Source organism: Manacus vitellinus, unplaced genomic scaffold, assembly GCF_001715985.3.
Source record: "Manacus vitellinus isolate BGI_N305 unplaced genomic scaffold, ASM171598v3 scaffold_1_pilon, whole genome shotgun sequence".
Lineage (NCBI taxonomy): Eukaryota > Metazoa > Chordata > Aves > Passeriformes > Pipridae > Manacus > Manacus vitellinus.
The window spans coordinates 51366021-51510199 of NW_021939396.1; the positions used below are offsets into that span (position 1 = coordinate 51366021).

The 144179-nt window shown below is 40.8% G+C and overlaps 3 protein-coding genes across 3 annotated transcripts in view; 2 read left to right on the forward strand and 1 right to left on the reverse strand.

Moving 5' to 3' along the window:
- The first annotated feature begins 2957 nt into the window (after nt 1–2957).
- RAB31 (RAB31, member RAS oncogene family) lies at nt 2958–65207 on the forward strand. Its single transcript, XM_025895947.2, has 7 exons — nt 2958–3098; nt 25747–25826; nt 28409–28490; nt 39345–39416; nt 41310–41416; nt 49415–49524; nt 60988–65207. The coding sequence occupies exons 1-7, from the start codon at nt 2958–2960 to the stop codon at nt 61083–61085; spliced, it is 690 nt and encodes a 229-aa protein (XP_025751732.2). The 3' UTR covers nt 61086–65207.
- A 34617-nt stretch (nt 65208–99824) lies between these two features.
- On the forward strand, nt 99825–112379 carry VAPA (VAMP associated protein A). The gene is made up of 5 exons (XM_025895949.2): nt 99825–99974; nt 102803–102906; nt 104898–104978; nt 108571–108747; nt 109712–112379. Exons 2-5 carry the CDS (start codon nt 102805–102807, stop codon nt 109868–109870), a joined length of 519 nt encoding a protein of 172 aa, XP_025751734.1. The 5' UTR covers nt 99825–99974; nt 102803–102804; the 3' UTR covers nt 109871–112379.
- A 13935-nt stretch (nt 112380–126314) lies between these two features.
- The window catches only part of APCDD1 (APC down-regulated 1), a 26273-nt gene continuing 8408 nt past the window's right edge, over nt 126315–144179 (reverse strand). The window contains exons 3-5 of the mRNA XM_029959390.1: nt 142760–143291; nt 129405–129726; nt 126315–127404 (exon numbers count right to left, since the gene is read on the reverse strand). Coding sequence (XP_029815250.1) covers nt 126956–127404; nt 129405–129726; nt 142760–143291 — 1303 coding nt within the window. The 3' untranslated portion in view covers nt 126315–126955. The remainder of the gene's footprint in view (nt 127405–129404; nt 129727–142759; nt 143292–144179) is intronic.

Below are 144179 nucleotides of genomic sequence, written 5' to 3' on the forward strand. Positions count from 1 at the left end.
CTGCTGTTTTGTAACATTTAAATATACTGAGGGTTTTGTAGGGCAACTGTTTACTTTTTTACGACAGGAAAAGAAACCTATAATGCAGCTCTGTGTTACTAGGAGTATGCAATTACTGTGTAGATTCATTAAAATGATAGGGTGGCAGTGGTAACACTTAGGAACATATGCCTGTAGTTATAGTAACTTAATAGTTAGTGAGATGTTCCTTCCTGAGTTTTAAAAGGGCATAGTCCTAGAAAACCATCTACTTTAATCACAGACATCTCATTTACCATGAGAATTGGCACCATTTTCCCAAAAGAGAGGAGTCCTTCAGATGATGAATCCTTTTGAGAAGTTCAGACAGATTTTCAGAGCAGGGAAGCTCCATACCTGTCTGTGTGAACAAATGCATGCATTAATCTTATGATCTACTTGAAAGCTAGATGGCAACTCAAAAATGCATTTTCAGGTCTACCAAAAGAAATCTTGACAGTTGTTTTTTTCAGTAGGTCCTGGGCCTGGTAGGTTAATCTGCACTGTATCTAGTAGATCCTCTAATAATCAGTCAAGTCTGGCATGTCCAAGTCCCAAGACTTGGATTTCTTATCCTTATTAGAAATAGGAATTAAATCAGTTTGTAAACCTGTATCCCTCACTGCTTCTGAACAAAGCCCTAGGCTACAGCTCTAGATCAGACAGGAGGATCACTGATGGTCTCTGGCCACAAGGTGTGCAAAGTGCCTGGGCTTGGGCTGTTTATGCCTGTTTAGAATTTCCTAAAGGGGAAAAATTGAAGCTGGCGCAACATTTGCAAAGCTTCTCCAGAGCCCTATAAGCTACTACAGTGCTCCAGGGCCAATGCGTGGCCCACAGCCGTTGCAGTAGAGATAGGGACTAAGTTATCGGCTCCTGAATGTTAACTCTGTATTGCCAGGGGGAACCTGGCCTGTAATTTTTAGCATAATGTAGCAAAATGGGCATTTGGGTATCTGCATATCACTTCCTCCTCCTTCAGAGTATCTTGGGGTTTTTAAAGCTCTGTGGGTGTCATGGGAGTGATTTAGAGCAGCCTGGAGTAGTGCACAAGACATGGGACTTGTAGATCTTGAAGGAGACCCCAGCAAAAAAGGACTGAGAGGAAATCTGGGGCAGTGCAAGGCTAGTTGTGAGTCAGTCTGGAAGGCAGGCTTTGATGGTCGCGGGGCTCTTTGAGATGAGATCGTTCCAGCTTGCTAGTGGGCTGGCAGGAGCAGTTTGCTTCCCTGATTGTTTAGTGCTGCACAGCCTTAGGTGCAGGAGCTACGGAGGTGTAGTTTAATAGCTCTCTTTAGTATGTTGCCAGGCAAGTGTCCTCACGCCTGCTGCTAAAACTACTTCCTCCAGTAAATTATTGCTGCTGGGCAATGAGGTATCTGCATGTGGAAAGTGTTCATCTTCGTAAGTGCAAACACTCGAGCTGTGCTCCAAGTCCTGTCTTGTCACGCCAGACTCTTCCTGGTCTCTCAGTCCGGTGGTGGTGTTTGGTCCCAGCAGTTGTCCCTGCTTCTGGGACTGAACAAGTTTTAGCTGAAGTTCAGACTATGCAGTGGAATGAAGTGCAACTCCCACCTGACTTGCATGGTGTTTCTGTATGGGCACCTTGTTGAGGGGATGAAGGAGAGAGGCGCATAGCGGGGCTGGTGTGTTCCTGAGCCATGTTTCAGTGCTGAAATGTGGCCTGGTGTGCAGCTGCCAGGTTTCCTAATCTGTCTGTGGCTGCTAAGTGCCCTGTGTCTCAGCTCCCAACATTTTCTTTATGTGGACTGGAGGAGTGATTTACAACTCTCTGCCAAATCTGACATAATTGTGTGTGGCAACTGCAGAAGAGATTGCCAGGTTTAGGACTAAGGCAAAGTTTCTTGTCTTTGTCACTTCCTGAGGAAACTTTGACAGCTTTTCAGAGAGACTTTGGGAAGTGGCTTGCTAACTACCATCTGAAGTGACCTCCATTACTCCTTTCCTCTTGTTTTTGTTTGTTACATTTTTGTGTTGTGACTGTTCATCATGGGACCAAAGGAGTTAGGTTGGAAGAGGCTCAGAGGTCACCCCTTGTCCCTAAAGCCCCTTTCATAGCTTTCCTAACATATGTTTGACTCCTCCGTCCTTAAAAACTCATGATCTTCTCCCCAGGGTTATGTCCCAGGGCTTAATTGCTCTTACTGTAGAAAGTTTTTCCCAAACATAGTGCTTTACATCTTCCTTGCCTGAGACTTCATTCCTTCACCCTCTGTTTGTGTTTCCATTTTCTTGCTCATAAGAAGTCACTTGCTGGCACGCATTCTGCTAGCGTGAAAATACTGTCTGAAGCTGGTAAGCATACATTTGTAAAAGGAGAGACATATTTCCTCTGTGGAGGAGAAGGAGGTTTTCTCTGGAGTTTCTCTGCAACTGAATCCCATTTGCTAGGTGTGGAGAACAGTTTATTGCCTTTGAGGATGTCCTGTACCTCGGTGTGCAGCGTCTGCATGCGGAGGCTGTGGAATTGAGCTCAGAATTGTTTGATATTCAAAGTAATTTGGAATGTGATAATAGTTTTCTTATGGAGAAGATCTCTGGTTTTCTTATCTTCATGTCATGGTAATGTAAAATTCTGGATTCTGCTGGATGGAGAACAAATTCTTGTAGCAGAGCATATGCATGCATCAGACCTTTCAGTGCAAAGCTTAAGTACCCACTCTTCTTCTCTAAGTAGCCATGCTACTGAACATATATGACTGGGAATCTTTTAGTTTATGTTGGTGTCTGTGAAAGACATAAATTATATTTTTGTTTTGACTCTAAAATATTTGTTATTAGTAATGCTTTTAAGGCCTAAATGTCCCAACACAGATAGGAGCACTGCTGTTAAAAATGAAACTGCACCCCTGGATGGGTTGTACCAGTTAAGGACCTTTCTTCCTACTAGATATGTGCAGGGTGGCCTCCATGTTAAGATGAGCATCCTGCTGAAGACAGTAACACTACACAGTGCAGAAGCCACAGGTGCATCAACAGCTGAAGGCTGTAGCCTAAAACAGAACAAGAGGGACCAAAGTAGAGCAGATGACAAAGGTGATCGTGAAAAGAAGAAAATGGTACTGATGAAGTGAATGTATATAATCTAAAATGTCAATTTGAGAGGAGAAAAGATTGACAAGTGATTCCCCCCCCCTTGTGTTAATGGTTCATCATCATCTACTAATTCAGTTGTATTTTATTATGTAAACAGGTAGCTCTATCATGAGAGAAATTTTTGAATCATGACTGCATGGCTGTGTGTCTTGTGGAGTCACTGGTTTGAAGTGTTCATCACTGCAGCCTTTCTATTAAAGGTGCCCTCTCATCTGGTTCTCTTTCCTAGCCACTTATGTTTATGCATTGTAGTGAAATACCAAATCCCCGGGTAAAACAGAACAATGATTTTAAGTTCATGGGGAACTGAAAGACGGAGAGACACACAGCTGCCTGCATAATCACCATTTTCTTGGGAAATGGTTTTCTTAGTATTCTTCCCTGGTGAAGAATAGTCTGAAATTTCCACTTAATGTGTGCCCATAATTCTTCCATATTTCTTTGCCCTGCTTTGCCAGTTTTAAGAACTGTGTACCATGATACTGAAGTAGACTTGGACTGGCAATTTTTTTTTTAATATTGCATCAAAATCCAGTTATGCACCAAGTGAGAAATACCTTTTCTCTTGTATCAATAAACAAGTGTCTTCAGAAGCCTAAATAACCTTTTTCATATTAATTTATGAAATATTTTAATGGCTACAATCAGATTTTTTGCAATATATACATTGAATATGTAGGTAAACAATTTCTGAGAATTTAACCAAATTCAGGATTTTATATTGACCTTGACCCTATTGCTTTCCCGCCATAGCTTCAAAACTATTTTATTTACTAATCTCTTCCAAAAGTTTTGTGTGGGATTGCTTAGAATAGCGGGTGGATTTTAACTGTAACATCCTTCTAGGAAAAGATGAGTATGGAGGCCACACTCTGCTTTTGTTTTCAGCAGCACAACCAAGCTGGATTTCTGAAGCAGCAGAAGGCGGAATTTGAAGCATGTTTTACTTTCAGAAGTAAAGCCTCAGAAGGGGAAGTTTGTTATTGCTAATCAGCTGGGCAGCAGAATACCCCATGGCTGGTGCCTGTTGCTGCACCTGATCAGCTCCCATCCCTTGCTTGTAACTTGCCTGTTGAATGAGTCCATGCAGTGACCATCGCTCAGAAATCATATGCAGGCTGTAGTTTTATTGTCTCTCAAATTCCCCAGCCCCTTGCTTCAATCCCTCTTTTTGATTTCTGGATGAAAAATTGTGAAACTTCTTGTTTTATGGTAGTTCTGTGGAAAAATAAAACCTAAATTTTCTTTCTACCAAAATAAGGAAGTTGAATTGGTGATAAATTGCATTCTTTTTCACACGGTTTAATGCAGTTTTAGCCCTACACATTGAAGTAGCTCTGAGGCAGGCTGTGTGAAGCAACCAGAAACTCTGCATTCAAGCGAAGTGTGGGGAAAAGAAAAATCTGTCATTTTCATCAGATGGTTCCTTTTAACTGGCTTAAGTCATATTAAAGGTCATTTTCAATTTACATTTAAAGTATGTTTTCTGAGACTCTGGTTGATGGTATGACTCGTTTCTAAGGTGATAATTTGACTTATTGATGGGACGTGTTGCAATTACAGTGCAGTTGAGTTGCCTGTGGGCAACGGCCTCTGAGTCTGCAGGGCCTTTGCTTGTGCTAGTGTTTATAAATTACGGTGCTGGTAGGTTTTGCTTGTGTTGGGTTGTGTCTGAGCTGGTTATGATGTGGGTGCTGCAGTCTGCAAGGGTACAGGCTGGATAGACATTGACATACTCTTCCTAAAATTTCTCAAGCTAATTCCTTGTTGAGAGAAGCATTTACAGGGAGGTTGGAGCCACAACCCTGCTCCAACTGTGCTTGAACACCCACCTTTTCTGCTCCCTCCCTGCTGATCCTTCTTTCAAATGCCATTTGCCAAGTCTTCAGCTCTGTTGGACCCTCCAGGGACTGCTGTTGATCTTGGATTTCCTGGCCACATCTCCATTCAGATAAGATCAGTACAGGCACTGTTTTTTCATTTCCTGCACTGTGGTTTTGAGGGGAAGGCAGAGGGACATGTTGAAGTGAACACAACTCGCTTTAGCAAGTTTGCACTGTTAGAGAATCATACAGTGGTTTGGGTTGGAAGGGACCTTAAAGGTCATCTAGTTCCAACCCTACTGTCATGGGCAGGGTTACCTTCCACTAGAGCAGGTTGCTGTTGACCCCACCTTCCCCACTGTTCGGGTGCTGCCTCAGAAAACTGAGTGCAGGGTAAGTTGTTTCTCCTCAGCTTCGGTGGCTTGCCAGGCCCCACCGATGGGGAAGGCTATGTTTGGGATTGTGGTTTGACTGCCTTGCCGTCATCTCCACCTTTATCTGAAGGTCTGGGTCTTTCTCAGCTCATGTTTTTCTCAAGCTGCTTCTGAGGCCAGCAGAATGCCCAACACATGGATAGATACCTAGAGTTACCTTCCAAAAGGGTTGAGAAAGGAGGTGGGAAACTCTGTAGAGTTCGTCTACTCACGAGCTACATACAAGTCCTACTTTCGTCCGGTGCTAATCACACTGATGGGTTAGAGCATGCCAATGAGTTGGATCATCCCACACTTTTTGGAGAGGGCAGAGCAAGCCTTCTGTGCTTTGCTCCTCGTTGGGGCTTGTCATGTCCCCCACTACCCACTGATTGTAGGCTGGGGGCAGCTCATGTGAATATAATTCTGCAGCCATGGGACATGTTCTTCCAAAATAAATGAAAGTAAAATATGTTTTTATTCTTATAGAGATGTTTTTCTTCTCATTACATACCTTATAGAGGCTGGGTAGTGGTGTAAGGCTCAAGGTGAAAGGAAATTTTTTAAATTCCATCTCAACTTCTAAGATGCCAGGAAAGGGGCACATTTCAGTTTTCTTCTGAAACATCTTGTACACCCTTTCCGTGAACGCTTGCTGTTTTGAACACCGCTGCCAACAGACAAATCCAAGCTTTAGAAAGCCGCCAGCGGAGGTGGATGGGAGGCTGACTCGGAGCACAGCCTTGTGTAAGCAAATGCCAGTGGTTTGATTTACAGTCTCTGGCCTTGCAGGACTGCCCGCGAAAGCTGAGCAACAGGCAGTGGAACAAATGCTTTTTATTTTTGCCTAGTTATTTTTAAACATAAATGCTAGTTAGTGCCTGGCTTTTATGTTTCTTGGAGGAGAGGGTAGAGAAGTTATGGTTTTTCACTTTTTGTTTTGGCCAGAGCATGTTCTTATTTGGGCAACATGTGGAAGCACATGTGCATGAAATCCAGCTACTAAATACTTCGTGTCCCTGAGTTATTGTTTCCTCCTTTGTCAGCAGAGTGACAGGATGCTGCAGAGACGTCATCGGGTGTCCTGGTTGGACCCGTCCGCTTCTGCTGGGCACAACTGCAGGGGAGCATAAAAACTTGTGAATGACAAATATCAGGCATTTACAGGAATTGACCTACAGTTAGGGTCTCTCTGAAGCAGCTTCTCTTTTCCTTTGAAGCCTGTCTACAGAGCCAAAATGAATTAGAAGAGATTCCTAAATTGGGTTTAATTCTGAAAAAAATAAATTTTTTGGCCCATTTAATTCTGCAACAAACAAAACCTAACTGTTTATAGGACCTAATGGTTCATCAGCAAAGCTGTGCTTCTGGACGACAGGATGTGTCTGAAGTCACTTGCATGCTCACTGGTGACTTGTGAGATACAGTAGGCATTGGAGTAGCTTTAACCTTCTCTACCTAATACTTGTAGTTAGTAGCTGTTACCTTGTCTCCAGTATTGCCATTACGTGAGTTTTCCAGATGTGCCCATTTCTTAATTGTGAAGCTGATGCTGGAAATTCAGCAACAGAAGAAAAATCCTTAGGAATTTGGTCAGCATCTGGTGTGTGCCAACACCGGGAAGCTGTAGTAGGGATCACCAGACTTACCAAAGGCTGATATGAAAAGCATCCTTGAGAGGATTTCCTTGAATGTAGTGTGGTGTCACACTAAAGCTCAGCTTGGTTCTCGTGAATTTAATTAATTTTTAACTACTCAATTTAAGGGAAAGTATATTACCACTATGGTTGGTAGTTCAGGATTTAGAAGCATATTACAACTGAAAAATTTAAACTGTTTGTCACTGTGTAGTCTTTGTTAGTTAGCCTCCCCCCCAACCTCTCACTGACTGATACATACCAGTACCAGCCTGTAAGGGCACACTTCCACTTTGTGGCTGGATAAATCTGGCAGTTGGTTAATTCCTGGAGGGATTTAGGAAATGAGAAAGAACGGATTCCCTTTCTTGAATAGGAAGTCCATTATCTTTTTTTTTTCCTTTCCTTTGTATGCTAAATATAAGTATGCCTATTTTAAGAATCATAAAATCAACACTTGCAATTAATTTTGTTAAAGCTGATAGGAACAGGAAGCAACCATCCTTTGGCCAAAAGTTGTTCATGGTGCATAATCCTTGCTGACTTCAACCTTCTCAATACTATACAGACAAATTGACTTTTAGGATGATAATTTCTTGACTGTGCTACAACCTTTTTTTTTTTTCCCCTTACATTATCTGTTTAAGTCAGGAGTTTTATTTTTTGGACAATATTGCTCTTGTGGAAAATTCAAGTAAAGTTGAACTTGGTTTTTGTCTCACTTTGCTTGAATGTCAATAAAGGATCATTGTCTTAACTGTTACTCCAGCAGTGGAGTGTAGGTTGTCCGAATAGTCCTCAGAGTCAATTGTTCTGTCCCTTGATATTTTTTTTCCTGCCTTGGATATTTTCCGATGTTTTTTTCTGCAAGGTGTGCTTGAAAAGAATTATTGCATGCCAGGGCATTAGACAGACAGTCAGAACATGTTTTATGTGACAGAAATGGCAGTTGCATAAAACCAGGTAACATAAATTTGATTTAAGATTATATTACTGAAACCCTAATCTGAGTAGCATCCTTAAGCATATGTTTGATTCTAAGCATTAGGGTAATCCCCCTTCAGCAGTGTGTCAGGGTACGTCATTCAGCCTTTGCTGAACGGGCTAAATTGAATCCCAAGCTTAAAGCTCAACATGTGCTTTAATGCATAGCTGGGTACAGTGCTGTGTGGAGGACAAGATAAATAGTTTAAGTAAATTATGTATTTGAGATAAGACAGCTCGTGAGTGATTCCTGTCATTTAACATTAAAAGCAGATAAAGTAGCTCAGTTCTACCTCTCCTTGGTTTTCAACATTTGGTAGGCTCTTTGGAAATGGTGCCTTATTTGAGCAGGTATTAAGCTGACCCAGGTGGCCAGGTTTACCTTCTCCCTTAGGCTGATGAGGAGAAAGGCAGGAGCTCTGGTAGGATCTCATTGGCCAATAGAGATGTTTTCCTCAATCCCTATACCTGTTGTTCTGCCGTGTCTGGGATCTGTGGGAACTGTGGAGTCACTTCCACATGGTCCCAAACACTCAGGAAGTGTGTTTAGTATCCAGATAGTCTGTGCTGGGAGTGACTTCTCAATACCTTCTGTGTGGCTCAGTCTTTTCCTACTTTAGAGGAAAAGATCAAATACACTCTTTTTCTACTCCCTTGTCCTTTGAGGAGATGTCCTTAAATGTACTAAACTTCATGGTTTAGCATTCCAGTCAAAATGCTCCCAGCATGTTTTCAGTTGAGATTTACAAAGTCCACACACTTCTGACCGTTTCTGGTTTCCAGTTTTTCAATGAAGATGAGAAAAATTGACTGGGTGAATAAAAACTTCCTTCTTACAGTTGTAAGTTAGATACTGATTTCCTACTTATTTTTGGGTGGAGAGAAGTATAATAGCAACAAAAGCTGGTTTTGCCCATTTTAAGGGCTTTTTCCTAAAATATTGAATTTCATGGCACTAGAGCTACCATCTTTTAGGAGTTGCTGGGTTTCATATCCAGGGAAATCAACGGGAGGTGAATACATTCAAGATGTCAACTGCTTAAGGGATGCGGCCTTGTGCTGATAATGTCTTCCACTTATGAGCCTGTTTAGTGCAGACAGCTTTACTTTTAATAAGTTCACAGGAGCACACAGTAAATCCACAGCTAAAAAAATTTAGCCCTAGGTCTTATTATACTGTGCTTGCTGTTATCTCTTCTGTTTACTTGCATGGGTGACAGAGGGGAAAGCACCAGGTGGGTCTTTATATGATGCTGTTTAAAATAAGTGGTGATGCTTACTGAGTTAGGGAAAACTTTAAATCCAGACAGTAGGTGAAATGAACATGAAATCACTATTGATCAAAGTTAATTAAACCTAACAGTTGGGTAAAAAATGTCTTAACACAGATTTGGGTTTATGCAAACCTCTGATTGTCCATTCTCAGCCCTGCACATCAATTGAGGAAATGAAAGCCTCCAGCTTCAAGGATTTTAGACCTCCCCTTCATGCCACTTAATGTTCACATGGATATATATTATCTATGTGTCATTTGCAGTTAATGGTAAAGAATGGCAAATTTTAGAAAATCTCAATTTGTCCCCTTCCTCTGATATCCCCTGGAGAAGGCACATGTTTTAGTGTGCCTGGAAGGCTGATGGAGGCAGATTTCCAAAGGCTGCAAGTGGGCTAGCAAATTTATAAGAGCAGCCTGCAAAGAGGGTGCCTTCAGTAGCTGGCCAGCCTTTAGGCTGCTGGTAAAGGAGACTAGCTCACACCTTAGATAGTCATTGGAGGCTACTGATTTTACAAGTTGTTGTGTAAAACAAACTGATAAGCTGAGGCAGAGTTTCTGGCAATAAATCCAGATATGAAATCAGTCCCTCTCCCACCCTTGTAGAGTTTCCTGAAGTTGCTGGTGTCTGGCTGCCTTTGGCCAGTAGTTTGCATCTGGTTGGTAGATGACATACCCTGTACCAGGGCTCTGCTAATTTGGAGCCAAGAGTCAAGGCCATGAGACTGGTTCCTGTTTGTTAGCCAAAATGTTAGTTTTTATAGTTGCCCCCCCTGAAACTGCCTTCTTGCTCTCTGTTGCCTGTTGCTGCAAGAGAAGGGATCAGGCTTTCTTGTCTCCAGGACTGAAGTTTTCAGCTGGTGTTTCGGTTGACACTCATCATTTATGTGGCTTTTTTCTTCCTCTTTGGTATGAAATGCAGTAATAAGTTTCAGGTGGGCTAGTTACAAATTGGGAGGAGTATGTCTGAACATTGAATTGGAGAGGGCTTATTGAGCTTGGATGGACAAATTTGAAGGTAATTAAGCCCTTTTACAATTTTTTGCGGCAACCATTTTTATATTAGTGAAACAGTAAGCCAAACACAAGAGCCATTTTGTCAAATGCTGTACCTAGTTGATGTGCATATATTTGCTTGCATAAGAGCCACTACCTTCATTTAATAAAAGAAAATGACTGTTGGCACTTACAGGCAATCTGCAATATGAATTATAATGTTTGGATTGGAAAATGAATTCCAGACTGGCTGGAAGGATTTGAGTATCTTCTATATTGGGACAGGAAAATAAATTATTTTGGTTTTGTATTTACTAAGTGTCACTAGGAAGACTGTATTTTGAAATTATGGCCCCTAATGATAGGATTTGACTACAAAAGTGGCAGGGTGTTGGAGTATGGACAGAAACTTGTGTCAAACAACAACTCAAGTCAAAGATTATCACCTCATCATACCATTATTTTGAAAGTTTCAGCTGCTACAAATATATGTGGGGAAGGTTCACTTAGGAAAAGAATTTGGTTTGGAAAGAACAACACAGAATTGTTTATCCTGTTTTTTGCTGCCAAACTGTACTTGAAAACAACATTTGTCAGGATGCTGTTGCCTAATGTGTTTACTGAACCATGAAAACTTCAGGTTATTTATGTATTTAGTCTGAAAATTAAATTTAGTTTCGCTGATCACTGCACTGTGTAATGGGGATGAATGATATTTAAACAAATTGTTATGCTAGTGTGTGTGCATATGGCCAATAGAGATAACAGCCCCTGCAATCAATACTCATTATCTCTGACAATGTGAGGTACAGTGAGTTGTGTGTTACTTCCCTTACCTAATTTTTCGAGTTCAGGGCCAATTACCAGGATTTCTAAGTAGATACTATTCACTTAATTTTTTATTGTATTTTTAAATAAAAATTTATCTGTGGGAAGAGTATTACATCAAGTGGATTTTTGTGATTGCATGTATATTTTGAGATAGAGTGGGTAGGAAAAGGATAGCTGTGTGCAGATGTTAAAACATCTCCCAGATTTGTCCAGAAAATAAACTCTGACCATTGGAATTGCAAAAATCCAAGTATTGCTTTCAGTAAAATTGCAATGGAATTAAAGCAGGACTTGCAGTTTTTATTTATTTTTACTTTGGCTTTTTTTAGCTCCTCCTAGTTGAGGTTTGACTTGTTGGAGAAATCCGTGAAGTTTGCTTTTGGTTCCTCCTTCATTGGTAGGGGGAGGATCATGAGACGTGACTGTGACCCATCTGTGACACCAGCAGTAGGAATGTTCCCATGGTAAACCAGGGAACATCTCACCTGAAAAATGAAGTGGTGAACATTGAAGAGATCATACTTAAGTGTTTGTAGTGGAGCTCAGACTGGAAACCAGCAAACTGGTAACAGGGAGGTATTGTTGAGGTGAACTGGAGTGGTAGGATAACATACCATGGATTGTGGGTGTGAGGGTGCTCAGAGAAGCTGTGGATGCCCCATCCCTGCAGATGTTCAGTGCTAGGTTGGATGGGGCTTTGAGCAACCTGATCTAGTGGAAGATGTCCCTGCCCATGGTGGGAGGGTTGGAACTAGATGATCTTTAAAGTCCCTTTTAACCCAAACCATTCTGTGATTCTGTGATTCTACAACACACTTTCTTGTCACGAGGCATCCGTCAGGGTAGGTTTGCCTGCTGGACTGTGTTGTTCCTTGGTCAGGAGGATCCTATGATCCAGTGATCAGTAAAAGGCAGAGGTATGATTTTTCTTTGGAGATATGATTTTTCTTTGGATTATAGTGACTCCATAAAGTCCCACAGCTATAGGTCTCCTAAAAATTAACCGAAATCATTCCCTCTGTGGCGTACAACATTGTTGATACTGTGCAGGTTTAGGTGTGTGTGGGATTGTGGGTTTTGTGGGTTTTTTTTCGTTTTTTTGTTCATTAATACAATGATTTATGTGTGGTGTATGGGCATCCCTTTGCAGCTGCCTTTGCCACATTCACACTACTCATTGCTGCAAAGGGCTCCCCAAGGTGGTAACAGCAGTGGGAGGAGCCTGTGATTCCTGAGGAAGGTGCTCAGGCACTCTTCTTTCCACCTCAGTCTGTCTCACCTGTCTAGTTCTTGTAACTCCCTCCTGCTATCCTTTTTCCCTCCTTACCCAGGCTTTTGTTTCCCAACTTGCTCTAGCAATTTAGGCAGTGGTCCTTCCTCCTTTCCTCCTGTCCCAGCATGACCAAGTTGACTGGTTCCCTTCTCCCTTAGTCCCAGGAGTCACCAGGTGGTGCTATTGCCCAATTAAATGCCCTCCCTTGCATTGCAGCACAGTCCAGGCCTTGTAGAATGGTTTGATGGTGTTTGGTTTTGCGATGGAGCGTTCTCTGGTGGGCAGCTGTGTCAGGTAGTGCGAGGGGTCTTGCTTCTTGCCATCTGTTCAGTCTTGAGTCAGTTTTGTTGATGCAAAGTTGTTTCCTGTGACTTAATCAGCCAGTGCCTTGTTCGATGATGAGGTCCCCAAAAGACTGGACTGTTTCTACACAGCTTGTGTCTGCACTGTTGTACTCAAAAGCTGCTTTACTGTAATGTAAAGCATGAGCAAGGCTCACTAAGGATATCCACAGGCTTTGCGCTGTTGGGTCTGCCCCTGCAATCCAATGGGAGGGTTTTTGATCATTTGTTGGCATGTGGTGCTAGTTCAGAGCAGATTTGTGTGTGTGTATGTGTGTGAGTGACGTTTCCATGAAAGGTGCTTCTCCTGTTTCTTCTTTCCTCCTCTCATCTTATTAGCCATCTAGATTGATACCACCTTATTTGCAGCTGCTTTTTATAGAGATCATGCTCTTACTTGAAACTATAGAGGCAGTTCAAAACACGGAGTTGAGCATCTTATGTGCATAGCTGATGCCCCCAAAAGCCACTATTTGAGATGGAGTGCAAATAAACACCAAGATCCTGTCTTCCTTTTCATCAGGCTAAGCAATTCTTTCTCCGCAGCCGCCAAGACCACATGCTGTCAAGGGCATAAGAAATTGATTGAGATTCTGCTCTTTGATTTCAATTTACAATCCTCCATTTCTCTTGGCAATTCAGCTGCTGCTCTGAATTTGATAACTTGTGTGCAAAGGGGAAGGAAATGTGTAAGAAAAGACACAGAATTAGCTGGAAATTTGAAGCAGTTTCTAAATAACATTAGCAAGAACTGCAGGCTGTTATCTTTGCTGTCCACACTCGGGGTAGCATGGTGGTGTGGTTAGCTTGCACTTGGTACGATAAGATGCAATGATAAAGCATATATAGTTGAATTACAGTACAGATTTGGGTTTTGGTTTGGTTTTGATTTTTTTTTTGTTTTTATTTAACCAAGGTAGATGAACTTTAAAAATTGCTAAGTTGAATTTTCCAAAGGTAGGTTGGCTGCAGTGTTAATTTGTTGTTATTATTTTTTAATATATTCTGCAGTACAGATCCAAGTACAGTTGCTGTTCTTGGATCGCCATACAGAGAAAGGAACTGAGGTAACCAGAGTACTGACCCACAGGCTGTGTTTTCTTCATCATTGCATTTCTATTTTGCCTTATGTTTTTAATTTATTTATTTTTATTCTATTGGAATTATTTTAAAGAATAGCTTTGAGGTTATTATAAAGAATAGTTCTGTTCTCCTTTTCTCTCAGTAGGCCCCTGTCTCATAAATAAAGATCACTTTATACTCCTGTGCCAGCTTCATAGCAGAAGAGTTGGCAAGTTGTGAAAGAGCAGCATGGTTTGTAAGTGCTGGCTGAGTCAATGTACAGAAGACACATGGGCCGTTTTGAGTTTTCTTGGGTAGTAGATAGTTTACCTGACCACTAATCCTGCCTCCTACTGCTAGTGTGATGTAAAACAAGGATTTGTTCCTTACTGCTGATGTAGTGCCGTGTCAGTCAGTCAATGGGCTGTGTACAAAGGAAGGATAGCTCCCCTTCTGACTAGGTCTTTCCAGCACTGTCTCTTACCTTCTTTCAAGATAATGTTAATTCTCTCAAGTCCCCACGTTTGGAGAAACCTTTCCACACCTGGAGTCAAATCTTCAGCTTAAATTAAAGGCATACCTACTAGCAGCCAGATTAGAGGGAGCTCTTTAGATGAATCCTCTTGAAAACTGTGTGTTTGGGGAAGAAAGAAGGTGTGTTACGGCTGGTCCGCTCATCTTGAACTTCTTCACATCTGAAGGACAGGATGCCATCCAGAGGGACCTGCACAAGCTCAAGAAGGGGGCCCATGGGAATCTCATGAGCTTTAATAAGACCAAGTGCAAGGTGCTGCACGTGGACTGGGGCAATCCACGCTATCAACACAGGCTGGGGGATGAACTGATTGAGAGCAGCCCTGCCAAGAAGGTCTTGGTCATGCTGATGGATGAGAGGCTGGACATGAGCTGACAATGTGCACTTGCAACCCAGTTATGAAATTATGTCCTGGGCTGCATCCAAAGCAGCGTGGCCAGCAGGGCAAGAGAGGTGATTCTGTCCCTCTACTCCTCTCGGGTGAGACCCCATCTGGAGTGCTGCATCCAGCTCTGGCATCCCCAAAACAGGAAGGACACTGACCTGTTGGAGTGAGTCCAGAGGAGGACCACCAAGTTGGTCAGAGGGATGGAGCATCTCTCCTATGAAGAAAGGCTGGGAGAATTGGGATTATTGAGCCTGGAAAAGAGAAGGCTCCGAGGACACCTAATGATGGCCTTCCAGTACCTGAAGGGAGCTACAAGAAAGATGGAGACTTTTTACGAGAGCATATAGTGACAGGACAAGGGGAAATGGATTCAAACTGAAAGAGAGTAGGTTTAGGTTAGATATGAGGAGGAAGTTCTTTGCTGTGAGGGTGGTGAGGCACTGGAACAGGTTCCCCAGAGAAGCTGCGAATGCCCCATCCCTGGAAATGTTCAAGGCCAGGCTGGATGGAGCTCTGAGCAAGCTGGTCTGGTGAATGGTGTCCCTGCCCGTGGCAGGGAATTTTGAACTAGATGATCTTTAAGGTCCCTTCCAACCCAAACCTTTCTGTGATTCTATGATTCTTCAGGCTGCAGCTATGATTCTCTGTGCTATCAACCCAGCATGAAGAGCTTGAGATTGGAACTCTAGTGAAGACAGCAGGATAATGCCAAATATTTTGGAAACACTCTAGGAAAGACTTTGGTTTCATATATTACATACACAAATATATCAACACCTTTAAGAAAGTGAATTTTCTGCTAACATTAGCTATAATACAGACATTAGCTGCTCTTCGGTATCTCTCATCTCTGGCCAGGCACATCGCTTTGGAAGGATAATAAAGCGCTTTTGGCCATCAGTGCTTGCTTTTGTACTTTATTGTTCGGCAAAGTCATGGTGTTGCTTGAGGGTTTTGGGTATGTCTTTGACAGAAGTAGATAATTGGAGAGATTGTAACTAATATTGCAGTCTGGGGGTGAGGGAGGGCTGGAAATATTCTTTTTTGTCTATAAGAGAGAAAAGGGATGCAGCAATATGTTAAAGTATATTTGAATCTTTGGCATTAGGGTGGGTTTTTTGTCTCTAAAAGATTACTGGGCTAGGATCTGGTGGAGAGCAATGGACCTGTGACAGTGAAGATGAAGAAACTTGCTAAATCCAAAGAAACCTACAGAACACCAGGACAAATAGGACTGTGTTCCTTGGCTTCAAGTATGGCAGATATTGGAGCAGCTGTGCCGACCTGAGTTTAATTCCACAGGAGGATGTATGCAGGATGTGTCTGAAAGGAAACCACATGCTGAATAATCACACTGGTGAGAGAGCCAAAACTGGTAAGGGAGCCAAAACTGGTAAGGCAACAGACATCTGGCTTTGGTGACTGGCTGGGAACAGGAGAAGTGGACAGGCCGTAGACTCGCTTCAGCTCTGAGGCAAAGCAGGTGGACAGACACTGTACGTGTTTTGCTAACGGATATGGACTGAAGGAAAACAAACCAAGAGAAGGGATCAGATGATATGTCTTACATTCAGAAGTGTATTGGGTTTCTGTGGCAAGGTTTTGGTCAGGGGGTGGCTACAGGGGTGACTTCCCTGAGCAGCTGCCAGAAGCTTCACCAAGTCCTGTAGAGCCAATGGCAGCCAACTCCGGGACAGACCCACTACTGGCCAAGCTGAGCCCATCAGCGGCGGTGGCAGTGCCTCTGGGATAACATGGTTTAGAGATGGAAAAAGCTACTGCACAAGAGCAGATTGGAATAAGAATGTGTGAGGGCAACAACTCTGCAGATACCAGGATCAGTGAAGAAGGAGGGGGAGGAGGTGCTCCAGACTCTGGAGCAGAGATTCCCCTGCAGCCCGTGGTGCAGACCATTGTGAGGCAGCTGTGCCCCTGCAGGCTGTGGGGATCTGCAGTGGAGCAGGGATTCACCTGCAGCCTGTGGAGGACCACACGCTGGAGCAGGAGCAGGTGGATACCTGGAGGAGGCTGTAATCCTGTGGAAAAGCCATGCTGGAGCAGGCTCCTGGCAGGACCTGTGGACCCATCAGAAGAGGAGCCCACATTGGAACAGCTTTGCTGGCAGGACTTGTGACCATGCTGGGGACACACACTGGAGCCGTCTGTTCCTGAACGACTGCGGCCCATGGAAGGGACCCACGCTGGAGCAGTTCGTGAAGAACTGCACCCCATAGGAGGGACTGATATTGGAGCAGAGGAAGAGTGTGAGGAGTCCTCCCCCTGAGGAGGAGTGAGAGGCAGAGACAATGCTCTGGTAGGGAGCAGGTAGAGGAATTGGGAGTAAAGTTAGGCTCAGGAAGAAGAGAGGGGTGGGAGGAAGGCATTTAAAGATTTAATTTTTATTTTTCATCATCTGACTCTGATTTGATTGCTAATAAATTAAATTAATTTCCCCAAGTCGAGTCTGTTTTACACATGATGGTATTCGATGAGTGATCTCTCCCTATCCTTATTTCAACCCACAAGCTTTTTGTTATATTTTTTCTCTCCTGTCCAGCTGAGGAGGGGAGTGATAGAGTGGCTCTGGTGGGCACCTGCTTTCCAGCCAGCATCAGCCCACCACAGGAGGCCAGGTAGCATTAAGCCCTGACCAGTAGATATTTTTCCATTTTAAAACAGTAGGAAGGTACAGGTGGTATTGAAGACACCTATAAATACCAAACTCAGCACTTGACTGTCTCTTAAAGCACTTAAATAGCTCTTTGTTATTGTGCTGTCTGAGTACTTCACAACTGTCACTCTTTTACATCCCTGTAATGCTGTTACAAGGTAAAATCAAATAATTATTTTCATATAACAGCTAGTGAGCTGAGAACGACAGAGCCAAGAATTCCTGTGCCAAATGCAGTCCTTGAAGCACTAGAAGGATTGTGTTCTGATATAACAGGACTGACCTGGTTGTGGGTAGAACAAGCGGCGCGCTTCTATGTGTAGAGGGAATTAGGGTTTATCTAATTCTAATGCACATCAGAGGAAATAGTCTGATTCTGTAGCTAATTTGTGCTCCACAACACCAGTGTTGGCCTGCAGTTAAACTAGCAATTAGAAATGACATGTAGGTTGTTTTACTGTGGGATAATTGACACAGACCATCCTAACTTTATGAGAGCAATAAACTAACATAAAATATACCTATATTATATTACCATATATTATGAGTTTAAAGAAGGGCATGCAACAAAGGGAAATGCAGATAGAGATGTTCTTGTAAGTTTCACATGTAACCAGATGACTGAAAGAGCTGTGATGGTTCCTAGTGAAGTGAGATATTGCAGACTCCAGCCAGGGTCAGCCCGCCACAGGACGCCAGCGGTGGTCATCCTCCCTCTCGAAACAGAGTTGCAGTGAGATCCGTGGGTTTGTGCTGGCATCTTGGGCAATGTGGTCCCAGTATTCAGTGTGATGGTTGCTGTTCATTTGGCAAGTGCCCTTCACACAGGAAAGTGCATGATAGCACAATGACACTCCTGGAGGCCAACTCTGGTTCCAGTTCTTCCCTTTCAAAAATTTGCTTTGCAGCTGAGCACCCCTCAGATTGTTGCAGAAATTCCTTGAAGATCACTGGTGGTATAAGGCCACAAATTTTGTAAATTGGAATTTACAAAAATCATTAGTGTCCTAAATGAGATGTGTATTTTTTTGGCTGCAGAAGTGAGGCTTCTTAGCACCTCTACCTGCATCTCTTTGGTTCAGGCTGAAACCTAAGCAGTTCTGTGTTGGTGAAGTGGCTGAGAGCCAGTGTATGAGTCTAAGAGCTGCTCTCGTATTTTCATCTGTGCATTTATGCAGTGGTAGCTTCGCTTACTTGATACGTGTTGCAGATGGAAAAATTGAATAAAGGTGAGAAGCTATTTGCACTTCTTCCTAGACACCACTCCACAGCACATGGCTGTGTTTTCTCTGGGACAAGCCTGACACTTGGCAGATTCAGTTCAGTCCCATGGGAGTCTCTGAACCTAGGTCTCCTGAAAGGTATCTCTCCTTACAGCAGTGTTTGCAGACAAGTGAGTGATACCCACATAAAGGGAAAGCTGAAGGGTGTGTTTAAGGTTAGTGAAAAGTTTATTGGATAGAGTAATTCTTGGATTAAAATACTGCGCTTGGACACTGCGATCAGGAATCTGTTGTGCATAACTCTTCCTTGTATGTTCATACAGTTGATAAAAATCCAAAGGCAGTTCCAGATGCTCTTCAAGCTGCCTGCCACAGCCTTCCAGAGCAGCTGTAGCTGGATTAACAAGACATGGAAAGTATTGCAATGCTACCTGCATTTGATCGTGTGAGTAATGATTAAAACGTTAAAGGCAGTCATACAGGACTAAAGCAGGCTGCATATTGCAAAGCTTTAGTTCATTTTTCAGGTTGTTGCTTTTTTACCTCCACTGGAATTTAAAAGGCAGCCATAATCCTGTACTCAGCCTTACCTCATCACATGTCTTCGAGTTAAGAACCGGCATCTCTGAAAGCATTGAAGATGCTGGTTGGATATCTCAGTGCTACATGCCAGGCCTTGCCCAAGGAGTGACATTCCTCCTAGACACCAGGCTTGGCCAGAGTTGAGCATACATTTCCGCTAAAGCCCAGCTATAGTTTACAGTGCAGGCCTGGCAGTTTGTTTGATGATAGCTAATAAAATGCAAACCATTTAGCAGCTCTGCGATGTGATTACACTGCTGTGAATTTTCAGATTCCATCAAAGTCCTGCTGAGGCTAATGGGAGTGGACCAGGGTGATTCAACTGTAAATCAAAAACTAAAGCATGGCCAATTCTGACAGTGGAAAGAACAGCTATTTTAACGTGCAGATGCTGAACTGCCAAGTCAAAACCAGCTGTGCTTTACAGAGCTACTGGAATGAAAGGTCTCTCTGCATTTGCATTTTTTGTAAGACTCACTGATTATTTTTCTTCCCCAAAAGTTTAAACCTTGTGTTTCTACCTCAGGTTTGGCTGACAGAGGTTTTCGGTGCCTTTTTTTGGTATTATTTAAAATATCAAATGCACTGATGAGGAAAGTTTTCTCCTTTTTGGTAATTTTATACCAATTCAAGTGTTTTCATCTGCATATCTTAATTACTCCAATAATGAAAGCACTGCACTGAGCAAGGCAAGGACCTCTCCTGTCTCTCTGCTGTAGCACTGGCAGGAGTCAAATCAGTGAAACAGAGAGGAGAATTAAACTTGGGAAATCTTAAGCATAAACTGGCTCCTCTGTTATTTTTCAGTTAGTAATGAACCAGCCAAGAGGTTTGTCCAGTAGTGTGAATATGTAACAGGGAGCCAGGAATTGTTGCTTCTCTTAGAAAAGAGGAACAGCCAGCTTCCTCTCTGAGCAGATCCTCTTCCAGGAGAATGGGACAGACTTTTGACTGCACCCTTGTTCTCTATGTTGGATCAATCCTTTTTTATTTTCTTTCTTTCTTTTTTCCTTTTTCTTTTTTTTTAATTCCTTTCTCTGTATCTGAAAAATAACACAAAGTATTGCTTTCTGGCTGATCCCCTGAGTTTCATCTGTGAGCAGCTTTGTAATTCCAGCTCTATGCCTGCTGAAGAAGCTATGCCATGAGAGGCTGCCTGGGAGTTGTACTAAATCAACCCTGGCTGCCTTGGTCACACTCTTTTTCTCTTGATTGGGCATCCTCAGAGGAAGGGTTGAACTGCCAAATTCTTGTGGGGCCTTTGCAGTTAGGGTAGTTAGCAGGTAGCTTTTGGGGAGCCCCAGCATAAATGGACTCGAAGGGGCAGTTGCATTCCTGCTGTGAGGTGCAGGAAAGTCCTGCTCATGGAAGCAACATGAGCTATAAAATTAGTTTCTTGCTTATGGGAAAGGATAAAGACTTGTTACTTCCAAATGTTTCTCATACTATTCTTCAAATAACATCTACTTTACCTGAGGGTATTTTTGAGAATGTAGTATTAATACCCTCCATGCTAGGGCTCATTCATCTCCTGATCTCTAAGACTAATGTGTGTTAAACCTCCGCCTGTAGATTGTCTCAGTGACTCTTAGTTATTATGAGAAATGTTTTGAAGAGACACACCTTTTTAATTTGTAAAAATTTATGGAAATCGAAATACTATTGATTGAATCCTGGCTTTGTCTAAGCTGGTGGGAAAACTTCCATCCTTCTGGAGGAGCTGTGTGTTGGATCCCTATTTTACAGAGATCAGTTCTCCATTACCTCTTAATGCAAATTTTTGTGATGCTACAAATACTCTTTTCCAGGGTATCTCAATCTTCCTTTAAAGCTGAAATGAGAAGTTAGTCATGAGATCTCTGGTGGTTACAAGCCAGATGTTCTTTTTTTTTTTTCTTCCCCTTTACTTTGCAAGTGGAAGGACTGAAGGTACTTTCTTCAGTATGTTCATTCTTAGTGTGCCATTTCCTCATGAGAAGTGCTGTCTAGGGTTTTTGGTTTATTTGTATTTTCAAAATCCTAGAATCATAAAAGGATTTTTGCATGGTTTATATAATTTTACACATATTTAAAAAGCCCTGTGTATTAACATAGCACAGAAAGACTGCATAGTTAACACTAAAAAAGCTCTTGCAGCAGTGTGCATAATTATAGGGCTGCTGTTTAGTCATCAGTCACAACATGTGTTGATTTTTTTTGTGAATTCAACCTTTATTCCATTTCAGATGTAAAAAAAAAAAAATTACACGAAGACATCAGTTTACACAGCACAATAGGGCTTGACCCTGAATCTATTAAAAGCTATTATGATATCAAGGCTAAAGAGCCCAATCAAGCTATAAGAGCCCAATCAGGGATGTGTTTGCAGGGTAATCTACCTCTCTTCAGTTTGGAAAAGTGTTTGGAGGACCAGGCCCTATGTGCAAAGATATCAATGAGACATCCAGATTTAAATTAGAGCTAAATTGTTCTGCATTAGGTTTTTCTTCCAGTATAAATGCATTTGGAATGATGGGCAGAGGAATATACCAAATGCCTACTTGTAATGGGAAAATGGTTTTCTTTTTTAATATATTGCTCATATCAAACTTCTGCCTGTTTTTTTTTTTAATCTTCTTCTAAGATGCTGCAAATCCATCAGAAGAAATCAGAAACTTGGTTGCTGTTTGCCTCTTGTTTGCAAATGAGTTGCCAGCAGTCTGTATTGCTGCTGGCTTGAAATATAGCCTCGTCTCCTTTACAGTAATGTAAGCTGAGAAGAGCCAAGTGGGGTGGTTCTCCGTGAGCAGGAGTGTGGGTGGAAGCACTGTTTTCTGTGGCGTGCTGCTCTCCATTCTGGTGCTCTTAAAATCCTCACGCCTAAATCTGCGGGTAAGGGTTTTTAAAGGAATAGAGAATGTGTTTTCTAGGCTTAAAGAACAAAAATCTGAAATTAGTCATGCTTGCCTTGGTTCCTTCTATTTATCAGAAACATCTGATACAGTTTCAGATTTTCAAATCCATTTTGCTGACCAGTGGGAGATTCCGAAGTTGTAGCTACTTATTCTGGTGAGCTAATAGTGGTTCATTTACTGTGATTACATTTCTGTTCCTTTCCTTCCTCTCCACCCCACCCATTTTGCTTATCTCACTACAATGTGGTTTATAACTGATATTTGGTAAGTGTGCTACCAGACTTACCAAGAAGAAAGGAAAAAACCAAAACATGGAGTTGGTCCCATGAGCGACTGGTAAACACACCTTGATTCAGAATAATTATTTTATATTTATTTCTTTCTTGCCACTTCTTTCATGGATTGATATGCTCTTGATCGTGATGAGTCAGTTAATATGGTGCTGAAGCCCTGGATTTTCTCTAGATGAGGATTTTTATGTAGAATTGCAAGATCTGTTCCTTGAAGTGCAGTGTAATTCCTGAAGGCATGTTCTCAGTTTCTGAAACTTGTCCAATCCAGTCATCTCAATACCGCTGTGACCTTTTACATCAGCCAGAATGCTATTCCTTGGTGTATGTTTGATGTTATAGCTGTACCAACATGGAGTAAAACAAAACAGAAAAACAGATTAGAGGAGATAAAAAGCTGGCAAATAGCAGAACTTTTGAGAACTGGGAAAATAGCTCATGTATGCCTGAATGTTACCCAGGCATGTGCCTTGATAAGCCTGTTATAATCTTTTGAAGAAAAAGAGAGAAAACAAGGAAGATCATCTCCATCAAATGTTAGAAAAATGGATTTATGTAGAGAAAGACCATATAGTAAAGTATAAAGTAGCTGGTTGCAGGAAAGATTTATTCAGCCTTAGCAAGGAGGTTAAATTTTGATGCACTGCTGAGAAGTGAATGCCCTGTCTACTTCTTTGAAGCAACAATCCTGCTTTCCTTGTCTTCTGTGAGATTGACTTGAAAGGTAGTTCCCTATTGTTAGTAAAAGGTAAGGTCTCATTTGTATTTTTGAAGCTGTTGTATAATGTTCATACAGCATGATTTGCTTTGCTTTCAGGCGGGTGTCTTGTTTGATGGGTGTTAGTATGGAAACGTGGACTGAAAAATGTCTGAGTAGTTTTAAATCCCACGATGGAATGATAATCACTGCCTTAAGTAGGAAGCTTTTTCTATTTTACTTCCTTCCCCTCTGTGCTCTAATTATACTCTGGTAGCAGCTCCTTTGTATCCTCCAGGCAACAAAGCAGAAGGTGGCAGTGCTTGTTTCGACTGAACCCCCTTGGTGCAATAAATTGCCTGGCTCCTGGAAAGCACCAGCCACTGGCTGCAGCAGTGATCATCCTAGAGATGGGTTCACTTGTGGTCCAAGTCCATTGGTTTCACTTGAGTTACACCAGGGGTAAATTTAGCCCTCTTGATAGTCCAAGCAACCCCAGGAGCAGAGTGTAAGAATGCCTTTAAGCTTCTGGAGGGCTGTTGGTGTGCCTGCCACGTGCTTAAGCTTAGCCATGCTCACTGTGAGCGATGCGAGAGCAGTAGAAACTTTGAGAGTTCCTTTAACATTAGCATGAATCATTAGTGAGAGCCACGAACTGAAAGATGAAGAGGTAAGATGTTCCAGGGAAATGAGCTAAGCTTTAATCCATGCTTGTGGATGTCACGTCCCTGCTGGAGACCAGGCTCCTCTTATAATTGCAGTTGCCATTCTGAGTGACCTGTCAAGGGAGCTGAAGGAATCAGATGAAACTAAAGCATCATGAGGTCACAGGAGTCAATGCCTGGTTTCAAATGCAGTGGCAGAAACTGTCCCCACAAGAGGGTAATGTAATTCCTTGCAACCAGTGGGTGATAATTCTGGTTTCTCCACACCATTTAAAATCTGGAATAATAATTAGATCCTCAGTTTCAGTGTAGAGGATTTTTAAAATTTTTTTTTTAATGTGTTCTGCCATCCTGGTGTAGTAATTATATAGAGATGTCAGCTGGAATTGATAATGAAGGCAAAACTTGATAATAGTAGCAGGATGTGTTACTGCTATTGATCAAAGACTACAGGGCTGTTTTTAAACACTGCTTCTCTCTTTGATCTTTTTTTCCTATTGATTGAACAGAGTAGATAAACAACCGTCTGTGTAGCATGAGTATTTATTATGGCTTTTAAGCTGACTAAGGACAGCTTTGAATTAAATATGAGAGTTTAAAGGATGGTTTTCTAATAAGGACTTTGCTTGGCGTGACAATACAGTTGCATTTAAGCATGGTGAAAGAAATCTAAATACGGGCATTCTTTTTCTTTTGTACTCGAAAAGAACGTAATGCAAAATTGATTACAGGAAAGGCAAAGGTACTTTTTTAATATGTAGTTGTGTGTGGGCGAAAGCTGCTTTTCTTTTTTTTTAATATACAGTTATGTGTGAAGCGCTCTCAAGAAACTGTATTATCTTGTCTTGGCACTTTTTGAGAAGTTTGTGTGAATTAGTCATGTCTTAAAATGTGGATGCAAATGAAACTACCAGGTGCAATCTGGTAGTTCTGCCATCACTTCGGTGAAATTAATAGAAAACTTTCCCTTGACTGTTTAATGAGTTAGATTGGACCCTGGGCTGTCATTGTTAATGTCTTGGAAAGGTCAAGATCGATTTCCTGGCATCTTTTTTGTTTCTAAGGAGGCTCTTTGCAATTCTGTGGAAGATGTAGTGATGTTGCTATTCCTCTTTCTTGATACTTACCTGTATAATTTAAGTTCTTCTACCTACCTCCAAGGCTTTGGGGAATAGCAGCGACAGACCAAAAAATGCTGCATTTTAGGGAAGTTGTTCATATTTTAAATGCCTAATATAGTATTGCTGCGTAATTTAAAATTTTTCCCTGCCCCCTCAGGTTATTCTGAATTATATTCCAGTATTGTACTGCTGTTATTTTTCCTTACTGATTGGGTGTATGTTAAAGACTTTCTGCAAATGAAAGCAGCCTTCCATGTTGCAGTAGAGAGAGCAAGTTGTGTTGCATTTGAAGTAATGCTGTTTCACTGCGGTCCTGTAGCGCGGCATGCACAGGAATAGCTGCACATCTCTGGGGACCCAAATCTTTGGATTCCTACCTTTTCAAAACCACCTGAAGCCTCTGCAAAGTTTCCACCAAATGGGCTTGTTTGTCTTGCCATGAAAAGGTTATTTCCACTAGGTTAGTGCTGTCAGTGTGCTAAAAGGTTGGTGTTACTAATCTGTTTTTGGAAGCATAGTTGGGCTGCCCTTGCAACAGGGCTGAATGAAATTGTTTCTCTTGCTTTGCTGAGTAATATGCTATGTGTTGAAAAGCAAAGGGTTTTCTTGTACAAGTAAGTGACTATGCTTAAAGGATTGCAGTCCTTGCAACAGGAATATAAAATCCACGCAATAAAATATAAGGTTTGGAGAGAAGGGAGTGTTGGGAAGAGGACTAGGGAGCTTCATTCACAATGCTGAAATTTGGAAAGGATAAGCTATGTCCTTGCTTTTCTTCTGAAGTGTTTTATGTGCCCTTCTTGCTACTAGAGAAGATTTAATCTCAAAAATTAATATTTGACTATTTCTTCAAGTGAAGTATTGATATCTAGGATCTCCTGAACTCACTGTCATGGTTTTCTTGATTTTCAGGATACTGGGGTTGGGAAATCGAGCATTGTTTGTCGATTTGTCCAGGACCACTTTGATCATAATATTAGTCCTACTATTGGGTAAGTACCACACATAATATCTTCTTTAATTCTATGTTTTTTTAACTCACTGCCCTCTGCTGCAGTCCTTTCTTTTCCTTACTTTCGAGGCTCTGAATATTGTACATCTTTTTTTTTTCTCCATCATCTCACTCAGCTCTTTACTCTCCTTTACTGGCTTTCAACTCATGTTACCTGCTTAAGAGAGTCAGCAGCTGCTCCAGACCAGGTCAGCTCTCCTCTCTCTGTTCTGGGAATACAGAGGGGCCCTAAACTTACTGTATTGTAGCATGCTGTATTATGGAGAAGCTGAAAGAGCTCTGCCATTCTCCTGAGTCCTTTCTGGGGCCATCCAGAACCACGCTGCATTAACCTGTGTTCTTCACTACCATGACTTTCAGATGTTCTGTTTTGTTTTTCTTTACCCGTCTTACACCAAGAGATTCTTAGATGTCTTATTCAACTGGTGTCTTTATCTTTTTGTCTTGTCAAGAGCTTCCCACTTTAGATTGTGCTTTGGCCATAGGACCCTAGGACTTAAATCACTTTAGTTCCCGCTGGTCAATGAGGTATCAAATTTGATCCTTGAAGCTAAAAAAAACCAAAACCCCACAACCCAAGAGGCTGTGATCTGCATAATGACCAGACCATCCCATAGCTGAGTAATGGCAGGAAAACCATGGGAAACCCTTAAAGTACCTTCACTGTGTGTCCTGGTAGGCTGGGCTGGAACATGGACAGCATCTATTCCCATGTATGGACGTGCTTTTGTCTAAGTTTAGGATGTGTCACATTATCCCGCCTTTCTCAAAATAGAGACAACACAATTTAAACTAAGTGTAATTAATTAATACCTCTTCTTTAAAAACTGCTAAGCTTCCTTGTATCAGATCATCAGAATCCTCTTAGTCCTGTAGTTGATTTTAATTCCAGAGGTTTTTTTTTTCTTTTAATATCATAGGGACAAATCTGCCAAATCCAGTGTTACCTGGAAAATTTTTAAAATTGTGGATCTCTTATGGGAAAGGAAGCTAATATGTGATTTTCACAAAGGAGTAATTTGGGGGGAAAGGGCTGATCTGCCTTGTGTGTCAGAGCTGTTTTAAATCGTCTGTGAAGGATTAGTATTGATTGCTGTGTGTCGCTCAGACGGTTAGACGATACTTTCTAAAGCTCTGCCTTTCAGTGTGTGAAGGTTTCTCAGCTGGAAGTTGCACATTGAATTTCCTGGACAAGTTTGGACTCCTGAATGTCATGAATAGAGAAAAATGGACAGAGAAGGGAAGCATTTAATGAATAAAATTACTGAAGGACGCTTGTTTGCAGTGAAGAAATTGATGGCAACTTGAGTGGTTTTTTTACTCCTAAATTATCAGCAGCCTTTTCCCCCAGGTAGTTGTTGTTGCTAAGTAAATGCCTTCTGCTCAAATTGGAAAATATTTTTCCTCTGTTATCATAATTATGAAGATTAAAGGGATTTTTTTTTCCATTTGAAGATTAAAATGTGAAGGCTTATTTCACACAGGTGATATTATTTGTCTGTATGGTTAAGGCTTTTATTTTCTTCCAAATTATTCAAATGTTTTAAATATATAATCCTTGCAATCAACAGTAGGTACTGTGACTCTATAAAGTTCCCATTTTTGAAGCTGTAAAATGTTGCTTAATGCTTTTTAGAAGGAGAGTGACAAGTGAAAGCATATACCCTGAAAACAACCAAAGAAATACTGCTCTTTTTTTACCTTACTTAGTATTTTCATAAGCATTGCAGCATTGTTAAATTCAAGGAATTTGCAGATGGCTGTGGAGTAGAACTCTGGTGTATCATTCTCAGGAAATGTTTTGATCAGTCATATGTCATTTGGTGCCTTTGTAATGACAGTGCATTGTATCAAATGCATCTTTATGAATGAGGAAAAATGTACCACAACAGAAATTGTTCAGCAGTATCCAGATAGGATGGGGAAAATAGAAATCTACCAGAGTTTCGCAGTCTCTCCAACCAACTTTCAACTGAACTGCTGTAATATAGAAAAAGCCTATAAATTTGCAACCCTCTTTCGTAAAAGAAAAAAACTGTGAAAACATAGATGAATCTCATTTCCTATGGAAAATAAAAGAAAACGCAAAGACTTCTGCATCCGAGTCAAAAGGGGAAAGAACTTCTTTCCATTTGTTCACTGTGTTCATTCCAGCAGGTAATTTTCTGTTCCCCAGTGATCCAGTCTCATATGTTAAGTGAAAAGTGGCACTGTTGCCTTTTTCTCAGGTCCGTATCTCTGAGAAGATGGAGCTAGCAAGCAGCAGAAGCTACTTGTGAGTGGCAGGAGCATTTGTGTTCCTGGACCCATGCACAAATGCCCTCTGAACCTCAGAGGCTTTTCCCTTCTTTTAAAAAATACATACATACATATATATATATATAGGTAGGTAGCATATGCCTTATCTGATAAAAGGGAGACTTTCACTTCTGTGGGCATTTTCTCAAGGTTTTGGAGTTCTCCCCATATGCAGTCTAACCCAGCAGAGCTGGCTAAGGTCTAGAGGTTGCAAATTCAGAGTGTTAGTCATGTTACAAATTTCTCCTCCTTCCTTCTTTTCAGAGCATCCTTCATGACTAAAACTGTGCCATGTGGGAATGAGCTTCATAAATTTCTGATCTGGGACACAGCTGGTCAGGAACGGGTGAGTATTAGTTTGTAGTATGCTTTCATTATCCTGGTCTCTCTTGATGTGTTGGTGTACTTTTTCTACACTTTTCATCTTCAGAAGACTTTCTAAGCATAAACCTACTGAATCTTTGTAACGCTCTGCAACCCAGGTGGTCAGCAGCCACCAAGTATATAGGTTACCTTTTCACAGGTGGGGAAAATGCAGAGACAGGCTGACCATACCACTTAGCAAAAAAAAAACCAAACTTGCTATGAATTGTCAGCCACTTCTCCTCATGACATCTTGAGCAGTGCCCCAGCAATCTCCAGCTCCCCTCTGGTTTTATCAGGTTTGTGTGTGGTGGCTTTCATTGGCATTGGAAAGACCTGGACTTCCAGCCCATGGGCTGGTGGGTAGCCTGAACTTACCTGATGACACTGGGGTTGTCCTGAGTTGTGACGTTGAATATGGGCATGAGTTGTGTCTGCTGTTATTATTTTGGAAGTCAGCACCGTCAACCTGAACCACTTAGGGGGTTTGTGTTGATTTTTTCAAGTGTGTGAAGTGCTTTACTCAAAGCAAGCAGCTTTTCCTTTAACTTTTCAAAAAAAAACAACAATGGAGTTTTGGGCATTAGTTCATATTGACTGTATGTAAGCCTGGTTGGTCATTTGTTTCTTTTAATAGCCTCAATGGCAGTGGTATGCAGTACTGGAGTGTAGAACTGTAGGTTTCTCTTAATATGTGTCTACATTTATCTTGAGAAGTTGGAAAGAAATGGAAAAAACTATGCATACTTTTAAAACATCTTCAGACTTCCTTGTGAAATGGCACAGTGCCTGTTCATAGAAGAATGTAGCTATTCTCACATTAGGTTGGGATAAAATGAGACACTTATACAGGCTGGAATGTCAGTCCTGATACATCCCATTGTGTTCTTCATACCTTTTATGTGAATTGCAGGCAGAGAAGAGTTTTGCTGTTAAGTGCAGGAAATGCTTGTGCTTTTATTCACAATGTCCAGCATGATGTAAGTGACTGTGATGAAATCTGTTGGCTCATAGCAATTCAGTATGTTATTTATGATGGGAAAATGGACCTTGAAAAACATATTTGAAATATAACATAATTCTTTCCCTTGGATTTTGTTTGTTGCATTTCTGCATGGTCTGGATCTGATAACTGGCTGATTATTGCAAGAGGTAGCAAAGGTTCAGTTTTCTTTCCCATGGTTTCAGCTTTTTTGCTTATTCCCTCTCTCTCTTCCCTTCCTGCTCTCCTTGCTTTTGCTTTTTCTTTTAGCTCTTTAGCACACAAAACTCAGTTTTTTGAAATTTAGATAAAAGTATTACTCAGTTTTCCTGCATAGTCTTAAGACTCACAAAGCTTTTTCTGAAGAAGGTGAATAGTAATAAAGTCTTGTTTACTGAAATAAGTGATGCCTCATTTGAGACAGGAAATCTGTGACTGAGCTCTTACTCTTGGACACAAAGTCCATCCTTCCCATCTAGTCCCTTATGTTTCCTCTCAGTTTTTTCTCTTAGCTCATCGTTTTTCAAAGATATGCTTTGCTTTTTTTGTGTGGCAATCAATGGTGAGCACTGAGCACCGTAAACGTTATATTGCTTAGAATCTATTACAGATAAGTCATGTTATGGGTTTTCATGAATTAGGCCAGGGACTTTTTCTTGTGTGTTTGCACGCTGTATTCCCAGTCCTTCACTAGGACTAGGAAACTGAGGTGATAGGGTAAACAGAGTGCTAGCTGCAGGGGCTGACAGGTTTCCCAAGGTGAGGTCCATACTGGTCCATGTTGTTCCATGTCCTAGAACATTCCCATTTTACAGCTAAACACGTGATGCTTCTCAATACCTTACTCACTTTAATCAGGGATTTTGGTTACTTTGTTTTTTGTTGCTCCTTCTGATCTGCTTGCTATTCAAGAACAAATGTATCCCCCTGTTAATTTCTTTCTCCTTATGCTCTGAACAACAGTGGTGACCCAAAGCTTCCAGTCTATCCCAACCTCTGGACCTATTGCTGTTTCTCACAGTGTACTAATAGGTGTCTTCTGAGTGCTGTTTCTGCTTCGAGAGTTGCCTTCCCTTGTTCTTTGCAATTTCTGTTGAGGCTTTCTGTTCCGCTGCTGAAGTCTGGAAGTTTTGTCAGTGCCCCATTGTCTGTACTGCTGATAGCAATGTTTAGGACTTCCTGCTTTTTCAACATTGCCTTTGTTTGGCTTCATTCTTCTAAATACAAGGCCAAGCATAGGGCTTGTGCTTATTCTGGAGTTGGGGCGCTCTGTGCAGCATCTACGTGCTGATGTGGAGCCTTCACAGCAGAAGAGCCCTGGGTGAGATTTAACTGAAGCCTTACTGTGACCATGAAAGTTAAGCTCAAACCTCAACCATGTGGTCCGGTGGAACCAATAGTAGTGGCACTTCTGTGATCCTCGTTCATGAGTTTGTCCTTTTTAATGAGTTTTCTTTTCCTTGTTCATGAGTTTCTCTGGGAAACTGCCATCTTGGAGAGTGTAGAGAAACCACTCCTAAATATTGTATTCGCAAGCCCTTATTTGAGCAACACTCTGTGGGAACCAATGTGCCTCCTGGACACATTCCTTCAATCAGATGGGAGAAAGTGGAAATTCATGTGCCTGCTTCTGAAAAGGAGTAGTGTCCTGGGTGCCAGGACAGGAGCCAGCTGAAAGCACTCAGCACCCCCTTGAGGCTTTAAATTAGTTTTTGGATAGCCACTTGTAATGTTGTGAGCCTTTGCAAATGCTGGTCACTGTTGGGTTTAAAAGCTTGTGGGAACACCTGAGTGAGCCTTAGTACACCGGCCAGCCAATTGGAGGTTGGTTGGTCATGGAGAACAGGTAACTTCTGATTCATATCTACGATAATAGATAGAATATTTTGGTTTTTTTGAGTCAAGAAACTCAGAATTGTAGGCAGAGTAGAGAAGGAACCAGAATTGCCATTTTTTAGGGAATAACAAATAAATGTCAATGCTGCAGAATGACAGTAATGCAGCAGAAAATGGAGATTAAAAGTGTTTCTATCATAGCCTTAGTGGGGGCGAATGCTCAGTGTGCTGCTTTAGGAGAGGACCCTGGAGATGTGGCTAACAGTGAAAAATTCACATTGTACTTGATTACAAAAAGAGAGAGCTTCTTAATCCTTTTATCTTGTTTTTTTCTTTCCCTTTTTTTTTGACTAGGAAGAAACAAACTGGCAGCACACTTAACAAAATCCCCCTGTCTTTTGTGCCTAAGTACTGGTCTCCGTGGACCCGGTTGTTTTGTGTTGGTATGCAATCCAGCAAACTCTATTTTCTTCTTCAGAGTCTCTTTCCCTCCACCCCACTGTTTTCCAAATGTCAGTTCCCCCCCTCATGTTTTCCCCATTAGCTTTGAATTGTTGCCACAGACTTCACGACTTAAATGCCTGACAATTATGTTATTGTTAGCAAAGATTCCCTCCCCTAAAAAGAGTCTCCTCACAAGTTAGTTAATGATGTTTTTATTAGCATATATTTTGGTTCATGGTGCCCCTAAGTAGCTTCTAATTACAATGCTTTGTCTGAATACCTTGGGTGGCTGCCAGCTTTTCATTTTACCAGCTGAGGAATATGGTAGCAAATAGTTAGGGAGCCTAAGGGCCATATTTCTAGGGCAGGAAAAATTTATCTCTGTTCTTTTTAAATTTACTGTGTTGAACTCTGGGATTTTTAATTTTGTTTAATAAAAGAAGCCTCAATTACTTGAGCCCAATTTAAGCCTCAATAGGAAATAACCTGTGTTGTGATGTTGTTGTTTTGTGGGTTGTTTTTTTTTTTTAATCTGCTCCACTTCCAGGAAAAGGCTGATTGATGACATGTCTACAGCTCCTTCTTTTTTGAGTGACAATAGTTGTCCTTGTGATTCAGTGACAGTGTCACAACACCATCTATCAATGACATGAATTATTTCTGCAGTCAAGACGCTGCCTGAATTTTGCTCTTTAGTGTTATAAAGACGACTCTGACGGTAGCCCACATTTCAGTCAGAGTGGAGGTGGTTCATTTTATGTGATGTGAGGACCTCCCTGCGTTGAGCTACTGCTTGGGTGCTGCAAATGTCAACAGGTGATTAGGTGGTATGTAAGAGCACAAGTGGCATTAGAAGTAGTAAGTGAATATGTTATTTTTATTAGTTTTAGAGTGAGTGTAAAGCATGGTAAATCTTTGAAGGGATGCATGTAAAGGTGTTTTTTTTTAAGCTTCAGCAAACTTGTAACTTGACAGCGAGTTGTGATTTTGATGTAGTGTCCTTTTCATCCTTTGTTTAATGACCGTAAACTTCAGAAGGGCTAAGCACTGGTCAGTTTTATGATGTTGCAGAAGTCTGTTTTCTGCTTATTTAAAATATCTTTAAAAGATTACCCTAAAATGTTGAAATTATTCCTTCTTCACTTGAAGAATTCTTAGATATTGGAGTAAAATGGCTCATTTATATATATATGTGTATGTATACATCTCCAAATTAACTAGCAAAAAATACCTGCAGGTCAGAGACAGACAGATCTTTCCTGATTTATTCAGCTTGCAAATCCCAAGAACTGACATCTCAGCCTTCAATCGTGTAGGGAAAAATATTCAGGGTTTTAAAATGCTAAATGCTATCTGATAGTGGTTTTCGTGCATAACATTTTTCCCATTTGCTCTCTGCCAGCTGAGAATGTCAGGAATTTTGTATCCCTCCCTGTTCTAGAAGCTTATGTGTCAGAATAATCTGTTTAATGCTTTTGGGTTTTGCCTTTGCTTTTCTCCACACTGCAGTTTTCTGTCCGTTGGCAGCTGCTGCCTTGAAGGTGGCAGGAATGGGGGGGATGTAAATACCCAGACTTGGGCAAGTGAAGGCTCCTAAGCTGTGGAATGGGTTCTGTTCTTGGTGCACTGACTGCTTCAATGAGCTCATGGAATGCAGATGCAGAGGTGGCAACCTCAGTGTCTTCGCCATGGGCGCTTACCTGGTTGGTCCACGGAAGCAGTTAAGGCAGCTCTCCTAAACAGGCTGGTAGAAGCTTGTTTCTGGCACTGATCTACTGTTCTTTTCACCATGATAACTTCAAAGGTTCACTTTGTAGGAATGGGAGGCAACAGCATGAGGAGGAATGTACTTCAGATGGTTTTGGGACAGGAATGAAGAGGTTTGTGGGGTTGACGTTGGCTGGCAGGAAGGGCCAAGAACGGGAGAAACAGGACACCTATAATCACCTGCAGAGGGGTAGGAATGGACTATTGAGTGAGGGGACTGAGGTACATGAATATCCTAGTCTAGAAAGCTTGAATATGTGTAATAGGAAGGGGAAGAAATTTGTAGGGCTGCCTCACTGCCTGCACGTGTTAGTGACTAGCAGAGCCAGAAGCTGTAGCTGTCCTTACCATTGGTGGCACCCAGATAAAGAAAGGGTAAACATCTCTGACCTTGAGAGGAGCCAAGTGGTTTGGTCTTGGCCACTCAGATGCAACATATGTCCTCAGAGAGCGGCTCTGTAGGAATGGGGGTGAAATCTAGTCAAATGATCACAGATGTCAGGAAGCAAATCTTGTGCTGCTGTGCACCTGCAGGGGCTTGAGAAGGCACTGTGTAGGAAAGTCTCGGCTGAGCTCAAAGGTGTGTAACACTCACTGAGCACTAGTGTGATTTTTCTCAGTTCGTGTGTCCTTATCCTTTCCAGCTGTGCTGGTAGGTAGAATTCTAATTGATTTGTATAAAGAGCAGGTGATGTACAGTCTAGAATAGTAAAAGCAACCCAATAGAGGAGTTAGGTGGTGGTGGTGGTGGTGGTGGTGGTTGTTGGTTTGGGGTTTGCTTTTTTCCCCTCTTGGCTGTGGAGTTGGGAAGAGGCAACTGGGATGTAGCACCACAGGATGGTGCAAAGAGCTGCTGACATGAATTAATGTTCCTTGGTGTGCCTGTCAGATTGAATGAGTCCTGACTGTCTTCAGCAGGATTTGTCAGCCTGTATATAAACAGTAGTTTTTATTTCTGTATTTATTTGGCCTCTGTTTCGCTTTCTAAACCAGCATTCCGTAAGACAGGGCTAAGAGGCTTTCACTGCCACAGCTCAGGTGTGATTTACATTGTGTTCCCCTGAATTTGGTTTTCTATTCCAAGCATGATATGACTGCTCTGTGGGTTTTTCTTCCTCCCCATTCTTTCCTGTTAGTACAGAGGAAACATGAAAAGCATTGCCTGTGACCAAATATACCCCTCCATGATGAGATGCACAGGAAACAGAAAGCAAAATACTACAGAGCTTTTAAATAGGTGGTAAATTCCTTAATGGCTGCTTGGTTCCATCTTTCTGTCCTTTGCAAGGGCAAAGCTTCTGTTGACTTTGAATGAAGGGTTGCAGAATCCCAAAATACTCCTGAAATCAATGAGAGAAACTCCGGTTATGCTGAACCTGAGTTTGCACCATGTAAGACTGAATATGCCCTCTGTGTTGCAGGGCTGTACAGCTGTAGAGATTGGGCAGCTTCTAGTTGGATCCTGAGAGAAAAAGGGGATCTCCTTTCAGTGGAAATTTCATAATGCACATGTGGCCTCGATTCTTCTTTAGTGGCAAAGGGTGATGAACCACAAGTGCAAAGTGGATGTGTTGATAGAGGAGCACAACTATGTTCAGCTGTGTTCAGGTGCTCTGAACACAGTCAGCGTTGTGCCAGTACTTATGAGACTGTAGGTATATGGCACACTGTGTGCCGTGCTCCAAGGAAGAGGGTCTTGGAAGTCTGCCTGAAGCTACACAAGTAATTGCTTTTGGGGTTTGGCTCGTCTTTGGTAAAATAAATTTCTTATTTATACTTTCAGGGGCGGCCTGGCTGTAACTGGTGAGTTGTAAAATGTACCTCTACAACTTAGATATTGCGTTGTGTGGTTTAGTGACTTCAACCTCACCAGTTGTTATCCGCCCCTCCAAAAGCAAAGTGAGACTAATGAGTGATGAAGTGTGTCAGTATTTGAAAATAGGCAAACTTCTTTGTGGATACTGAATGAGGGACACAGGACTTCTAAATTCCCACGAGAGGTGAGCTGCTAGTGATAGTTTACTCATTATACAGAATGGGAGATATTCCCAATGCCCAGAAGGACATGGTGGAAAATGGTGGGGATGAAGTTCAGTAGTACAAGTAGAAAGTCCCTGTAGCTTTTGGCTCCCAACGAAAATGTGTGCTGTAAGGTTGTAGGTAATTTTTTTTTTTAAATAGAGGAGGAAAGACACCTGTGAATGCATTTACTGATTAAAGAATGATCACGTGACTATGATGCATCCATGAGAAATGTGTTACATGTTAGGAGAAGTGCATTTAAGGCTGTTCTGTGTCGAGAATGCCACATACAAACCTGGTCACCAGCAGCCAGAAAAGATGAACTGAAGCTGGACCAGGCACAGGGAAAGGTGATTAGATGCAGATTTCTCCTTGTTACCTTATCTTCAGACTGGAAGAGCCTGGTATAGGAAACTGGCAAAGTTAAATCTGAAAAACTGCTGCTCTGTATTAATATTTCAGCTAAAGGCAAGCAGTGATCACTAAATTTTTCTAAGTCAAGGTACAAGCAAGTTACAAGTAATTTATTAATTAGGAATTCAGAATGTTATTAATTGTCAAAATAATATGATCCTTGTAGCAATATAATGGAAAAAAAGAACACTGATTATTTTAGTCTGGACATTGATCATCTTTTGAAATGGGTTAGGAATGTGATTATTTGTGATGGTGGGAGCCGATGGAGGTCTCTTTCTGGTTTGTGTTTTTCTGTTAGCCCAAGGTGATGTGAGCTGCTGATGGCTGTAGGTAGGGATGACATCTGTCAGGCTATGGAGGAGCTGACTCCCTGGCAAGTTGGGGTTGTGACCTGGGTGTCCGTGTGGCAGAGCTGGGAGTGGCCACCTGAGCATTTTAGGTGGCTTTTCTCGAGAAGCAGAGTTGTTCTTATGCCAAATCTCAAACTGCTCCTGTTTCTTCTAATTTTCTTGGGAATTACTGATACAGAAATACTGAGCTATAAAATCAAGGTAAGAGAAATTGTAATTTATAATACAGAAGGTAGTCCCATGAGATTTAATTTTGTGAGCTGTTTTTTTGTGTGTCACTTGTTTGGGCATCTGTCCCACATTTGGTCCTTGGCAGGTGAAAAATGTGCAGATTAGTATTTTGTATCCCTTTAATTTTGAGTGACTCTCTTTTTCCAGTTAATTAGGCCAGAAAAAGGTTCAAGAGGACTTTCTTTTTGGGCACTGATTTAAAAGAAAAAAAAGGAAAAAAGAAAAGAGCATCAAATAAACGTAATTATTTGCATGATATTGGGAAGTCTGTGTTCATAAAACACATTTGTTGAGAGTCTGTCATTAGATCATGAAACTCATGCAGTTAAAATTTTTCAGCTCCTCTTGATTCATTCAGTGATGCTAAGAGGCTTTTCCTTTTTTCTTGTAGAAAACAGTGATTTCTTGTGACTGGGACATTGTATCGTCACATGCACTTACTAGCCTGTATAAAAGAATGATAAAGGGCTTTTTTGTTTGGTTGGTTTGTTTGTTTCTAAATTATTATTTTTATTTTTACTTTCTGGCCCTAACACTGGAAATATTCTTCAGTGAAACACCTATTACAGGAAGTGTTCTTGTCAGCTGGTCAGAAGAAAAGGGAGAGGAATTCCCAAGATGATGTACAGGTCCTCAATGTGCTCTCAGGGCCAGTATTAAAGGAATTTGAAGCATGTGAATTTAACTGCATGGCTCCTGTGAAGTGTGATTACCATTATCTGAGAGCTCTTTGTAAATTCATGAATACTGTGTAATCTAGATTAAAATGTAATCTAGATTAAGACCAAATCAGCATGTGTGTGGGGTATATATGTTTTTTTGCAGGAGTTTACGGCCTGGGGGGTGAGTGCTTACACCGAGAAAGGTCACATGTACCCTCCACAGTTAAGGTCCCTGATTTTCAGGCTGCTTTAACACAACTCACATGTTGAGGAGCAGGTCTTGGAAGTTCTTGAATTTTGCAGGAGATAACTTCTAGTCATGAGTACACAGTGAGCCAATTCGGAAAGATGCCCTCCTAGACTTGTTATTTGTGATTAGAGAAGGACCTGAGGGGCATATGATGGTAGGTGGGATGCCTTGGCCACAGTGGTCATGAAACAGGTAATGGGTCCAATGGCTTTTTTTTATACCTCTTCTACTATTAACATACTTGAAAAAGCCCTTCTTGTTATCTGAACTAATGCTTCAAGCTTGTGAGTGTTTAAGAAGCATTTGGACAATGCCCTCAACAGGATGCTTTTATTTTTGGCCAGCACTGAATTGATCAGGGTGTTGGTCTACATGATTGTTGTAGATCCATTCCAACTGAAATGGGCTATTCGGGTCTAACAGACTGAAAATTTCTGTCATGATTTGGAAGCATAAAAATTCTGGAAAGCATTTGCATGTTTAATGCAATAAATAATAAAGCCAAACACTAAAACTCCAGAAGGCACACATCTACCCAACTCCCTCAGGATCTTGGCTGATCCCATTTCTTCAAACCACGCTTCTTGACTGATTCCTCTTTCTTTTCTCATCCTCTTTCCTGCTGTTTTCTCCTATTAATGAGCTCTCCCACCTGCCTCACTCCCCAAAACACTTCAGCATTTGACCATCTGTCACTGCTGCTGTGCATCCACACTGTTATAAAAGAAAGTGTTGACCTTGAGCTGCTGTGCGTGATCTGTGATGAATAGCTTACAAACTGGCAAGTGAACCAGCATTGCAAATAACTTGCGTGATACATGGCTCGTGAAACAGCAGTAAATGTGGAGGCTGCTAGGTCTGAATGCTCCATCTGGGTACAGTTCAGAGAAAAAGATGTGTCCAGTAAATCTGCAGAGGTTTGCAACATAACACATGGATACGTGCGTGTTCGCTGGGCAGTGAGATTTATACCCTCCCCTAATAATGTGTTTGATTTAGGAGTTGACCTCAGTTATCAGCTGCAGCTTAATATGCAGCTTTTGCAGATTATTTTTCAAATAAAAAATTTATAAAATGTCTCTGCGAATACAGCAAGACTGAATGTATTTTCCAAGAAAGATTATTTTATTTTTTTTTTAAGACAAAGTTTAGTTGAATTAGCAGAAATACTCTTTTACTTCCTTTCTCTAATTGTAATTATAAGCTGAAATTGTAAGTGAACTGCTTAGTCATGTTAAATTATGAAAATTATGCTGTTCTTTGGTTGTTATAACAAACTTATTTACTGTTTGTTGTTTTTTATTTTTCTCAAAGGATGTTTTCCTTGAAACAAAAAGCTGAAGAGTAACTGCAAGAACCCATCTTTTTTAAAATATCTATCATATTATAGGATAGGTAAACTTGACAGGTTTTTAGATTTTTCTGACAAGTTAGCTTTATCAAAGTCATTTGCAATGTTTTATAAAACTCAAACCCAAACTGAATCCAGTCTTAGACCTACAAAGCAAAGTGATGTGGTTTGCCAGGGAAAGGGGTCCATATGCTGTCAGGTTAGACCTCCAAGTACAGGTGATCTTCATGTCAAAACTTGTCCTCAAAGTCCATGCCCTGTAGTGGAAAAGATACATTGAACTAGTAAGTGCTGATCTCATTAATTTAGCAGGATGAGGAACAGCAGGAGATAAAGGAGCTCTGCTTTCTTGGTGTTTAATTTTAAGGAAAATTAGAGATGTGCGACTGCAGAGAACTCTGTTCTCTGTGGGATGATAGAAGGTGGGTGGTCCTGCCATGGCAAGTCTTTGTGACCTGACAAAGTGTGTGATAGTTCTGATTTAATAATTATATTTTTTGTCGGGGGGGGGTTATGTTTTAACAGTTTCATTCCTTGGCTCCAATGTACTACCGAGGTTCAGCAGCAGCCGTGATAGTTTATGATATCACCAAACAGGTAAGGTCTTCTGATTGCTTTTTGCCTGTATTAATTCCTCTGCTTGGACCTGAGTTGGAGTTAAACCTCACAACTTCAGAAGTATTTATATGTTAATTTATCTGGGGTGTCTATGCTTTGATACTTTGTGTAGGTCTGGATGGAGGTGTCCAACTACCATAAAACATTAAATAAAAAGTCCTGCTTCTGTGTTGTTTAAACTTCATCTAGACAAAATGTTGGAGGCTGCATTTTGTCAAAGTTTCTTTGGATTTCCTCTGGCTAAGTAGACAGGATAATATCCTGCAATACCCCCTCCCAGTACCACCACCTGTGTTCTCTACATGGAGTTGAATTTCTACTACAAAAAGCAGCTATTTGCTTTATCAGCTGAGTGGAAATTAAGTTTTCATATTACTGATTTTAAAACTAATTATTTTAATCTAACTGAATCATTTCATGTTTGCATTGCAGGACTCATGTCTTTACTTTGAAATCAGTAATGAAATAATAAGTCTCTGACCTTTTGTCTCAACATTAATAATTTGGAATAAAAATTGTATTTTCAGACCCTAAAGTGCTCTGGCTCATTTCTCAGGCAGAGAAGGCTGAGATTCTAGCTGAATGCAGTGAAAGAGGCTTTTGGAAGAAAACCCCTGCTGATAAAGCTGAGTCAGAGGTGGTGTTAATGGATGGATGGTCATGACAGTTCACTATCATTTTATTCCTTTCTTGCCAATTGAATTATTTAGCACTAGGTTGAGAGGGCTGGGTTGGTTCTCCAGTGCATTAGTATAATGATCTGTCGCTGATGATGGTGGTCACTGTTGCACAGCAGTTCTATTCTCCTTTGCTACTTTGCCAAGAAAAGGCGAGGAAAAGTGAGTGGTGCTGGATTGATACATATTTAAGTAAAAAATATCTTACAGTTGATCTTGTAATATATTATAAGAATATAATTTTGTTTTGCCAGCCTTTCTCCAAGCTTATGTGGAACAGCTCTCAGGATAAAGAAGGGAAAATAGGAAAGGAAGGCCAATATGTGTTTCACTTTCTGATACTTAACATTCAGTGTTAATCATTAAAGCAAAATGGAATTTTTTTTTTCCCAATTGACTGGTGGTGCTCTACCTTCATTGATACTGATACAGTCATTGCTGATTTAGACACAAGTCTTATGTGCATTTCTGAAGGGGAAAAAATTATTTATAATATATTTGGGAGCTCACTTTGAGTATCAGTAATACTTTCAACAATGCATTATAATTAGAATCTCTAGAAACAAAAGTGATTTAATGCTATTACTTCATTAGTGTAAAGAAATAGAAAAATTACTATTAAAAGGTAGGTAACATTAGAACGTTTGAATTTTATGCTTGGAAGGGAAAAACTCCAAGTGAATTGTCACCTGTCTCTTCGATTTCATAATGAATAAATTTAGGTTTAGCAGGTCACAGATTTGGAAATGCAGCGGGGAGGGCATCACTGTGGAAGCTCTCCTAGATGTTACCGAAAATTTGACAGTGGTTGAGAGAATAATCCACTGGGCAGAAGTTGAAATTAGACAAATGAAGCTCATATTGAAAGTGAAGGAAATTAGCTACTATCCAAACTTAGAAGAACTGGGTTAGTTTCTTCATAGCTGAAAATTCAATGTTCAGTGCTGCTTTGGGGTGAGGAGGAGGGGGAGGCAGCAAAGAGGGAAATATCCAAGTTCAAGAATTAATTTGAAGAAGTTCTGTAACCTAAATCTTGAAAAGCAGATTGCATAGATACATCAATGATTTTTCAGTTTTGTGATCTATATAATTATTTCATTAATACTGTCAAAGCTGTGTTCCTCTACTTGAAAAATAAGCAAACACATTGATAGAGAGTAGGCTGTTAACTTACTTTGTTATTTCTCTGACTTAGGATTCATTTCATACTTTGAAGAAATGGGTGAAAGAACTAAAAGAACATGGTCCTGAAAACATTGTAATGGCCATTGCCGGAAACAAATGTGATCTTTCTGATATCAGGTAATAATTTTTGTTGTTGCTTTCACTGCAGTAACTATATTGTTTCTTTACTTCAGGTAACAATTTTTTTCATTGTTATAATAGTATGTAATTTTGGCCAGCTGTATTGGTTGTTTCTAACACCAATGATTCTAGCGATGCAAAACCTCAAGAACAACAGCACAATTTGAATTATGTACTTTTTTTAACCTCTCTTTTACTGCCCTTCCTCTATGTTTGTATAATCTCTACAACCTTTAGCTTTTGAACCATTGGAAATGAAAAAGTATTCTGTTTTATTTTTTACCCCTTCCATTCAGTTCAAATGTGCAGAATGTGATAAGGGATGAGCAAAACCAACAATGTAAAGCTAGAAGGATGGGCCTAAGGTAAAAAAGTGTTATTCAGAGAGCTTTAAGAATTGTGCTTTGCAACAACTGAAACTGTCCCATAACACTGAATGTAGAAAGTGTATTCTTGGTTTTTTTAGTAGCATAACATCAAGTAAAGCTTGTCATTTGCATGAAGCAAAGAACCTTCTGGGGAAAAAAGGGGAGGGTTGAATCCACACTTGTGCAGAAGAGCTGAGGTGATGCTATTTGGAATGCTAGTGAAGCTGGAATCACTCTTCTGCTTGTTAGCTTGATTTGGATTTACATTTATCCTTTCAGGAAATGGAAGCACATTCTGCTGTACAGTAGTGATTCTTTGTGTCAGTCCATGACTGTTATTTCTTGCTTCAGCTAAGAGTACATACTCAAAGACTGTATTTGATGCTGTCCTCTTAGAACCTTATAGGCTCTCATGGTTGTTCAAATATATTCCCCTGTTGTTGTATAATCACACTTTGGCCCAGGTTCACCAGAGCCCTGGAGCACATGTGTAAGTTGAAGTAAGTGATGCAGTGCTTTGTTGAATCAAGGCCCATATAAGGATAGGACCTGTGTGGGTTTTGGTTTGTTTTTTTTTTTCTTTGTTCTTCCCCCTGCTACTGTCAGCCATGAACCAACACAAAACTGCAAGTCACTGCTTTCTGTAAATAGTGAACAAGCTCTGATTCTAGGAGATTCCTAGTTTCTGTTGGGCTAAGAAGTGGGGACACAGGCGGCATATTGTCATCTCCTGCGTGATTTTGTGATATGCTTGTCAACATGGTGAAACTGAGTCCTAAAAGACAAACCCAAAGGTTTCCAAGAGGAAAGGACAATTACAACAATAAAACCAAAAACTGGTTAGCACAAATCAGAGTTTTTGGTTGCCCTGAAAGTCACTTTAAATTTATTGCTTAAGTGTTCCCAGCGATACAATAGCCAGATTAACTCGAGGGTAATAAGTTTGGAGATTGTGACACATGATACCAATTGCAAATGAACCCATAACCAGCCCTCCCCCTGCTTTTGGAAGCATTTGCCATGGCAGCTAGCTTTTAAATGCAGTTCCACCAGAGGCGGATTGACTTGAGGACATGAAGAAAAACCTGCACCCCAGAAACATTGTGGGAGTACTGGCATTCCTCACAGAGCAGCTGTGATCTTCTCACAACGTTATTATCAACCACTACCTGTAGTGTACTCATTGCTGATCATCCAATTCTTGCTCCTGTTCTGTTCAGCCAGTACAGCTCTTCTTTGTGCAAATTGTTTTGCTGTGTGAATGGTCCTCAGCGTACTCCATGAGCTAATGTCTCTTAATTTTTTGGATTTTTTTAGGGAGAGGGCTTTTTCTCCCTGTAGTTATGAATATCTTGGGAACATTTTTCTGTGCAGTTTTTCTTTCTGCATCCCCCATCTTTTTTCTTTCTAAAGTCATCCAGTGATGCCCAACTAAAGAGATTTTGGTGGAAAAATAGAGAGCAGACTATCTCATACATGATCTATTTTCACAGTTCTTGCAGAAATCTGATTGTTTATGCAATGCATGCAGCTGTATGCATTCTCTGTCTGCTTTATGTCTTGAGATTTACTTCACTAAAAATGATTTTAGGTGAAATGTGTCAGCAGTTTATCAGATTGTTTCCAATGATTGATTCCAATGCATGCCTTCAGGCACGGAGAATTTAAAAATAAGATGATGTGAGCGCACAGGAGGAAGCTGCTGTTTGTATGCATTTTTGGCATCTCTCTTTGGTTTTGTAGAGCTTTTGGCAGATGTTTTGCTGGATATCAGAGAGAGACAGCTGCTTTTAAGACCAACACGAATAGATGCAAAAGAGGACAAGCTGACCCAGTTCAAGTTGATTTGATTCTACCATCTCTATGAGTGTAGGAGATAATGTCCGGAGGAATGAATGTAAGCAATAAGAACTGATTATCTTCCTTTGGGAAAAGACTGACACTATTTCTCATAATCATTGACCATGTTACCCTTCTCGATTAGCATCTAGAGTCTGGTTTTAAGCTTCCAAGATGTATTTGGGACACTTATGGGTCGTGCTGCTTTTCCTCAGTGTTGTTAATAGACTATCATCAGTTTTTGGTGCTCTGTTGAAGTAAATTTATTCTCTACTTTGAAGGAATTTCTACAGATAGGCAAGCAATTTTATTAAGTATAAATCCTATATCTATGTTGTAGTATTGTCAACTCTATTACTGCTGAGTGTTCAGCATACTTTTAAGTAATAGTCATACTTTCTTCTGGTATGTGTCCTGTTGTTCTGACAGGTTACTAAAAAGTTATTTCAAAGACAGGAGCTGTAACTTCAATGCTAAAATGTTGTAAGTGTCCAAAATACTTCTTTGAGCATTGCAGAAGTCAGTAGTCATAACAGCAACTAAGAAGTGTTCACTTCCCTTAAAATGTGGTGCATCTTAACAAATTATGTTCACTGGAAATCCCTGATTAAGAGAATTCAGCAGAATTTCATGCTCAGATCTTCACTCCATGCATCCAGAATACTTCTTTATTCACTAATTATTCAGAAAATCTCAAGGGAGATTAAGTCAATAGAATAATTTGGAAAGGATAAAATGAAATAATTGACGTCTTTCAGAACAGAATGGAACAGAGCTGGCAGATCTTTAAGGAGGTCTTCCATAGAATGCAAGAGCTGGCAATCCTTAGGAGCAAGAAATCAGACAAGGAAGGCAAGAGACCAGCATGGCTGAGTAGGGTACTGCTGGTCAAACAAAAGGGAAAGAAGCAAATGCACAGAGAGGGGAAACAAGGATAAGTATACTGGGAAGAGTATAGAGATGAAATACGGTTGTGTAGGGATGGGGTGAGGAGGGCCAAGGTGAAGTTGGTACTGAACCTGGCAAAGAACACAAAGAATAACAGGAAGGGCTTCTACTGATATGCTAACCAGAAAAGGAAGGTTAAAGAAGGCGTACTCCCTCTGATAAACAGCATTGGAAAACTGGTGACAATGGACAAGGAAAAGGCTGAGGTACTCAAACAACTTTTTTGCCTCAGTCTTCAATGGCAGCCTTTCTTCCCAACCTCTTGAGTTGATGAACAGCAGGATGGGGAGTGGGGAATCAAAGTCCCTCCCTGTCATAGTTTGAAATTGGCCCCCCTTGAGAGTTCAGGGGCTCAGAGGTGATTGGGTGCCAGGGCAGTGTTCCCTGGAGAGCCAGTCACTGTCCATGTTGTTCGCTTTTGCTCGAAAATCATATATCCCAGCACTGGAAGTGGTTGGCAGTTCTGGTCTTGGTTGTTTTGCTGTTGGTGTCTGCTGCGTGTAGATAGAGAAGGCCAGGGGGTGGCTGGGCTCCCTCTCTCCCCCTCTGGGGGAAGAGGGGAGCCCTGTGGCCCCCCTAACTCTGCCTAGGCCAGTTAGAGACAGCATTGGAATGAGTGCATGTTTGTGAGGGATGCGACTCACAAACAACTGGTAAGTGGGAGAGAGAGAGAGAGAGAGACAGGCCCTGTGGCCAGGCCCTCTTCTTCTTTCCCCTCCACCTTTGCAGCCAAGCTGCAGAGCAGGGCTGTTTTTTCCCCTCTTGCTGTTTAGTGAGAGTGGATGTGAGGCTCAGCATTGGAGCAGAGCCAAGCTGGCGGGCCGGAGGAGGCTCAATTGCTAGGGAGAAAATCCCAGGCAAGAATTGGAGACGGACCCCTGATAGAGAGGGGCCCGGAGGATGTCTCTGCCGTGAACTAAAACGCAGGACAGCCGGAAACCCGAAGGAGGGATCAACATTCCAGGACACAGACGCTTGATAAGCTGAACTACACTGCAGCAGCCTACGAACCGAGGTATGAAGCAGAGAGAGAGAAATCACACAGCAGCAGAAGAGCAAGGACTCAAAGAGCTATCTTCTTGGACTTCATGAGGAGGAGAGACTGCAACAAACAACTGGAACTTGGTGAGGGGGGAGCGTTCAGGCCCAGAACACTCCCACAGGAGGGACTGGTTACTTTCCAGCCTTGAAAAGCTTCTTTCTGGACTAAAGTTAAAGGAAGGGGCTAAAAGGACTGACAGAAATGTAAATATATATATGTAGTTGCTTTTAGTTTGTACAGTACAGTGTATTTATTTGTGTAAATAAATGTATATACTTCCCCCTTCCCCTACAGAAGCCTCTGGTCTGAAAGTTTCTCTCTGGTGTTAGGATAAATTGTGAGAAGGGCCTGAAAATTGAATTTTGGATTTCTAATGTGGCTCAAACTGCCACACTCCCACTGTAAGGAAAGATCAGGTTCATGTCCACCTGAGGAACCTGAACTTACGTAAGTCTATGGGACCCAATGAGATGCATCCCAGAGTCCTGAAGGAATTGGCTATGTATTTGCCAAGCCATACTCCATGATATTTGAAAAGTCATGAAGTCCTAGGTGACTGGAAAAGGGGAAGCATTGTACCCATTTTAAAAAAAGGCTAGAAAGGAGGACCCTGGGAACTACTGACCTGTCAGCCTCAGCTCTGTGCCTGGGAAGATCATGGAACATATTCTCCTAGAAGCTGTGTTAAAGTACATGGAGGACAAGAAGGTGACTCAGGACAACCAGCACAGCTTCACCAGGGGAAAGTTCTGCCTGACCAGCCTAGTGGCCCTCCATGATGGAGTGATGACATCAGTGGACATGGGAGGGGCTACAGATGTCATTTATCTGGACTTCTGTAAAGCTTTGACACCGTCTCCCATAACATCCTTCTCTCTAAACTGGAGAGATGGATTCGACTTGTGGACTGTTCGATGGATAGGGAATTGGTTAAACAGTCACGTCCACAGGGTAGTGGTCAACGGCTCAGAGTCCCGATGGACACCAGTGACAAGTGGTGTCCCTCAGGGATCTGCATTGGGACCAGTGTTATTTAATATCTTCACTAATGACATAGATGAAGGAATCAAGTGCACCCTCAGCCATTTGCTGATAACACCATGCTGAGTGGTGGTATTGGCACACCTGAAGGATGGGATGCCATCCAGAGGGACCTGGACAAGCTCAAGAGGTGGGCGCATGGGAAGCTCATGAGGTTTAACAAGACTGAGTATAAGGTGCTGCACCTTCTACCAGGTCAGGGCAGCCCCCAGTATCAATACAGGCTGGGGATGAACAGCTCAAGAGCAGCCTTGCCAAGAAGGCCTTGGGGATGCTGATGGATGAGAGGCTGGACATGAGCTGGCAGTGTGCACTTGCAGAACAGAAAGCCAATTGTGTCCTGGGCTGCATCACAAGCAACGGGGCCAGTAGGTCGAGGGAGATGATTCTGCCCCTCTGCTCTGCTCTTGTGATACCCCATCTGGAGTGCTGCATCCAGCTCTGGGGTCCCCAGCACAGGAAGGACATTCACCTGTTGGAGCGAGTCCAGAAGAGGGCCACCAAGAATGAGTAAAGAGATGGAGCATCTGTCCTACGAGGCAAGGCTGAGAGAACTGGGAGAAGAGGAGACTTCAGCGTGACCTAATTGTGGTCTTCCAGTACCTGAAGGGAGCCTACAAAGAAGGTGGAGAGACACTGTTTATAGGGGCATGCAGTGACAGAACAAGGGGAGATGGTTTCAAACTGAAAGTAGGTTTGGATTAGATGTTAGGAAGGAATTCTTATTATGAGGGTGATGAGATACTGGAACAGGTTGCCCAGAGAAGCAGTGGATGCTCCACTTCTGGAAGTGTTCAAGACCAGGTTGGATGAGGCCTTGAGCAACTTGGTCTAGTGAAAGGTCTCCCTGCCCATGGCAGGGAATTTCAAACTTTAAGGTCCCTTCCAACACAAACCATTCTGTAATGATTCTAAAAGTTACTCCTCTAACTTTTACTGTAGCCTTGGAATAACACTTGCTCAGTACTCCAGTGATGGTTGTTGCCTTCTTCCCTCTTCACCCGATCTTGCGTGTAGTCATCGCTTTTCTTAGAGTTCCAGCATTTGTACTTTTCCTTTTTGACAAGGTAACATCTTAACAGTGCTAACATCCAGATTATGATAAGTCCACTTGATGTATGCAGCCTTTTTGATGCCGGCAGCACTGGATGGCACGACGCTTATTGCCCATGTGCTGTGGACATGAATAGCTTCCTTTAAAAATGTTATCAGAGAAAGCTACAAAGTTTTGCGATGCTTCCTTGGAATATTGTCACTTGCTGCTGCATTACTGTTTCCTTGACTCCTGAAGTTTGCTTTCTTATCCAAATTACACAAGTTGACAGTCTTCCTTACATAACCCTATGCTTTCAAATTTCTCCCTTTACTTTTGTTTGAATATTATGTTATGTAGTTAAGTTCCTTTATTCTTATCTCCAGGGCCATCTGCAAATAGTAGTATCTTTCATAATAAAGGCCAAGGTGCCATTTCAGAATTAGTAAGGGGAATGCTGCCTTCCCTGTGTCTTCTGCCATATAAAGACAATACAAAGAAGCAAGTAATAGAAACAAGCTCTGAATCCAGATGTTGGAATTGTAGGCTACTTTTTTGAAAAAGATTTGTCATAAATCCGGCATTTATTCTGGCTCTCTCCCTGTTTCCCATGAGCAGCAGATCTGATTTATTTAAAACATACAGCTCCATAAGCTGATAATGAAATTGTGTTGCTGTGATCCCACGTAGGTACCTTCTATTAAAGTCCAAGGCACTCAGGTTGGGAGGAAATTGTTGAGGAGTCTGGGTTGGTATATCAGAGCTGTGGGGTGAAGGAGTTGGTGTAAATTCTGCCTGTGCGACAGACATCTATAAAGCCACACAAAACAACACTTGATGTATTGAACAATCGTGCTGGCAGCCTGGTGTTTCAACATGTGCTCCCCTAATTGGGTGTACCTTGGGTGCCTGTTAGCTTGTTCAGTCTCTCAGATTCTCAGCTGTTGCTCAGAAATTAGGAATGGAGGTGGTTACAGACAGCAGCAGACACAGGCAGATCCATTTTTGCCACTTGGCTCAGGCAGATAGAAGGTCAGCATGGGGCTTGCTTGTCTGAAGTGGAAGTTTATTGTATGTTGTAAACTACATTTACCAGCTTTTGACATGTGAAGTATTGGCTACAAAATGAGGATGTTCTACCAGTGATTTTAAGGTGATGTCACTTTGGTGACAAGGCAGAGTGGTCTTTCCCCAGTGAACTGGCACTCACAGATCGCTGTTGCTGATGTGCTTTCATATTTATTTCAGAATCTCTCGTTTCCTTGCTGCAAAGACCAAGACATGCGATGCTCTTATCGCTTTCATCCACAACATTCGTACCCTATCTTGTTTGAACAGTTGGTATGTGGAGAGTGCTGGTTGCTGCCTGGATCAGCAGAGTTGTGTGTCTTTTCTCAAGCATTTTAACGCTTTTCTTATCGAAGTCAAGCTTAAAATACAAACAAATGGGTTGTCATTTAAATTATCTTCTTTCTTTCAAGGCATGAAGTCAACAGCAAGTCTCAGAAATCTGCAGATTGATCACTGTTGAAATGTTAATATTTTGAATATGATGATCTAAATGCCATATGAAGAAAGATAGTATTACTTTTGCCAAGAAGAAAAGCATATTAATGCTTTTCAGATCAGGCTGTGTTTGAGATTGGGTGTGTCCCCCCCAATTTTTTTTATTTAATTTGACTTCTTTTATTCGTAAATGTCTTAATTTTTTTTTTTTTTGGTAGGGAGGTTCCTATGAAGGATGCCAAAGAATATGCAGAATCTATAGGTGCAATTGTTGTTGAAACCAGTGCAAAGAATGCTGTTAATATTGAAGAACTTTTTCAAGGAATAAGTAAGTAAATGTTCCCTTTATTTAATTAATTCATTTTGGTTATTCAGGGGTCTTCTGAAAATAGCAGTTTGTTTTGGGTCAGTAAACTACTTTCCCAAGGACATCAATAAATCCCACTGAGCTGGTAGTATGGCTGCTGTTTATGCACAGGTAAACTAAGAAAAACTTTGAATACACCAGAGCAAAACATAATAGATACAGGATAAACCTGTTCATTCTAAATCTGTATATAAACCCTGACCTGGGTCACATCTTCTGTTTCAGATGAAGCCTGCTGTAAAGGCAATTCTGTTGATCTTACAATCATGTTGATAAAAACTTAAATGTTCATAAATGCTCCTGGAGGACATTGATAAGTAAAAAGTAGTTATTGCAGTGGAATCCCTTTAAAAAACAGCCCCAACGTAAATTTCTTTCCAGGTCTTTTAAACATGATGAAACTAACACTTGTCATGAGGAGAAGAAAAAATGTCTCATTTAGTCTGCCTTTTAGGGGTTCCGGTGTTGGTCTCTGTCTGCAAGTGGGAAGGACTTTTCAGGCTGGAAGGGACCTCACAAGACCTTTAGTCCAACTTCCTGTTCAGGCAGACTTGATAGTGAATTCAGACCAGGGTGCTTGGGCCATTGTTTGGCTGGACCCCAGAGCAGAGGTTCCACAACCTCTTTGGGCAGCTGAGTCCAGTATTTAAATAGTCCTCACAGTGACATCCCCACCCTGTTGTATCAAGCCAGAACCTATCCTGATTCAATTCACAGCCACCATAGCTCCCTGTCCTGGATGCACCTCACTAAAGAGCCTGATTCAGTCTTCTTAGCAGCCTTTCCCACAGGTACTGACAAACAGCTTTGTGGTCCACCAAAGCCATTTTATCTCCAGGCTGAACTGGCCCTGTTTTGTCAGCCTTTCCTCACAGGGCAAGTGCTCCAGCCCTGACTGTCTTGCGGCCCTCCTCTGAATTTGTGCCAGGTTGTCAACATTTTTTTTCTGGGGGGCCCAAAACAAGTGTGACCCAGCTGATGTTAGACTATATCTGATGTTCTGTCTTGGCTCTTGTGGGTATGGCTGAGGATCCTGCTGGCTGTCTTTGCTGACAGGGCATGCTGCTGCCTCATATGCAGATTGCCGCCCTCAGGTTCTTTTTGGCAGATTTGCTTTCCAGACAGCCAGTCCCCAGCCTGTCTCATAGACAGGGGCTCTTCCTTCCTACAAGCAGGGCTTGGCATTTGTCCTTTCTGAAGTACATAAGGTTCCTGTTGACCCATCTCTGCCTCCAGCCTAAGACCCTCTGAACAGCAGCCCTGCCCTCAAGGATATTGAAACACCCCTGAGTTGGGTATCATCTGAGCCTTGAAGTGGGTGTGTGTTTTTTCGTCCATCAGGCCACTGATTAAAGGTATTAAGCAGAGTACTCTACTTGTAACTGGCCTGGGGGTAGATGAGTACTGTTAACCACTGACCTTTTGGGTATGATGATCCAGCCAATTTCTCACACAGCTAACAGTTGTCCTGTCTAGACAATAACATCCCAACTTGGACCAGGATGCTGTAGGGAAAAGTATTGAAAGCTTTGCTAAAATCAAGGTAGACAACATCCAGTGCTCTCCTTCGATCACAGATCCAGTCATACTGTCATTTAGGGCAACAAGGTTGGTTGCACATGGTTAACCCTTACTAAGCCCATACTGACTTGGTCCTGGTCATCTTCACCTTGTGCTCAGAAGCAGCTTCTCAGGGTTTTGCTCTCAGGGTTTTCCCGGGAAGTAGAGTGAGGTTAAGCAGCCTGTAGATCCATGGCTTATTATTGTGCTTTTTGAAGACAGACATTACATTTACCTTTCTCCGCAACCCTTCAAAAACAATAGGGATGATAAAGAGCAGCCTTACAGTGACACTGGCTTGCTCCTTGTGCATGCTCAGATTATATGGGTTGAGATTTCTTCAGAGCTCCATGACCTGACCCTTTTCCATTACTGGTGGCTCCTATTCTCTGTGAATCCTGTTCTGGGGTGCAGAGACCTAGGAGATAGTATGTCCAGAAACTCAGCCTTGTTTCCCTGCAATTACTTTATTTTATTTCACATATTCATAATCAGCTGATATTATCTACCACACTTTGCCTGAGATATGGCCTGTTCAAGTGTTTGCTTCACGTACATGGGATGTATTCGACATGGTTAATGAGAACCAGTATTCCTAGAATACATTACCTTTTTTTTCCTCCTTTTAAAAAAGAGGTGTGTGTAACATGGCTGTCTGGAGGAACTGGTTCTTCCTTGTGATAGTTTACTTGTTTGTCTGCGTCCGATGGTTGTGAATGTTCTCGCGGAGGAACTCATTCTTGCCACGTAATTAGATAATTAGTTTCCATCTTTGATACACATTGCTGGCAGTGTGCACTGTCCCTAATAATGGATATAATAGATGAGGAAAATCAGCTAAATTAAGTTTAGTATGAACTAGATACCCAGGCAAGTGCACTTAATTCTACAGGCAATTATTTCTATATATAGAAATATTTGGTCTCAGTGGATGTACTTGTGACCTTATCGAGCACTCAGAGGAGAGAAAGGAGAAAATTGGTAGTGTATGTTTGTGGAAATACAGTGGAAACCAAGTGAAAAATGCTTGAGTAGCAGGAGAATTAATTAGTATGGTTATGACTGGGCAGCAGATATTTATAAGTAACTTTGTGATGTTTCACACCACTTCAGTCTTGGTGCAATTTCCAAAAAAGTCTGTCTCTGCCAAAGTTGCATAGCAGCATTTCTGCTTTTTCAGTGTATGAAATCCTTCATAGGTCATGTCTCCTGCTCTGTTGACTAATTTTGTTTGTGTGGTGCCCTGGAAGTCACGTTGCAGCTTTAGTTTTTTGCTTTCATGCTGCCTGAGAGCTCCTGCCCTTCTCTTTGTGCTGCTGTAGAAGGGCATGGTGCAGCTTCCCAGCCTCTGAACAATGAGGCAGCAGGCAGCAGCTTCTGTTTACCTTGGACTTTGTAGTTGGACTGTATGTCTTGTCTATTTTACAGCCTAGATTTGGAAGACTATTCCAACATGTGTGGAGAATTTCTTCATTAAATCCTCCTTGAAATTGATAGCACAAACAAAAAGTGTAGACTTCATTTTAATTTAGCTAAACAATTTACCTCCTGCTTACTTATGCTTTTCATTTCCCAGGGCTTTTTTAACACAAACATTTCTCCTTCCTAAGGTGTCTAACAACTGTCTTTTTTCCAGGGATACTGTTATCAAAAGAGTGAAATGGTATAATGGGAAAAACTTACTTATCATAATGATATAAAGAAGGTGTAAAGAAGAAAAGGGGAACTGGGATGTTTTGCTGACAACTAGAAATATCTTGGATAAATGATAGAGATTATAGACAGATCACTTAATTTCTAAGATTATTATGTTACATTATGCTTAAAAGATTTTTTAAAATAAGTTTTCTCTCAGAATTTGAGGATTTGGCTGCTAAGAGGGATGTCTTCATAACACAGTCTCAATACAAATTCATTGTCCTTAATTCTTATCAAGAAAATACAAAATGTGAATGACTAGAATCAGTAAAAGTTTCTGAATTTTTGAGGTTGGGTCAAATTTGGCAGGAGAGGTATTCTGCAGTCTGTGTACTTATGCTCAATCTGCCTCCTCAGCCTTATTTGCCTAAGTCAGCAAAGTTAGTGTTCTCTGCACTGAAGGGTTTGCACTGAGCTGAGTGATGGGCTGCAGCTCCTGGTTTCTGTTGTACCCATATGATTTCAAATGGCACTACACTTACCCTGGTTGCATTCAGCAGTGCCTGACTGATACCTTGCTGTGATTGTGAAATATCACGTGGCTGATTTATGTCTCTGTAAAGAAGAATATTTTTAATACAGTTGTATATTCCCCACTTGAGCTAAATTTTTCCCAGTGTCTTTCTTTAGAGGTTTTTGACATAAAAAAGGCTTAACAGTATTTTTTTTCATGTATTCCAATAGTTCTTTTTTAATAGCTGAGTTTCTATAGGATCAAATGTTATTAACTTTTTATCCCAGCCTTAGAAGAATCATAGGCACAGTGGCTCCCTGTAGTTAGTTTATACTTTAGCAGCAGCAAAAATGCCAGTAATGTATTATACAATCACAGTATAATAAAGTTGTGCCTGTGCAGGGGGCCATACCTTGTTCTATATTGCCCCTTCTCGGTTGTAGGGCTGACCTTTGTCCACTGACCTTTGCTTGTGCCTGGCTGGTTTTCAAAGACTAAACAAGCTGCCCCATGTGTACTATCATTTAGTGGCAATCACACCCTTGCAATTTTCAGACACCTGTTCATTTAGCAGCTCAAATAAGCCTTAGTTACCTTATTCAAATCTAGTACACGCCCAGCTGTTTCTCCTCAGCCTGTGTGTGTTGCCTGTTACCTCAGTGTGAAGGTGCCCCAGATACGAAAGAGCAGATTACATAAAAGCCATCCTCCGTAAATGGCAAAGCTGAGCCTGTACCTCCCAGGCTAATACTAGTCTGCATCAGTAGGTCCAAAGGTGAGCAGGTGGTGGGACAAGTAAGCTGCTGAAGAATACCTAGCCAAGTGAAATATGAAATAAAATTCTGCCTAAACAAACAACAACAAAAAAAATTACATCCATGCGTTATTTTTTTGTAAAGTCTGGCAAATCATAGAACCATAGGATGGTTTGGGTTGGAAGGGACCTTAAAGGTCATCTAGTTCCAATTCCCTGACATGGGCAGGGGTGCCTTCCACTAGATCAAGTTGCTCAGGGCCCCCTCCAGCAAATGTTGGAGATCAGTGTGCTACCAAAGGGGGAAAGATTGAAGCATTTCAGCATCTTCTGTTGAGGTCGAGAAAGAAGTGGGGAACAAGATTATGAGAATCAATTTATGGAGAGTGTGTAAAGAGTGGTTAGCACACTCAGTCTTACTGATGCTAGTACTACGAGGAGGAGAGACAGGGTGATGTTTAAAAATCCAGATAAGAATGTTCTTCCTAGATGAGGCTTCCTAATTAGACCAGTTTCTGTCTTGGGATTCAGCCTTTCATGTGGTAAATGCTCAGTTATAAATGTACGAAGCTATTGATTTTCTGATGCCTTGCCAGCAGCTCATATATTGAATATTTAATGTAACCCAAATACTTGTTTCCTAGAAATACTCAGAGATTTAAAAAAACAAATCAAACTCAGTCTCTAGAGTTTACAGTTTAACCAGTTGTTTACTGGACAATCTAAAGAGGAAGGTATGAAGTGTCTGTCTGGAATGGCGGAGGGGTCCTTCCAGAAGACATTCAATGTTTGCACTGACTTGGATGGACTTGGACGAATGGAATTGCAGATGGATGATCTTCAAGCTTTGCGAATGATGAGTATGGTGGTTTTCATCCTGTTATCTGCTAATTTGTAGGTATCTGTTAATTCCTTTGAAGAGGTCTATGAAAGATATTCTAAGAAAATAAAGTACATTTATGTTACAAAGCAATTCACATGCACCAGTTTTTAAGGTAGTCCAAACTCATAATTGAATTTTCGTAGGGAGTGTAAAAGGATTGAAAAACATTGTCTGAACTTATATTTTAGATTATATTCTTTGCAGTTTATGTTCCCTGTGTTATAGGATTAGTCCTCCTCTTAATTTCAAATTTTAGTGAATGGAGCAAAACTTAATGACCTTTGGACTACTCCTGAAGTTAAACATGAGGTACGAGATCTCTCTCCAAGCAAGGAGAGCTCCTCAATATAAACTAGTAAATAAACTGAAACAGCCCACAGTTAATTACAGCAGGACCTTGAATCAAAGTTGGATCTCTCAGTAATTAAAGTCATTAGGACTACTGCTGTTTACTTTGATGCATGCAGGATTAAAATATTTGTTACGTTTTGGGGTTTTTTTTCTGGAAATTTTCATTAAATGAGCAAAACGTAGTTGTATTGCTGCTTCCCCTAGCAAGAACCTCAGTGTCAGCAATCTATGCTTTTGCCTTAAAGAAACAAACCAAACAAAGGCTTTATTTTCTTGCATGGAGATGCTGTTAGATGTGCTATTAGGAGTATTAAAATAATTTCAAGTTAACTATGTTTAGTTATGCAATAGATTTTATTTTAAGGATGTGTTCCCTTGCATGAAAAGTTACAACATGAGTAAAGGGTAAACAGCAGTCATCTGTCAGCTGGGGAAAACATTACTTCACTATAAATATGGGGGAGAAGAAGAAACTAGAGTCAGACTAGTGGGCCAGACTTTATGACCCATGTGAGAACATGGGCAACTTCTAAAATAGCAGTGAAATGGGTTTCAAAGTGTGAAAGGATCTGGGGAGATGTGACGAGTGACTATTTTAAGTCCTACAGGTGCAGAAAACTGCCAAAACTGTTGGATAAGATGTGCCTTCTTCATTCTGTCGTGTCTTCACAGATAGCTGTTCTTTATTAATGAGGTTTATAGAGAGCAGTGCTTTGCGGTGGCTCATACTGCTGTGATACAGCAGACACTTTGAGGAGGAGGTTCTGGCCATACTGCTTGAAAATGTTGATCTTTTCTCAGGGGAGCCATTAGAAAAGCTCACCTGAGCTGTAATAGATGCCAGGCTGCTGCTCTGGGGCAGAGTGAAATGGATTTCATATCCTCCATTAACAAAAACCTCTCCTTCCTCCAGCCCTGTAAAAATTATGCTGTACATGATTTTCGGGAAGAGGGAGAGAAATGCACAGAAAGCCACGGTGCAGCACTCTGCCTTTTACCATTAGCAGAATTGTTGTCTAAGATAGCAGGACTGTGCTTCTTTGGGAGTTGACTTCATCATCTGGAGGTGCCAGGTCAGGTTGATCACAACACATCTGTTTCCACACTATACAAGTATCTGTTCAATGCACTGTTGTGTTTGTCCCTTTGACAGCATGCTAACAGTTGTGGGGTTTCTATTTCCTTACGCTCAGCTTTAAGGCTGTTTCCAACCTTTCCTTTCATGCAGGCTTGTATAGGTAAAGGATAAAAATAGTTTCATGTTAAAAAACCCAAACAAAACCATAAAGCTCAACTCCAAGCCTGCTTTTTCTGAGCTAATGAATGTCACAGCTTCTAAGTGGAGCATCACATTCCAAAAGGAACAAAGTGAGCAGCTTTTATTACTGTGATGATGCATGCTGCTTCCAGCAAAGCAATCCCCATGCGCCTTTCTTCAAGTTCTGCTCACTGAGCTGAACCCAGTCCCTGTTGTCTCTCTTGCTTCCCTTGCTATGGTTTTCATTTTTCTCCCTTCACATTTTGTTTATCTCTTGTCACACCCTCCCATTTCCCAATCTCTTTGCCTTTGGCACTCTCAGAACAGCAACGCCCACAGTGCTGATTAATCTCTTAATAAATCTCAGATTCAGTAGCAGGAATTGGAACTCTACCAGGCTTTGGAGAAGACTGACCTTCATCCTGGACTGCCTCAGCCCAGCTCAAACATGCCAGAAAGGAGGAGATGCAATTGCTTTAGTGCTTTTCACCTGTTAACCTGGATAGTTCACTTCAGAACTGACAACTTCTGTAACCCTACATTTGAGCAGCCTCTTGTGATGCTTATTATTTGACACACTGTGGTGTGTTTACTGGAATGAGATAATGGAGGTCACAAAGACCTCTGCAGGAATACGTGGAGGTGCATGGTTACAGTTTTGTTGCACAAAATCTGTGAAACATGGTCTAAATCTTAGTGAAATGAAACCAAAATATACAGTCATATATTTAATAATACCAGTGCAAAATCAAATTTTTAAATTGCAGTCAGCAACTCTATTAGGAATATCAGCAAGGGAAAACATGTAGGACTTGTATACTGCCTCAGTAATATTTTATCCCTGAGTTCCTCATTTCACCAGTTCAGTTGCAGAATTATTAGATAAATGTACACACATTCTCTATGTGATTAACCATTTCATCTGGAATCCTAAGGTGTGGTCTTGGTGACCTTCGGCAAGCTGGCTAGTTGTGCCCTGCTCTGCAAAACAGAGCAAAGACTCTATTTGTGGTCTAGTTTGTCATCTTAAGTTAAGCAACAGATGAGAATAGGTTGCCTCAAGAGGGTGTGGACGCCCCATCCCTGAAGTGTTCGACACCAGGTTGAGTGGGACCCTGAGGAACTTGATCTAATGAATGACATCCCTGCCTGTGGCAGGGGGATTTGGAACGAGATGATCAAGGTCCCTTCTACTCCAAACCATTCTATGATTCTATGAGTTGAATCTCTCATGGTCCTTTTGAGCTGACTGTCTTTACAGAGCAGGAATTACCTTAATCTTTTTATCTCTTCAGCATGAGAATTGCATGGCTGGATGTCAGAGCACTGCTGCTCCTTTCTGACATGACCTGCACAAAAGAAATAACCTACAGCAATGCTAATTTACGGTACCTAATACGGGGGTATTTTTTATTGGTCTGGAAAAGAGACTATGGATGCCAGTGAGATGCAAATTTTAAATGAGTATATACTTTCTAAAATTAATTCACTTTATGACCTCTGTTGATCCTCACTCAGTGCCAGCTATATTTGAGTTGGTGTCAGCAATATTGATGCCATATTTATCAGGAGCTGAATTACAAGATGAGATGATCACAGTGCTTTTAGTTGGCAATAGTGATTGAGCTGGTTTAGATGCAGGAAGTGTGGATGCAGGCTCAGCGTTTCACTGCTCATCCTTGGTGTTCTGTGCTGCTTAAGCCTTTCTCTGGTATAGCATCTGCCATGAGACTAGCTGTCAGGGAGGCCTAGGGAAAGACAATAAATCAAACAAATTTCTGACTGGTTTTTTTTATTCACTTTCCCTGATGCTTGATGAAAAATCACTGTATCATTTGCTGTGGAGCTGGTTCTCAGGTGTTAGACTGAGTTCTGTGCTCCAAAATAGTTACTCCTGTCATGATAAAAGCCGCTTGGGCGGGGATGTTTTGTTACTAAAACTAAAATGATTTCACTTGATGGTTTATTAATTCTGGTAATAAGAGAAATAGTAAGTGAGAGAAAACTCACCTACTGGAAAAAATATTCTCAAACTTGAAAAAAGTTTAGACTGTTTAAACTTTTATTTCCTTGCATTGAGTTCAAGGAACTGAAGGGAGTGGTGGTGGTGGTATCCAAACAGCAGAAAACATGGCTAGTTCATGACAAACAATACTTAAGTTCAAAGGCCAGAACAACTAACCAGCAAATACGTCTAGAGTTTTTTTGTCTTTATTATTTGTACTTGTTATCTGTGTGGGTTTTATTGTTTTGAGAAGTGAATTAAATCCAGGGGATTCTCAACAACATACATTGTGTCCTGGTCTGAACTGGACAAACTGCTTGCTGACCTTGAAGCCTGCAAGGTTTTTGCTCCAAAGATAAGTTTGCCTGCTTCTTGGCATACACATCGAGAGTACTGTAGAAAAGATTTGAAACTCATAAGAAATATGAAACTCTGAATGAAAAGCAAATAGAGATAACAGCATTGTTTAATGAGGAGTTGTAAGATGAAAGTTAGGCTACTTTGCATGTTAAAGCTCTCCGCTTCCAAAGTGACTGTTAGAAGAACCAAATGTTTACAGGGTGTTTGCTTAATGGCACATTATGGAAACCGTGTCTGTAGATTAATCTTTTTAGCTACATTCTGCTCTGATTTAAATTGACGGGATTTTATTTTAGCTGGGGCTGCATTGAAAGCACTTTAGAAGTAATAGGTATCTAATGCAGAAGTTCTCTCCAGGTCTCTACAACATCAGTGGTACCTACTTGGAAAGCCGATACTGTGTTCTTCATATTCTCTAGAGTTTTAAGAATTAGTGGATTCTCTGTCTCCAAACAAAGCCAACAGAACTAAATGCATGTAACAGATGGGTCTATAACCACCTATTCTGCTTTTTATTTTACTTTACAAGCATGAAGTCCAAACAGAATGTTAAGCAGAGTGTAAAGTTGATATTTTAGTGACCTGAATAGAGTTCAGCATTGTAATGTCAGTGCTTATACATGCTTCAACCCTCAAGATACCCATTTCTCAGTCTCTTGGACCAAATACTGTATCTTCAGCTTAGGAATGTGAGGAATTTCCCTTTCACATTCAGTTGTACAAAAAAGATATCTGCTTCAGAAGTCACACTTTTTTTGTATAACATACCTGTGCAGAACTGACTAAATAATAGAGGCGAAATGTTGATAGTCTTGGCCAAAGGTAATTTAAAGACAAGTGTTAGAGATGAGATTTTGCTTTGGGATTGGATTTTACCTGAATGCTTTTAACTCGCCCACCCACAACCACTCCCCCAAGTAATTTGTAGGACTTAGGCTTCAACATAGGTGCAAAACTCATTGAACATTTGGTAAGAGAGCTGTGAATAAATGAAGCAAAGGATGGGGAAATCTAAACTGTATAATCTGCCTGGGTTATGATGAACTGTTCACAGGAACTTTGTGTTCTCTGAAAGTGGCATATAACAAATGTTAAAGATTTTAACTCTTGTTATTTAACATGGGTAATAGTAAAACAAGGAGTAATTCATAGAAAGTAGATTCAGCTTCAGAGAAAAATTTTCAAGAAATCCACAAAGTGATGAGAAAGTACATTACCATGACTGTAAGATCTCAAGGTGCTGATGGAGAGATCACACAAGAGTTTAATGGAAAAGCCAGGTGCACACCAGAGACAAAGGATAGATTAGACCTGGGAGGATCTTGTTTTTCCATTTATAATTCTAATTATTAAGCCCATTAATAGGAAGGCAGTTAGACAAAAGATGCAAGCAACAGTGCTAAAAGAGCTCACGGGGATGGAGTTGGAGCAGTGCCCTGCTGCCCCAGGAGAGATGTCTAGCTCTCCTGTGATGGCTGAAATTCTTTCAAACACTTGAAATAATCACTCTGTAAGATGATTAAAAAGTCAGGAGAGTTTGCAGGGGAGGGGGTGGTGTTAAGTAATCAAAGCTGTCAATTAGAAGGACATGGGCACAATTCAAAGGAGGGAGGGATTCAATGGAAAAAACAGATTTGTTTTTCTCTCTCAAGTGTAGGCACCATGTATTTACTTACAGTGCTTTGTAAAACTCTAGTGTGCAAGGACTAAAGGCCATGCAGATTTAGGACAGGCACGATCTCGTTAAACTTGCGCCATTCACATTTGAGTGGAATTAGGAGAAAGCTGAGAGTTTTCTCTTTCTTGGTTGTAAGGTGCTCAGTAAGATAACTGGTTTTTTTTAAATACAGGGATAATATAATTCCGGTGTACTTCATGCATTCTCAATAACCATATTTCATATATGTTTTTAAATGTGAAAATGTTTTTTCATAAGCAGGATGCAAGGAAAAATATCCAAGATACACAGGAGATAGTTGTTTTCTGGTGAAGTTTCACAGATGTAATTCTTATGCAAGCTAAATTCTTCTAACTGTTACCTGCATGTGGTGTTGTTACTATATGAGGAAAATTGAACTCACTGTCTCCTCATGTGTTTCAGGTCGGCAAATTCCACCCTTAGATCCTCATGAAAACGGTAACAATGGAGCAATCAAACTTGGAAAGCAGACTTCACAGACGGGTAGGCGGTGCTGCTGACCCAACTTGATCTTTTTAGATTTACTTGAAAAACAGCACCATTTGCCTTTTTTTTCACTGAGAAAGGACTTTGTGATCTCAGTGACGTGGCTCCTTATCTTGAAAGCAGTAATTTCAATACTTCCCATGAGCAATAACGCAAGGACCAGAAGCAGAAGGCTTTACTTCAAAGGGATTTTGCAAAACCCAGTTGGAAAATCCTCTCTAATATCCTGTCAAAATTACAATGTCAGAGTACTCCCGACTCTCTGTTTAAACCAATGACTGAGGGTTTTTTTTTTAATAAAAAGATTGGTTTATATATAAAATTTAGTTTTGCTGCAAAAACTTATCTTTTACATTGCAAAGTGGACTTGGCATGTTTTTAGAGTTTTCTCTGTAATAATAGGGTGAAAAAAACCCCACCATAAAACCTGAAACCTGATTTGCTTTTTTTGTGGCTTCGCTGCCATCTTTTTAGCTGGACTCTGCTTCACTGTTTTTGTAAATCTGTAGCTTCATCTCACACTTTCAGTAAACATCAGCAAGAAATGGACTGAATTTGCTAACTGAAGGAAAAAAAATGGATCCAAAGGATGAGTGAATGCAGTTTTTACAGACTAGAGGTCAAAATCTGTGTCAGGAGGTGCTGTGTATGTGAAAGAAGGAGTTGTCATGAAGGAGGCTGCTGGACCGCAAACATTTCGAGTGTGCTCCAGAAGGAAGTGAAAATGCAGCCACTGTGCAATGACTGGAATGATTCCCTGTGCAGGGTGTAGGCTTCATTAATTACTGAAAATGTAGAAAGAACGTAAATACAGGCTTAATCTCCACTACTTACCAGGTTTTCTCCAAATCTGTGCCCCAGACCAAAGTTGTCTCTGTTCAAAGTTGCCTATTCCTTGGTTTCTAAAAGAGGATGCCACAGTGCCTAACTCCGCATGATCTCACTGCTGCGCTCCAAGAGACCTTCAAGTTCAGAGAATGATATTTCTGTACAAAAACTGCTTAAGAGAGCACAATATAATTTGGAGTTAGAGGCTGGAATCTAATAAAACAAACTTGAATGTTTGGTTACAAATGTAATTCTGTGAATTTGTGGAGTAGTCTTCTCATTTGTGGTGTGGAAGACCCACTGTGTGATATCTTTGAAGCATGATGCACTTGAAAAATGCAGTGTAGGAGAAAAATCCTACAGGTGGTTATAAACTGGTAATAATGTAAAACTGTATGCGTTTTTCACTTCCATCTTTTATGAATTTGTGTGACTGAGATGATAAAATCCAAATTTATCTTCTTCATCAATCTCATTGGAAATGGGGATTAAGGTAAGAAATGCCAGATTCAAAACCAGAGCCCAGCCTGCATTCCACAACATTAATTTGTTCTCTTATGAGGAAAATTATCGTCACTGCACATTTTGGGGGGAACTTACGAAAAGCAAACAAAAAGGAAAAACAGCTTGGCACAATAAATCATGAACAGGCAGGCTAAGAGCGTGGTTTCCGTGTTTATACATAAAAAGCAGACCTTATTGGCTGATTGTTAGATTGCTTTGATAAAATGTCACTAATTATTAGGGCTTGAAACAGAGCCAGATAAAATCAGCAGGAACATTTTGTCTCCAGAGGGCTTGGAGTACTTATAGGTGGGAAATGTCCCTCTGGATTTTATCTAAGAATCTAAACTGCATTGTTTTTCACATATAATCCATTTCTCCCATATTTTGGCCTCCTTTGAAAGCACTCATACTTGAAAATATGCCCTTGGATATTTTGGGTAAACTTTCAGTTGTCACCTGTGCTGATATATGATCCATCTCTCTGACTCATTGCAGCAACTGTTTTACTGATAATCCTGGGTTATTTAAGTGAAAATTCAGCAATCATCATTTTTGGTAGTTGGGGAGAGAGACAGGCTCCTTTAGGGAACATTTAATCCCTTCCTGGTACAAGCAAGTCTTCCAGTGGTGCCTGACTCTTTCACCTGGCTGTGGAGGGAGAGCTTAACCTGGCCTTCAGCGCTAAAGAAATATCAGACTTACCAGCGTCACAAATTCATACAATTTATGGGCTCTATGACCCAGTGCTGCAAGAGATCTGGTTCCTCCTAAGTAAAACCCAGTAAAAGGCTAGACCTTTTACCCAGGAAAACAAGGTGAGATCAAACCCATGTGTTTAAAGATGTCATAGATTTTAGTTCAACGTATAGCAGTAATGCATAACTGATTTTTTAGCTTTTGTAAATCATTGTAACATTGTTTTTTAACATGGCATCTCAAAACTTACTAAATCCTAATTGAGATGTCTGAAAGCTTTGTAAGACAATTCTGCAAGTACCTTGTATAACTTATGCTAGAACTGGCAAATGATGCTGATCTGCGTGGGATGTTGTCCTAAGTGCCAGCTCTCACAGCCCCCATTGAGCAGAATGTGAATCAGAACAGATTTATTAGTTATATGTTAAAATAGTTTAAAATTGGAAGTTTTTAACAGTGAATGTCTGGCAGATTTTTAAAATTTGAATGCTAAGTAGGCTCAAGATGTTTTTGCATTTGGTGGGTCAAATCTAAATCACCTTATTCTACTTTTAGTCAAGAAAAAGATTTAAATGAATAAGGATTCTGATTGTGTAAGTTCTTGATATTTGGTTTACTGTGAGCTTGAGCAGGGAAGTCTGAAGTCACAGGTGAAAAAATAACAGGCCACTGTGCTGCACAGAGCATCTCTCATTTTCTCTGAACAGAGGGCTCGCCTTCAACGATGATGTTGCCTCTCTACTGTTTGTCAAAGCTAAACTGCAGCTTTCACACACCTCTTGAAATGGGATTTGTTATAAAAATTGTGATTTTCAAATGTAAAATCAATGATTTCTGCTTCCTTTTGTTGCCTATGTTGCTTGGAAAGTACCACTACCCTTCATAAACAGCCAGAAGAATGGCATAGAAAAATCTCCCAATCTCAGAGTCAAAAGTTTCAGCAGCAACTGGAATTCCTCTTAGTAGTTAATGGCTGGTGAAAAGTTAAATTACTGTACAGGAGCACCTGACTCTGTAGCTGATCATCTGTAATAATAGGAATAGTAGTAATATCAATGCTGCCTTTCTAGGTTAGCCAGCTGGTGCTGGGTTTGTCCAAGATTTATTTTCTCAAGAGAGCTGGCAGCAGGACCGAGGCACAGGCTGTAGTGCCAAGGATATTTGGTGGAGCTTGTTTGCACCATGACTCGAGACTGTGACTGTCCAGTTGTGGGTGACTTGCTTTTCTAGCTTGTCGTGAACTAGTTTAAAAACAGAATTATGAAGGAACTGGTTTTCATATATGCTCCGCATATGTGTGTGTATATAAGTACGGTTTTATATTGTTGTGCTGACATGTAGTGTTTTTTCACTATGTCTGGTTCTCATATACTGCACATTGTATTCTGTAAGTACATTTTTTTTGTTAATCATCATTTCACCTTTATGGACTTAAAGTTGTGGATCAAAGGTAGCAGGAAGATAGGTACACATAGGTACAATTGTTGACTTGCCATTCTTATGCATGAAAATGGCATATTATAGAAAAAGTTTGTCTTGCAGACTGAGAAATCTAAAAAAGGCCATTATTATTCAAGAATTGGGATTCTGAAGTAATAAAGTGACATTAAAAAAAAAAAGGAAAAAACTATTTTTATTCATGGTACAGCATGTCTGTCTGAAATGCTGCAGTGTAACGTGGGTCTGTATCGATACCTAGAAAAGTTACCTGTCATCCCATGTCTTCACTAATCCTTCACGGCACATGGTAATAAGCATGACTAGATAGATTACATGTGTAAGCATTCTGACTATAATTAGACTGTCTTAATACAGTGATACATTTTACTATCCTACCCTTAATTATTTAAACCAGAGTCAGTGATAAATTGTCAGTTTAAAATCATCTGCTAAGTATCCTTCCTCTGTTTTGTTTATATAAGGGCTTTGACTGGGCTGGACCCACTCGCTTCATGTATGGGATGCTGCAATCTGTTAATACTTTACCTTTTGTTTTACGTATTAATTGTATCATACCTAATAATATTTTTTGCCCTAAAATGTAGTTTTGGTGTTTTATTTAACCTACAATGATTAACGATAATAAATGTTCTAAATGCCTCTGATTTGGGGATGTCTCTGGTTTCAATAAAGCAAAACAAAATTGCTCTCATTTTGCACATCATTTGCTCTTGAAAAAGGTCTCTGTGCAGTCTGTGGATTACTTGCCTGGGATTTAAATGCTGCTTGAAATGTGTATGGCTGGCCTTTTGGCAGAAACTGAATGCATTTCTGGAGGATTCTGCAGTGCAGGTGAACTTCCAAAAACCAGAAAAAGATGATCTGAAAATCCCTTTGATAAGTTATTTGATTTATCCATTAGAAGAGAGGGACCCGAGTGGCCAGTATCTGCTTAGAAATTTAGAATAGTAGCTGTCAGTAGAAAGTGAGCTTCCAGTTACCACTTGCTTTGAATAGCAGCAATGACTGGGATGTCTCATAAGACACTTTCTCTTTTGTATGTTTTTGTGATATATTTATTTTTCCCCCTACTTTGTGTCCCTCAAACTTATACTTAGGAGATAAGGATTAACACTCTCTTAGGAAGTATGCAATGTTTAATAGGCCTTAGTGCTATTGTTTCAAGAGGTGTTTAACCTCACCAGAAGTTTTTTGCACTGTTTGTCTCACACTTTCAAAGTTGTTACCACAACTATGAGGACTATGAATAAAGGGTTGGGTTGTTTGGGTTTTTTTAAGGAAAAACTGTTTTGGACTAGCACTATTCTAACAACTATGACAAATTCAACACACACCAGTACACAAGAGGCACAATAACTCAAATAACAGCACAGAACACCATTTTTATATGCAAGGAGGAACCAGTATTTCAAAGAGTTTTCGTATGTTGAGTTCAGTAGCTGCTGGATAGATACCCAGCAGGATCTGTTCCCTGCCTTAAAGCAGTTATAATTATCTTGAAAAAATCATGCATCTTTCCCCCAGCTATGAATAAATAAGAATGAACCCAGGTACACAACTGTAAACTAAAAGGTGAGGTACTTAATTCAAGGAAAGTCTTAGCCCCTTAACTATTACCAGTGTGCTGGAAAATCAGAAGTGATTGCTGTTTTGCCTTTACATATGTAAAGAGAGTTGTGCCCCTTGATGGATCAGTCCTTGTGTTATCAGTGGATGTTTTACATAGCTTAGAAGCATGTTCTTGTGGTGCTTTACGTTAGTTTGGAGTTGAATTTAGCAATTAGAGGGCAGCGGTACAATTGGCTGGAAAATAAATGTCTTCTACTTTCCTTTTGAACATTGAAGGTCATGTCTAGAGGTACTTCAGGAAAAGTATTTGACATTTCAGCCTTCAAAATCTTCATGACTCCAGCTTCAGTCCTTCTGCAAAGAGCATCATAGGACACCCTGCTGTGATCTCCTGAGCACTGTGCTGAAATCAGGACAGAGAGGCTGATGAAATAGCCTGTGTAGCTATTTCATACCTCCACCCCCTCACCTCATCTGCAAAAGTGTTTAGGCTACTACTGAGTTTGTGAAATGCCTCCCTTCCCTGAAAGGAAACCAGTAAACTGCCGGATTATTACTTTTTTATCCCCCCTCGATGTTGTTTTACACAAGGCTACAGAGTAATTTTCTTTAAAAGTGTTAAAACGCTCATGGGAGGATAGACTAGCTAAAGGCATTTGTACAAATGCCCCTGTTAATTGGTGCAGGTTACTCCCTAAAGTCTCAACATCAATGGTAGGATGCTGTCATTGTGTAATGGGGTTCTTCACCATCAATAATGTCTTCTTTTGATCTTCTATTTTTAAAACAGCTGGACCAGGGATAAAGTAATCGTTTGATATGAATGCTCTCTCACTGTCCAGAAGTAAGACTTTCCACTAAAAAGTCTGAAATCAATGGTTGACCACATTTAACAGATTAAGATGAGACAAAATACATACTAGCATAAAGCGGCATAATACAGCTTTTTTGTGTATGAAATACCTATCTCAGATGGGTTTCTTCTATTTTGATTAAGTCCTAATTGCCAAATGCCTGTATTTCTGATACTACCAAGTGGATCTTGATGCAGATTAGTTTGCATTACCTCTACCACTGCTGTGTGTTTTGCAGGAATATGAGGACAGACTCATGATACTAGCAGTCATAATCATTGCATTTTCAAGAGATAGGTATAGAAGTGTTACCAGAATTGTTTTGTAACATAGATGTTGTGAAAACTTGAGGACAGCACACTGACAGAACTTGGTGTAAGAGACCTGTACAAACTTGCATTTTACGTCACAGCAATTAACAAGTTTTTAATCAGATGTCATTATTCAGTGCAGGGAAGAGAATTTTGAGTCTTCTGATTAGGTATTAAACATTTAGCAGCTCAGGAGTGATTTCTCTTTTCTGGCTGTTAGATTATTCCAGCACAAAATCATTTTTATCCCTGAGACTCCCTGAAGAACGAAACAAAAAAGAAAGCTTTCTTTGAAAAGTACTGACCTTGTTTTCTCAAAACCTCCTTGAGAACCCGAGCTTTCTCTTCCCATCACCTGTCAAAAGTTCTTTGAGACACACCTTATTTATGATGCATTCAACTTTTCTATTTGCTACACTTTGGGAATTTTAGAAAACAAAAGTGCCTTTCCACTAAAGTCCATTTAATTCACATTTATTTTACCTAGTCAGTGCCACTCTGCTCCCTCCGCAACAGTAAAATACATGTTTAAATAAGAAGATAAATACTTAACAACTAAATCCCTGTTCCCACACAGTATGTAGAGTACTCCGGGGAGATGATCTGTTACAGACTAAAACAGAAATGATCCTTATGCTTCTGATTACATATTGACAAGTACCGATCAATAAGGAAGTCAGCTTACATGTCTGAGAGATGCCCTTGAGGAAAATGAACATCACATTCCTTCCTCCTGGTCAATATAACATGACTTGAGGGGCAAGTGATAGCATTGTTGTTACTGACTAAAAATAAATAAAAAATGAGTAAGAAGATGGTAACATTTTCTCTTCACTTGTTTAATAGGGTTGAAATGTAGGTTAAGCACCTTATAAAAGTAATTCCTGCTGCTTCTTGTCTTCAAAGACTCAAGTTGCTTTGCTGGCAAGTATATGTTTGGAGTTTTCACAGCAGTTTAATAAGAAACAGCAATGGATAGAATCTGGATAAAACAGTGCATTTCAAAATCACTTTCCTATATTCTAGCTCAGCAAAAAATCAAGTCATCGCCAAACCTGCAATCACTACCAATATCCAAGGTCTTGTCTGTGTTCATCACTTATCACATGGGACAATTTTGCATGGTGGATATTTACCAAAAAAAGCATAAAATGTGTAGAAGAAATCTAATAAAAGCCCTTAGAAAGAAGGACCTTCAAAATAAAGATTTACCTTTACTGTGCTATTTCTTGAGAAAGTCAGGAACACAAATGAGAATGAAATAGCGCTTCTGGCACCATTTCTTTTAGAGATACTGTTTGTACTTTGAGTTTTACCACATTCTGTAGGTCATTCCTGATTCTCAAGGAAAATTTGCTTTCAAGGTGGCAACCTGAACAGCCTGCTGGCACCTAACCAGCTCTCCTCCCACGCCACAGCCTTTGAGTGGTTCTCCTCATAATCTCAGTAAGGAGGGACAGAAGTCTTACTAGCAGCTGACATGTCTAATGGAGGTGACTCAGTTTCTTGCCAGTTTAGAATACTAAGGAGGTTCTTGAGATATGCTGGAAATATGAACTCGCAATGACCTAGGAAAGGGCTTTCAACAGATAGAGTTGTTTCCTTGTAACAGGGATATCAGAAAAGGAAACTTCTTTTTTTAATATAAGTTTTTCACCACAGTTTTTGTTTGTTTGGGGTTGTTTTTATGCTTTTAGGAGATTAAATTTCTGGAGAGGAAATAGGTTTCTTGGAATGAAAACAAAGCTGGAATGTTTATTATTAAATTCTGAAGAGGGAAGATAATATTTAGAACTGAAAAGAAAGGACAAACGACGTGATGATGATGGTGGGTCACAACCCCATTGAGGTGATAAGAAACAAAAGCTATGTCTGAAACACAAAATCTGGGTTTGGGGTACAAAGGATATCACATTATAAATGGTCAGACTGCATATACACGCATTTCATGGCACAGCCACGTTAACACCACTGTTACTTGAAAACCCTAGCTAATAACTGAGCGTAAACAAACACGAGATTAAGTACATCAGGTGCCTATGCTCCACCTATTAAAATGATACCATATCTTTACCTATGGGTATGTCTGAATTTACAAAGTACAAAGTCCACTGAGTAAAAGATGATACCCTTTCACATAGTCCATGACACACTGGTTGAGTTGGAACCCTGGGCAAAGGGCTTTGGCTAATATATTCCAGTGCATTTACACAGCCACCCTGCCTACATGGCTTAGCTTTTCATGAAGCTTGATGCTGCCTGAATGATGTCTTGGAGTGATGGGTGGTTTTGCACAAAATGGGCAAATTGCTCCAGAGAAGACTAAAGAAGAAAGGATGAGGTGCCGATAAATGCATCCAAGTAGGTTTGCATTGACTGATTTAACCGCAGCATGTAGTATATACTTAGGTACTTGCTGCTGGCAGTATAACACAACATCCATCACTGAAAGTTAAAATGGAGGGATTTTTATTTTATTTCTCCCAGGAGGAAATTGATGCCTTAGAAAATCCACAAGGCTGGAGTCATCAAGTCATCACTGTCAGCGGACACGTCTTTCAGACACTTCGCCTTATCTCACTGTGAATCACACGGCAGTCAAAGGTGCATACCATGGCAAAAAATTGCACCCTTCCTTTTTAAACTTTGATAGACATAGTTTAAAAAATTGCAGGGCCTGAAGCAACTACTAGATTAGAAGGAGAGCCGCCATCTGAGAAGCCTGTTTCGCGTCACATCAGTGACAGCGAGGTGAGGATGTCTGGGAGCTACAGGTTTCAAAGCTCTAGGAAAGTGGTTACTTAGCTATTTGGCAAAATTACTCAGCCCATGTCTCTGGTAGTGCAGAAGTAATTGAGGTTGCCTTCTGACAGGTCTGCTTTTGAAGAAAGCTAGCTTTCCTGGTGAAATGGTGCCAGGATTCCCATGAGAAGTCCCTGTTCCCCAAGATGTTCAAGAAAAGACACGGTCTCTGCCATTTTCAACCACCTTCAGAAATTCTCCTTCCATTTAGTGGGAGATCCAAGCCATAAAAAAATCCTGAATGTTAGATAATTCTAATGTATATTTCAAGCCAGGCAGACACAGGTAAGAAATCAGAGTTCAGAAATTTCTGGTATCTTCAGATCATTCCGGAAATGTAAGGAGGCTGTGTTTCAAGCTAGGACATTTGATTTTATGCACAACCATGGCAAAAAAAAGTGTGATGAGGGTGATGAGGTGATGGAAAAAAATCTCTATCAAATTTTGTACTCATTGCAATTTTAAATATATAACCATTACTATAATGTCATAGTTGTTGTTTGCCTACATCTTTTATACTCAGAGCTGGTCCATAGAGGGGCAGATTTTGACTGATGATGACAGAGTGTAAATCGTCATACTTCTCCCACCCAGGTAAATGCCTCCAGTTTATATATCCATTCTCTCTGGAGAGAGGTCAGAGAGGATGGATCCTTCTATGCCATCCTTCTATGAGGCCACTGAATAAGGAAAATTTAGAGTCAGGCCTTTGAGATCTTGAGGTTGAATAACCTCACTGTCAGGCCTCCATGGCAACCCCCATTACCTCCATCAGAACAGGCCTCTGTATTGCCTCATGGCTTCAGGAGTGGTTTTGTGCATTTCTAAGTTTTCCTGTAAGGCAACTGCAAATATTTCATTTCCTTATGGTGTCATCTGGTATCTGCAGAGGACACAATCAAGGGAAGTGTTATATGTTATTACCTACTCAACTCACACGAGAGCAACAAGGACAGAAAAAACTGAAGGTGCGCAAAAGTCTGTTTAAGCTCATCTTGGGCAAACTCAGCTGTTCTAGTTTCCAGGAAAGGATTCAGATAATTGATAGACATTGCTATGGTCATCTCATCAACTGAATTACTTCTCCTTGCATTTAAGAGTTAACCCATCTATGATATTGAGGCTGAAATAGTCAGAAGTCAGGTCAGTCATAATGCAGTCAGAAGTCATCTGATCCTGTGAGTTGTTACTGAAATTTGTTAAAATTGAGTCAGTGGCCTAAATTAATAATTCAAAAACATCTATCCACTTCACTCTCTAAGAGACAAATGTAAGACTGAAACCTTCATTTTTCTTTTCAATAAATGGGAAAAATAGTGAAGAAATATCACACATGATGTTACTGCAATACACAAACTTTACCAAATACATGACATGTTTTGAGGAAGAGCCAATTCTCAGATTTAAAATGTGACTTAGTAAAAATGTAATGATGCAGGTCCTTGCTTTGCTGTCCATCAAAGCTATCCAGATAAAGCCTCCTAAGATTTGCTGAAGTTTACATATCAGGCTTGGAAACAAAACTCAGAATGTGAAAACTGCCTAAAGAGTAATCTTTTTAGCTTAGTCGTCTCTAAGATTGAACATCCAATACTTTAACTTGGTTAAAAATTTTGTTACTGATGCATAGGCCAAAATCCAGGTCAGGTGTTTCTGTTACAATTGTATTGTCTCTAAATAGCTAACAAGAACAAAATGCAACAGTTTCTTTTTTGACTTTGATATGAATTCATGTAGGTACTAGTTTCTGGATAATAAAGCACAGTTTTTCCTAAGCTACTTTGAAAAGATGGATTTTTTCTGTTATAATAATGAAGTGATATGAGATTTTTTCCCCTTCACTGTATGTGTGAGAGTGTTCATCAGTGAAAACAAAACACATTTAAGTCTTCAGGCTCTAATGCTCCCAAGAGTATGACAAAAAATTGGTGGAAATACTGTTGGATTCATTCATCTTCATTCTGAAATAATATTGGGAGATTTCAAATGACTGGTAAAAAGTGAATGTGGCACGCTGCAAAGAATAAATGCAATGGGTTTGTATAATTACAAGCATTCCATAGACCCTTGGCAAAATACTAATAAAGACAGATTATAAATACAGAAATAAATAGAAATTAATTCATAGGTAGTAGCTTATGTAATGTTAATAAATTTTTTTTTGGTGGCAAATAGATGCATTCAAGCGACAAGATGAAACTAAAATGCAGTTGCTTAGGATAGATGTATTGACTTAATACATCTGGATTACTTTAAGTCGTTTGATGTAGCCCTGCATGACAATCTGGTAAAGAAACACAGTACTATACAAAATCAATTTACCTATATCAAATGCTCTGGGAACCAATTAGCAGCTACATCAGCATGTTTCTACTCTCCTCTATTGGGTTATTTAACAGCTTCAAAGGAGCTAATGCAGCTCAATGTCTTTATCAGTGATCTGGAAGAAAACATAAACTCTGCTGGTAACTTTGCAAATTACACCAAAATTGCTGGAAAGGAAAGAATGAAGAGAAAAAATTACATAAAGGTATTGAAGTTGGTGCTTCAGATCTTAAGCACTAAACCAGTATTTAAAAATAGGATGACTTTCAATGTGGAAGATATACTAGCTGCTGTCTTCAGAGGTGGGATCCTCTGAAGCCTCTGGTGCCTCCATTCTTCCAGAGAGGAAGAGTGATGAATGAATAGAAACTACTCTCTGAACCATTATAGATTCCCATTTTCCTAATTTCTATTATTTGCATTACTCAGGGAAGGAAAAAATGCAAAGAATGAAGACACAAGAAAAAAATCACATTCCAGATTGGCAGTGCCTAACTTTGTTTTTCTATTAGATTGCTATTAATTTCTATTAAATTTCTTTTTCTTATACTAGGGAAAAAGGAGGGAAAAACCCAGCTGTCTCCTTTGAAGATGAAAGTAGGAGAAGTTTGCTGGCATGCCAGCTAGCCAGCAGGAAGACAGAGGCAGGAACAATGTGAATTAGGAGAGAGGGAAAGGGAAAAAAACACCAGCAAAAGAGGACAGAATTAGTTTGGGGATGATGGAGTGGGAGGTGAAGGGTCTCTCTCACACTGTAGTGTGTTTCCCTCTGAAAAGCAGAAATGAAGCCAGGAAACTTGTGGAATTAAAATACAGACTGTACAGTTAAAGTCTGTATTGAAAGGCATACTCACAAAATATTTACAAGCATTTAACTTTATGAATTTAACAGAGAAAGTTCCATTCATGTTTTTATCTGCAACAGGCATGTAGGCACAGGATCAAAGTAGTGGGTGAGTGACTATACTTCCTTAACCTTCCTTGTCAGTGCTTGGTGTTTGGAGGGGGAAAGTGGTGAATATTCATGGTTGTAGGTGGAAAACCCTGCACATGGCTGCAGTGCCCATAGTGTAGGTAGGAACTTCTGAAGGGCAGAAGGGACTGGCTTGCCCACAGGGAAGGGGAGCATCAGGAAAGCATGATAGATCGCTGGCTGGTGGGTGCACATGGGTTGGGAGTGGAAACGTCCCATGTGGGGTAATCCAGGTGAGAGCATCTTTTGCTACATGGGGCTTTATGCAGACCTTTTGACCCCTTGCAACTTCAAAAATGCTGTCACTTATTCCTGCTTTGCCTCTGCAAAGTGTTCATACCTGTTTTAAGGTGACCCCCAAAGTGTGAAAGACACAGCCCTGTTTTTGTGTAGTGTATCAATTGCATATTGCAATCTAACAGGTCCTCATGGGTATCATTTGCACAATGAAGCTATGAATAATTCAGTATTTGGCATTCAAAGATTCCATCCCTAATAAGATGCAGACTTTTTTTCCTTTTTTTTTTTCTTCCCCAAATGCAAAGTAAATATTTCATAGACGATCTCTCAGGTACAGTGTTCAAGCTTCTGTGCAGACACAGAAACCAGAGTGGGGAGCTGATTCTAGAAACCTTGTGTCTTTATTCCTAGAGATAATGAATTAATCAAAAGCAAAGATTTTTCATGTGTGTATTAGTCCCACATTAGTAACCTTAGCTTCCTGCATTTGCTAAAGAAGCATTTTAAGTACTTGTCTGTTTCCTGCCACAAGACAAGAGAAACAAAGAAAGAATTTCCAGGAGATGCACACAATTAACGAGAGGAGAGCGGCTATGGATGCCCACAGGAGCTGTGATCTTGCAAACCTGCAAACTCCTAACTTTATGTAGAACTTTATGTATCCAGTATTCCTCTTGGTTGCATAAACATGTGCAATTGCAGAGGCAGACCTTTAGCTGGCACAAGTGCTTGTGAGTTAATTGATCATTCAGAGTGAAGAAAAATCTTTATGTTGTTTGGTAACAGACTATGGGAGAATGATATTTCCTCATCGGTCACTATGCAAATGATTGAATCCACTGACAGTTTCAATGTCTTCCCTTCTTTTCCTTTGCTCATTTTCAGGCTCTCAGCTAATTTGATCTTTCCGCAGAGACAAACATTTCATTCTTGTGTTCATGATACCTATTTATTTTTAAAGTGTTGTTAGCATAGTTTTAGCTGTCTCCTTCTGTCTGGCCTTGCTTAATTGATGTAAAAAATAGCTGTATAAAATGTTCTTCCTTGAGAAAACTTGCTAATTCTCCCCCAGAGATCTTCTCCTTGTGTCTGTGTTCAGTCAATTCTACTCAATTTTGTAAAAAAATCTAGCACTGCTCCTTCAGTTTGTTTACTTTCTTTTGTAACCATTGCCAACTAATGCGCCCTGGGAAAAGGAGTTGAATTCTTCTCATTTGCAAATACCATTACCAAAATTGTGGACCAAATTCCATGCGCAGCTTCAAATTACACACTCAATTAGGGCCTGTTCCAATGCTTATTAAAGTCACTGGAAAAATTCCTCCTGATTTCAATGGGCTGTAACTCAGACATTGAGGAACGGATATTTCCACTGCAGATGAGGAGTTTAATCTTTGAACATGCTGGAATTCACGCAATGATAGACTCACAGGGCTGGAAAGGACTTCAGAGGTCACATCTCAAGGCAGGATCAGCTAAATTTATATCTCCCAACAGATGTCTAACCTGTTTTTAAAGGTCAGAGACAGCAACTCCATGGATTGTGCTCCCAGGCAATGTTTTTCTATAATTATCCTTACTCTTAAAAAGTTCTTCTGTTCAAATTACCGAGGTATTACTCTGCTCTCCATTGCTGGCAAAATCCTGGCAAGAATACTTTTGAACAGATCAATACCTGCTATAGCAGAAGGAATTCTACCTGAAAGCCAGTGTGGTTTCAGAGCCAACAGGAGTACCACAGACATGGTATTTGTCCTCAGACAACTGCAAGAGAAGTGTAGGGAACAGAACAAAGGTCGCTATGTAACCTTTGTTGACCTCACCAAGGCTTTCGATACTGTGAGCAGAAAAGGTCTATGGCAGATTTTGGAACGTTTAGGATGTCTCCCTAAGTTCCTTAAAATGATCATCTCACTTCATGAGGATCAGCACGGCCAAGTCAGATTTGGCGACGCACTTTCTGAGCCCTTTCTAATAAAGAATGGTGTGAAACAAGGCTGCATTCTTGCACCAACCCTATTCACAATCTTTTTCAGCATGATGCTCCAAAGGGCCACGGCAGATCTCAATGATCAGGACGGAATCTACATTCGATACCATACTGATGGAAGCCTTTTCAACCTAAGGCGACTGAAGGCCCACACTAAGACCTTAAACCATCTTGTCCAGGAGCTGCTTTATGCTGACAACGATGCCCTCGTTGCCCACACAGAAGCAGCTCTGCAGCGTTTAACATCCTGCTTTGCAGATGCTGCTGAGCTCTTTGGGCTGGAAGTCAGCTTAAAGAAGACAGAAGTTCTCTATCAACCTGCACCTCAGGAAGTCCCCCATCATCCCCACATCACCATTGGCCAATCAGAGCTCAAATCAGTCCAACAGTTTAATTACCTAGGTAGCCTCATCTCCTCAGATGGCAAGATTGACGGAGAGATAGACAACAGGTTAGCAAAGGCATATAGTGCTTTTGGAAAACTCCATAAAAGAGTATGGAGATAGACAACAGGTTAGCAAAGGCATATAGTGCTTTCAGAAAACTCCATAGAAGAGTTCAGCGAAATAAACACTTGAAGAAAAGTACAAAGATCAGTGTTTACAGAGTCACTGTGCTGTCCACTCTTTTATATGGATCCGAATCATGGGTCATCTACTGCCACCACCTCCAACTCCTAGAATGTTTCCATCAACGCTGTCTCTGTACAATCCTAAACATCCGCTGGTCAGATTATGTGACCAATACATCTGTTCTAAAACAGGCAGCACTTATGAGTATTGATGCCATGTTGCTGAGAACACAGCTGCATTGGGCAGGACACGTCTCCAGGATGAAGGACCACCGCCTCCCTAAGATCTTGCTTTATGGTGAACTTACCACCAGCTGCCGCAAGAGAGGAGCCCTGAAGAGAAGATACAAGGACTCCCTGAAACAACATCTCAACCTTGGTCATATTGATCACCATAACTGGTCTACTCTGGCCTCCAATCAGGAGGTCTGGAGACACACCATCTATAACGCAGCTGCTTCCTTTGAGAACACACGCAGGATCACTTTTGAGGAGAAAAGACAATGCAGAAAGAATCGTGTCCTGCAGAATATACCACCTAAGGAGTCTTTCTGCTGTGCCTTTTGCAACCGGACTTGTCTATCTTGTATTGGCCTTTTTAGCCACCAGTGTGCTTGTAGCAAATGTGGGTAGAGCCCTTCCCAAATCTTCGTTCGCGAAGCCCAGCCATGATGTAAAAAGTTCTTCATATCTGCTCTAAATCAGTTCTTGCTCTAATCTGCAACCATTACTTCCTTTTTTTATTCAAAGTAAATAAGAGAGAATACTATTTTCTTTCTCTTTGCAATAGCTTTTAATGTATTTGAAGACTATTACTGAACACGTGAGACAATCTTGTCTTCCTTAGGCTAAACAGCCTTGGTATGTCAATATGTTCTTATGTTTCAATCTGTCTGTTTTCTGGATTTTAGTCATTACAGGTCCTTTCTTCTAGACCCACTTCACTTATTCCACACCTTTCCTGAGAGATAGTGCCCAAAACCAAACAAATCACTTCAGCACAGGTCTTATCAGTGCTTAGTAGAGGAAGAACAGTTCACATGTCAGGCACAGACTCAACAGAGTGCTTGTCTTTCACACATTGATATGACACTATTTGCTCCCACTTATCTTGTGACCCATAAGAACTGAACCCAGGCATAATTTGAAAATATAATTTGAGGGTTTTCTGGGAGTGCTGGGGAGATGCTGAGAGCAGAATTAGCAATGCAGAGCTGCTACATGTATTAACAGAGCAAATGAAAGGGGGAGTTTGAATCCCAGTTGCTGGATGAGTTCTTCAAGCTGAGATTGAGAAAGACCATGACGTTGTCAGTTTGAGAAAGAGATGTGATGATCACAGGGCACCATCATGCTGGTTCTGCAGAATTACTGTTCAGGGTAAGGCTTATTTAAGTCTTTAAGAATCTTTAAAGAGTCATTAAGGAGTCCTTAAGACTCCTCTTCTGGAGGCAAGTTTCAACTACCTACTTATGTTTGTATACTTATCTGTGCACATTTGATTTTTGGCTACTTTTTAGGGAAGTCATTGTCGATTTTTAGATATGCAACACCAGCAAACAACAACCAACACACACACACACACTCTGTCCGTATTTTACATACCGAATTGTCTCATCGTATCCCTCATGAATCAGTAGGAATGTGTAAGAATCAATTCTTGAAAATAGTATTCAAAGCTCCATTTCCTTAATAACTTTGTCCTTTATGAAAAGACTAATGGCTGTTAGCACATTTGAAATTGTCCGAGAAATCATTCAGTTCTTTAAATTGTACTTTAAACCACAAAGACAAGATACCACTTTTATCTTGTTCTTATGGAAGTTAATGGTCTGGGGCATTTCTGTGTTCAGCAGAACAGAACTGGGTCCAAAATATGAAAAGCACATAAAATTTTACACTATAGCTATTTATGAGAATACCACTATGTCTTGTTGTCTTCTTTCTATATGAATATTCAACATGCTTTGTGTGATTTTATAGTAATTTAGTAGGTAAAGAAATACACTGTCTTTGAACTAAATTGAAGATATTCAACTAAGATCTACTTTTCCAATCTGCAGCAACATTTGAATAGTGCCATAAATCGTCATAATAGTGTGGACTGAAATTTTACCTCTGATTTACAGTATAAAAAGTGGGCCTAAAATTATATACGGAACTCACTAGCAGTCAAGTAAATGATAACTAGAGCCTGCTGTATGAACATTTTGGCATTTCAGAAGATAAACAGCAGCACCAAAAGGCCAGGTATTTCCTTGAAGAGAAATTGGAACATACTCTTTCTTTTGTACCTTTGCATTTTGCAATATTTACTGACTTTGCAGTGCAGGATGCATGAGATACTTCACTGAGGGAGACTTACAACTTTCCCATTAACAAAACAAGTAATGTGGCACTTGGTTGCTTTTTCTGACAGTCTCAATAACACCAAGAAATTGCAAAGAAGGTTGTGATAATGTTTTATTGCAAGACATTTTCAAGAGTTGGTGGGACTGAATAAACTACCTGCACAACAAACAGTGGGAAAAGCTGTTAAGAAACTGAATCTATTCTGCTACTTCTCAGGTATAGAAAGTGCTTATTTAATATTTATTAGCAAACAGTTTTGAAAGATGTCAAACCATCTCCAAACTGAGATATTGTACTTAACAATGATGAGTTCACAGTGTGAAAAACATTAAGATGTCCAAATACACAGGACAAATGTTGACCTCAGATTAAGCAATTGTTATCCTTTTGCAAGCAGTGATAAATGCACTAAAGATACTTCTGGAATGACACCATCATCTTACCAAAATCAGTGACAGGAGTTCTATGGACTGCAACAGATCCAAGATTTCATTCCTGAACCTATGAGGTGTTGAAATGAAATGAATCAGATGTTGGAGAAGGTTGCTAGATATTGCTGATCAACAGCACAGGTGTCGTTTAGTCTAAAAAATCACATCAGTCTGGATGAAATAACAGCATTAGATCAGAAATGATACTAAATGCAATAAAACAGATCAATGCATTACTAAGGTTCAAAATGTGTTGAAACAACAACAAAGACTACATTAAAAAAAAAACATGTTCTTGCATAATTACCATTAAGCCACCCACTCAGTGTTTATGTACTAACTTTGCCAATACTAGAACACAAAAGGAGTGGGTTGAAGCTGGACAGGGAAGCACTGAGCTGGGCTGCCCAGGGAGGCTGTGAAACCTCTGTCCTCAGAGGTTTTAATGATTTCACAGGACAAAGCTCTGAGTGACCTGGGCTGAATTAAGCTTTGACCTTGCTTTCAGGTGGAAATTGAACTACAGACCTAGTGGGGTCTCCTCCAGCCTCAGCGATGCTCTGGTGTCCCTCTGTGAGCCACAGCTTGAGGCTGTGCCCTGTCCTTCATTCACTACCTCTCCATATGCTGCTGATAAGTATTAACCCAGTTTTCCCCCAACCTGTGCACACCCCCTGATGTCAGTTATATCTATTGCACAACCATGTCCAACAAGGTGTTCATACTGAAAACCATGCATGGGAAAACCTGTAAGACCTGTTGTCATATTAAGGAGAGATCTGAACTTCTGGTTCTCCTCTGTTTTTCTTAGACATGAGATGTATAGAAGAATTAGACAGCAGAGGTATCCCTGTCTTCTAAACCTGCATAGAGGAAGCTTCTTTTGAATTTTAGTCTGCAGCATTAATTTTTGGCCCCGTTAAAAGGAAAAAAAAAAAGAAACTTCTGTGGCATTTAGTATTTTGCAGCAGTTTCCCATGTCTTGGTTTTTTTCAAGCTGAGACCCAGTTCTTCTGGTACATAATCACCAGGTAATTCGAGACCTAAATTACCACTTTCTGAGAAGTGCACACTATGGCTTAATCTTTAGTGGATTCATGAACAGAAACAGAGATAACAGAAGATACATGGAGATAACAGAAGTAGCATTCTTCTTCCATGTTAACAGAAGAAGAAAAACCTCTATCTTCCAGTTACTCTCCCAGATCCCAAGGGTAAGAATGCATAAACAGAGTGGAACATTGGTTTTGCTAACAAAGCCCAGCAGACCACCAGATAACAACTTTAAGTATTGCACTGTAAGTAAAAGATGTAATTTAAGACGCTGTTTTATGCATAAAATAAGTTTGTAGCGGGAAAACTGGAGCCAGAGTAGCTGCAGAGTTCTAGTGACATTCTCACACATATGCCACATAACTCCACCTGTTGAAGCCAATTCCAATCAGGTAAGACTACTCTGAGGTACTTTTCCAGAGCATTTTTTACTTATTTCTTCTTCAGTCAGTGATGGTATTAAAAGTCACATGGATGACACTTTGCTGTTGTCAAGAACAGCATGGAGAAAAGTCCTGAGTAGGTATGTGTGATGGTGGCAGGCCTGGATGGAGGCTCTACCGGAGACAAGGCAGAGCCTGAACCTAAATTACTCAGAGGGTCTCTCCAGCTGAATGGCCCTAGAGCCCTTCCTTCATGGCTGGAGCTGAACTAGAGATACCCACCAAAGAAATTACGTGATTCACAAGTCTTACTATGATGAGCTGATTTTGAATATAAAGCATTTATGTCATTTTAATGTATTTATTATTAGGACATATTTTTCAAATGGGTTATTATGTCCCTATACATGTTCTTAGCCCACCTAGACCAGATTTTGCAAGAGAGAAAAAAACGTGTAATCTTCCATCACCTGTTCTCCAACCTCACCTGAACACAATCTTGTATATCTTACAGCCAGATTCTTCAGAAGTAGATTTAGGACCCAGGAATCATCAAGGTTTGGATGGATTGGGCTGCCTAACTGTATTTTTCTTGTTTGTTTGTTACTGGTGTATTCAAATACCCCAAGATGCACCATCTGCTTGAAAGTATGGTACTAATGAAAAGGCCCACTGTGACAACACTGTGTCTGACAAAAACTGCAAGCGAGGAGGATGACAAACATGTTCCTGCCTACTGATAAATAATGGCTCTTATTTCTCTTTCAGGTTTTGCAAGAGCTCAATCTCTCTCAGCATTTCATAGAATCACAGAATTCTTAAGGTTGGAAGGGACTCCCAGAGACCATCTAATCTAACCCCCCTGCCAAGGCAGGGTCACCTAGAGCAGATTACACAGGAATGTATCCAGGTGGGTTTGAATGTCTCCAGAGACAGAGACACCACGACTCCCCTGGGCAGCCTGTTCCAATGCTCTGCCACCTTCCACGTAAAGAAGTTCTTCCTCATGCTGAGGTGAAACTTCTTGTGTTTTAGTTTATGGCCCGTTTATTGCTCCTCGTCCTGTCACTGCGGACCACTGAAAAGAGTCTGGCACCATCCTTTTAGTACCTGCCTTTGAAATATTTACAGGTCTTGATGAGATCCCCTCTCAGTCTTCTCTAGACTAAACAGGCCCATTTACTCACTGTTAATATTCCTAAGCCTTCACATAATGACAATTTTCCCACTTGAGCAGTGTTTTTGGCTTTTTTGGCCACCGTGGGACCCACTACCCAGGCTCGTCCTCCCTCCGCCAGCTTCGAGGGCAGGGCCGGCCCAGCCACAGCCCCCTGAGGCCCGAGGAAGGGCGCCCGCCGGGGCTCCCCGACAGACTACAACTCCCGGCAGGCTCCGCGCCCACCGCGAGGCACGCTGGGAGCTGTAGTTCGCCCAGCGCGCCGTGGCCGCCCAAAGCGCGCAGCCAGTGGCGCCCTTCCCGCTCCCGCCCGAACTGTGTGTGCGCGCTTGGGAAGGCGAAGAGCAGGGGTGCCGCTTCTCCCCGCTCCGTTCCAGCCAGCGGTTGTTGTGGGGACCAGGCCGCGGTGGGGGACAGGCTGGATCCATGACCACAGTGCTGGGAGGTTCCACAAGACCAAGTGCTAGGTCCTACACTTCTGTCACACCACCCCCATCCAGCGCTACGGGCTGGGGGCAGAGTGGCTGAAAAGGTGCTCATCATTAAAGGACCTGGGGGTGCTGGTCGACAGCCAGCTAAACATGAGCCAGCAGTGTGCCCAGGTGGCCAAGAAGGCCGACGGCATCCTGGCTTGTACTAGAAATAGTGTGGCCAGCAGGACCAGGACAGTGATTGTCCCCCTGTACTCGGCACTGGTGAGGCTGCACCTCAAATCCTGTGTCCAGTTCTGGGCCCTCAATTCAGGAAGGACACTGAGGTGCTGGACTTATCTAGAGAAGGGCAACGAAGCTGGTGATGGATTTGGAGCACAAGTCCTATGAGGAGCAGCTGAGGGAGCTGGGGTGTTTAACCTGGAGGAGGATCAGGAGGGACCTTATCACCCTCTACAACTACTTGGAAGGAGGTTGTTGCGAGGTGGGGGGGGGGTCAGTCTCTTCTCCCAAGAAAACAGTGACGGGATCAGACGACATGGCCTCAACCTGCACCAGGGCAGGTTTAGGTTGGACATTTGGAGGAATTTCTTCACAGAAAGGGTGATTTGACACTGGAATGTCAAATTTGACACTGCTGCCCAGGCAGGTGGTGGAGTCACCGTCTCTGGAGGTGTTTCAGGAAAGACTGAAGGCACTCAGTTAACGCGGTGGTGTTCGGTCACAGGTTGGACTCGATAATCTCGGAGCTCTTTTGCGACCCGACTGATACTGTGGTTCCGTGACTGACTCACTTCAGCGAGCGCAGAAGGGCTGCGACCATGAATGTCCCTCAATCTCTTGGGTGGACCCCGAGGCGCGCGCCCGCGCATGCGCGCAGAGGGGGAGGGGCCGCGCCGCCGTCCTCTGCCCGCGCAGGGGCGGTTCTGCCGGGGCGGGGAGGGCGCGGGGCCGCGCTCGTGGCGCGCAGCATGAAGCGGCAGCGCCCGCTCTCGGCCCGCGCCCCCGCCCGGTGAGCGCCCGCAGTAGCCCGCGCGCAGACAGCGCCCGCCCGTCGTGAGGGAGCGCAAGCACCGCCGGCCCCCTCCGCCCCTCCTCCTCCACGCCTTTTCCTCCTCCTCCTCCGCCCTCTCCCCGCCCCTCCTCCTGGCCGGAGCGAGCGATCGAGATGGCGGCCGCCGGGGCGTCTGGCGAAGCACGAAGGCAGATCCTGGTGCTCGATCCGCCCACCGACCTCAAATTCAAAAGTGTGCAGGAGGGGGACCGCAGCAGCGGCGAGGTGCGGGGTGCGGCGGCGGGCGGCGTTGTCCCGCTCTGCCCGGGGCGCCGGGCCCCCGCCTCCGGGTGCCTGGTTCCGCCGGCTGCGCGGGGCGGGCCGCGGTGCCGGGCGCTGCCCGCCCGCCGGGATGGGGGCGCCGCCGAGCCGGCAAGACGGATCGGCCGCCGCCATTCTTGGGATTCCCGCGGGGATCCGCCGTGCCGGGGTGGGACCGCCGCCCGCTCCCCGTGGCTGCCCCTGCCCGCCGCGGCCCCCGCCCCCCCCGCCGTGTCACCGCTCCGCTCGCAGGCCCAGCCCCTGCGGCAGCGGCGCCCGGCGACGGCCGGTTCGCTCCCCGGCGCTGGCGGTGCGGGCTCCCGCTGGCAGCGGCGGGCGGATGAGGGCCGCGGAGCGGCGGTGGAAGCCCTTGCGGGTTCCAGGCGTCGCGAGGCTGCCCTCGCGTCCGCCTTGCTCCCACTTTCCCTTTCTGGCGCGCTGAGCCCGGTGCCCCCGCGGGGCTGGCGCGGCTCTAGCACCCATTCGCTCCCCGCGCCTCGCCCCGGCGCATCCCGGCCCCCGCAAAGCGATCCCCGCCCTTTCGCCAGAGCTGTCATGGCTCGGGCAGGTTATCGGAACGTAAACAGGGAGCTCGCCTCCTCCTTGGGAGCGAGGGAGAAGGAATGCGTGCGTTTCGGAAGTTTTATGTGTGCTGCGTGCCGACCGCATGGCTGTGACCGGCGTGACGCGCTGCTGTCAAAATAGGTCCCGGTTGGTGCTGCTACCTTGTCGAGGGGGGTTTTCTGTCCTCATCAGTTAGATAGAGCCTTCCCTTTCACAGCTATCAAAAATGAGTGACCCTTGGAAGGTAAGGGCATAAATAACAGCGCGATAGAACCTGTAGTCTTGTGATTATATCCTGTACCTATAAGGGGCATTGAGAAAAATCTAAAAACGTTTCAGATTTAGAATCAACAACGCTAGTTGGTTTTTTTAAAGTAGTTAATGTTATATGAACTTACATTTTTAAATGTTGTGACTAGTGTCAGGACATGTACGTGCTTCTATTTTCCACTTTTAGTAGACTCATTTTTCATTGTTTTCAAGGGATAGAGTGGAATTTATGATGTTGTAACAATCTTCAAATGGACAACTAGAACAAATGAATGTTCATATTAGAAAAGAACACTGTATTCCCCCCAAATACTTTTGGCTGGCCTAGCATTTGGACAAATTTAACAAACTATGCTTGTTTTATTGATCCTTCAAATCAATTAAAACCCAAAATCTGTCTGATCACCCATATTAATTTCTTGATAGCTTCAATTTCAAATTTTTTAAATCACACGTTCATACACAGGGTCAAAACCATAGCAGGAACTTATCTTTTTCACTTTGGTTACATATTGTTAGAATGCTGCCAGTCTGGCTGCACTCACAATTCAATATGCTGAGTTCTTACTGCAAGAATAGGTTGGAGGAAAATGCATGATTTTTTTTTTTTAATTAAAAAACTGCTGTGTCTAATTAGAATCTTTCATATGTTGAGCTCTCTTTGAGCTGGAACTAAGCTGTGTTTGTGTGATATGAAACAGTGTGTTGATAGAATAAATACTAGATTAGAAATTATGTCAGTATGAAGCTGTTGTCAGTCAGTGATCTTTATTGTGCTGTGTGTTTATGTACTTGGAGCATGAAATGTGTATTCTTTAGGCATAAACTTTAGTTTGAGGTTAATGCATATATTAGGAAAAATTCTATAGAGCAGACTAAGCAAAAACAAAATCTGAAGCGTAATGAGACTGCAGTCTTAATACTCCATGGAAAGCACTTTATGGCTATATAATTTCAGTAATATACTATACAAAGTGCGATCAACTGAGAGAGCATTGAGTGCACACTCAATAAGTATTTTCTAACTGCTTATTATTTGGAGGTGTTTAAAAAGGTTTGTGGGCCACAAACGAATTGAGTTTTAAGTACTACATTGAAGAATACAATATTGGCAGAAGGGAATTCTCAGTGTTACCTTTAAAAAAGTAATTGGTTAGTAAGAGAATGTATGACTTGGAATAAACGTAGCTTAGTGTAGGAAAAGCATGCAACTTTGTTGAAAGCATAAAAGTATACGTTTTTTCAGTGCAGCTGTTATTCCAAGTTTTACTTTATTGGTACAATCATCCATTATTATTATTGACTTAAATCTGTTGATGGGTGTGTAACAGAGATTCAGTTTAAACATTTGGATTGGACAAATAGTTTTGTTGGTTTTCTTGCCTCAGGAACTTCTAATGGGTTGCTGACCTTTAGGGTAACAGTGAAATGTGATAGTATGCCCCTGTGCAAACAACAATTTAAATTAAAAAGCACATGGGACTTATCTTAAGGAGCTGTTAACAAGGCTTTAAATTCATTGCTGCATGATGAAACTGCTTTTTTTTTTATATTGATATAACTTAATTTACTCAATAGGCAAAAATAAACTCTATAATATATTTCTCCTTGAATTTCGTTCAGCATTACTCAAGGGGAGGTCTAAAGAACACGTCCTGTGGTGGCTAACACATTACTTATTTCCCCTGGTGTCCAAAAGATTAGAATCCTGTTTTTATAGTCCTTTGTAGTCCTAGAAATTTAATAGTATTTTGGGTCATGGTTCCCTCTGTCCCCATGACTAGGTTCTTTTTTGGCTTCTGAAACTATCAGGAATATCTAAGGAAAACAGTAAAAGAAATAAGTACTTTTGATAGTGTTGTGCAAATGGGACAATGGGAAAAATTTTACTTAAAAGTGATGAAACCAGGAGGCAGTCGATACACTGCATGATATCGTTTTCAGAAACTCAGTATGGACCATTAGAGAATTTGCCTTGTGGTCCTTGTGCCCAGGTCTTCAGCCATATTGCTCCTGTGGGTTGGCTTTCTTCTGTATTCTAATGTATTTTGTTTAGCTTCTCAAATCTGAAGGTGGTTGAGTTTGTTTAGGACAAGGATAGGAAGAATGGAAGCATGAGACACTTAAAGGCATCTGATTTGGAAGGTGGAACATCTGCTTCTTACTGGTGTCTATGTGTCTTGTGTATGATTGTTGTCTGTAGCTCTAGTTTAGCGGAGATTATGGTAATCTGGGGTTGGTTCCTTGTGAGTAAATACATTTTTTTAACACTTTTTTAAAACAGTCATGGAGTTTAATAGCAGCATTTGAAGCTTTGAGTTCAAAGATTTGTAGCATTTTTGTGGAAACTCAGTCTTCCTTAAGTCGAAGAAACGAGTTTTGCAATTTTGAGTAAGATGTATTTAAGTTGGTGTTGGATAATGGTCCTTTTTAAAAAAACTTTTAAAAACCTTTGCCGAATCTTTAAATCAGTCATAAGATGTGTTTCCGCAACACCTAATTGAAAATCAACATTAGTTGATTTGATGAGCTTTGGAAGATTAGTAGACAGTGTTCAGAATTTGAATTTCATATGATTCAGAGGTGTCTGACTAGCAATTGTCAGACATCATAAAAATGTCTGAATATTCTAAATTGATATCCCTTACTAAAGTTCTTGCTTACAAGTTTGTGAAATCCAGTTATGTTACCTTTGTAAACAACACAAAATAATAAGGCGCACTTCCTTTAACAGACTAAAGTAAAATTTTAAGTGTGTCTGTGCAGTAAATTTTCCTTTTGATGGTTTGAGTTACTAGAAGAGATCAATGTAACAGGGGATATTTAATTTCTGATTATTAATCTGACTCATAGTCTAGAATTGTTAGTGTTTAAAATCAGCTATCAGCTGGTATATGTTCAAATGACTTTTCATGTGAGGTAGGGAGCACTTAAGTGTTACGACTTATTCTGAAATGCAGATTTCAACAACCTTTTAAATAATACAGAAATATTGCTGTAGGTTATTTTGTAATCATTACACTGCTATTGGTAACATTGAAAGCCACAGGCTATGTGTTGCTGCAAATCGAGAAGGTGGAATTTAAAGGCAAAAATAGCTCAATGTTAAATGCATCCCCTGCCCTCAAGGTCTGTTGCCAGAATTGGCCTAGGATGCCTTTTAGTGTAGGCAGAGTTTGAAGTCCTCAAATGTGATCTTACTGCTTTACTTGTGTGTGTCTTGATTATGTCAGATTTTATGCCTGTTTTCACTCTCTTCAAAGTGTCAGTAAATTTGTGATGTCTCTGTTTTCTAAGATAGGTTGAAAAAAAGGTGATTGCGATGTCAATTTTCTGGTAGCTTCATTCAAGAGAATTTTTGAGACTAAACAGTGGGAGTGCAGAGGGGAAAAACTGGTTGTAAGTGATTACTAATATAGTTGTGGCTTTCTCATACTTTGAAATGATTCCATATGAGTTATTATTTTTGCTGGCTGAGTGTTGCATAGTGACGAAGATTGAACATCCCATAGAATAACTCAGTGTTCAATGTGTAGTATTTGACTTCTTTTTTCTTTTAAATCCAAGAGTGATTCCTTGCATTGTTTGCTCTTCTTATATATCTGTACTTCTATCCATTGTTTCATGGCTCAACTGTAATATTTCTTAGTGTCTTCATTTTTTAAATTATATGTATTAATGAAAATTGAAGCACAAAATGATTTGTGGGAATGTGTTGAGGAAGAGAAAGGAAGATAATGTTTTTTTTACCTGGTGTTGCTTATGAGGTGGTATTATATTAATACAGTTGTCTCTACCATTGTGTTAGACTGCATTTAAAACTGCCTGGTAAAAAGGGAGTTCTGTTGATCTGTGAAGTCGTGTGTATTATAGGTGTTAGATTATATTTTGTCAGAACTAGTTTGTTATTTGTTTTAAGATTCAATAATGGAAAAATTTCCTGTAGTGATAGAGGTATACGGTAGTGAGGATTTGGAAGTTTTGTCCTTTACCTGCAATTTATAGGATGTTGTTTTACTTAATATTGCCGTTGCTTCACTAAACAGTGAAACACAATCTGAATCTCACCATCTTGTACTTCTAATGTGTACCAATGATTATTGGTTTAAAAGCTTCACCTTTACATTGTATTTAGTATAAAGTGCCTACTCATGCTGCTTGTTGATAGCCTAACCAAGTGTTCTAGATCACTGTAAGACATAATTATTAATAGTATAAAAAAATACTGTATTATGCATGAACAGTGTACGTTTGTTCAAGGCCAGGTTGAGAAGTAGAAACTTATGATGATTGAGAGGAGTTATTTTATACATCATTTAATAGGTCTGAATATTTAGTGCACTGACTGTCCAGTGTGGTGTTATAAATTGTTCCTGTTTTGGCTTGACTGCGGTTTGTGAACGTTTTACTTTCTGACCAACTTTGTCTATGGGAGATGTTTGTTAACCAGACCTGTGTGACCATCATTAAAGGGTTATTACATGCTCCTCTTATAAGCCATGAATTTAAGTAGGAAAAGACTCCTGAAGAGAACTTGCTGCATTTAAAGTTGGAAAAAAACACCCTGAGTAAAGATAAGTATTACATTTTTTGGCAGTTACCAGTTTACAAGGCTTGTATTGTCAGATGAGCCCGATAAGTGTGTAAGCTGATTTCATTAAAAAAAAATTCAGCAAAATGACTCTACTAAGATAATTTCTGATGTGCTGTTGTTGAAGATAAAAATGCAGAAACATGAGTTAGAATTTCAGTAACTTTGTTTTTCTTAAGGTAGTAAGACTTTATCTGGTGCATAGTGATCTTGGCCTGTAGCTTGTCTTGCCTTTTAGTGTTGTTTGGTATTTTATACAGTTAATTCATGGCAATTGTGAATTATTTGGCAATGTAAATGTCATATTTCATTTTATGATTTGAAAGTCTTTAGAAATAAGTGATTATGTAAATTAAATATTTTCTGTTCAGTTTCACTTATGAGTTAAACTAGTTTGCGGAATACTATCCTGATGTAAGACTTCATGTGTTTAATAATGAGTAAGGAAGAAAATAAAAAGAAAAAAAAGAAAAATATAGTCAAATCAGAATTTTTCCCTCCTTTGTTTCTCAAAATGTGGTCTTACTTGACATAGAATCTTAGAATAAAATCATAGAATAAAATACAGCATGAGTGTCCCACATACAATGTGGCAGTCTGATCTAAGACCTTCTCTATCTGTATCTCTGTTATCTTCATCTCTTCTCTGTGCATCTCCTGAACAAAACCTGGTTTACCTCCGGATTTACTGGATGCCGTCACATTATTTCATAATGTCATAGAATGGTTTGGGTTGGAAGGGATCTTTAAAGATCATTTAGTCCAGCTCCCGTCGATGTCTGTCACTGCCATCAGTTTGCTCAGGGCACTATCCAGCCTGGCCTTGAACACTTCATGGATGGGGCATCCGCAGCTCCTCTGGGCAATGCCTTCCAGAACCTCACCACTCACAGTGAAGACTTTCTTCCCAATATCCAATCTAGACTTACTCTCTTTCAGTTTAAAGCCATTACTGTTTGCCCTGTCACTACATGCCCTTGTAAAAAAGTCCCATTCCAGCTCTTTTGTAGCCTTCTTTAGGTACTGGAAGGCTGTTGTAAGGTCTCCCCAAGGAGTTCTCCAGGCTGAACAACCCCAACTGTCTTAGCCTTTTGTCATAATAGAGGTACTCCAGTCCTCTGCCCATCTTTGTGGCCCTCCTCTGCTTCCATACCCAATAGTTCCATGTCTGTCTTGTACTGCGAGTCTCAGAGCTGTACGCGGTACTCCAAGTGGGGTCTCATGAGAAGGGAGGAGAGGGGAAAAATCACTTCCCTCTACCGGCTGGCCCTGCATCTATTCATGCAACCCAGGGTACATTTCTGGGCTGCAAGTGCACAGGGCCAGCTCCTATCCACCAGTATGCCCAAATCCTTCTCTGCAGGGCTGCTATCAATCCATTTGTCTCCCAGTCTATACTGAAATTGGAGATTGCCCTGATCGAAGTGCAGGACCTTGTACTTGGCCTTGTTGAACCTCATGAGGTTCCCGAGGGCCCACCCTACCAGCCCACCAAGGTCCCTCTGGATGGCATCCCTTCCCTCAAGTGAATCAACTGCAGCACTCAGTTGGTGTCACCTGCAAACTTGCTGAGGGTGCACTCGATCCCACTGTCAGTGAATGATATATCATTATGTAGTGATATAATGATAAAATACTGAATTGTATTGGTCCCAGTATGCATCCCTGAGGGATACCACTCGTTACTGGTTTTCACTTGCACGTTCAGGCATTGTTTGGAAGGCTTTGGACACGACCACCCAGACAATTCCTTGTCCATCTAACAGTCCATGCATCAAACCCGTGGCTTCCCAATTTAGAGGTAAGAATGTTGTGGGGGACTGTATCAAAGACCATACGGATGTCCAGGTGGGTGACATCTGTAGCTGTTCCCTCATCCATTGATATGTCCACCATGGGAGGCCACTAGATTAGTCAGGCATGATTTGCCCATGGTAAATCCATGTTGACTGTCTCTAATTCCCTGTCTTCCATACATTTTGACATATCTTCCAGGAGGGTCTGTTCCATAATATAAATACTGATTATTTGATACAGAGGTATCTGCAAAAGAACTAGTTAAGTTGCAGGTAAAAAAGCTTAGTGGAAAAACATAAGGTGGAGAAGGGACGAGCTATAAAAGAAGTTGCAGCACAGCAGTTGGGCTGTTGGAAGCATAATGGGACCTTTCTAAATGATGGACCAGTGTTGTGTTTGAACTCGGTTTAGTATTTTCATTAATGACCTTAGTGTGGGTGGGACTGTGGTGGTAGAGCTCATTGGTGATGCAGAGTTAGGAGATGTGATGAACACCAAAAGAAAATGTGCATTTGATGTGTGCTAATAATAGAACATTTTGCATAGAAGTGATGAAAAAGGAGTAAAACTAGAGACTAGGACTTAATCATAGGTTTATTGTGTGACAAGTCATGAAATGGGCCAAATGTGAGACTGTAATTTTGTAGTGAGGGAAGTATTAATGTCAAGATTTGTGGCATTGATGAAGCTTTATCTGAATGCTTCTCTGGTACCTCCTAGTCACATAAAATGAACCCAAATGGGAATGGTGCAAAGAAAACTTTATTAACATAAGTGAAGTAGAATAGCTTTGGCTTGTTAATCTTAGCAAAATGAAGATTGAAAGGGGGTCTGATTGCTGTCCATAAATACATCAGAAGAGGTAAGCACCGGGGAAAAGAAAATCTCTGTAGGCTAAAGGATAGGATTGGTATAAAAATGAATTGACTTCAAGTGGCTATGACTGTATTTAGATCATTAGAAACTAGTTGAATTTCAAATCTGAATCATGTCAGTCTGAACCAACCTTCTGAAAATCATATGGGCAAAAATAGTTTTAAATTCATCAGATACCATCTTACAAAATATTTAGTTTCTTGTGGACTTCTGAAGGCTTCTCCTAGGTCATGACTTTACAATGTTCTTGAAAGTTTGGTAGGACAGCAGTGGTACCTAATTATGTACTTAAGCTAGAGCAGGTATGTCATGTTACGTTCCAAGACATTAGAATAGCTTGACTGAGATATGTGTTTAATGTCTTGTCTTTGTAAAAAGGGATGTTTGTGAATTTAAAAATCATATATATAGGAGTAACTGCTCCATATGTGAAGTGAACTTAGTAATTATAGTTCACGGGGCATGATGTTGATTTACATGTTTAACATTAACACTACGATGCTAATGTGGCCACTAAGTGTAGCAGAGCAATGAAAGTAAAAACCGGTTTTTAATTTGAATGTCCACTGGCCATCTGTTAGACACGTTCCAACGTACACCTCAAGTTGGAACTTGAGCTGTTTCTGTAGAAGTGAGCTGACTGATCCTGGGAAGCGTGGCTGCTTTAGCTCAGCTCAATACTCTGTCCTGAAGTTGGTAAGGGAATGGAGTTTGTGGTCGTGTCTGATCAACAAGACTGACTAAATGTAATATTTATTTGAAGCAGGTGTTTGTTTTCCTGAGTGACTGTAGGATGTGCTTGTACTTGGCTTTCAGAAATCTAGGAAGACTTTATCCTAGTAGAATTAAGAGCTACCAGTTTAAGTAGGCTCTTAATGTGTGGCAGAAAGAAAAATGTAACCAGATAAAAATAAATAGGAAATAAAGAATTCACCATTTTATGGAGGTTAAGTTTAAGTAACAAAAATGCCTTTGATGTTAGTAACATGACATTTCTTTAGTAATGATACTCTTTCAATTGGAAAAATATGAAGAATAGACATTTATGACTAAACTGGGCCTAGACTGCTAGATTATAAAGCTTAAGCTTAGTACCAGCAGTAATATCTTTGTATGAAGTTATTCCATGTTATACTATCTTATTAAATCTGGTGTTTTGTTGTTAAGGCTAAAGAAACGGTTGTTCATATTTAAATGCAGGACAATCTCCATTTAGTCTGTATTTTATCTAATATATGAAGCAGATAATGTTCTCTTTACCGGAATTTGCTGGTAATGATATGTGGCCGTACTTTACCCTTGAGATAGATGCTTATTGCATTTTTGCTGTGGTTTATTGGCTACTAACAACATTTTGGTAACAAGCTGGAATGAATAAGTTTTGATCCAGAAAGAAAATGTAAGGAAAATAATTATTTTGTCTGCTTTGAAATGCCACTGTATTGTATTTTTGTCATTTCTCTGTCCAAATGGCAAGCAGAAGGTTTCAGCTCCCATTTCTCTTATACCAGCTTCCAGTAAAGCATTCTGCCAGCATCTGCACAAGCACCTCTAATAAGCTGTGTAGCCGTATGGAGCCTCTGCCCCTTTGACAGAGGAAGATGCTCTATTTTAGGATTCAAAAATGGGCAGTCTCAGCATTTTTTAGAAAGAAAAATCTCTGATAGACACAGCATCAACATGGATACTGACAGCATGTCATTGTGGGGAGCTCAGATAAAATCTGATGTTACCCCTGGTAAACAGTGCTAGCCTAGAATCAGCCTTCAGGAATTGTGGACATTGAGGTGTGTCAGCTTTCCTATAAAGCCCCTTTTGCATTCTAAAGGTTACATGCAAGTTGATGATAAAACTATTTCTCAAGTGGCAGGGTAGAATAAGAAATTAAAGATTCTGTAATACTGTTCTAATGTATGAATATCTTCCTGAAAGCTATGATTATTTGTAGGTATTATTAATCTTGCACCTCATACCCTGATTATTTCTGATCATTCAGACCCATGTTGAAGTATTGATCCATGAAACCTAAGCCATTATGCTTCATAGACCATGAATAATTGTAATGTAGGTGATTTGTTAGAGTTGGGATTTTTCTTCCAGTTGGAGAAGGTATTTGAATGGTCATGGTTTTGGTATTTCAAGAGGAAGGAGTTATTTATGTTCATTGACAATGCATGTTATGTGTTCTCTTCAGGTTTTATTCACAGAAGTCTGAATATTAATTTCTTAAAACTAATTTATGGAAATAACATTCTACTCAATTTCTTTTGTGTTGGCTGTGTCATCTATGCTTTTTTCAGAAAGCCTATAAAATTAAATTTTGAGCAATTAAGTGCTTCGTGTATATTTTAAGAATAGTTTTCTTATCTGATAGTCCAGGTAGTTTTGACTCGCCAGAGAACACAAATATTTCTCATTTTTAGATGTCTTTCCTTCAGTACCTTTGGTGGAAGATGATCAGGTCAAGGAATACTTAAGTAAACTGGATCTAATAAGTCCATGGACCTTGATGGAATGCACACACAAGTCCTGAGGGAGCTGGCGGATGGAGAAACAGGCTGACAGGAACCTTCTGAAGTTCAAAAAGAAGTGCAAAGTCCTGCAACTGGGAAGGAGCAATCCCTGGGCACCAGTGCAGGCTGGGATTTGACCAGCTGGAGAAGCAGCTTTGCAGAAAAGGCCCTGGGAGTCTTGGTGGATACTGAGTTGATGGTGAACTGGTGATGTGCCCTTGCTGCAAAGAAGGCCATGGTATCCTGGGCTGCATTAGGAATGTTGCCAGCAGGTTGAGGGAGGTGATCCTTCTCCTCTGCTCAGCACTGGTGAGGCCACAGCTCGAGTGCTGGGTCCATTTCTGGGCTCCCTACTACAACAGAGACATTGGACATACTGAAGAGAGTGCAAAGGGCCACAGAGATGATGGACTGGAGCATCTCTCCTGTGAGGAAGGGCTGAGAGCTGGGACTGCTCTGCCTGGAAAAGTGAAGGCTAGGGAGGATCTTATTGACAAATACCTGAGGGGAGAGTGCAAAGAGGACAGTGCCAGGCTCTTTTCAGTGGTACCCAGTGGTGGGACCAGAGGCAATGGGCACAATTTGAAACACAGGAGGTTACCTCTGAACATCAGAAAACACTTTTTTACTGTAATGATGACCGAGCACAGGTGCAGGTTGTCCAGGGAGGCTGTGGAGTCTCTGTCCTTGGAGATATTAAGAAACCTCCTGGGCAACTGGCTCTGGGTGTCCCTGCTTGAGCAGGTCCCAGATGACCTCCAGAGGTCCCTTCCAATCTCAGTCATTCTGTGATTGCTATGTCAAATGATAGGAAAGAAAAACAATTAAATTTTGGCCTAATTAAAAAATTCCTTATTACATCATACAAATATACTATATAAAAATATAGATTACATGGGACCATCTTAATTTAACTTTTCTTTATTCCATTGTTACTTTTGATTTCGGCAGAGCGAGTTGATGGAGATCTTACTCTGTTCTTACTAGGTTTATCCTAAAAGTCAGTTAACTTGTTCTCAAAATTTATCTTTTTGGATTTACAATAGTACTGCTAGTTTTTATCCTGCTTGCTTGAACTCATTTCTCATTCATTAGGGCTTAAACTGTCAAATGCAGTAAAATGATGTTTCTTTGTCTGTTCAGCCTGACTTTATTGTGCACTGAAAGAAAACTACCTTGCCTGAAGTTTGTTTTGGTAAAGGTGCCTTGAAGTGTTCTGTATATTTCAAGGGCTTTTGGGATTTCAAAGGTGATGCAGCAGTTGTGAAAAAACAGCATTCCACTTAAAGCATATAATCCCAATTGAAGTTAATACTGTACCTTACATATTTTAAGGAGTTTGGATTCCTTTTGCCAATCTGTGTACTTTTTAATGTTTACTTATATTGTTTTTAGATGTGGCTGAATATATCACTTTACCGTGCCAGTTTACAGCTTAAATAAACTTTAATTCAGTGCATAAAATAGAGTGCTTTCTGGCAGTCAACTTAGGTGTTGGCTTTTGTAACAGCTACAGTTCAGTGTCTTAAATTGAAGAGGGCAATATGCTTAACACTTAAGCTGTTTCATAAAGTGCTGTTGATTTTGTTTAATAATGCATGCTCATTTTTGTGCAACTCTATACGAGTGATCTGCCTTCTAATTATAAAAGATTTTATGTAATTTAATAGAATTATGATTTCTTCTTATCCAATTTTAGGTAGAGGTGATATTTTAAGATAGACTCTGCGTGTACATTATGAAAGCCTTGCTAATTTTAAATGAAACTTCTTGCTAACTAAACCTACCTGGTTCTCAGAAGTGCTTTGTTTGCTCTGTAGTGCCCACAACTAGAGATACTGACATTGGTCTCTCACCTCACCCAAGGGGACCACAGCCTAAGGAGGTTTGTCTAAGGTCTTCCTTCCTGCTCTAGAAAGGCATATTCACATCATTTTCCCCCTGGTGTTTGACCATCTCAGATGGTAGAAGGATGAGTTTTGGAGCTGAGACAGTGGACCCGTTAATTTGAAGAGAAAATGACACTTGATTAAACAGATCTCTCTATAGGTCCTACCTGTCCAGTAATATGTAGTATTTTGGTTTTACTGCAGCATAACTGGCAAGTTTGTGGCAAGCTGGGAAGCTTGGCGCTCTGTTTCAGCAGTGGAAACTGGCTCTGCAGAATCTGTGGCATTTCTTCTGCCCACTAGTTGCTGTAGTCCAAGATGTGTAGTTGCCAGAGGCAACCCTGGCAGTAATGTTGCAGTAACTGCACTGCAAGATTGCTGAAGTAGAAATTCAGCACATAATGTTTTTGGAGATGTCCAGTATTTCTGAGTGTGATTAGGCAGTTGTCTCTCATTCCTTTCTAAGTCAAGACGACAGGAAAACTTGTGGCATGGATTGTCACTGCTCTATTCGAAATGGTTGGAATAACCTGGCACTCTCACAATTTTTATTCCAGGAAGATGATGTAATTGGTGTCTTGAATTTACACTACTAAGGAAGTTGCTGAACTCCCTGTCCCTTTTAAAGTAACTGTAACTGCCAGAGGTTGTTAGATTGAAATTACAGGTTTATAAAGCAGTGATCTCCCGTCATTAGATATCGTAGTTTATCATCTGTATAGCTTGAGAATTTGGTTAGTTGAATTACCACAGCTTCTAAAAACCCTAGTTGTGGATCCAGAAGTCTGTTGTATTAAGTTGTACAAATACAGGATAAAGGAAAGTCTTAAGCTTTTGTATGGTGTGTACAGTTAGACATGAGCCTGTCTGAGGTTTAAGTGCTTAAATAAAAACCTGCTTTGGCCCAGGTGTCATGCAAGCAGCAGGTGAGATGCTATTTTTGAGATTATAATGCTGTCCTAGTATAGCTGAATGTTTTCTGAGATGAAGTGGGCATGCATTTGTCCATTTTGGTGCATATGCAGAATGTCTGTATCCATTTCGCCTGTTCTTTTCCTTGTTCAGATGCAGTCTGTGTGGTGTGATCCAAAACATTTCTTCTTCCTGGTTCTCTGTCCATCCTGTCCCTTTTTTTTCTCTAGCAATGGTCATGAATAAGGGTTTTGCACTTAGACTGTTAGTTCCAGTTTGTACTTTATTTCCCCACTCCCCTAGAGGTAGTGGTATTTATGTTTGTGTGATTGTGAACTCCAGAATCCTCTTCAGGTGTTGCATTGTTTCTTTTTTGAAGGATATGTCATGCTAATTTTGATTGTCCTCTGAATGGTAATAGATTTTTTTTTTTCTAATTTACCATCCTCCTGCTCCCACCTGTCCATGCTCCGATTCACGCTGTCAATATGCCACTTAACTACCAAAACAGCTGGGTTCTGCAGGAACAGTGAAATTCAGTCATCTTTTCCTTTTGTGCAGCAGTTTGTTACCACCTCTTGATTAAATCTGATGGTTGAGGTCTTGAGAGACTTTAAACAGCTTTTTTTATTAAAGCTTTTAGAAAGCAGGTGAAAGGTAAAGCTGTCAGAAGGGTGCTCTAGACCTTAGAAGAGATTTCAGTCCCCTCTGAAAGAGATGTCTGATGCTAAAAAATGTCCCTGAGCTAAAAGCTTTTTTTTTGTGTGAAGTATCCAGGAAATGCAAAGGAGGCCACTGCATTCATGTACCTGGGGAAGAAAAGCAGATTTCTTCTAATTATCTGAGGTATTAAAGCTGACAGTAAATATCAGAATAATCTGAAGAGTATTTTGAATCCTATCTCATTATTACACACTTTAAAAAGGCAGGCATGAGGAGACCTTTCATGTCTCAAAAGAAACATAACATCTTTTATTTTGGCTTAAAAACCAGTTTATCATCAGTTTATAAATTCATAGCTGCTTTGTCTTGAAACAAGCTGTTTTTGAATAGTATAACTTCTTTTCTAGATCACTGTGCCTTTCAAAATGAGCCTTTGAACTGTGCCTTTTTTCTTTTGTGCAAAATATCCTTAGTAGAAATAGTTGTGTAGATTGAGAAGCAGAGCTCCTCAGGTTGCCTAGAGTTGCAATTAAAAAAAAGCAACCTGCATCACTGAAAGCCGTATTCAAGGTGCTCTTTACCTCTAGGCACTGCAAGAGCAGTGGTTATTAGATGGCTAATAGTTAGTAAAACTCCCCAGATAACTTCCTCAAAAATGTGTGTGTAGCTTGAAAAACATAAATGTTTGGTGTTTTATGAGTGTATCACCAGTCCTAGATTTAGAGTATTCCGCTGCCTGATTTTAGTTCAGTTTGCGGTGGGGGTGATGGGAGCTGTTTTAAGTCACACCCTGTAAGTAAAGGCAACTGGATCCTTCAAGAACCATCAAGACACAAGTGGCAGAAAACTTTGAAGTAGTTTTGTAAATCTTCCTCTTGGGGGCTGTGTCAAATTTGCTTGGACTGAGAGGGTTTTTTCATCCACCATATAAAGTCAGATTAAAGTGAAGTTTCAGACAAGTAATACCAATTCCTGTTTTCTCAAAAGAGCCTCATTGAATTTAAACCTATCTCACATGTATCTTCATCTACATCTCAGTATTCTGGTTCTCAGTAATTATCTTTTTAGTTCTTTATTGATTTGCATCTTGGTGTTTTGTGTCAAGCATCTGTTTATCACTCTCTCAAAATCAAGGATTTGGAATGAAGTATAGAAACAAAGACATCAGTGAGCCGTCTAGTGTAGTAACATCTTTGATAGTAGCCAGAGCTATTTCCTTTGGAAATAGTGCAGACACCTCTGTGGAATAAGATGTTGACTTCTGTGGAAAAAAATTGACTTCCTTTGTCTCATGCAGTTAATGGTTTTGTTGTACATTAGCACTCATTCATATCACATATTTTCCATTGAATTTAATCTAAAGGTTGCTTTCTTCGTAGTTTTTTAATAGAAAAGTTGTAATGTTTTCAATACTGATGAAAATTATTTTGTAGTAATTTAGTGTGTAATTTTAAACAACTGTAAAGGTTCTCAAAAGTTAATGTACACATGAAATATTTTTGAATATATTTCATGTTCATATGAAATACCATTTTCTAAGTTACATTCTTCTAGAGCCTGTGCAGTCTTACCTTCAGATGACACGAGCATAAGGGAGATTAACACAGCTCAGAATGCTGTGAATCTTACTTACTTTTTGTGCTGTTACTGAGTGGCATTGCATGGAGGTGATCCCTGTTGGAAGATGTGCTTTTGCAGCTTGACATTGAAATGGTGCCTCTTGTTCCATCCAGTCTTGGAGGGAATTCCTATCCTGCTGGTTTAACATAAACTCAGTTTAGAGAGTACACTGCACGGAATACGTAAATACAGCAACTACAACTTGCTTTTTTATGGATCAGTTAGAATATATTCATAAACAGAGTATCATCTCTATTGCTTATTTTGAGTTTAAAAGATGAGGTTGATGCCTCGTTCTGTCAACTTTATAGGAGCTCAGAAGCCTACAGAAGTTGAAATCTCAAGAGCAGTTATTATATTTCAGTATCAGTGTTTTCTTTCTCTAAACAGTTGAAAGAATTCCAAAGGATGTGTTGCTTCTGCTCCTAAAGAAAAATTCAGAAAAATTTACTTTTGTATATGACCATTACCTTCTAGGTATTCCAAATGTTAAGAGTGATTTGGTAAAATTAGCATATATATAAATTACTTGCGACAGCAGCTTGAGTCTGTCATACTATTAAGAGTTACTTGTTCATTGCTGTCATGAACATTATTATAACTTAGGTGATAGAGGATTCTTTGCATGTAACACAGTGTATGTGCCTACCAGATACATGATTTAACTCGCTTTTAGAAGTTTGTTGGCATCAAGTTATATTTTAAGAGTTAGTTGTACTGTATAAACAGATTTCTTTTCCAGAGTTACATGTATATTTAAAAAAGAACCACCTTTTTTTTTTTCAGGTCCCTTTACAGATGTAGTAACTACAAATCTTAAACTACGAAATCCATCAGATAGAAAAGTATGCTTCAAAGTGAAGACCACAGCACCTCGCCGATACTGTGTGAGGCCCAACAGTGGAATTATTGACCCAGGATCATCTGTAATTGTTTCTGGTAAAAACAAATATATGCAGTTTTAGATTCCATGCTTTTAAGGCCTTTAATAAAAGTTCTGTAATGCTTGATCTTAAAGACTATTTGAAGATATCAGGTTTTTTAAAAGTTAGTTTAAAAGTAGAACTGTTTCCCTTCATTATGTGATGGCAACCTGATGTAGAGCTGCAATGATATGGTAAGAAATACTCCATATAGAAATACTTGTCATTTGTCACATTTCTCTGTGGCTCTCTGAAAGGCAGAAAAGAAAGTTGGAAATGGGCAGTGACATTAACAGTACCTTTGCTTCAGACTGCTTTGTTCATGAATCTTGAAGTAGAGCATTGCTTGGCTGCTCTGATCTGTTTAAAGTATAACATTTCATAGTTCATTGCATTTTAAAAAAATTCATATACAATTGTAGGCTAGTTTTTTTGACTGTAGTATTGGTCCCTGAACTCTATTGTTTCATAATTCTTCCATTTATCACAGTAGTTTGTGCTAAGGGGCAATAATTAAATTGCTTTTAAAAAATAAGAGTTTCTGTTGGTTTTGGATATGTGGAACAGTTTGTATCCCTTACATTTGAAAAATCTAGTACGTTTCACTATAGAGACATTCTCCTTATCCTGGTGGGTGGTATTTTTATTTTGGTTGGATTTTGGTTTGGTTTGGGTTTTTTTGGTGGGGGGTTAAAAAAAGAAGTTGTACTTTTCAGCAGAGTGTAGCCCTGAAGCCAGGCAATGTTATTTTTTTTTTTTTTTGCATGAACCTCCATGTGGGTTTGGTTTACATACTTCATACTGACAATTTTGATAACAACTGGATGTCTAATAGTCTAATCCTGTAGTGGACTGTAAGTCCAGAAGATGAGGTCTTAATAATGTGGGAGTGGACATTCTCAAGAAAATGGGAAAAGACTAGATATCAGTCTTCTGATTTGGCAAATGATTTTCATAGGTCATTCTCCTGATGATGTTGAGATAGAATCTCTAGAAAAAGGGAATTCTAAAACCAGTATTAGGTGAGAAACTTTTTATTTCTCTGGACCTACCGTATTTCCCAGCTTGGAGAGAGGGGAATCCCCTTTTTATAGGCTATGGTCCTGTAGAGATCCTGTAGGCTAGGTTGTAGAGATCACAGGCAAGAGGTCCAGTATCCTGTGGATGAAAGATCATTTTACTGACAATTGGTTTAAGATATAGTCAAAAACCTGCTTTATTTCCAGCTACAACTTACAGCCATTTTGTCCTAACTGTCTGTTTGATCTGGTATCCGGGATCTTTCCAATGGGTAGTCATACATCACAATCTTGATGGACTTTCCCTTCAGGGATTTGAATAGACTGAAGGATTCCATCCTATGTGTTTTCATAGTTTTCAAATCATCCTTTTAGTGCTTTAAATATTTTGGCTTTTTACATGAGTCAGTAGTGGAGCTGTAAACAATATTTCAGCTTCAGGATCACCAATAAAGGGAAACAGTGTCATACTGCTCGACTTTTCAGTTTGCATAGCAGGGAATCTTTGATTTGCCTGTTTCTGTATTACTGGATTCTCATGCAGTTATTCAGCTACAGTGACCCCAAGATACTCTCAAGTGCAGTTGTTTAGTTATAGTGACTCCACAGTGCTCTTCAGAATTGAGTTCTCTTCCCCAAAGTGTCAGCTTCATTTTTTTTTTTAAGCATATAATTTCTTTCGGATCGCTTGGTAAACTAAATCCACAGATTATTTTTCTAGTGACCCACTTTATCTCATCAGTCTCTCAACTGAATGTTTTCAGTGCTGAGTCATCTTTCATATAATTAAAAATAGATTTCTCTCACATTGTTGTGCAGAGAGAAATAACTATAGGATACTGTGGGCTGAAACTCTTACGTTCAAAACTAAATGCTGAGATAGTGTTAGCTGTCTTCAGCCTGTTTAACACATCGTGCTGATTCAGAGCCAAGTCAGTTTTTAATTTCATTGTGGGAGATGTGATTTTAGTCATTTTAAGGAAGTCCATGGACATTTTTTTATCATTCAGTTGTGAATCACTAAGTAATCTTCTTCAACCATGTGTATTCATTTTTTCCAAAACCACTAATTTGATAAGACCTGTTTTTCTTTACCTTGATGCCTAAATTTACTATTTATTATCACATCATGCATTGCTTGTTGTTACCTTGTTAACAGCAATTTCTTGTTGATTTTTCTTTTCATAATACAGCGTGTTACTCTTCTTCTTTCACATCTTATTGCTGTTACTTGTTACTGTTCTTCCTTCTGCTTCTGTGTTCTTCTAGCTATATCAGTGTTGCTGCTACAGTTTTTTCATTGCTGTAAAATAGGTACATGTATAGATACCTAGTACAGGAGTCCATGTAATTTTTTTAATATTTTTCTGAAACCGCTTCAACTTCTCTTTTAATTTTGTATGAAGATATACTGAACTGGAATTCCCATTCTGTGGAAGACAAGTGTACATACACTGCCAAATAATTAATCTTTTCAGTTCACTGAGCCCTCATCCTCTGGTAGACCAAGTTGCAAGTGTACCTACAGACACATATTTAGGTGTAATTTTTCTTTTGTGTCACTCATGGGACCTATTTGTTCATATTTGTATATGAAATGTCTTTTAGGTATAGTAATTAGAGAAATAATTATGTCAGCTACACCAGACTCTGACCTCTCAGTACCTGTTGCTACAGTGTATGTCTGCTCTATTTTCAACATTACCTTTGCATTTTAACTTTCAGTGGTTGTTCAGTGAAGAGCAAATCTAAAGTGGATAGCATGGTTGCTACAGGGATTAGCTGAAGAATCACAGTTTTATGCTTTATTTTTTCTTTGGAACAGTAATGCTGCAGCCTTTTGACTATGACCCAAATGAGAAGAGTAAACACAAGTTTATGGTACAAACAACCTATGCACCACCAAATATTACAGATATGGAGGCAGTGGTAAGTAAAAATGGAGTAAAATAACTTGTGTATTTTTTTTTCTTAAAAATCTAGGCTTAACTGTAAATGATTCATGTTTTTGCAGTTTCTTTTTGGAGAAGAATTGTTTTTTTTCTGAATAGGGGTGACTTCATATGTGATTCAGGGTTTTTAATATGAAATACAAGGTCAGTTCTTAGAACTTGCCTAGTGAAGTTATTGAATGGAAATAGTAGTGAATCTAAGGTGAGATCAGGTCAGTTCAGTGTGAAAATATGTTGTACCTTATATGCAGCTAATTTAAAGGGGATAAACAGATTGTATTTGAAGGAATCAAGAGTATATTTGAACAACAAGCCTGAAGCTGTATGAAATGGGTGCATTTGGTATGAAAAGTGTTTTAGTGAAATGCTGAATGGGATTATAATGAATTAAAACATTTCAAGACTAAGATGTGTCTTTCTACAAGATACCAAGTGACTAAAGAGGACATAAATGATAGAAAACATGTTCTGTTTTTTAATAGATTCAGTTCTTAGGCAGGGTTGGTCTGATCCGGAAAAAAGGTTTGTGCTTTTTGCTTCAGAAGTAGAGCAGCTATTTCTGACATTACTGGCTGGCTGCAATGGGAATGAAGCCTTCAGTTGTCAGAACAAGCCTTGTAGGGTGCTTGTGGACTCCCGTAAGTGTGTATTTTAAGATGGAGGTCAACGATGCTTCTGTCTCTATAAACTGTTGTAAGGAATGCCTGGGTTTACACAAGTACATTTGATGTTCTCTCAAGGCAGAGAAGGAGAGGGGAAACAAAGAATAAAGATGAGGTTTTACAAATCACTGAAGACCACTAGAGCTTTCAGGTTTAGGCTCTGTCCCCTTCTATGAAGGGAGAGAGTACTGTGACATCACTCTTCACTGAAAACAGTGGAAAACCTTTTAGATTTTGTGAATATTTTGAGATTTGTAGCTAGAAAGTTAGCATCTGTCTTCCTTGTTGGTCTGGTTTAGTTTTTCTTAATATGCTGTAATAGCTCTTGGTTATGTGTGGTAAATGAAGCGTAACTGAGGATGTAAAAATCAACTTTAGAAATACCTTTTCAAATAACTGCTTTCTTAGTGTGTTCATGTATAGAATGCTGAGAAACAGATCTTGCAGAAAATCGGTAATTGTAGTTCTACGTTACTGTGCAACTAATGCCACTGGAAAAAAAAGAAGAAAAAAATTATAGGAAGGATGCTATGAAAAACCTGAGTGTTCAAGTATGTAACTCCTACAGTTCCAAGGTAACTGTAGAGGACCTATTAGAAAAATTACTGCGGACTTCAGATTAGTCTCTGAGCCTAAAGATTTAAGGAAACTACATGATGTATGCTTTGAAAGGTGATTGTCAGTTGAGCAGAGAAATTCTAGCGTATTTCAGTTATTTAACTATATTGATAAGCACTGGAATTTAAAATGTTCTTTATAAACAGCTTTGAAAAATTCTCTAGGCCCAAATTGTTATGTAATATGCAGTAAAAGGAGGAAGTGCTTAAAATCTAAAATATGAAGAACTAAAGAAATTTACTATGGAACAAATATAGAGTCATTAAAAAGTGTCTTTCAATCTCTTGTTTAAAGTTGGTGCTTCCAAGATGGAATATAAGAAATACATTTACTGAGGTGTAACAGAACTGCCTTCTCAAACTGACTCAGGTGGTACTTGTTTCTCATTGTGTGTTAAAGAAACTGCTGCATTGTCCCCTCCCTGTCCCATACAAACCTCTGATGGATCCATCCTTACATTCAGTTTACTCTCTTTAATTTCCAGACTTGAATAACCATTTCTGGCTTTTGTTGCTTCACAGTAATCAATGTGAACAAAAAGCATAGTTCTTAAGCAAGTCTGAAAGTTGCAGCTAGGGTAAGGATAGTATCCAGCTGTAGAGGAGGCAAGTACTAAGAGCAAGCTTATGAACTGTTCAGATGTTTGCATGAGTCTGGCATGTTAAGTAACTATTAATTTTTGTCTTAGTGGAAAGAAGCAAAACCTGATGAATTAATGGACTCCAAATTGAGATGTGTGTTTGAAATGCCCAACGAAAATGATAAACTGGTAAGTAAGGGGTAAGAAATTACCGTACACTGACTGATCCCACAGAAATTTGAGGGTTTTTTTAATCTGTTTGATTTAATGATTAAATGGATCGAAGGAATTTGTACTGAATTAGACAGGAGGGGTGTTCAGTATATGACTTTTTAAGGATTCATAGAATCATAGAGCAACCCAGTTTTAAAGGGACCTTGAAATACCATCTGGTTCAACCTTTTCTCTGAAAGGGAGCATACTGTCAACCACATCTCAAAAAACTCCAGCAATGGAGACCAGTGCCAGAAATTATTATTCTGTTTTTACTTATTGATTTATATTATTCTTTTTTTACTTATTGATTTGCTGTCAGACTTAAAAAAAAAAAAGAAAAAAAAAAAATCTTTGATACTGCATACCGTGAAAAGCGAATTGCATTGTTTTCTTTATAAAGTATTAAATTATTTTCAATTTTAAAAATACTGTTTCTAATTCAGTTGAATTAGAGAAGAAAGTACTGATTAGGAATTAATGCATGCTTTGGGAATCCTAAGTGCATTTTTATAAGCTAGTGGTAAAGACAAATAATCAGACAAAAAAAGCACCTATTGCCTCTTTCATGCTCTTGCCTTCAGACAAAATCTATTCTGGTTGTGTAGGAGATGACAGTTTAATTGTATATAGACTGAAGATGTCTGTTTTGTGTTGCCTGATATTTGGAATAATAGTTAACTGTCAGTGGCCTAGAAGTTTTGCAGAATATGACTAAATTCCTAAGCATTAACATATTTTTTACCTTCATACTTGAAATTCTGATTTACGGAGTCTTAATACTGTATATCCTTTTTCGGGGGGGGGGAGGTGGGTTTTTTCGGTGCTGCTTTTAACATCATGAATGAGAGAGCTTAAGTAGGATTTCTGTTAGCAACCTTACTGCCTTTATGGCTTTGAGATTTTTTTTTTAGTACTGTCCAGAGTTTATGATAGTTTGTAACACATGTATAGGGGTAAATAGCATGAATGCATGCATGTAAAACCATGATCCAGGTACTAGACAAATGAAACTGGGGAGAAGCATTGCTGGACCTGTCTTTCAGCAGTGTGGATGAGCTCGTTAAAGAAGTTAAGGTTGGAGCAGCCTGGGCTGTAGTGACCTTGCCCTGGTTGAGTTCATAATCTCAAGGAACATAGACCTAGTAAAGACCAAGACCCTGAATTTTAGAAGAGCTAACTTCCAGCTGTTTCAAATAAGTGGATGGAATTCCCTGGGAAACTGTTCCTAGGGACTCTTTAAGTCAGCTCTCTAGAGCCACTCTTAAGGGGCTATAGGCCCCTTTAAGGCCACGAGTGCAAGAGATCTCTATCCTGATATGTAAGAAATCAAGGAAGGCAGGCCAGAAACCGGCATGGCTGAGCAAGGATCTGCTCCTCACATTGAGGAGTTAAGAAGGCAATGCAGAGCCAGTGGAAGCAGGGACAAGTGACTTAAGAAGTACAGGGATATAGTTTGGGTATGTAGGGATGGGATCAGGAAAACTAAGGCACAGGTGGAATCGGATTTAGCAAGGGATGTGAAGAGTAACAAGAAGGAATTCTTATGACTTACGTCAGAAAAGAAAGGTCAAGGAGAGTGAATCTCCCCTGTTAAACAGGGAGAACTGGTAGCAGCAGATGTGGAAAAGGCTGAGGTACTCCTTGAGTTCTTTGCCTCAGTCTTCACTGGAAGTCAGGCTTTCTGGGTGATATGGTTTGAAGCTGGCTCCCTGCCAAGTCTCCAAACCTTACCACAAGAAGTTGTGTCCCCCCCCCAAACCTCAGGGAGAAGAGAGAAAAAAACAACCAAGAAAACCGAAACGAGAGAGAGACAACTAAAGCAATATATATAAATATATTTACACTTATGTTACAGTTATATACAATTGAAATATATATATATATATAATTTCACAAGGGAAAGGGAAGGGGGAAGGGAAAAGGAACAAAACCAAAATAAAATATATATATATCCCGATTAGTAACCCAATATCTAGCAACTAAAAGAATTGGCAAAAAACTATCTTACTACTCTCCTTGGGACAATGGAGAGTGACACTGGAACGATCGCCAGCAACCTCTGTCTCCCAGGGTCGACAAGGCCTTACCAGGCCTTGCTCCCCAGCACGACAGACTCAACAGCAGGGAACCTGCACCTCCAAGCCGCCGGAAGGAAAGAGAGTGAAGGCCTCTCCTCCTTTCTTCTTATAGTCTGGCTCACATAAAAATCGTAGGGAATACTGGGTAAATCTGGACCCTTCCTTGGTTACAAACTGGTCACCAAGGAAGGCCTAGGCCAAACTACCACACCATGTCTTGGGGGTTCTTGTGGATGGAAAAGCTGGACATAAGTCTACAGTGTGTGCTTGCAGCCCAGAAAGCCAACAGCATTCTGGGCTGCATCACAAGAAATCTGACCAGCAGGTTGAGGGAGGTGATGCTCCATCTCTACTCTGCCTTTGTGAGACTTCACTTGAAGTCCTGAATCCAGCTCTGGGGACCTCGGCACAGGAAAGATATGAACCTGTTGTAGAGGCTCCAGAGGAGGGCCGTGAAGATGATCAGAGGGCTGGAGCCCTCCTAGGAAGATGGGATAAGGGAGCTGGCATTGTTTAGCCTGGGAAAGAAAAGGCTTCAGGGAGACCTCATTGCAACTCTCCAGTACTTAAAGGGGGCTTATGTAAAAAAAGGAGAGTGACTTTTAACACAAATAGATAGTGATAGAACAAGGGGGGAACAGTTTTAAACTAAAAGAGGAGAGATTTGGATTAGATATTTGGAGGAAGTTCTTTACTCAGAAGGTAGAGAGGTTCTGGAACAGGTTGTCCAGAGAAGCTGTGGTTGCCCCGTGCCTGGGAGTGCTCAAGGCCAGGTTGAATGGGGCTTTGTGCAACCTGACTAGTGGAAGGTGTCCTTGCCCATGGCAGGCGGGTTGGAACTAGATGATCTTTAAGGTCCCTTCCAACCCAAACCGTCCTATGATTCTGTGTTTTTGAGCAGAGCTGTGGGAACTAAATTTTAATTTTATTTTTTGCTATTTCACAGCTTTTTATGTGACTTTTCACTAGTATTCAAAGTTACTAATGTGTATCTCAGATGCTATGAGATTTAAATTTCATGTTTGTTCAATACTCTATATTCCCTCACTAAAAGGTGCTGTAAGTGCAAAACATTTGTGTCATACGTAATTCATAGGAGTTTGTGAGAAGACCTGTTTTGTTTTTACTTTGTTTTGTTTCTTACTATTGCAGGATTACTTTCTTCATTTTATTTTTCCCCCTCAAGTTCAAATGCTGTTTGGTGTATTTTGTGCTCTCTTTTGGATGACTTTTGGGTCAGTGTTAAGCAGCTGAAGTATTTATTTGTGTCTCAGTAGCGTGCAGTACCAGATGTAAACAGTGCGATCTTCTCTTGCTTTTTAATATTCGAGCTAATCAGAATTGAACTGATAACAGAACTGTCTGTTCAGATTACTGTAAATATAAACTTCATTGAACTGTAGTAGTAACTTCATTGTTTTAGTTTTAAGCTGTGGATGATTTTTCTCTAGGAAGTAAAATTCTCAAGTCATTCTTAATATTTGTAGAATGATATAGATGCAAGCAAATCCGCCCCAGTACTGAATACATCTAAGCAGGATGGACCGATGCCAAAACCACATAGTGTTTCACTTAATGATACTGAAACAAGGAAGCTGGTGGAGGAGTGCAAAAGACTTCAAGCAGAGATTATGAAGCTGACAGATGAAAATCGGCACCTGAGGGTAAGTTCTGCTTCCGTGTTTACATTGAAGTGACTTCACTCCCCTTGGTTGAAAGGTCTGATTTGTAATTAGGTCAAAAGATGTGTATTTCAGCAAGTAGATAAAACTGTTAGAATGTCAAGATTGATTTGTAATATAATTTTACTGTCCTCTATTGTATATACTGTGTATTTTGAACTTGTCAGTGATTGAGACTTTGCGATTGTCATGGATGAGACATTGAAGCTACATAACTTTCTTCTTAAATGCAACTGTCCTATTTAAGGTGGTCTTAGTTACTTTAAGTCTAAATCAAAAATAGTGCATTAGTAGCTTTTATTTGAAGTGCATTATTTTTCATTAAGAGTGAGTAAATGGGATCCAGTAACATTTTGTATTACAAATTGATAGTGAACAAGAACAATTCCTGGTCAGAGGTAAGCAAACACTACTTTCCAGTACCTTTATGTAAAGGTGTCATTTCAGTAACCTGTAACTAGTCAATACATGACTTTATGGGACTTTTCTATATATTTGCTTTTGGAACAGTTCTAACAATTTCATTGGCCGTGATAGCCTTTTAAAGAACCATAAAATAATGATGTCTCCACACCTGCAATTCTGATGAAGTTTACACAAAGCAGATGTTTCTTCTTAATGATAAGGAATTACTGCTATTTAATTTTGACACATAGTAAATAAAAGCAAAATACTTCATTGTGCTTGTCAAGATTTTCTGAATCTTTTTTAACCAGAACATGGAGAGCGACTAGTGGATTATCTGTTCTTATTTGAAATATTATGGTTTTCTATGTCCATGTTTTGGATTTCAGTGTGGTGTGATGTTGTGTGTGTGTGGGTTTTTGGGTATTTTTACTTCATTTAAATATTCGCCAGTAAATTTGGCCTTTTAGTTCAGTTTTTAGTATTGTTAAGAAGATGTATTTATACTTTTTTTCTATCTGTATTTTCTCCTCCCCCTCAGGATGAAGGCTTGAGGCTCAGAAAGGTAGCGCACTCGGATAAATCTGGATCACCCACAGCTTTGGCCCTCAGAGATAATGGCTCTAATTCTCTTCCTTCACTTCTTGTTGTAATTGCAGCCATTTTCATTGGATTCTTTCTAGGGAAGTTCATCTTGTAGAAAGAATGAGTGAGAGAAGCATGCAAAAGTGCAGCTTCCTTGTTTTGTTTTTGGTTTTTTTTTTTTTTTGTTTCATTTTGTTTTGGTTTTTTGTTTTGTTTTTTTGTTTTCTCTTGGCCAGAAAAAGGTTTACCTACCACATCATGGGTAGTATGGCCCAAGTGGCCCTTTTTGTGTACAGCATCATAACAGGCTTTGCCTTTAATGATCTCGCACGGTTAGAAAACACAATCTGAAAAAGACAAACTGTTCGGCTGCTGGACAAAATTGTACATTAAGTCATCAATAGCAGGTACCAGTTGCACAGTCAGTCCTTTATGAAAATTCATAAATAAAGAATTGTTCTTTCTTTCTGTGGTTTTAATAAGAATTCAAAAATTGTTCAGAGTCTTGTAAATGTTATTTTAATAATCCTTTAAAATTTTATCTGTTGCTGTTACCTCTTGACAAATGATTTATTAGATTGCTAATCCCACTCATTCAGGAATATGAATACAAGAGGTATTCTGGGGGAAATGGTGCCTCTTACTGTGTAAATTTTCTCCTTACCTTACTTTGCTAATATCATGGCAGAATTTCTTTCTTATTCCTTGTGAGGCATTGTTGAGAGTTCTTCATCCTTACAATCCTGTCCCATAATATTTAACATGACAAAAGAAATAAAATTGTTAACAGATTTTTCTGCTGGGTAGCCTGTTTGTGTGTGTCGTACTTTTAGAAGGGATTCCTAACAAGTTCATTGTTCATGGTAATTTGCTACTTGTAACAAATGGCTATTTTGAAGTTTATTTGCTTAAGTCTCTGGCTTAGACTGTTGTAATTGAAGCTTGGGAAAGAAAAAAAAGGTTTCCATTCCATTTGTTTAGGCTGTTTTCTGACTGCTTTCAGCTACAGAGAGGATGGTTATCAAACTTGTTTTGGAACAGAATAATTTGGATATCCAGCAGGTACAAATACCAGACGTGAATGCTTTCAGTATATTAACAATTTGCTTGGATTGTGCAGGAGTGTAATAATCAACCTTCTGTTCCATCTTTGGATCTTCTGGGTGTCTTCCAGGAGTCAGTATTATTCTTTGATTTCTTAAGGGTACTTAATTCACATATACTAACTTACCGGGTTTGTAATTCTGTTGGAGCCGATATTCAGAAATGCAAGTTGAATCATTCAGACACCCATAGTGAATTCCATGATGCAGAAGAGTTGATATTTGCTGAGTGAGCCTCAGTTGCTCACCTTTGAGAAATAAAAATCATTTTTATGCAACTCTTGGCAGACCTACCTGTGTTAACTGTGTATAGCTAAGTTTTAAAGAATGCATTTTTGGGGTCTGAAATGCTTCCCTGCACTTAGTCTTATGTCTTGCCTCATCTCTGAATATGTCATAAAAACAAACAGTAGTATTGAAACAAAATATTATCTGTACTTCTAAGTAAGCATAATCCAGTACAGGGAATTACTTGTAAACTTGAAAAACTGTGGAAGGGGTATACTCCTGTAAGCAAAATTGTGTATGCTCTTGGACAGCTTGACTTGATGTGGTGCAGCTAAGTGTGTTAGACCTTGGTATATGCACACCTTATGTAGCTGAGAAAAATGTTCTGGAAGTGATGTATGTTATCTTGGTTGCCTTTGATTTTTAGTGCTTTTTTTAAAAAAAGAAAACAATAATTACATCATGTTCTGTCATTGCTCTCTGTGATAAACATTTTTTATAAAATCTTGCACATGTACAAGGAAGATGATGGAGAAAATGCAAATACTGCTTATCTTTTCACTTAAGCATGCAAGCACTGATGTTTCCAATTACTTGTTCCAGTGTCTGCATTCAAGTCTCCTTCCACCCCAGTGACTGGAAAAAACTATGTTAAGGTCTTGATTGTTTTTGTTCCACTGGTTCAGAATGGTGTATTTCTCCTGATTTTTTTTTTTTCTCTAACAGAACATTGCCACATCAAACTTTCTTAGCCTGTTCCAAAGTGATTACATGGAAAATAATGAAAGCAATATTGTGCAGGATGTAGTTTGCTTCAGACAGAGCAGTCATTTCTGCGTTGAAGGGAGAAAAACTAAACAAAACCCTCTGGAAGATCTCAAAATGTTTACAGCATGTTGTATGGAGGTTTTCAAGGGTGCTAGCACTTAGAGGACTTTGAAGCAGAAAAAGAAGTCATTGCTTAGTGCAGCTGACTCAGGTTTTGGTATCTGGCAGCAGAAATAAGGTAAAAATAATGATAAAATGAGAATGAAATAGCTTTTTCCATAAATAACAAAAGAGTTGGTGGTAAAACTTGGTCATGTCTTCAAAGTAAAAGTGTACAGCGGTCTCGTAACCAGTGTACTCAGTAATGGTATAAGGAGACTGTCCTGGTTTCCCGTAATCCCTTCATAGCTGTATATAAAATGTAATGCTAAAACTATTTTGCTCTCAGGAGTCACTTTGGATGAGATCAACTGTATTCAGTGAATTATGTAATATGGATTAAATTGTTTGTCTTTGTTCCTGAAATGGTTAGAACTTCTTGCTTTGTCTGCCTGCTTACTTGTGTATGTAAGCACAGGGAAATACAGTCTCTCCACTGCTCCTAGTGAAATGAGCAGATGATGATGCCCATAAAGTCATGTGAGGGTAAATGTGTAACTTCAGTTAAATACATGTTGCAGGTTGCTCTTCTGATTTCTCAAAAGGGCAAGATAGAACAAGTATACCTTATCAAAATAGTATTTTAAAGTTTTTATGAATATAGCACTTTAAAAAAAGAGTAGTATGGTTCAGGGGGAAAAAACAAGCCTAGTTAACTAGAAGATACTGCTTCTGTAGTAATTCTGGGCACCAAATTTAACCCAATTAAAAATATATATATATAAAGTTCATTTAAGAAAAAGTTATTTGTATCAATGCACAAGTTACTTGTGCGTTTCTACTAATTCTCTAAAAGCTGTTGACAAACACTATTGCCCAGGCTTGCATGTTTCTGCTGCTATGTTTGAAGCCAATTCACTTACAAGAAGCAACCAAACACCAGCTTGGAACTTCATTATCCTCCTGGGAGGAGGGAGGGTGGAGGGAGGAGTTGAAAGGTGATATTTTGCCAAAGGGGAAAAGACAAAGTCAATAAGCAAAACTTATCTTTCAGGCCTTCTTCAAAGTTATTAAAAGTTGAAGTGTTAATAAACTATGAAAAACGTAGTAGTGTCCTTTTTATTTTGGAACTTCTCCCTGACTACGTTCTGTGGACTGCTGATAATGAATAGGTGTATCTTGTCCACCTTGTGGACAGTGTAACTGCTCTGCTCTGAGGTACTGCTGGGAAATGGCATGAAGCTGCCTTGGATGAAGATTCAGTGTTGGAGTGAAGAGCAGGTGCCTGGATCCAGGCAACACTGAGGATACTGATGGGTCTGTCAGATTTATAGGAATCATCTTGACAAAGAGTTTTATTTTTCCTGTTTGGAGTCGCTAGATATTTATGTATGATCTGACTTGGCAGAGCAAACACTTCCTTCAGTTCTGTGGCAAAAGATGGAATGGGAGCTACGCAGTTACAGAGCAACCCTAAGAAATACTTAGTACAATACCGAAATGCTCTGCTCTGCATGTTTACAGGCAGGATTGAAATTCTGTAACTTGTCTTTTTAGCCACATTGCTGTGAATGTAATAGTGCTTTGCCTTTTATTCTGGTTCCTGTGGAATGGCTTTGTGGGGGATGTCCTGGAAGGCCCATCCGTGTGTAGCAGTCACCACTGCTGCCAGCAAGGCTGTCTTTGCTGATCCTGAGCTGCTGTGGCAGCTTTAGAGTGGTGGCACATTGGAATGTTGGACCAAGAGGGGGAGCTAAATGCAGGAGTCAGTTTTCACAAGGGTTTGAGCTCCTGTGAGAAGGGCAAACTAATGATAGTAAAATGAGACAGGTTATTTCCTGTCTGAATGTCTTTCACAGGGGTGTTCAAATAAGTGTAACCGAGGGTATGATTGAGGTTGGTCTGTTCATCTTTTTTAATGTGTGTTGTATGTTCAAGATGTGAGTACATGTGAATGTATGTTCAAGAAGAATTGCTGATTCTGCCGCGGCTCCATAAGCAGAGGTAGCGATGGTGTTGTCACCTCCATTGAGTTGCCCTTTATGTGACAAAGGGCCGTGTTGAAATGAGGTCTTGTGCAAAGGTGAAACAATTGATTCATATCTTTTATCTGGCTTTGTCATTACTGCCAGGTGGTGGTAAGGTCAGTGCCTGTGCCTCGTTTGCTAGGACAAGGGTTTATGTGTGTGTGGTGAACTGGGTCTGGAAACTGCTTTGGATGAAGTTATTGTTTCATCCCCTACACATTATGTTGTAACTATAAGTGGTATAAACATCTCTCACCACATTACAGTGCTGTTTTATTTAAAACTTGGTACCACTTTATGTAATGTTCACAACGCTGCCAGCAGGGTATTGAATCCCTGTTTATACCATAGCTGCTCTGTTGCTGGCAGTGGTGGAATGCTGATCTTCTCCTTCTTCTTTAGAAAAGATTTAAAGGGTGTTGCGGTAACCAGGCATAGAGGTGTGAGACAGACAGCTATAATTACAGCTTAGTAGTCTGAACTCAGACATGTGAAATAAATGAAACTAATTGAAAGGTGGCTGAAATAGTTACCTTTAAAATCTGTTTATAAGAAAAAAAGCCTTGTAAGTTGTTTTACTTTTTTTTTTTTTTTTTTAAATTAGACTGCTTATCATCCAAGTTCTGCAAGAAAAAAACCCCAACCAACCAAACAACAAACCGCCATAATCTGGGAATAATTATTTCAGGATATTATGGAAAGTTTTTACTAATGCTGGTGCAGGTTCACGTGCATAGGTGAGTTCAGAGAGATTATCACTAGGGATCAGTGTCTAAGCTGTTCTCAGAACCGGCAGTAGTTAAATCGCAATCCTTGTGAATGTCTCAGTCTGCCTTGTCAAGGATGGGTTTTCCTGGCTTTAGAGATGGGGAGACCTGAGGTACAAGTGTTGAGGCAAATTTTTGGGAAGGGGCAGTTCAAGCACACACTGTCCTGTTTCTCATCGAGCCTTCCTTGGGCCTCGTCCAAGGTTTGGTTGTTTTTTTGTTGTTGTTGAATTTCAAAAATGCTGCTTAGTGTTGCTTAGAAATCTTTCATAGTCTTTTAAAGCACCTTCCTAAAGGCTTAGCTGTTGCCTTGTCTGTCCCTGAAGCTGAGTGTTGAACAGACAGAAAATGTGGCTGTTAGGTGTTTAACAGTGGAATGTGCTCACTGGGATTATAATGCCTGACCTTGGGCGAAGACAGTAAAGGGTTGGGGGGAAATATGCTAAACATTTGGGTGTGTTGCTTTTATAGTCCTGGAAGTGAGTGTCTGTTCCAAAAAAATTCTGTGGAGCCAGTGCTGTTCACTGTAAAAGAAAGCAAACAGTCCTAAAACTGTGTAGGTACTCTGCTAGTGGGGGTGTATATTGCTGTATTGGGTTTCTGTGGCAAGGTTTTGGTAGCAGAGGGACTACCAGGGTGGCTTGTCTGAGAAGCTGCCAGAAGCTTCCCCTTTGTCCAACACAGCCAATGCCAGCCAGCTCCAAGACAGACCCAAGGCTGAGCCCATCAGCATTGGTGGTAACACACACCTCTGGGATAAAACATGGTTAAGAAGGGGAAAAAGCTGCTGCAGAAGAGCAAATTGCAACTGCAGAATGAGAATACGTAAGTAACAACTCTGCAGACAGCAGGATCAGTGAAGAAGGCGGGGGATGAGGTGCTCCAGGCACTGGAGCAGGAATTCCTCTGCAGCCCATGGGGAAGGCCAGGGTGAGGCAGCTGTTCCCCTGCAGCCCATGGAGGACCATGGTTCAGCAGAGATCCCACACTGGACCAAGTAGATGCCTGGAGGAGGCTGTAACCCAGCAGGAAACCTGGGCTGGAGCAGGCTTCTGGCAGGACCTGTGGACCCGTGGAGAGGAGCCGATGCTGGAGAAGGTTTTCTGGCAGGACTTGTGACCCCGTGAGGAATCCATGTTGTAGCAGTCTGTTCCTGAAGGACTGCACCCCACGGAAGGGACCCATGCTGGAGTAGTTCATGAAGAATTGCAGCCCGTGGGAAGAACTTAGATTGGAGAAGTTCGTGAAGGACTGTTTCCCGTGGGAGGGATCCCATGCTGGAGCAGGGGAAGAGTGTGAGGAGTCCTTCCCCTGAGGAGGAAGGAGTAGCAGAGTCAATGTGTGATGAACTGATTGCAACTCCCATTCTCCATCCCCCTGCACTGTTTAGAGGGAGAGGAAATTGGGAATAGAATTAAGCCTGAGAAGAAGAGGGAGACGGGTGTGTGTGTTTTAAAATTTGATTTTACTTTTCATTATTCTATTCTGATTTGATTGGCAATAAATTAATTTCTGCAAGTAAAGTCTGTTTTGCCCATGATAGTAATTGGTGAGCAATCTCTTCCTGCCCATATCTTGACCCATGAGCCTTTCATTGTATTTTCTCTCCAAGGGGAATGATGGAGCAGCTTTGGTGGGCATCCGGCATCCAACCAGGGTCAAACCACCATAGTTGCTCTACCCATGGAAGTGGAAAAATATATTTCCATTGCTGCTTTGATAGCCCAGGTACAGGTGATACGGACAGCTACTCCCTGACTGCTTCAGAAGAGCCAAAGCACTTCTTTTTCTTTAAAACTTAAACATGTTCGACTCCTTCAAGTAAAGGTGCTTCAGTAATAGTAGACTGACTCAGAGGTTAAATCCAGTGCTGTGTTTTCACTCAAAATTAGTAAATGCTGTTATTACTGCTTTTCAGACTGCAGTAGACTTGTGCACTGGTATGAGGGCTGTTCTGAGGAATATTAGTAATGAGAATCTTAATTATAAAGATGGGGCTCTTTTTCTTAACAGTCGCGAGGTATTGCTTTAAATTGTTGTGTAGTTTATAGAACCATGTTTTAGAAAGGTTTAGGAAGAAAATCTGCAGAAAACAAAACTTGAACCCTGAGGTAAATAGAGGACCCTCTGGAGCTGTAATCACAGGTTTTAGAAAATGCAGCTTTGATGATGAAGTGAGTGATTTTTAGAAGGTGGGAGCTTGTGCAATGGTTATTTTTCCCTGATTGCCTTAATCATCTCCATCTAGTTTAAAATGTTGAAGTCATAAATACAAAATACCTGTTCCACACCTCAGTGGCTGGTGTCAAGTGAAGAAAACAGGAGTGTGGTAAGAAGAGATGGCCATGAGAAGGGTAAGATGGACTGCTTCAGAAGTGTCTTTGTGATGACTTTGTAGTCCCAGGACTATAGAAAGGTCTGTTAGAAAGGAGTGTATGTACTGCCTTCTTTCCAGACCTATGCTGGAAACTGCTCTGCCTTCTCCAGGAACGGGAATTTCTCTCCAGTTTTAGGATGTAAAGCCTCAAACATAGTGGTCGGCCTTGTAAAGAGAATGCCAGGAGAAGGATCTTCATTGTATTCATGCCCAGGATTGTCCAATCTCAGATTTCCAGTGCAGCCTTCAGCTTCGTGGCAGTGCTTTCAGACTGCACTTTCTTGTGTAATACCTGGAAATATTTTAGCCTTTGGGCCTCTCATTTCACATCCCAGCTCCAAGAAAATCAGAACAGATTGCTTTCCTGATTAGGTGAAATAATCTCTTCATCCTGCCTCCACAGGAAACAGGTTACAATGGCAAAGGAAGGTCAGTGTATTTGTGGAAAAACTTGTCTCTTTTAAGAGACAAAACGTACAGAGACAAGGTTTATGTGATTGCAGCATCTTTGTGCTGCTGCTCCCTGTGTGGATTTGAAATCTAATTCAAGCCACATTTGATAGAGAGGTGTGTGTTTCACAGACACCAATTACCTCCAATTAAAGGGAAAATTAGAGCTCAAATACAAGACATTTAAATTGAGGCTCTCATCCTGGGCAAACCTGCATGGTGAACTGGAAAGATGTGTGTCCTGCTTGCTGCTGTTGGACCAGTTAGTGCTGGCATCCTTGCCAAGCTGCCAGCATGGGCATAGATGAAATAGCCCAGCAGCTGCTCAGCACTTGTCAGTGATGTGGGTGAGAGATGAGTGGGTTACCAGGGAGCAGGTTATCAGTCACTGTGGGGTCTACAGCGGTCACCAGCGTAAGCTCATGGAGAGCCTGTGGAGGTGGGAGTGGGGTTTGATCTACTGGGAAGTGGGAAGGGGTGATGCAAGAAAACTGCTAAGTAACAAGTAAAAAATGCTAAAAATTGGTAGAAAGTATAACTCTTCATGTATGCATCCTCACTTCTCTGATCTGCTCTGTTCAGGTGCTTCAGAAACACTAATTCAATGACTGCAAACAGATGGGACAAGTTTGATGTTCAGAGTAACCATAACTGAGCTCAAAACTTCTTGTAGACCAGTGCTTTTATTTCTTTTTTTTGTTGTTTAAAAGGTGAACTGTGGATTTCTAAGTCCACTTCTAACAGTGTGTAGAGATTGTATTTGTGGAACTAGAGGTTTAGAAATGAAGCAGCCAATCAAAAGTAAACATGAACGTTTTCAGCAAGGCAACCAGCAGTGTATGGAAGGGACCTCCTGCTTTCCTTGGCTCTGCTCTGAGAGAGCAGCAGAGAAGAGCAGCACATGACCAGAGCCCTCTGGCACACGGCGCAGCTCGTTGGGTGAGCCACACAAACACTGACTGCCCTGTGGGCAGGTGTGACAGTGGGGTTATGCAAAACCATTGTGTGTGTCTGTGTATGTCCATATTTACATCTGAACACAAATCTTTCTTGGGTGCCTGTGTGCCAGTATGTGAGCTGGTGGTGGTTACAGCAGGCTGGGTTACTGTGGGACTTCACACAGTGTGATATGTTTGTAATCACTTCAGTTGCCTCTTATCTGTTTTATTCCTTCAATTTTTGATTTTTCAAATCCTTTTCAATTTATTTAAAATTGCTAATTTTGAAGGTGACTGAGTACAGAAACGCTTCCTTCCTTCTTGCCAAATGGGAGCCATCCTATCCAAAACCCATCTGAAATGCACGCAGCCTCTGCAAGTGTTAATTTGAGACCTTCAAAGAGAAACAGGAGGCTTAGGCAGGAGGATGCTGACACAAAGTGAACTTCCAACATTCAGAAGCAATTGCTGCTGCTTTTGTGAAGTCTAAAGATCTGTGCTGTCAGTGCAAAAGCAATTTTGGATTTAAGAAATTTGAATTTAGATTTTTAGAAATTAAGCTACTTTTATAAGAGATTCTTCCCAGTCTCTGAGTTCTGTATGCTCCATTCCATGTCACTAAATATGCATAGATATCTCTTAGTTCTGGTTAGAATCATGGAAACTAAAGCATATAACTGGGTGAAACAATAATAATGTAAAAATTTTAAATATATTTTAAATATATTCTAAAATTATAGTGTATCTGTCAAAGTTCAGTGCATATTTAGCGTATTTGAGAGTTTATGTTGCTCTTAGTTTTAGTGAGTGTGTGATACTCCTTATTAAAATTTTTGGTAATTCCCTGCATAAAGTACTTTCATATGAGCTACGTGTATATATCATTACAATTTTCAGTTGCCATCACCTATATATACATTTTTGAACAGATGCAGAATATGGATCAATGGGACATGCAAGGTTTACAGTTTAGTAACGGTATTCTCCTTCTATGGAAAAGGCAGAAATGGTTGCTGCAACTTAGACCATGCAATCATGTCCTCTGTATCCTTTACAGAGTGCAGAGAAGGGATTCCTTTAGTGCATACTGTGTAAGTTCAAGTTTTGCCCTGATTGGATGGTGCTGGGCATGCAGGAGGGGCTTCAGCTAAGGCTGGGGGGCAAAACTTCATTTTGGCATTTCCTAGCTCTTGCAAGGGTAACTTCACTTTTTTTTTCTGAGTGTAATTCTTGTGATTTCTTTCATCACTACTACTCCCGTGGATGGTGTGCCCCTCTGGTAAGGAGAGAGCATCACGTAGAATGAAACTGTAGTGATAGTCTCACTCTCAGGGAAGATTTGTAAAATATCTTCAACAGATGTTTTATTTTCTGTATGCTAAACCCATGGCCTCCGTAGAGAAACTGGCTTCATTACTCATACACGTTTTCTGTTAATTTGCCCAATTACAGAATCACACAATGGGTCAGGTAGAAAGGGACCACAGTGGTCCAATCCTGCTCAAGCAGGATCATCCCAGAGCACATGGCACGGGATTGTGTCCAGACATTTCTTGAATATCTCCAGTGAGGGAGACTCCATAACCTCTCTGGCCAATCTCTTCCAGTGCACAGTCACACAGTAAAGAAGTTCTTCCTCATGTGCAGGTGGAACTTCCTATACATCAGTTTCTGCCCGTTGCCTCTTGTCCTACTGCTTGGAGCCCCTGAGAAGAGCCTGTCTCCATCCTCTTGGCACTCCCTCTTTAGACACGAGGTCTCCTGCTGTCATCTCTTATTGAGGTTGAACAGTCCCAGCTCCCTCAGTCTTTCCTCCTAAGAGAGATGCTCCAGTCCTTTGATCCCGTCCTTTTGTAGCCCTCCACTGGACCCACTCCAGGAGCTCCATGTCTGTCTTGTACATTTACGCAGGCTCTGATGATCCTTTCGTGAGAGGTGGGCGTGTCGCCCTCTCACCTTGCTCCGCAGTTCCTGCTCTCCCATCCCAAGCGCTCCGAGTTAATCGCTATAACCAGCCCGAGGGGCAGCACGACGAGCCTGTCCTTACCTTGGGCTCTGCTGCTGCTCGTTGTTCTCCATGAAGGGGACAGAGCCTCACGGCCTGGCTGGGTTTGGGCTCCCCCATGATCGTGTCCCCGGTGGAGTTTGTCGGGGATACGCTGGAAGGAGAGGCGGCGTTCCGCAGTTTCCAGCCGCCAGATGGAGCTGTGTCCCCGGCCCTCGCCGCTCCCGGGCGGACCCACGGGCCGCGTCCCTTCTCCCGCCTCCCCGAGAGCCCGCGCTGGGGGCTCCTCTTGCGGCCGAGTGTCTAGGGGCTCGGGGGTCTCTTGTTTGTAGTGCTGAAACTATCAGTCGTGTTTGTTGGAAGATGCGGTTGCTTCCTGCAATGCCCTAGAGAGAGAATCCTAGAATGGCTGGGGTTGGAAAGGACCTTAAATATCGTCTCGTTCCTACCCCTCTGCCACGGGCACATTCCGCCAAACCAGGTTGCTCAAAGCCCCAACCAGCCTGGCCTTGAACACTTCCAGGGATGTGACATCCAGACCTTCTCTTGGCAACCTGTTCCAGTGCCTCACCACCCTGACAATAAAGAATTTCTTCCCAATACCCAATCTAAATCGACTCTCTGTCAGTTAAAAACCATTACTCCTTGTCCTAGCACAACAGTTCTTGCTAAAAAGTTTGTCCCCATCATTCTTATATGCCCCTTTTAGGTGCTGAGAGGCTGCAATAGGGTGTTCTTGGAGCCTTCGCCAGGCTGAACAGTGCCAAATCTCTCAGCATTTCCTCATAGGTGAGGTGCTCCAGCCTCTGATCATTTTTCTGCCCCTTTTCTTGACCTGCTCTTACAGGTCCATGTCTTTCTTGTGCTGAGCTGGATGCAGCACTCCAGGTGAGGTCTCGTATAGGGCAGTTAATACAGCTGATGCCCATACCTAATTCTGATTATTTTTGCGGGTTTTTGGTTGGTGCTAAAAGTAAAGTGATCCAGTAGTTGGGCATTTATTTAAAGAAATTCATGATGCATATGTCTGTACAGCAAGCATCTGTCCTCTGGATGAGAGTATGTAGGTTTGATCCTGGTTTTAATTTTGTGTGTGAAATTGCAGAATTCAGCAGGGATCCAATGCCCAACATCTTCAAGTGTAAACTTTTTTCTCCCCACTTTTTTTTTTTATTTATTCAAAACCAGCACTACCCTGCACAGCTTTCTTTCTCATTTTCCAACAGACTGTCTTGCAAATGACAGCAGACAAGGACCACTGTGGTTCTCATGGGAGAGGATGTTGGGAATTGTGCCTGCCTGCTTTGAGGTGGTGATCATGGGCAGTTCCCATCATTGGATGACACGCAGGAATTAATTGCTGTCCTTGGGGCTTGGTAGTACCATAGCTAGAATCTATCTGATGGACTGGTTCCACACCTTGGAACAGACTTATGAAGAAGATGGATGGGCAGAAGGTGCCTGATAAATAATTGCTCAGGCCAATAGCTACCTTGGCTATTAAGAGAGTTGAGGTTTGATTCCTCAAAGCTGTGTTCGTCTCTGCTTGATTCAAAAGTGGAGTTCTTTATTATTATTTATTGCTGGTAGCAATGGCTGTGAAAAAAACCCAGCAGTGATTGCACTAGGGGAGAAGACTAGAAGGAAAAAATACTTGTAGGAAGAGAGAAAATTATGGAAAATTAATGAACTTGAATGAACCGGAATGAGTGGTGCTGGTTTTTATTACATGGTCTTCCCCGTTGTGTCAGGACTGAGTAAATTATGCCAAGCAGAAGCTTGCATAATCTTGCAATAAATTGCCTGGACTCATCGATACTCACCGCTTTGTGTGGAAGGGAGGCCATTTCACAGGCTGTGGCTACTGCACTCAGAGTACCTTGTAATTTAGGGCACTCTTCCTGAAAACAGAGCTCATCTTTCAGGGATCTCCTGAGTCACTTGTAAAAACTCAGAAACTGGTCAACTATAAAGCTTTTGATGGTGGCAGTAGAAGGCTCACTGATTGCATTTCACCTCTTTCTGTGTGAAACTGCAAAACACTCAGGAAAGATGCTTTTGTTATCCTGTGGCTTGCTTTCCCTTCACAGTTCATTTCAGGTTTTTCTTTCAAGAAAAGTGTCCTTTCAAATCCCTCCGTGCTCCTTCCCCCAGGCCATAGCCCTTAAAGCAACCGAGATGCAATAGCAGAGCAACAGTGCTGGTTTGTTCATTTACATCTCATTTATGAAAAACACGTGGTTTCTGTTGAACCATACCTTTTGTGCTGACACAGCTGCTCTGACCGTACTCTCCCTGCAAGCCAACACCATCGTTACTCACTGAGCACTTACAGCCCCGTAAGGCAACCTGAAGATATGCTGTGAAACCCAAATCATCACAGCTGTATCGATCAGAGCTGTTTCTAATGACAGACGTGTCTGTTTTGTCTGAAACAAAAAATGTTTTCCTGTGTATATAGTAAGAAATTATCTTTTCTGTGCACAAGTTACTCAACAGATGGGGTTTTGGCTGTTGCTTTCTGAGGCACCTATCATGTTTTTACAGGTAGAAAGCCAACAGAACAGGAAACTAACATGTAGAGGAGGCAAAGAAATCTTAAAGTTTTCAGTTAGGCTTTTTTTTTTATTTCAATCAATAGTTTAACAAGTGCTTAAACTTCCCCAGCAGTTTAATCTGGAACACAGTTGAGAAGAAAAATATCTTCTATAGCTTTACAAAAATAAAAAGATTTTTTTTCTTTTAAAATCCTACACTTTAGGCAAGCACACTCCAACTCAAGCAAGATAGACATTATATCTTAAAATAGAGACTTCTGTTAATAGAAATGACATTTTACCCCAGGGCAGCAGGCACAATATGTAAATGGTATAGAAACAGAGTAAGAACACTTGTTTTGGCTTTTCTGATCCCTTTTGTCCTATTTCTTAAACAGAACCTGTTAAACCAATTGGCCTAAGAGTTTCTTCAGGTTACCATTTCTTCTGTCAGGTAGCTTCTTGAGTAGGATATTACTGAGGGAAAAGTTTTCACCTGTCTTGGTAACACTGGCAATTACTGAAGATACCAACATTAATGGTTTCATTTTTTTAAAGCTTGTGCATTTCAGCAAGGGACAAATCACTCAGTTTGTAGGTCTTCCACTGCTAAACCACTTCCAGCTTAACTTCTTTAGCAGCCATGGCTGCCAGCATATGAGGTCAGGTTGGAGAAATAAAATGAGTGTAATATATTGTGTCACAAATGTATGTGGTACTGTGGAGCAGTTAATTTAGTGTGTGATGAAACCAAAAGATTGGATAAGCTTTAGCTCCTCATTCTGTGCCTGTAAACAAGGAGAAGCCTCACAGAGAGTATGGATTGGCACATAAACTATGCACTCTGTAGACTTACAGCTTTGTCCAACTTGACTCGTATTGGCTAACAGAAAAATAAAAAATATATAAGCACATGGAGGGAAGCTGGTGCTGCATAGGCTAAGAACCCAGATGATAAAATTATGTTTCTGGACAACACTACAAATGAACTACAGGAGTCCCCAGTTAGATTTCTTGTACTGCATTATGAAGACCTTTTTAAATACTTCCTTTTTAAGTGTCTTTAAATGGCAGGGGAAAAAGATCATTTATTATACAATTTGTACATTGAGCCACATTTGCATGTAGTCTAACCATAAACCTTGGAAAACCCAGGCAAGTCTGTGATTCAAAACAGCTGAGACATGAATGTGCTTTTGGAGGTAAGAACTAGACAGAGCTTTCTCTTGAAACTTATGTAATATTTCTGACATTAGGCAATTTACAGAGGAGCCACATAGTGCTAACCTGTAGATGATTTCCCTGATGAATACAGAAGATCATGCTGTGGAGCAGTTCCTTTGCTCTCTGCTTCAGTCCTGCATCACAAGCACATGCTGATTTCAGCTGGGATTGAGTTGTGTGTGGCACTTGCATGGGGAATGGACGTGGTCTGACAACTCCTAGCCATTGATATTTTTTCAGAGATAGCACTGCCTGACCTGGGAATGGTCAACATTGGTAGAAGCAGCTTTCCTTTGTGATCTAAGGAACATCACGCCATACCCATCCTCTTTAATAAAAACTAACATGAATTCACTCATGCTGCTAGGTCTCAAACAGAAGTCAGAAATTACACTAATGGTCAAGGGACTTGTTTGACTGTAATAGCTCAGTAACCCATTTGGATGCTGACTACAAAACTCAAGTCTCTAGCTAGAGAAAACCAAACTCCATCCTGGTTCCTAGTTTCCCTTTCAGAGACATTGTTTCTCCTTCTTGACCCCTGAGTTAAAACTGTCCTCCTGATGCCCCCTTTACCAGCAACTGATCCAGAGCTGGCTCTTCAAGTAGGTTTGACTATGTGGAGCAGAAAACCATCAAGAAAAGCTGTTCATAGGGCTCAATTCACCATGGTGAGTTGGCTTTCAGCTCCTTCCAGCAGGCTGAAGGAGGATCTGAAGGTGGAGCTGAAGGTGGATGGATGAACACTTTCTCTGGAGACCACTGAACCAACCTGAGCTCCATTCCTGACTCTTAAAGAGTTTTCTGTGACTTTTCATTTGCCTGAGGAAAAAATATGGAAGATGTGATCTGACCTGGCAGCAAGTCTATGATACTGTTCCTTCTCCCCATCCTCCTGCTGTCTCAAAAGCAGGTGAACTGATTTTGTTCCAGATCGGAGGAAACTCACATCCATGTTTTCAAGGAATTCTTTTGCTATAGCAGACAGTGTGAAGACTCACTATATAAAGCTGAAGGACCTTCATTCAAAACATACTTTTCCTGTGATACTGAAAATAACTCATTAAAGGCTCTTTTTCTGACTCAGTACTGAATGGGGCAGCTGGAAGCTGCTGATACTGTAAAGAAACGCTATGACCTTACTCCTTATGTTTCTTACACAGGTTCCTGCTCCTCCTGCAAACCAAAATGTGTACATTAGTAAAAGCCACAGCCGAAATGCTGCAAGGTTCACTCCCCATTAAAGCAGGGAAGCATGGTTCATCTATGAACTTGTAACTCCTTGCTGGCCTTAAATGTCTCCCCTACAGCCTCCAGAGTCTGCTCCGATTCACGTCAGTGCACAAAAGGATATATTTGCCACTGAGGGAAACTTCTGAGTTTCTTTAGCAGGCTCTTGCTGAAGAATGCTCTCTGAGGCCTGTGCCTATCCTATTTCCCAGCAATGTCTCCCCAGACCTCCCCAAACAATACTGATTTAAGCTCTATGAAATTGTGGTATGTATTGGGACAGTTCAGCAAGGAGAAAAGGGAGGACCTGACTGCATTTGGGCATCTCTTGCCCCTCCCTATGGTAAGACTGGGCCAGTGTCCCTCCCTCTGCAGGTCAGCTTCCAGCTGCTTTCTTGCTCTCCTAAGGGCCACGGAGTGCTTGCTGCTGCAACTCTTTTCCTTGTTCCTACATGAGGTCACATCACTAAAAATACACCGCTAAGTAGGTTTGCAGAACATATTAATCCCACCTGCTTCTTTGCTTTGTCCACCTGGCTGACACAAATACTGCACACAGAGTATGCAGAGTAAGGCCTCAGGAATATGAAAACAGAAGTTGTCCCTGCAGCCTTGTACTGGCAGCTTACCTGCACTGTGTGCAACCAATAGAAAAAATGCTGCTGCTGGCTGGCTTTGATGGGCTTGGTTGTAACTGCTTGCTAGTTACAAAGGGAGGCCTCAAAGCAATTACATAGCTAACGAAATTGAATGAGAAAATATTAAACCACTGATTACTTTTACAACTTAATGATTGTAAAAATAGCTTAAATTACTTGGAATATTCTTTTTTCTTTCTTTTAATTAAAGGTGTTAACCATTTAGCACTTTTGGAACAGAGGGCTGTTGATCTGCTGATGCTTTTTGTATTATGAGCTGTGAGATAATGGCAAGATAAATCTTTGTGGGTTTCCTCCTTATATACATATCTACATCAGAGCTGTGAAGTCAGAGGGGGAAGCTGCTATCACAGTACTGGCACAACACCGAACCCTTCCCCAGAGCTACATTCTGATGAGAACCCAGGCGTTGGGGAGAAGAGCACCACAATGGCAGGATGGCAGAGACAACTGAAGCAGGATCATAAATGTTCATCCCAGCAGTTAAAAGAAAAATAAAATAAAAGGAGACCCCCTCCCTCCCCCCAGAAGTCTGCAGTCCTAAAGTGCAATTACTTTTGTGCAGTCATGTCAGGCCAGGGATCAGACTGGATGAAGTTCAAAGCACAAACATCAAACGAGTGCCGTTCGGGATTCGAGGAGGAAGGGGGAAGTAAGGAAAAGAACAACAGTTCTCAGGCATTCAAGTGCATCAAGAAAATAAATGTCCCTTTCTTTTGGAAGAAAAACAACCCCCAGTCTGGTGGAATCCTGGCTTTGTAGTCACGAAAAATAAGTTGTTTTCACTTCTAGCTGAGAATGTCCCAATATGACACAGTACAAATAAACAACAAAGCAAGAGCTGGGGCACTGGGATATTTTTCCGGTGCCCTGCTGCTATACAGCCTTATTTTATTCTCCTCTGGTGACTCTTCGGACCTGGGTACTGATGAGGCGCACTGAATTAGAGGCGTCTGGTAGGAAGTGGCTCTCTTCTCCGGTCGGTCGGGGCTGGACCCGTCGCTCGGCCTCTGCCCGTTGTACAGCAAGTACCTGCCTCGGGCATCCTGCTCCATTTTGAAGATTTCGTACTCGGTGTGAGGTAGGCGGATGCCAAGGGCAATGCAGCCGTTCGTGTGGGTGACATCTTGCTGTACCCCAACTTGCCAGGATCCCTGTGCTCCGCACTCGTTCCCGTTGAAGACATTGAGCAGCGAGGCTGTGGATATATCCATCGGAGTGACCTTCATGTGATTCACTGTGGGAGAGGAAGAGGGGAGCTATTAGCAGAGGGACAAAAACAAAAGCAAAGCCAACATGCAGATTGGGGCCTGTTAAATCAAAATTGTCTCCCCTTGTTCATTCTTAAATGAATTTTTCCTGTTATAGGTGTGGCCAGCAAATCTATTTGCATCACTTCATGTCTATGACTTTGTGCAAAAATTGCTTTTTGCATAGAACAACCCCCCTCCTCCAACTCAGTTGAAAAAAACCTGACAGCCACATATCTCAGCCAGAAATTAAGCAGAGCTTTTCATAGGTTCCAGACAATCCTTTACAGATAAAACCTGGTTGGTTATATTAGGTGATAGGGAGAAGAGGAAACAATAAAACTTTACTGATGTTTTATTACCATCTGTATTAATCCATAAGTGGGGCTGTTTATCATGTATTTTTCATCATTTTTTAACATCTGTTACCCTGTAAAGCTAATTAAATAATTAGTTTCAATTAGGGAACTAGGAAAATATCACAGCTGCACTATCATCATATATTATATTTTCTTTTTTGCATGAATTATAAAATATTGCTGACCTACAGAGAGATGCTTTTTCTCATATCCAAACATTGGCTGCAGCTTGCAGTATCAAATGTAGGAGTGCTGCAGCTTCTTCAGTTCTAACCTGTCTGTATTTCAAAGGAGCTTAAGGCACATAAACTTTTATTTTCCAGCCAAGTTAAAAAAGTTGGGAAAAGCCAAACTGAATGAGCCTACAGAAGCTGAATAGAGATTTTTCCTGGTGTGTGTTTGACAGAAGAATATATGAAGAAAGGGGATCTGAATGGATTGGTGCTGACCAAAACAGAAGCAAGTAACTAGCCCTCATGGCTCCCAACACAGCACAATCCCAAATTCTCTTTCAAGTCATTTTATAGCAATATTTGTTGGGAGTTTTATTCTCAGGTTTTATAAACAGACGTTTGACCCAATGGCTCTACAGTTCACATTATTTGCTCTATATGATGTAAAAGGTAATTTGTAAAAATTGAATGTACAGGTTTTATCAAAACCAAATTAGTGACCTTGATCTGTAAGGTAAATTGGCATAGCATAAATTCAAGCAAAAACTGGATTTCACCCCATCAGCTGAGCTAGGACATGCTACATATGCAGCTCTAAAGAACAAAAGTTTGACAGGCAAGGGTATCTCCTGCCTCCTATGAAAATCCCAGATTAGTAAATTATTTCTTATAGTTAGATGCTTTCCTAAATTAGACTCATGCAAGAAGCTTTATGCTTCTCACATGGTAACTGAAATAAGTAGGAGAAGAGCCCACAGAGTGCTTGAGGCTTCCAGAAGCTTTGCTGGGGTTGGTGCCATGGTGGCATGTCGTATTTTGGAGATGTTTGTTTGTGTGAGTGGTTCAGGCCTCTGAGCTCTTTCTATCCAGGGAGCCGTGGGATTGTTTGCACTGGAAGGCTTCTCAGCTGCAGGGACCTGGGTGGCATCACCACTGAGTGCTGCTTTCCAAAGTGCTCGAGGGGTTTTAGTTAGATATGTCTAGTCTTTGTTCTGGTGAGATTAATCAGAGCTGTCTTTAGGGACAGTCTTACTTGCTTGAGGGCCCCTTGGAAGCATATATAAAGATGTGTGCTGCTACATCTATCTTTGACAGAAAATTATTTATACTTCTTCAGATCTGAAATGCCTTCTGAAGGTCCTTTTTTCTCTCTGCTGAAGGAGTCCTAGGACATAGATCTAACCTTAGACACTTTTCTTAGATGCTTGAAGTCTGGCCACTGGACTCCAAGACTTAGTGATGGGAAATCTTATTTTCTTGTGCTGTACTTAAAGACCTCTGCCTCAAACGAGTATTGCTTCAGCGGTGTGAAATGCCTAGCAGCTGTATAGTTTGTCTGGGCATTCACACAATGCTTGAAAACTTCCCAAGAAATTATGAACTTCTAAAAATCACATAATGAAACCATCAGAAAACAAACTCTGCTCTGCCCCCCAGCGTAGCAAGTCACTCTACCTTTAAACACAAACTCTGTGCCACCCATCACTTTGGAGGAGTGGACTCCCCGGCTGTAGCGTCCCTTGGCGTAGATGGTGAAGGTGGGGTGCTTGCAGATGGGGTCAGAGTAGTGGTAGTAGTGACCCTCCCAGGTGTTGTTGTTGTCATGGAAGATGAAGTGCCGAGTAAGGAAGAGAACCTCTGGTCGCACCTCGCAGCGCTGGCTCACCCACTCCCCGTGCAGCCCGATGGTCAGATCCGCCTTGGGGGGCAAGATGGGAGGGTGGTGCTCGTCCGACCGGTAGATGATTCTGCACGCGATGCACGTGCGGTCGTGGTTCTGAAACAAAGCAGAGAGAAACCCTTGTTAGGCATTATCTGTGATACAGGGCAATGAATCAGGCCAGCCACTTCATGCTGAAGTGACACCAGCCCCACATTTTAATGGATTGTCATTTCTTATCTTGTTAGTGGTACCTTTGGTTTTGTACGTGTAAGACTGCACAGCAGGAGAGCACTTAAGAGATTAAGTCCCTTGTCTGCGTTTATCTGAAATTAACATATTAGTTCAGCTTTTTATAGAACCTAGAAAAGGCTGACTTTACCTTTCAAATCTTACGAGAAGCTGGCAGATAGTAATTTAGTGTGGTAGGGACTTTGCAACACTTGTGTTAGAAATTAAGACATTTGCTGAGCTCTTATTTTGCATCTGTCTTCCTTTTAGTTGTTAACTTTGGGTACTGTAGATAAACATGGGTGTCCTACGGACATTTTTCGTTTTGGATGGCAGCCTGGGAGAACAGTAACCAGTGATTTTAAACTTTTTTCAGCTTTTCTGAACCCTAATGCAAGTTTGTGAAGTGTGTGACATGGCCAGTTACCGCTGAACGTGGTGAAAGCTTTATGGCCCTCTCCAGCCAGAACAGGGTCTGTGGTGCCTGCTGAGCTCCATGACGGCTCACTGCTGTGGGCCAAGCAGCAGCCTCAAGTAGTTAAGTACCCCAGCCCTAACCATGAGCACAAGGGTGCCTTACTAGGGGCGTGCAGGCTCCAAGTCCACGGCAGGAAGGGAGGGAATTTCACACTGAGGCTTCTGCCTCCTGCCATCAGAAACAACAGAGACCTGTAGGTTGTTCCTAAGGCTAACTCTTTCTGTTTCTGTAAGGTTTTTGTCTTGTTGGCAAAAGTTTGGCCTCTAAGTTTTCAAACTGTGTTTTGCACTTTTTCAATGGCAAGAGAGAGATAGCACCATTAGCTTTTGTCTCTGCTCTGCTAAGCCTTGAATTAAATTTTATAGACCAATAGACGATTAGGATATTAATTTTTTAGCTCATTTTATTGATGGCAAATAATTAGCTTAAGAAGAACAACCCCTCAAGATAAAAGCAGTGTTGTCACCAAGGGAGGTCGTGGACTCCTCATCCCTGGAGGTGCTCAAGGCTGGTTTGGATGGGGCTTTGATCACCTTGGTCTAGTGGAAGGTGTCCCTATCCATGGCAGGAGGGTTGGAACTAGATGATCTTTAAGTCCTCTTCCAACTCAAACCATTGTATGATTCTGTGATTCTGTTTTCCTGGTGTCTGTGTTGGGTTGGTGATGTGCCATTTGTTTACATCTCAGGACTTGACAAGTAGAGGCTTTCTACGCAGCTGGTGGGTGACGTGTGGAGGGGCAGCGTCCTCTGAGCTGTAAGCGGGCTTACACTCAGAGTGAAAGACCACCCAGATAGCTTGTGCCTTCATCTCTCAAGGGCACTACATGATCCTTCCTGGAGAGAGGGGGATGCACTGGGGGGGTTACTCGCATCTGCCTTGTTCAAGCTGTGAGGTGTTTTCCTGAGGTGCAGTTCAGAGTGCATTGAGTTAAGAGCTAAAGCTCACCATGCAGCAATTGGGAAGAGAGATTTATAGAAATACTTTATCTTTGAGCCCCTTTCCAGCCCTCTTTTTTGAAGTCTCTCTGAAATCCCTACATAATATAAGTGCTAATATTCATTGCTCTTTAGAGTCCATGTGAGCTGCTGTGGAGTCACCATTTCTCCCCTCATTGCCTTCAGCTCATAGCTCACTTTAGGGGTGACATTTACACAATCTTCATTAGTGCCCTGAGTTTCTCCAGTAATATGATATGACCATAGTTAGCTTCAGAGAATCAACATACAACTTCCACAATATATCCCCTTTTACACATATTATATTTGCCCCCACCCCAGACCAGACAGTCTGGTTTTTCACCAGAAAGTTTTTTCACCAAAAGTGAAATCAATGAAAAGTCCAGTGTTCTACATCCCTGGGATGTAGAATAGTGGTCTATGTGCAAAATAACTATAAATGGTGTAGCTGGTTGATCTGAACCAGTGCTGACCAACAGCTCTGCTCTGAAGAGGAAGGATGTTGGACTTGGTAACCTCCAGAGGATTTTTCCACCCCAAAACACACGGTCTTCTGGGAACTATGTGTCAGCATGCAGTTCAAGTGGATGCACTTCCCAATGTGGAGCTTTTTAAATAATGTTAAGATACATTTTTTCAGCTAAATTCCGCAAGCAGGAGCAAGGGCTACTAGTACCTTAGTGAAAAACAAAAACATTTAATTGAGTAATTTAACACAACTGGTGAAGTTAGAACAGACTTATATTCAAAAAGTATTTTTGAATTGTAATAGAAATAATGCTTTTTCTTCTTGGATCAACATCCAAAAGATACCACCACTGCTTTGCATGGACACCCACAGAGATCCAGGCCAAGGGATTGCTCTGTGGAATATGCCAGTGTCTATAAACCGCTTGTTTCTCCAGCGTGGCTGTCCTGCCATGAGGTACACTGGTGTCACTCCTCTCTAACACATTAAGGGCTAATAAACTGCGCTGTAACTTTACAGCTGTGATTGTCCCACTCAAATAAAGTGAAGCCAGAAAGCGAGACAAAGACAGTGTTATAAAATTAAACATAACTTATATAAGCTGAATCGGTCAACAGTAGGACACAATTTCTGCTACAGCCCCTCCTCTATTGAAGTAAATTTGAAAGCTTTTATTATCTCCCAGAGGAGACCCTGGCAGAGCACTATGGTGGTTTGGTTTATATTCACATCTTCTCAGGAGCCTGTCCTCCAAAAACAATCTTTGAGCCAAGGCAATTTAACCTCAAAACGAGTGATGTCTGTTGCCCTTGTTCAAAATCTGAAGAAAACCAAACAGAAACTCAGTCTGTTGTCTTTCTTGTTCAACCCTTGGCTATGGGATTCCTCTGCTGTTTCTCAGGTCTAGTGGATGGACAAGATGAAGATCTGTAATCAATCCTCTTTGCAACTACATAATTTTTTTACTTTTTTTTTGAACCAGAAAGGACTATCAAGAATAACAGTTCTTTTTGCTGTTCTTCTAGCAGCAATTCTAAAGTTTCATCTCTTCTCCACACCATTAAAAAAATATGGGTATTATGAGTCAAGGCTCTGATGCTGGGAAGGAATATTCTCATAGTTTAATGTCTTCTCCGTCATACTGGGAGTGCAGAAGATGCTGACTGGTAACACCTGCAGCTGCTTAGTGCCTTGCCTGTGGCCAGTGGCAGAGTGGGCAGAAGAAGGCCCATGGAGATCCACAGTGGAAAACAATTCATAACCACAAGCAGCCCCTTTCTCCTTATCAGGGGTGGTTTTATGCCTTAGGGCATAAGAAGGGGTTATTTCCCAAAACATAAAACTACACTGTCTGGCATTACACTGTGAGCAGAGGTGACTCCTTTGGCAAACTCTAGGAAGGTTCACGTTAACTTTCTGTTACTTTTCTGTAACTCACCTGGCTCTTTGACCTCTATGGTCCAGAACCAGTGTACCTCTGTGCAGCCCTTCCAACTCTGAAGGCTTTGCACCAGCTCTGATGGTCTGGCCAGTTGGGCTGCTAAGAAATGTCCAGCCTGACGGCCTTCTATTTACTGTTCATGTGCCTGAATGAAGGGACAGAGGTGAACCATCACTTTTTGCATCAAACCAGGTGTGGGACAGGGAGAGGTTGGGGCAGTGTGGAAGGAAGCAGAACTACACCCTTCCCAGCAGTGAGACATCGCCTGGCTCGGGCACCTCATACGCCCGTACCCTGAATGCATCGGTTCGCTGAGACCAGCACTTGAATCTAAGCCCAAAAAAACCTTTTTTTTTTTTGCTGTGATACTATCTTTCACAAAGTTATAAACTTCTTAGGAGAAGAATATGCCATGTGTAAACTCCCTCAGCATTATTTTTGCCTGAGTAATGGACAAGGGAAAGATCTAGTTTTGTTATGAGGCAATTCGACTTAATTTTGGAGTAATTTATGTTTAAAAATTGACTGTATATTTCCCTCTTGCTTCTTCTTTTTGGACAGCTGCTCTTGGATCTTAATTACACTAGCTGTGGCTTTGCAAATCACTCCCTTTCCATGTGTCTCAGGGAAAGATTATTTCCTAAAAACAGACGTTCAAAGAAAATAGGGAACAGAGACAGAGGACACTTGAGTCCAAACACGATTAAGTACTCTCTAATAAAAAGCTCATTTGGGCATGACATAAACTAAAAAGCAATAAAATGAGCAGCGGACAGGATGAACATCTGTTCTATGTTTTGATTATCTTAGGTGTACAATGCAATATTTTTAATAGTGGGGTCTTGCTTGAAGGACTGGCCCCTGAAATGGCTGGAAGATCCCTTCCCATGATGGGTGCCTCCTTGCAGCTCTGCAATGCCAAATTCGTAGTGCCCCAGTTCTTCACCCTCCTGGGTGTTTCTTTAAAGCCAATTTCTGAACCAAGCCATGTGTGCTGAAACAAGCCTGAATCTCCAGCTGGAAACTCAGCGCTTGTAGTTGGGGAGAAATTAGCTTGTCATCTGAAAATTTCCACCAACAATTTTTCTTATCCCTCCCTCCTGCTGTCTCAGCTGAAATGGTAATAGGGCCAAAGAGCTCTGGAAGCCAAGTAGGGAGGTTTCTAATAAAAAAAGGCAAACAAGGATGAGTTTCCCTTGATCTTTTTTCCAATTGCTGTGGATACTCAGAAGCATAAACCCTCCCAGCATAGTTTAATTTTCTCTTAAGTTCTATAGATTTCTATGGCTGCCTAGGATTAATTTGCCTCTAATAAATTCATGGTGTTCTTTATGGCTGAGGCAAAAAGCTATCATACAAATGGGATGCTCTTGGAGCAATGGTGAAATGAGCTTTGAATAACACCTAGAAAGATCTATTTGGAAGGTGTTCCACTTTTCTCTGAATACCTTTGTATTTTGATGTTGTTGTTAAGAGAATAAGACATCTATGGACCAAACCATTTTCCAAACATACAGAAAATGTGCCCTTTCCTTAGGGTTCAAGCAGAAACTGAAATCAGTGCTTAATTTTGAGGCAAGGACCTGCAGTATGTACTGCAAGTTGTACTTAGGGACAAAGCAAACAAGCACTAATAGTAAAGGGGAGGATGAAAAACTAGTTATTTTTCAACCGCACGCCTTGTTCAAACATATTTGCTCTCTCCCCTGTATATCTAGTTACCCTCTATATCTTGAAAATGTGTCTGTAAATACTATTTGTCTGAAACACCTCCAATTGTAACTCAACCTTTCTCCAGCAGAATTATAATTGATAACTATTCTGATATTTGCTCATTTACGTAATGGAAAACTAACATTATCTCAACTATAACTTACTGTTTTTTAAGGGAAGATTCATTGCTCAGACTACTTAGAGTCTGAGAGATGCAGTGCATTCTTAGCAGAACAGACTGAAAAGTTAATGTGATATTTTAAATTAGATTCTTATCCTTAAAAGGACACGGCTAAAGATCTGAGTAAGTATACACAGTCTGGAGGAAAAGGGATAGGAAGCAAAATTTTGTTTTCTGGTATTCAATTTTTCTCTGAAAATCAAATGTTTCTCTTCAAAAAAGGAGAAAAGCATTTTTAGGGATTTCTTCGTATTTATTCTCCATATGATGGAGAATTTTGACCATTTTCTGTCAGGCTCTCTCTGTTGTCTTTACTAGCTGAAAATAGTTGGTATTTTAACAGATTAGACACAGTAAGAAGACAAAAATAATAGAAGGTAGCGATGTATAGTAAGGTCCTAAACCATCTAAAAATATGGCAGCTGCTGTTATAGAAGGCCTGATGTTGGGGCAGATGTAGGACTACTGCTGCTCAGAGCTGACCAGAGCTAAAAAAAGCAGAGGATAATTCTGTGAAGTGGTGAACCCAGTTCCTTTTCTCAGTAGCAGTTTGTTTTAAACATGCAACGTCTTTAAACCTGCGTGAAATTGCACAGCAGATTCCCAAAGTAATTTGAGAAATTGTCTCTCCTCTTTTATCTTGAGTTGCTGCACGGTGGACACATCCTTCCCATTCCATAACCAGGTTAAGAGATTCAGGTATCAGCTCTGCCTCAGCAAGATGGAAAGCACATGTTCTTTGCAATTGTCTGGGCCGACACTGGGCTCCTCACTCACCTCTCCCCCCTACCATCAATGGCAGTGTCAAGCCAAAACCCTAAAGCAGGTCTCATTCATGGTTGGAAAAGGAGGACAGGTTGTACCTATACAGTAGGATGAGAAGCAAGGGACAGCAAAATCCCCAGCACTCATCCCAGCTCCCTTCTGCACCCTCCCATCACTGAGGAAGATGCTCCTGACCAAGCTGTGGAGCCCACGTGAGGAAACCCAGGCTCTGGTTGTTCACAGGGTCAGGTTGCTCTTGCACTGGGGGCTTCCCTTTTAGGGTGGATTCTGTGGCCATCTTTTCTGGCATTGGCTATGCCACATAGCATATGACCGGGTGTGGCATGTTGCACCCATCATACCCTCGCTGCAGGGCAGTGTGAGGTGAGGGAGCAGGCATTGGGTTTTCTCAAGCATGGCCTCAGGCTTGAACTGTGTGTGCAGTACAGATCTAACTGCTGGCCTGGGATCCTGTAGAATCCAACAGTCACAAAAGCTGAGGTAGGAAACCCCTGCCATGTGAATGCACGTATTACTGTGAGGGGAAGTACTGAAGAAGAAGGGAAAGAAAAACCACGCTTAGCACTGATCTCGCACACCCACCCAAATACCATGTCTCACAGGCAGGGCTAGATGGGACAGGAATGAAGCATGCCTGGTTAGGATGCTTTAAACCTCACCACCCAAGAAAACCGGGTACCAGGTTTTAGTGTCAGTAAGTGAATGCTCCCAGGATGAGTATAAATGGAAATGTTCTCTTGGGAGAACATCAGTTGAAGGAAATGCTTCCAGCTCAACAAAAAACATTGGATGGCTTTGCTTCACAGTGCCAAGGAGCCAAGTCCACAGGAAGGAGACCTTTATGAATTGCTCAGTATAATACCAAGCTCACGTCTCCACCACTCCAGATAACTGCAGACCAAGACAACGCTTTAACAAAAGGCCACAAACTCTCTTCACTGCAAAAGTGATAATCTGCAGGCTTTCCATGACCTCATATGAAGCTGAGTTGACTAATGTGCATTAGGCTGGCCCTGGGGAGTTGAGAAGCACGGCTGACACAGTTATAATTCAGCCTGCCAAATGGAATGAAGAACAACAAAGATTTAAAACTTTAATTAAAAATCTTGAAGCAAGTAAAATGCCAGAGAGAGTGGTAACTCCTTTACAGGGTTGTCAGATGGGGATTTCTTTTGGTGAGGAGCAGAGGTGCTGCAAGCAGGAAGGAGGGTAGAGATATGCTCAGATTTATCTGCAAATGTGTACCATACATTCTAAGATATTGAGGAATGGTTTTTATTAACTGCTCTTATGAAGGGAAAGATAGTGAAAGAATCTGAAGGCACTACCATTACACAACTGTCTGATCTACGATGTTAATTCTGTTGCACAACCCTGCATAAAACTGAAATAAGCACAAACAACATGAAATGCAAAAATCTTCTGATTGTTCTTTTCTGGTGTAAACTACTTTAGCCTGGGAAAAAGACAAGAACAAAGAGAAAACCAGACTTCTCAGATGAATGTGCTTGCATGTCATCTATCCCATTAAAATGATACTAAGTTATGGTGACATGAATGTTTTATGAAGTATTAACAAAAAATATTTCCTGGAAAACCCGAAGGGACAGCTTAAATGTCCATCTTCAAGAACAAAGTATTCCCAAATAAAGCTGCCTTATATGTTTATTATGCCTTTAAAAAGCAACTTATACAGCCCCTGAACCATGAAGTAATATTACCAGTGAGTCCTCTCTCCATCTTGCAAAGAGATGAAGCAACTGTGCTTAGATTCCAACCATAAAGAAGGTGTCAGTAGTTTAGATACATATCTTGAGTCGATCTGAAGGCCTGTGGTTTATTTTGCTAAGCTAAATAGTTAATAGTGTGTCACTGCATTTGTGTTGGAGCAGGCTTTTACTGGAGTTGCAGAACAGAGAGTGGTAAGTGCAGATGTGGCAGCTTCAAAGGAGCAGGGCCACAGCCGACAGCACTGCCGAGCACGGCAAGGGCCAACCTCAGCTAGAAGCTGTTTGCTTCTCTCATCTCTGCAGGGCACAACGCACACTGTTACTGTTCATAAACCTGGAATTAACCCATTTGAACATTCTTCTGAATATTCTTTCTTTGCTTCCCCTCACAATTTCCCCAACCAAGAGCCTTTTTCATGTAATAATGAACAAAAGGAACCCTTCAAGTCTTGGCTTAATCTAAAAGTCTAGTGGCACTACTCAGGCAAACAAAGGAGTTTTGTCTGCCAAAATTTTACTTTTTGGTTGAGATAATGTTTTGCATATTTCTCTGAGGCACTTCACATGTTGAACTTCTATTTATTAACTTATGATTGCATTTCCCCATGAGCTCCTCAAGTACATAACATTCCCCTATAGATGAAGTCACTGCATTTCAAAGAGATGAAGACTCAAATTCTGAAAAGCACAGAAAACTTTGCACACTTTGTTCTTTCACCACCTGGCTAAAGGAAAGCCCTGACACCAGTCTCCATACATTGAATCTGTATTAGCTGCCAATGCGAGGTGCTGCTGGAAGTCAGCTCTCAGAGGTGAATAAACCTCTGTAAAAGACAACTAATCCACTGGAATCACATTTTCAAGGGAAAATGTCCTACTGAAAGAGTGTGGCCAGCAAATGTTTGAGCATGACAAAGAGCGAAGGTTGTCTTAGCACTTTCTAGGCTTCTTATGATGTTCCAGACCACTCTGGCCTTATTCCTAAGCAATGATCTAACTAGAATGACTGGTCGTCATAGTCCTGCTCTGATCTTTCCCGTTACTCTGCTAACGATAAAATAGCTCAAGGAGTTCTTTGTTTACAAAGCAATATTACTGAGGCAATTACATGTGAAATAAGTCTCCCAGAACTGCTCTTGGACGCATTTTCTGTAGCTTGGAGCAGACATCTCTGAAAACATCTTCTGTGCTGCACAGCGAACAAATACTGCATTCAAGCCTTCCTTCATGCTACAAGTCCCTGTATACATTTGTGATTTTACAACTAATCATGCAGCCTCCTTGGTGTCATCCTAATTGGGAACATTTTTTGTAGTATACATAATGATGGCCAAGCAGTTTTCCCAGCCTGCCCTTTCCACCCATATGTTCTCTCATGCTGGCTGAAGAAGCTTCATGGGCAATATCTTGAATCACTTGATACACTTGCAACGCCAAGGGACATCAAAGATGTTCATCTCCATTCATCAGTCAGTCCTAACTGATATCTTGAGCCAGGTTAGGAAACGGCTAAGATAAATCTATATAGTGATCTATTCATCATCTGCACTCAGGAACTTCCATGTATTTTACGGGAGGAATTTGTTTAAGGTATGCTCTTATCTAAGAGAATTTGTAACGCCTCAAGAAATGACATATTATATGTTTTTAAAAGCTCCCTGATTTTATATGAGCACTTGAGATACTGTAATCTGTGAATTTATTCAGATTTGTAGCTCAGCATAAAGCTGTCTGGTTTTTGGACAGCCCTTTTGATTTACCATCCTGTGGTGAAATCACTGCAGGAACTTGGATAAGGTCCAACTGTATTTGTTTAAAGTCCTGATCATGGGGCTTTGGCATTCCTAACGTATCCAGCAATCATTTGCTTTTAATTACCGCTCATTTCAACCACACAAGTAATGAATGTGGCTACCACATCCAATTTACAGGCTGTGTAAACTCTTGAGCTGGGTGGAACTTTCTTCTATATAGAGGTTTAACTATAAATTTAACTCAAAATGTGAATCCTCTTAACTTATTTTAGGCAGGCCTGTATAAGTCTAAAACATAAATAAATAAAAAGGAAATGAAAAAAGCCTTAAATGAAAGATTCCACACAATACACCTGATTCACTTCAGAGGCAATTTCCTGGCCTCCCCAACCTCTTGGTATGACTGTGGAAACCTTAAAAAAACAAGTTGATTTAACGTTTCTATTTATTCATGGTGTCCAGTTTCCAGAGGAGTCTGTGACTTGTAGTTTTAAACTCAATTTAGCATTTAAACTCATTTTCAGCTGGGTCCCAGTGGAGCAACAATTAGAAAAGGAAAAGAGTTCAAAAAAGAAGGGTTATAACCTTTCAACGGTATGTTTGCCTGGATCCTTTTTTTTTAAAAAAAAAGCACTTCTGTTACTATTCTTCTTCCACTTGGCAAACACTAGGTCAGACAGCTGGGTTGAGAACCTGCTGGTATAGAGAACTTCATGCTTAGGTACAAATCAGCACCCAGGGATCTTTAATGGCAGCTAAGGCAAAGGTTCATTTTTCAGGGGTATTGCTGTTTATATCATGCTGAAAGCCTATTATCAGCAGGCCCAGCTTCTCCTGAGAGAAAAGAAATCTCATGTCAAATCTGTGCATGGGGGACCCACTAGAAAACATAAAGAGAAGTTGCATTGTTGCACACTCAAAACTTCTGTTAAACCTACACATCTTTTGCCATTGAAGGCTCCAGCTGAGACTGGTATCCCAGCAATCCAGATGCTGTATATATATATGTATATATATGTATATATGTATATATGCTATGCATACATTGTGGGAACCAAGCAGACCATGGAGACAGTGTCTGCAGGAGAAAAAGAAGTAATGTAACCTGTCAGAAGTCATAATTGGCCAAACTTGGAGTTGAGCAGTAGCCTGCAAGTCAGGACCTGGGGGCCCCATTTATTAAACTACTCAGTTTCACCACGGAGAGCTGGAATCTCTATGTATTTTGGTGTACTCCGAGTTAAGCTGTGCTTTCTATAGTGTCAGCACTTTCTGTCACCATTAGTACTGTTACGAATGGGCTTCCAGTGTCATAAATTCAGCCTCAATGATTCAGGCTTGCCAAGAGCTGGTTACCAAAAATCACTTTTCCTTTCCCCCAGTTCTTGTAAATATATGACATGGAAGCCTCCTCTGTGATCCACACTGCAGGCTCTCCCGACTGGAGTGCTTGGGACCATCTGGACATGTGGGGCTGCAGGATAGCAGTGTGTAAGGTGACTCAGGCAGGCAGGCTGAACCTCCTCTTTTCTTCCACATAGAGGTGTCACCCACTCATGTCAGAATGGATTGGATCGTGCCTGAAATATTGGGATTTGTAAACATAAATGAGAGCATCAGTGCTCTCATTGTTTATTTAGCTAACCTGTCCAAAGAAACAGGCCTCTTATGCAAGATTTGATCCCTTAAATTTGAGAATTGTATTTTAAAGGGGCTATATTTCAGAGGGAAAAAAAGATGTTACAGTAGCAGAATAGACAGGCAGGAGAATCATCACCAGTTTGTCCTAAAATTACAGCGGACCTGGACAACAAGCTTAATTTCATAAAGCTGGCTGAGAGTATATTGGACTGTTCTGACTGTAATGAAATTACTACAAGGTGGAAGTGTAGGCATTTACTATGTTATCTGTCAGCCCATAATAAGACAAGTAGATTAGACCAGAAAAAAATACTCAGCTACAGTGAATTAAATCAAGATTTTGTCTCTGTTCATGTGGTCAGAAAAAGATGCACAATATTTTCTAGAACAGATACAATATAGCTGGTGTCTGAAAATTTCTATCAGCAGATACCTTCAAGGAAGAGATTTAGCAAAGAACCCTCACTCCCAAACAAGTAAAGTGAGTCGATGTGCTTGTTTAATTAATTAAAGAAAATCAAAATTTTGATGAGGATTGTGTTGTGGTTCATCTGCTGCTCCTGAAACTCTCTATTTTGGGAAGATAAATAGATTTAAAAAGAAAATTTAAATTTGCCTGTGGTCATTTGAAGAGAGCATAAGAATGATAGAAATGACAACAGTTTTGATACACAAACACAGTTGACTGTAGATTAAAATGATATCTAGGCCAGGCTATAAAACAATTAATAAAGGCAGATCACAAAAGGTCCTGAACTATTAAAATTTGATATTCACAGGAGGCAGACACAACCCATGGTTTTGAATGGAAAGCCAAGGCTTTTTCATCAAAACTCTTCCTTCCCCTGTTGTGTTTCCTGCTATTGCTGACAAGCTGTAGCTGATTTTTGAACCATTCGTGACTAGGTGATTAAAAATGGTGGTAACGCATTAGCTGGAAGTGATGCTGTGGCAGCGCCCAGCTGGTGGCAGTGGTACCTGGCAATGTGGTTCCAATTGCTGCCTGCCTTTGAAATGTCACCAGGAAAGATCTATAGACAGCCTTCCTGTTATAGGCCATCAGTGTCTACTCCTCCTGTTTGAGTTGTATTTAGCTCACTATGGGCCGATCACTTCCCAGTGAAGTGGAGGGCACTTTGAGGCCCCTCTGAAAACTGAATTATCAAATGGAATTAGAGCCCCATTCAAAATTCACCTGTTTTTCATTTTATTAATGTGTATGCCTGTATCTGGATCCCTGACCTGCACAGCCCACTAGTTTTTTACCCTTCATGCTGCCCCTTCCAATTTCCTCTTCTCCTCTTCAGGTTATGGATCACCCAACCTTCATATGCTGATGGAATTCAATTTCCTCTCTCCCTGGCACTCCCACAGCTATACAAGCATCCACTGATGCCTGTTCCTCTTCTCCTTTCTCAGCTCTGTATGAAACCTTCTTCTCAGCTGCTAGCCTACAGCCACGGTTCTGGCCAACCACTCCAATCTCTGCCTACAAGTTTTTGATTCCATCTTCAGAGTGGCCTTATTGGCCTCAGTTCACCAGACTACTTTTTTGCATATTTGATGCAGTCACATAAACCACAGCAAAGTTCCTATTCTCACAAAATAAGTTCTGTGATCTTTTGTTAAGTGTAAGGCTGCAACGGACCACTTATATGTGCTTATATATAAGCACATCTACATTTTAGGTTACACTACTCAGAAGTAATTTGGGCTTTGCCACCAGTATCTCAAAAAGAGGGCATATATACACACACACACACTTACCTTGGCATTTTGAAGGGGAGGTTGATAACTAGAGGGCCGATAGTACCTCCTCTGAGCAGCATCAGTGTGAATGTCTCCAAGGAATAGCTCCTCCACAAGGTGGTCTAAATTGTGGTGCAGGTACTGCTTCTCCACACGGATCAGCTGGAGTTCGTGCATGGCAAAATTCAGAGCTTTGGTGCATTCACAGCCATTCTCTTCTCTCAGCAAATCGTAACTCACATCCTGCTCCCAGGGGCTGTCTTCTGGGATAAATCCAGGACACGTGTGGTTCACCAATTCGCTTAATCTTTTGGCTACTGCTTCGTTGTGGCATATGATCTGTATGTTGCGTAGCTGATAGTCCGCTTCAGTGCCCCCTCGGATGATCCAGGACGCCTGCCGGAGGCGTATTTTGCCACGTATAACTAACGTGTAGATGGGGTTTGTGCAGCGATTGCCACCATAATAGAACTGGTAGGCCTTGAAAGTATTATTGTGGTAGAACCTGTAAGATCTTGTGATGAACTCTGGGCCTGCTCGAACTTCGCAGCTGTGGGAAGAAAGAAAGAAAGTGTGGAAACAAAATTTTAGCAAGGTGGCACATCATGTACACTACAGGCAACAAGACCCGGACCCAGAGACACCTGGGTGCTAATGCCCCCCTGGCATGAATGGGAGTAAATAGGAACTAGTCGTCTGTGGCCTGCTGATTAATCAACAATTCCCTCTGCTGTTATTAATGTGATCATATCTAAAGGCTTTATCTTCTAGGTTTAAATACTTCGAATCATGTTTTGCTTTTTCTTTTTGTTTAGGACCACCATGTGAATCAATTCTTCACTGAAAAAAGTAGCAGCCTTTTAAACATCTATTCCCCTCTTTTGCATGGTAGATTTAGCAGAATGACTGATAACATCAGAAAGTGAAGTGTTGTATGTCCATGGAATAGAACAAAGAACTGGCTTCTAAGCTGCAGTAGAAGCTTCTCAGTGTGAGTTCCATGAGCTCTGGTCTGCTGAGGACATGTAGGATCATGTCCTCAGCTTTCCCACTCAAACATTCAACAGGGCTGGCAGCTAATGCAAACTTCTGATGTTAATGCAAAACTTCTACCTGGCTTGAATTTGGATCATGCTATATTCAGGGCTTTTTTTTTGTTTGTTTGTTTGTTTTTGTTTGCTTTTTTTTTGTTTGGTTTTTTGTTTGTTTTTGTTTGGTTTTGTTTGTTTTGTTTTTAGTTTTTGTTTGTTTGGTTTTTGTTTGGTTGGTTTTTTGTTTTGTTTTTTGTTTGGTTTGGTTTTTTCTTCTTTTTTTTTTTCTGAAGGTGTAAATAGCAGTTAAATTCCACTTCCTGTAGAAAGCCCTTTTGTGCCTTCAGACTTGTTCCCTTTGTCATCTCTACAGTGCTTAACATAAATAGATTCATAGAATCACTGAG

Bases quoted from the DNA above. Each gene is read 5' to 3' on its own strand.
- VAPA (XM_025895949.2), top strand. From the start codon at position 102,805: ATGCTGCAGCCTTTTGACTATGACCCAAATGAGAAGAGTAAACACAAG. The intron at 104,979-108,570 runs GTAAGTAAGGGG...TAATATTTGTAG, and splicing joins CCAACGAAAATGATAAACTG to AATGATATAGATGCAAGCAA. The intron at 108,748-109,711 runs GTAAGTTCTGCT...CCTCCCCCTCAG, and splicing joins ATGAAAATCGGCACCTGAGG to GATGAAGGCTTGAGGCTCAG.
- RAB31 (XM_025895947.2), top strand. From the start codon at position 2,958: ATGAGCATCCTGCTGAAGACAGTAACACTACACAGTGCAGAAGCCACA. The intron at 41,417-49,414 runs GTAATAATTTTT...TTTTTTTGGTAG, and splicing joins TGTGATCTTTCTGATATCAG to GGAGGTTCCTATGAAGGATG. The intron at 49,525-60,987 runs GTAAGTAAATGT...CATGTGTTTCAG, and splicing joins AGAACTTTTTCAAGGAATAA to GTCGGCAAATTCCACCCTTA.